Here is a 144,179-nt window from a genome sequence, read left to right as displayed (position 1 = left end):
GGGAAACGTCCAAAAACTTTCCAAAGATGTTAATAATCGCTTACTCGAGGCGAACCAAGAATTAAAAGATTCACATAGAAAACACACTCTTATTTGAAAATTGAAAAAAAAGAAAAAAAAACATCCGGAAGAATTAGGTGATATAATAAAACTTCATGATGAAGAAAAATATAAACTGATACAGCATTGGTGTTCTGTAGAATGTCAAACTGCCATAAAGGGTTACATTGATGGAAAAGTGCAGTAAATATTTAAATAACAATCCATGACTTCTTAAGTAATTGTAACAATCTTGATGTTTTACTATGGAACAACTAGATGAAGTGCACAGTGACATTAATAAAGTAGAATCATCGATAAAAGTAGATGTATCTTCTTCATCAATATCAGAATCAACGACTGATATTATAAAGAATGTGCATGATATTCCAGAAAATCAAAAAAAAAAAAAATAAGTCACAGGAATGTACAGATAATACAATTCAAGATGGTTTAGTAGTAAATAAATGTGATGTAACAGATTTAAATAAAAACAAAAAAAAATTTTTAAAGTAAGGAAAGTAGTGAGACAGAGAGCATAAAGAACGCTGCGATTAATGAAGTAGAAAAAGAAATAATAAATAAGGACCCACAAATTGATGATCAATATAAAAAAAAAAAAAAGATGAGAAATTTCAAGAAGAGCAAGCAGAGAATACAACTGAGATTGGAGATCATTCAAGATATGCAGGTGACACATCTTTAGATAAAGAAAGTACGAACGATGTTGAAATATTTAATACAAATGAGGGTGAACAAAACATTGAGAAACACAACGTTTGTACAGTGTTAAATATAGATACAGTTAGTGTTACTAATGCTCAGTGTCAAGCATTAATTAAAACACTTGGTGAAACTTTTGATGATAAAGCCCAAACATTGCATGTCACGGATACAGACACAGATTTGTCTAAACTAGTTGATAGTAGTTCAGAAGTAATGGTACTGACTGTAGAAACTACTATATATTAATGATATGAATGAAAGTACAGAAGAAAATATTGTTTTAACTGTACATGAAAAGGATGCTGTTGTAAATTCCAATGAAGAAAAAAAAATGTTTCTGCAGAACAAAAACGAATGAAGAACGCTGAAATTGTAAATGAAGAATTTAATTCGATAGGTTAAGCACGAGAAAGTGATGGAACAATTATAGAAGTAATTTCAACAGAAATTGTGGCCCAAGAAGTTTCTGAAAATTGTAGCCAGAAATACAATTATGACATATTAAATCGTACAAAGACAAGAAACGATTCTATAACTCCTATTACCTCAGGAGTAATTAGTGATCTAGAAACTGCAGATGACATTGATATTAAAGAAAAGAATAACAAGAAACAACAAATGGAAATGGCAAGATTGATCTTTTGATAGTTCACATAAAATTAATGTAGAAAAGAAAATTATTCATAATAAAATTGTCGTACTTATACATGTTGCTAATACAGAAGGAAGGAATAAATCTATAAGTGAAGCAGATAAAGTGCGCATAACTAACAAAAGAAGTGTCATTCAGGATATCTTTGATGATTGGGGCATTGAAAATGCAGATGACAGTCAGTCGGTATCTAAAGCTCCAGATATTGTGGAAATTGAATTGAAAAGTTTACTAAATGACACAAAAACACGAACTATAGAGGAAAGCACAGTTGTACTGGTTGAAGAAGAAATTACATGCATGGAAAAAGAACCAGTTGTAGATGCTGAAAAGGCTTTAGAAGTTGCTAAACAAAACAAAGTATGTATACTAAGTAAGTAATGTATACAAAGTAAGTATACGAAATGCAAGTATCAAAGGAACAACTGGATAACAATCAAACTATAAAGAAACAACAAGATAGTATAAAACCATTACTCAAAGACCACTAACTCATTCTATATCACAGGCTGTTAGAAAGTCTACAAAAGTTTCAACACGTGATACTGCGGCATTTCGTCAAACTTAGCAAATTATTCCTATTAATCGTAGTCGAAATTTAACCAGCCAACAACCTTCACAGGTTGAAATAGCAAAAGCATATACCACGACGAAGAAGAACAAGTACAAGTCGAGCCAGTCAGAGTCCAATTCCATCGCTCCATACTGAGGAAACATTAAGATTTTGGAGGACCAAAATCAATCTAAAGAGGGGGGTATGTGACATCAATCACATCTCAACCTACATCAGTGATAATACATCGACGGTCGACTTTCGAACACTTTTGGACACATCACCACCTTATCATCATAGCATACACCAAGACTGTGACGCACCTTAGTCCACATCAGAGATAGGATACGGACCCCCGACCTTTGGACACTTTTGGATACATCACCACCTTATCATCATAGCATACACCAAGGCTGTGAAGCACCAAAGTCCACATCAGAGATAGGATATGGACCCCTGACCTTCGGACACTTTTCTACATCATAACCTACACCTATCCCCTCAACATCCTAAAACCAAAACGTATATAAACCGAGACTTCACCCAGCTCGGGCAGTTCTTGTTCCTCTTCTAGTTGCTGTACTCATACAACCCCTATTCTCCGGTTCGGTGTTATTTTGTAAGTGTTTATAATAAAGTTTTATAAAGGAAAATAAGTAGTTGGGTTACGACTCAGCCTTCTTACTACCACCCAAGTACCAACTTCACGTGACAGGAGCCGCCTCGGACCTAAGACTGATAATATAGGACTTGGGTTAAGTAGTAGAAAGGTAGTCGCGATACACTGTGTGGTTTTTAATAGTTCTTACACACGGTGTGTACGCGAACCTTTCCCACCAAACTAGATTAAGAGTGGGGCCGCTCCACTGGGATACGTCGCAAGAGAGGGTAGGAGATCCGACCGGCCTTGGGTACAGTGTCCGGCCGTGGGAGGGAGGAATCCGTCTTCCATGTTTCCTTTAATATTTGCCTTTAGAAAGTCCAATTCGTTTCACGATTATACAAATTACTAAAAAAATGTCTATATTAGTAATTTATTTATTTTGCATTAATCGTGACATGTTAGTTGCATTATGTTATATGTAAACTACCACAGAGGAAAAATGATAATCTTTCAGTTATCAGTTTTCTGATTTTAATGTCATTTTATGAGTACTTTAACACGAGGTACTTGTAAATGAAAACAACCAATTAGCCTAAAAACATAAGCCTGTTACCAAAACTCTTATTAAATTGAACAAGCTTTTCAAAAATCGAACGTGTATATTAACGCGAACTTATTATTTGACTGATTTGACTGACATCCGAAATTGGTGAGATCATATGAAATTTTGCTTTTCGCGGTTCGGTGTATAAGAACGCGTCACCGATTGCTCAACTTTCGATATAAAAAGCGGATCAAGTCTACCGGATTATCCTACAGAAACGCATTAATTCGTAAGAGTTAGTCATCATCTGGATAATAATTATCTGAAGAAACTTTCAATGTGAAAATATAAAATTTTCATTGATTACATATTGCGTTCGCCATAATTGAAAAAATGGTAAACCTTCGATCTCATCTTTCTAATACACATTTTCTTTACCTCGTGATAAATAAATTCTTGGAAATTTAGGAAAATTTTCAGTGATCATTTTAAGGAATTTGACAAATTTCCAACGAGACTATGTGACACCGTTAGGTAAAAGTGACTCAAATGTAGTAGCGATATTAAACGAGAAATCTATAAAGGTGTCATTAGAAATTCTAAGAATGTCTCTGCATCTTTATCTTAGGTATTACGCCAATAGTTTTCATTACCGTGAAGTAATATTTATCATGCATATTTTGTACGTAAAACGAATCGTTGGAATATTCCCGAAGCTAACGAAGCATTTCCCAAAAGTTAAACCGAAGAAATTAACGCGAATAGTTAAGTGAAATTTTTCCATTAACTTGCTGACCAACCGGCAAATAAAAAATCATAAAAATTGTTTCAATGTGTTGAGGTCACGCATAACTTATTTTTTCATTGACGATTACCAAACAGGTAAAATTTCGAAATTGTACGAAGGCCACGTGACCAGATCGTATTGGAATTTGAAGTGCATGGAAAAAGACAACTCGAAGTACAAACCTTGAGCTGTACTACTCGAAGTACAAACGTGAACTAATGGATGCAGAAAAGCAATTAACGCCAAACATCCGAACAGCATCTTGGAGCCCGTCATTGTTCTGAAATAAAAGAAGTGACGAATTAAAAAGACGCAGGACTAATAATAATAAAGGAAACTTAGTTCGTATTATAAATTGAATTTACATCAGAAAAGAAGCACGATCAAGCGAAACAGATCATAGAAATGACAAATATCATCGATATACGTTTCAGTGTAATTTCACTTTTGAAAATTATTTAGTTTAATACGATCGTATTCATCGCTCTGAAACTTTCATTGTGCAGCAATTTGTGCTGCGTCTTTTTAATTTCTCTATCTTTCTGTGTTTTCGGAAAAATTACTTGAAAGATTAAGAATTGCTTGCCTTATTTTATTTTCGATTAGTTAGGATTTTATTATTCCAGGTAAGGTTTATTATTTATAACAGGTTTTATCACTTGTTTATTATTTAGGAGTTTGTTATTTTAGGATTAGTACCTTTTAGGATTTCTTATCCTTCGAGTTTCTGTTTCAGATATCTAGGTCTATTTCAAGATGTTTTATTACATTAGGATTATTTATTCGATTAAGATAATTTAAGAGTTTCACAATGTACAAAGAAATAATCGCGTGAAATTTAGATTTATGCTTTAAACGTATTAAACACGCGGTAATTTCAATGTCTATAGCCTCGAACGTGTTCTGATTAGTTGTGTCATTGTCTGTGACATTGAAATCACAAAAATCCATTGCAAGTGTGCTGTCATGCAATGTGGATGTAATTGGGTTTTTTGGGTATTTCCTGTATCATCTGATTTGTACAGTACTATTTTAACGCAAGGACAGGAAACTTATTATATATTTCCCGTCCATTATTTGAATCGTTGTGAAGTGTAACGAATTATATTCGATTCGAGGAGATGTTAATGAATTACCCATTTCATATGTCATTACATGGAAATAAAAATCAACAGACAACGGAATTTCCAATATTTTTTTGTTTCGTCACGTCTTTTTCATAATATATCTTTTATAGGTACGTGATCTATTAATCGTTCGAATGGAAATAATTATTCGTATAATATTCAAATGATTCTAGCCATAAAATAAATTAAAACGATACCTGTCAATGATATGCAATCTGCGTATGACGTCAACCTCGATCTATGCTTATACAAGAAATTTTATCAATCAATGACTAGATATACAATAATCAAATATTATAAAATTTCCTGAAAACCTTTAGGTGTTAATATTAAGGTGTTAATATCTTTAATATTTGCAAGTTATTGTTTAGCGCTAATTAGTTAGAATGTAACAAGTGGTGTACCAGAATTGAGATAATTAAGCCACACGAACAATCTTATTTAGATCTTTTTAATTTTTTAATTCTCTTTTGCTCCAATACTTCGTAAAATTAATCTTCGTTAGCTACTACACTTCATAGAATGACAAGAGATAATTTTTCTTATATAACGTTTCATTCATAAAATCTATCATTAAAGTATATCTTCATAAAAATATCATTCCATACTAACGGTATATTTGGTGTCATACGAGATAACAGTTACCAGTGATGACATATGTAACTTTATAAAGATATCTCGTTTTATTATATATTAAAAGAATGTACTCATTGCTGCTATATTTCAGATGAAAAAAAGGAGGCAATGATTTTACAGTAAAATCGTTCGTTTACAACTGATTCATTTACATTTCATGATAATACTGTGCATTCTGAATATGCTATGATTTGGTTTAAAATAATAAATAGTCCATTCTTGCATACTATTGCTCCAGCTTTACTTGTATTTTCGATATTGGTATAAATAGAAAGACAATTAATGTCGTTCGAGTCTATTTTCGGATCATTTATATTACGTTTAATCCATATAGTTATTATATGAGACATAGTATCGTAAAATTTGGAAGAATAAAACGTTCGTACAGGAAGTACATTTTATAAGAACTCCAACAAATCTGCGTGTGCACCTAAAATACAAACTGATAGTGATTGTTCATAAGTTTATGTACATTATCTAATGTCAATCGAAGGTATCAATTCTTTTTCTCCATAAGAGTACTTTTTCATTTATATGTGTTCAAAAATACATGTGTTCAACCGTGAAGCATATGTCACCTACAACGAAAAAGAGTTTTCCTATACTTAATATTTCCTTTATATACCTATGAAAGTCTATTCTTCGCGTAGTATGAAATTATGAATAAATCTGGAATATTGTTCAATCTGAAAAGAAAAATAACTTATTGACATCATTCATTGATACGAGATTCAGAATGTTTGTTTTGTCTTGCAGAGAAAGAAGGCAGCCCTTTCTTTTAATGTGAAATAGAAAGCGAAAATTTGAAAACAGATTTTTTGGAAATTTATTTGCAAATATCGTTTTCAATATCGTGATTTTCTTCCCAATGGTACTGTACTTTCAAATTTTCCAGTATCCCTCTAAAAACAAAAAGTCGAACCTCGTTATTATTAACATAGGCATTACAAGGAAGAGAAGTATTAGAAAGCAGCTCCTTTTTATTATGGATTTCTTTATAATCATGTAAATAAGAAATTCCGGAAATTTTTTCCTCAAAAATTTAATTCTTGTGTTTTGATTGATAATTATTACACTGCATACTAACTTTTCGCATACTGTTCGCGTCTAACAATTTCCTAATAATAACTACTTCAAAATTACATATGTCCTTGCATGAATTCAAAAGTACGTATGATACAATTACAATTGATTCTAAAATAATAATTATTTAAAGATATTAAGATACTAATTAAACGTTTCACTATATTTCAAAATCTGGAACAACAAATTTTTATTTATAAAAAATGAAACTATGGTTATATATTCTTTGTCATGATGCTATTTCTTATTACCATGTCGACATTTTTTAAAATTCATTTTGTTATCTCTACGCAATATGAAAATTCATATACTGCTTAATATTTTTTACATATTATCCATCCACCGCATGATATCTCCTGAAAAATCAAAATATTAATGTTATATTATTACAATGCTTCTTAAATTTCAATTTTTGACAAATTTGAAATCCAATATATTTTGCACAATTATTATTTATCAAAAAATTCTAAGTTAGTAACTTTCTTTTCAAATGGCAAATAACATATACTTTGACTTACTTGTAACTTTTTGCTCCTAATCATCATTTCCTCTTATAGAACATCATTATTGTTCTTATAATTACTACCAGTGTCATAGATATTGTAGTGGCTACAACTGAATTAATAGAAAATGATAAATAACTGTGTATAACACTAACACATAACTGTGTATAACAATGACACATAACTTTTACTTACATATCAGTCGATAAGGGATTACTGTGATATCCTGTTGATGTTTCTTAAGGCACTTGATTAGGTGCGATACGGTATCATTCCTTATGGTATACTGTAGATAAGTATTTTAGAAAATGACAAGAATAAATCTAAATTATTCAGAGGTTCCAGTTTCGGCTTAGACATAAATACAGGACCATTTGCAAAGAAGAAAGGGTGCGTTTCTACAGCCTCGTTATAGTAACCATGAATACCAATCTCTGAATTACTGGTTACTAAACATAAATATCCTATAAAATTTAATATATTTCTTTAATTTTTAATACATACATGAGTTAGTAGTTCTAAATTATGAATCATCCTACCTGTGATATTACACTTTTCCTTATAATATCATCACTCAAATGAACAACATTAAGATCATGTAAACCATGTCATCCTGTCTTACTGTGAAGGTACTTAGTTATGTTATCTAACATTATAAAAATATCATCAAATTCAAGTCCTTTTATTCACATCACATGGCCACGACGATCTGGTTCTTCGTTACATAATGTTCTAAAATTTGTCGTACATATAGGATGTACAAACCGTGGTATCAAGGTATCAGTTCTTCCTTCCCAAGGGACAGTTTCATTAAAATTCTGATAGAATTAAAGATTAATTATTAATATTCTAACAATCATATATGTTAAATACATTATAGTCAACGATATATACCTGAGCGAATGTAGGGGTGATTCCTTGATAATTATAAATGTCATCAGCCCACATCATCGTGCCACTTCTTTGTCCTCCAGCCTCTAGATTAACAGCCTAAACAAACATACAAAATTTTATAGAAGCTGTACAAAATATAGTATATATGCGCAATATTGAAGCGTTCAAGGGGATATAAAGGTAATGTACATCACATACACGTGTACTCTCAGGCAACAAAATACAATTAGATTTAATAGTATAAGCTCTTTTATTCATCATAATAGATTGGAAATTTAAGTGTCTTACGAGGGTGAGTAAAAAGTTACCCGCTCTGTCGGTGTAGAATTTATTTTAAGCAATTATCAAAAAAGACATACATCATTTTTTGACATAATCACTCAATTTCTGTATACACTTTGTCCATTTGCTGAAGGACCTTCGTATTTTCTCATTAAAAAATGTTTTGCCTCCGACCACAAGAAACGAATCACAGCATTCTGCACTGTTTTCCTGCAAATCACCATTGCAAAGCGCCATTACTCGCGCAACGGTCGCAAACGAATTGACGTAACACAATGAAACCTACGCAGCAGCACTGAACAGATATTGACGTCATACGAAGAGTGCAGATGGATCAATACGGTCGACAGAAGTTTTAACTATCTGGAGTGCGGATAAATTTTTACCGAGAGTCGTATAGGAATCTATAATCTGTAAGTACACCTTTGGCTGAATGGAAATTTCTCTTACATATAGTCAAAAATGCAGAAACAGTGTATTGAATTGGAAAGTGATAAAAAATAAGTGAAGTTTCGAGGTTGCATGTGATTGCATGAGTACACAGGACGTTTTTAGCGAATAAAAAATAATTTTGAAAGACACGAGACTTATCTTGTATTTTATGCACTCTCTGTGTCCGAATTTCCAGAAGCTCTCTATCTTATGAAGTGTTTTAGATTAGCCGGAAAATTTTGTATGTACATACAAGAAGTATACGATCTAAGTGGAATATTCCATTATTCTCTTGATACAACAGAAACGAAATTTACAGAACTTCTCAGAAAGTTGGTTTATTATTACCAAATTAATAGAATTAATATACGTTTATCATCTTTACATACCTAAGTCGTGGAGGTTTATCGTGCGTAAAAAATTAGTGTCGTTTCAAAGTTACATTTCGTACATTTTAAGCCTATAATTTGTAACGTACAAAAAATGTAAATTTGAGCTGTTTCTTATCTCCACAATAAGAAAATCCAACTTTACGTTTTTTACACAATGATATTTATGGAACAGTAATATCATATTATTGCATCGCTTGGAGAATGAAGTCAAGGTACGATGTGACCCTAGTGTAAACGCTGGGATACCCAGCTGTGCCGCACTTATAAGCATAAGACACAATACCTATTAAATACGAGGTTAATTCATGTTGTATCAGCAGTGGTCCGCCGCGGTCAGCCTGAAAGGATCGTTAAATTTTTAATCAAAGATACTGAAATATATCGATCGAATTGTATTGAAATTATACTTATATACAGTAATAATCTTCTATTGATTTGTGTATTGAAATACTCCAATTTATAATGTACATGTTGTATGTATTTTGAGCAAAACTAAGATTAGAAGGAAATTAGATTAAATACCATAATGAGGTGTGAGAAGTGGGCAAAACTATTGAATTGTGTTTATCTATTATTTCTAATGTTTAAGACGTCGATTTGATGTTAATTCGAATTGACGTGCCTTCAGATACCGTATAGTTTGTAGTAACTCTGTAACTTAATTACCGTACAAGAATCCTCTCCACCTTGAGCATGTTCGGCGCATATTATACCATCAGTGATATCAGGTGCATTAGGAAATTTGGAATAAGCTATTTTGCATTCGGCGTTCTTAATCACTGGCATTTGTACTTCCATTAATGCATTACGTCGTGGTCGTCCTACGAAGAAAATAAGAAAGATATTTAAGACTGGAACTGTTTAATTTTATTATAAAATTGATATCACTTACTATATCTTAACGCTCCCCATCCAGCAACAAGGGGGTTATAGCCGACGAAGTTGCTCTTTCGTAGGGGCTCTTTCGTAGGGGCTCTTTCGTAGGGGCTCTTTCGTAGGGGCTCTTTCGTACAAATGGGATATACGTACCCTGAAAAATAAAAAAATAAATGAAAATGCAGGAAACGAATGACCAAAAGTATGAGAAAGAATTGTACACGCTTTATGACACAATATATGTGTACAGTAAGAAATTTCAGGATATGATACTTCAGTAATACTCAATAGCATATATATATTTGAGGACTTACTCGAAAATGGCACCTCCTCCACCAATCTAAGAATGGCAATATTATGATTGTGTATGTTTTCTATTCCATTCACATGTGCACAATGTGCTGCGGTCAAAACATGCCTAGCCGTTATCAGGGAACCTCCGTACTTCCATAGTGGTTTGTCTGGGTTTCGGGGATTACGAAAACTTAATGCAGCGATCCATGGCCAAGCGCCTAAAATGCAATAGTCATAGTTGTGAATATACATAATTTTTTCTCACATAATGAGTAACAACGATTATTACCTATTCGATATTCGATCATACAGCAGACGATAAGTACATACGTACAAATACTCTGAAATAGAGATTTGATAAAGACAGAAATTAAATTTTTATTCCAGTGGAATATAAATTATTAAATAATTCTATATAATTTCTATTTGAACTATACTGAACTATAAAGTTCAAACGTGTAATTTCTGCCCTAACAGTTTTTGATCTCTATCCATATTATTACTCCTATATCAATTTTTTATTTCAAGCAAAAAGATACTCTTCCTAACATGAAGTAAAAGAAAGAAATAATTCAAGTCAATAAGTAAAGTTACTACCGATAAAATCATAGCATTATTATTTAGTCTAATTGAAATGTACATTGATGTGCTGTTTAATGCCTTTAAAGTTCATTCTTTGCAGTAAATGGCTTATTATTAATCGGAAAGAAAGACATAAAACGTGCCTTCTTGATTGTCCGGTGTGGTACGTACATTCTGGATCAAACAATTTTAAAACATTTATACAGTTCAAAGATGCGTAAGAAAGCGACACCGATTACTCAACTTTCGAAGTAAAAAGCCGATCAAGTCCACCGGATTGCCCTACAGACACGTATTAATCCGTAAGAGTTAGTCATCATGTTGATAATAATTATCTAAAGAAACTCGCGTGAAAATATAAAATTTTAATTGATTAGATATTGTGTTAGCCATACTTAAGAAAGAAAATGAAAATGAATGAATTGAAAGAAAAGGACTACCTTCAACCTCATTTTTTAAATAAACACTTTGTCAGTTTTGCGGTAAATAAATTGTTAGGAATTCAGGACAGTTTTTAGTGAATCATTTTGTTTCGACCGTTCGCGGAGAGACGCGATCGCGAGATAGCACGTCAACGAGAGTTGTAAGTTTCCGTTACGATTAAATAATCGACGCCACGAACTGATCGATCCCCTTATTTCGATTATGATAATAAGGGTAGTTCAATGAAATTCCACAGAATTAACACAAATAAATTAATGTTTATTTCAACAACTTATTAACTAGAAAGATATAAATGGAACAAAAAAAATGTAACTGCGTTTTGGTTGATAAGTAATGCGCGACATACCACATGTGTTGACGGTTCGACTTCTCGAAAAGTTCTGAACGCCTTTCGATTTTTTCGTTTTTTCTGGAAGGCGACCCCCACTACGTTCGGATCACGCCACATTCTTTTACGCGAGGTAAAATACGGGCCACGAGTCGACGTTTCTGGAAGTCGCCCTGCTTAATGAACCATGCGCTTGCCACTACAATGTTTGTTTGCCGGGCAGACACGACGATCCGTCTGCGACATTATAGTGCCGCGATCGATAGTTAAGAATATGACCTATGGTAAGCCGCATGGCGTAACATTCTCCCCCCGTTGAGAGGGTACCGATCAAATTAGCGAGGTGTGGTTGAAGTTCCCATCTTATTTCGTCTCGGTGGCTAGTTGTTCGGGTTTCTCGAGATCGGGTTGAATTGGCAGTGGGACAAGCCTTTTGACGCCCCGATCCAAAATGCTCTTTGCCGTCTGAACTGTAGCTGTCCGGATGACACCATCGGCGCCTGGATGAACCTTGATAACTCGGCCCAGAGGCCAATGCATGGAGGGAACGTTGTCCTCTCTGAGGATGAAGATTGTGCCCTTTTGGATGCTGTGTCCACCCTTGCTCCATTTATTGCGGTTGGTTAGCTCGTTCAAATACTCCTTATGCCACCGGTTCCAAAAATGTTGTTTAAGCTGTTGGATATGCTGCCATTTGGAGAGTCGGTTCGATGGAATGTCTCTGAAATCTCGATCACGTAAGCACATTAATGAATCGCCAATGAGGAAATGTCCGGGAGTGAGGGCTAGGAGATCATTTGGATCGGTGGAGATAGGAGTTAGCGGGCGGGAATTGAGGACTGCTTCTATTTCTATGATAAGAGTATTACGGTGTTAAGCTCATATGTTTCTGTTTCTCCACTCGCGCTGCGCCATAATATCCTTTGATATTTCCGATCCTCTGGTCGTACGAGGAATTGCCGATACATTTTCTCGATGTCGCCAGTGAGTACGTACTGATGAGCGCGGAATCTAATTAATATACAAAATAAATCTTCCTGTAACTTGGGTCCTGTGTAAAGTGTATCGTTTAGGGAGGTTCCGGCAGTGCTTGGTGCCGATCCGTCGAAAACTACACGGAGTTTGGTGGTTTGACTCGATGCTTTGGTCACGCCATGATGGGGTAAATAGTATCCGTTGTCGTCGGAGTGGTTGACATTGACCTTCGTCATGTGTCCCAATGCCAGGTATTCCTGTATTATTCTGATTCGAAGTGTTTGTCGTGCTGGAATCGGCGATTGAGTGAGGCGAGTCGTTTAATTGCCAGCGTTTTAGAGGATCCGAGTGACTGAAGCTGATCATTGAAATGTAGAGCGACGATGTATCGTCCTTCGCTGGTGCGTCGGGTGTGGGCTTGGAAGTGTTCTTCGCATCGTCGATCTGCCCTCTGAGATATGTTTAATTGATGGTCCTTCATCGATTTCCCAAAACCGCGAGGGGTCTGCTTGTAAAGTCGTCGTGGATGTGTGAAATATGTTTGTCGCGGTTTGGGAAGTTGGACTCCCCAACTATAATTATTTTACTACAGAATCCTCAAAAACATGATGTATGTATATATATCCTGAAATATTATCAGTCTGTTGTCAAGTTATAGAACATTATGGAAATTGCCAGTTAAAGTCATAAAAAACAAAAAATAGGGAAGTTCGTTAAAATATGTGATTTTCCAATCAAGATATAGAATTTATTCGAGTAATATAGATTACGGTAGAGATGGTGACAGTAACAATGAGTGGACTGATTCTTCGTGCGAAAACAAATTGGAAGCGCAGAGCGATGTATTGTTTCAGCGAATATCGATTTTAAAGCACGGTTTTAAAGTACGTGTGCGTTTGACTAGGTGTGTTAATTAATATTGCTGTCTGATTTTCGATATGTAAATACAATATCTACATATCTTTAAACTTATGATAATTGAACTAACAATTTTTTTAAATTTAAATTAAACTTATGATAATTGAACAAACAATTTTTTTAAATTTATATTAATATTTATCCTTTTAAACGCAACAATTTTTTTTAATAATAACTTCACTCGTAAGTCAGCTGCGCACATATTTGATCGTTCTTTAAAGCTTGAATCTCTGCGAAGAGAAAAAATCTTTCAACCAACAAGAATTGGTTCTACGTTTTCTATCCATTTCCTTCCAGATAAATCTCTCTATCTAAAATCCTTATTTCCGTATTTCCTTGAAAAGGTTAAAGTCGTTTTGTATAAAATCCAATGTAGAGAAGAAGGAAGATCCGCAAAAGATTCTTTCAGCTTTGCCTATGTTTGAGCTCGAATCAAAGCAATCCTATTCCCAATAGGGTGACTATGCGTTTAACTTCTCATAGAATCTCTCTGATTCCGTGTGATACCTTCGGTGTTTTTGAAGTATGTAATTGATGTCGTAACGTCAACGCTTTGCAGTGCGAATTCAATTTTGAGTTGCAATTTCCCTGTTTGCGTGGCAAAAGCATAAAATCGATAGCGCACGTTTCGATAAACACGTTTTCTTTGCTGATGGCGCACTGTAAATATAAATATTTGAATAAATATCGCGAATTTCATGTTGCTAAAAGATTTATACTATTTATTCGTAAATAACTGTTGGATATGTTTAAGTTGAAACCACTGCATTAGGTTTTTTTTCTTGTTTAAAATTATTTGTATTGGTAAATTGAATGAAAGTTCTAACATGTAATTTGTTCTTCTTTTATAAATAGTTTACAGAGAATAAAGCGTGGGTAACTCAAGACTGTCGCGATCATGACACTATACATACCTATGTATAGCACGTATACTAAGCTAACTGAAATAGCAAGTCAGAGAAATGGAAACTTAGGAAAATCTAAAGGAAGATAAAACGTTCGAGCCTTGACAGGAATATGAGATGCTAAGTAATCTTCCTAAGTAATCTCCTCCAGCTTTTTCTATTTTGATCAATAATTATTAGTACATGTTAGGAAAACAAATAGAATTTTTGTTCTCAAGCGAGGTATAATTTAAATTTTGTATGTACACAAAAATGTTAAATATCTGTAATAAACATGGTACAATCAATTTTTTTACATAAAATTATATTGTATAGGCTATTGTTATTTAAACATTTTAAATTGGATGAAGGAAAAAAATGACGCAAATAAAACGTAGAACATTTTAATTAAAGAGACTAATATAGAGATTTATCTACTTAACTGTGATTAAATCATCTCCACTTAACGCTCTACCTCTTCTATTAATTATGCTTCGTTAAACTATGATTACAGAGGATGGGTTTTTTGATAAAATGACATTTTGACAAATATATATAGATCGATATATATAGATATAGATAGACAAATATATAGATTCTTACAACAGTAGTTATGAATGAACAGTAGTTATTGTATCAATTCCGTTCTTCAGAAGCTTCATTTGTGAAAAGACAATTCGCCAGAATATGGATTCACTGTAGTTATAGCTATAGGATTTCAATCTAGTTGACAGACTTGCTTTACGTAGAGAATATCTGTCTCTTGTTCTACCTTATCGCGATTCTCTCCTCATCTTATACGCTTTGTCGAGCAAAGTAATATTGGCATATATCTCGGCTCTGGTTACAATCATTAGTTTCCGCCTAAACGGTTAGAATCACATAGCTCGCGCTCTACTCTCGTTTATTCAACATTCAGGCCATATGGTCGCATGCGACGAGTTTTATGTTAATTACGACCGATTACAATACCTTTCTTTCGTTTACAAGGAACGACGAGACTGGCAGTTGCGTGATTTGCAATGCAAAAGCCGCGATATCTGCACGATAACCTAACCTCAACCGATTTTGTTGTACTATTCTTATGTGGACTTCGTTTGTACCACTTTCGTAACAAAAATAGAATACGTAGAACACAGCATTCCGTTATGCGATATTGTCGATTCCTAACATCCGAAAAATCAGAGATAATTTTTTCTCTACAGTTGTACATTTGTGTGAAAAATTACGAACGTAAAGTTGTTTGGTGCATGCACAGTCCTCCCCTCCCCTGCATTTGTGTGGACATGCTAGAAAGATTCACTTTTCCACGGTGAAACTGTATGTATTATAATTTCATTTTTACAAAGGTCGAACATCCTACTATGCATAAATTTAATATTAATATAAGCAGGTTTCGTGTTAAGTATTACATCTGACGTATAAGCACACGTGTGTACGAGCCTTGGTTTTAAATGTCTTATAGTAGACACCGAAAAGATTATTCAGTTGGATATCTGACTCAACATCAATATTTTACTAAGAGATAACATGTTAAGAACACGTTGGTGGATGGCATGGGAGATGATGAATGAAGACATACTTCTGTGAGATACGTAAAATAGTAGTCAGAACGTATTTTGGCGCTTGGGGACAGCAACAGCTTTTTTTTTTGTTTTTATTTATTTGTTGAAATTACAATCAATTCTCGCGTTCAGAATTTTCAGTAATTTTTCTGGCGTGGCGCAGTGACATGGCTGTTTATTTACAATAAGTTAATACTTATTATAGATAGGTATAATTTATAAGTATTATAAGTAAGTGCATATGCTTAATTTGGATAATTAAATGAATCTAACGTTTAGGTCTAGCGGGTAGTGCCTCTTCAGCCTGCGAATCTGGTCCGTCGTATCGAGTAGTCCAGTGATTAGGGGGTTTCGGTGTTTCTTGACTCTTTTGCTATATCTGTCGCTATATTTTGCTATTTCCTCTTTGACTGTAGGTATCTTGAGGTCGCGATGGATGGTTTCGTTGGTAACATACCAAGGTGCGTCTATTAAGGCTCTTAGCGCTTTCGATTGGAATCGTTGTAGTATTTCGATGTTGGAGTTACTTGGACAGCAACAGCTGGTGATACTGTCATACACCTCCATTTATAAACTTTCGAAAATCGATGTGACCTTCAAACTTTAGTGTATTCTGTTTCACTGCACAAAATGTTTCCGAAACGTAAGTTTATTGTTACAATAAACTTGACTAGTGGCTCTGAAATACTATCCTTGAAAAAACAATGGGGAAATTGGAGCAAAAAAAAGAAGGAAATAAACAAAGACCTTGTTGGTTCGTAAAAATAAAATATGCTACAGGAAAAACTTTTTCCAACGGATTGAGATGCGACTAGCTTTAAAAGCTGTGACGCGAATCGAGCGTTTGTCTACAAGAGCGCATTTTCGGTGGATATATATGTCGGAATGACATTGGGGATAGGGTTGTCGGTGTTTGAGGAGTCTTCATTGAAGGTAGCCATCGTTGCGGTGTAACGAAGATACGATTTATTGACACAGGTATGAATAACACAGGTTTGACAATCTACCACGGCGGTGAGACGTCCGCGACACTAGTGACAGTGGTCTCCGGTTCAATAACGAATCCGCGGCCAACGGGATGACAGATGGGCGTTCTCGCTGAATCTAAGTCTGACTCGTAAAAATAATTGCTGAGCGTAAAGACGTTATTCTTTGGTCGACGGGAGCGCGTAAAAGAATGCCCGTCCCGTCCCGATGATGCCACAGAGGAAAACTATAATGGGGTGTGTCTAAGGACACGAGATCATCGGATTCGTCGAGGAAAGCCTTCGTTTAGGAAGTAAGGGAAATTGACGTTGCTGCTAATTGGTCAATCTCCATATCGGTGGTTAGAAAAAGATGCTAGCCGCCCTCGAGGGAAAGTTGCTAGTGGGAGACGCCGCTCGTTGAAAAATATGTCTCCCCTATCTTCCCGTAGTTGGGACAAAGACTGTTTGTCTGTTTGAAGGACTTTAGTTAACTAAACCTTAAGATTTATAACGGGCCCTCGGGCTAGCCGAACATGTACTGCGGAGACGCATCGACATCTGGCAATCATTTTATTCGAAGAATAGGCTCTGCGTGTGGCGAGCCACGGGACAGAAACCGTTGGAATGTTTACTGTCGCGTGTCACCACGAATATTTCTTTTATGGAGATCTATAGAATTACTCCATACCTTTGTTAGACAAAGCGTTCATCCCGTGACCGCGGCTACGTTCGGCGACTGACTGTCGCCTCGAGCCAAAGCTCACCGTCACTAATCTCGAAAAATTACAATCGGATTGAATAGCTACAATAGTTTAGTTACAGTTATAGTGGACTTTAGATTGCAATGTTGCGGGGCTATCCCAAGGTTCCGGTGTCCTTTCATCTCCGACATATATTTAACTATATATATTAACTATATATTTTCCCTAGGAACAGTAAGATTTTAACGATACAACTTTATCAAGAGATCTTAATGTCATAAACGGTATCGAAACTTCGTAATTAATATTGTTAAGGAAGAAAATATTGGTAATCTCCTCGAACGACGAGCGCCTGATATTCACAATTAGAACTCGATATCTTAGCTTCTTATAATATCCTAATAAAATGTTATTTATCGATTACAATTGTCCTGTCGTATTTTATTGTGTTTGCTTTATAAATGTGAACTTTATTCAAAAAGAGTTCATCGATATAACGGTATTGAAGAGAACTACTCGAGAAACTATATCTAGCCCTTGGATGGAGGGATTGCTTGCTTCTTACAATCGAATAATTGGAGTGTAACTAGAAACACGAACGGTAGTTTAGCAATGGAGAAGAACTTTAGAACGACAGCAATTTTCTTCTTGTTTCTTTGAGAAAGGCACCGTTCATTTTATGTTTGACGAGAATGGGGTTGTTGGACGAATTTGATTAAAAAGGAAAGATCTTTAACAAATATTCTTCCCATTGATACATTCCTATATTTTTGATTTAATTATTTGAAAATGCAATTTTGCATATACCTATGTGCAATTATATACTATAATCGCAGGCGTTTCTTTAAAATGATGTACTATTGAAACAAGGCAAAGTATCGTCGAATTCTTCTAGATTCAATTTGTCAAAAGAATGGTTCTATTGATTAACCAAACATAGTTCCCATAAGCATATACGTACTTCTCAGAAAAGATAGTTATATCTAGATCAATATTACTCCCCACAGTGACCTATATGTCAAAGAAAAAAAAGACACATCAAGTATTAAATCATACTACTATTACGTCCACTATCTCTACAAATCCTCCACTCTTGGAAAAGTCTATCTTATTCAAACGTAACGTAACTCAAATTAAATCTTTTCCATCATCATAAATACGAAACATTTATAAAATTATCATCTTCGATTATTTACTCAACATCTAGCTAACAAAATCTTCTCCATCGCCGTACTCCTTAATCCTGACCGCGTACAATTAACGTATGAATAGTTAATTTATTGAAATTTAAACGACCATTTTACGCTACTTGTACTCGAATGATTTTAGGATCTTGCTGTATCTCTTGCACAGTGTTATACTGACAGGCGAGAAACATAGAAACGTAACTTCCGATCCACTGATTTACCCTAAACAGACGATGATAGGTTATACGGTGGACGCAATACAGAAGCGTTTCCGATGCAATTCGAAGGTGCGTTGTTACAATGGAGTTCATCGATCCATAATGACTATTTCCCCGCCAACTACAGCCTGTAATAACGGAATAGCCAATAAAGTATATCCTGTCGATTTAATCGTTACCCCCACGGTGCACCGCGCGCACGGAGATCGGATCGGTGATTTTCACGTGATGTTTCGCAAATCGTGAGGCGCTCGCGTGATTCGCGCGTTTTAAGCGTTCCCGCTCTTCCCGTCCGATAGAAAGAGAAAGGGAACAGGGGTGGAAGGAAGAGGGAAGATACGTGATGCGGGTTCAACCTGCCGCGGGAACCTTTAAAGAAGGTCGGTGCAACGGGAGAGATGTAATTTTAATAAGTTGGAGAACAAGTCATTGTAAAAGATGGATATTCAGATGTTGGAGATGCAGCAGATTTACGACTCGCTGGAATTAAGTTAGTTAAGGTGTTGAAAACCTAACGTCTTTTCAAAGGCGTTTGCCGCGTTTCTTTTCAAATCAAAATACATACATACGATACGTACAATGTATGCGCCTAAAGTTTTAAAGTTAATTTCTATTCAAGGAATGGACTGTTTTATTATAGGTTTAGGAAATTGAAAAGAAGCAATTGCTTGTTTCTAAGAAAGAATCGCGAGAAGTACAGTTAGAAACTGTATTGTGAGTCACTTTTCCTGGTTTCCGTAACGAGGAAGAGAAAAAAAAACGCAGACAAGTCAGCGTTTACCGTAGCTAAATGGAAGATACGCAGGTACGAGTCGTTACAGTTTTGTCGTTGCAACGATTCCCGCTGCGTAATTTGATAATGAGCAGTTGAAAAATAGCAGCGTTGTGTCCGTACTCTTTAATATCCCATTATATGGAAGTTAACGACCGGAAAATACACCGCTCGACTACTTGAAGGAAGTAGCTCATGAGCAAGTCTTTTGTATCCTCGCAATGGTATAATTCCTGTAACGTCTCGTTCTCGGAGGATTTATTTCGTTGATTTGTACTTGTTTATTGCTTTTGTGTTTTCATGAATGGAGCATGTCGCATGCGAATCGTAATATGGTTTTAATGGCGTTTCGACTTCAATGATATCAGCGGCTGATTGCGTTTCCCGTAAGAAGCTTCCAATCATTATGTATTTTAGGAACTACAAATAAGGATATTTAGAGAACGAATTAATTATTCAATTGTTCGCGCAAGAAATACCTGTCTCTTTTTCGAAAGTTATAAATGCTGTTTTCAAGGAGTTCCTTAGCTCACCATAAAACAGATAAGAATCTTTGGTTCCGTCTAGAAAAAGAAACCTTCAGATCAAACCGAAAGGGGTTCGGATTATATTTTCTAATCGTATTTGTATATTTCTTTTTACGGTCAGCTTGTCATCCACGTACAATCGAACAGAGAGTCCATTAATTATTTCCCTTCGACTTGTTTCAGGGGGAGCATCTCGGAAGCCATGCCGGCTGACGAGTTCGCTGGAAATCGAAACAGAAGCAAACCAAGACTGCAACCACCTTAACGAACCGCTATTATCACTGGCAAGGTCATCGGGCAGACCGGATCTAATCATGCTCACGCCGACCATGCTTCCTGTGCACTCGTTCCTCTTTCTTAACGACGTCAACCAGAAGATCGGGTGCTAAGAAATTCGAAATCGAGTTGATTGAAAATCTCAAGGAATATTAAAAAAAAATACGAATAAACAATTTGATATAGAAATCATCCATTTTGGGCAAAGAAAAGAAACAATCAGAAAAAGGAATAACCACAGAAGCTCTGAATTTCATTGCTTCCTAATGGTACTTCCTTGGATATTTTTACATTCTGGAGGCGTGAACGAACTCTGAAAAACAGAAACGACTTCTATCGGATGATCGAAAGAACTACCTGGACACTGAGTATAATTATTCACACGTGCGGATGCCATTTCCGGCATGTTTCTCCATGAAGAAGGTCAGCTTCAGTTTTTGCCACTTGTAGATAGAAGTTGAAGTGGCGGACGTCTTAACGAGGTTGCTAGAATGTCAAAGAAATAGATGAGGGAAATATTATGAAGATATATTTATGAATATCTAATTGAGCATTTAATTAAGAACTTAATCGAAAGACCAAAATAAGTTGGTTCTTGAGACCAAGTACCTATCTAAGTATAATAGTCTTTTGTACTTACGGTTTAGTAAGAGGACTCGAGTAAAACGATTACTCGTTAAAAGGAACAATATAATAATCATGCCTCCGCAGACGGTGGTCTCTGCTTTCATGCCTCATCGCGGAGAATCTCAGCGAAAAAAGTGTCCCGAAGCGTGAGCTGAAAGGTGGCTATCTAGGCTGCCTAGTGAATGCCGTCGCCATGGTGGAGCTGGCGTGTAGCAACTCCCTAAGTCCAGGAACCTAATCCTGCGTCAGAAAGACAAAATTCGCTACGGAGAAAAGTAAACAAAAATATATATATAGGGAAGAAGCGACAAAGATTAAAGATCGCTAAGAATTACAGGTAATTTAATGATAAAAGGGAGAAAGAATTGTCTAAAAATTCTACTGGGAAAGAAAAGAAAGATTAAGCCTCCAACGAGAAAGACGTGCTCAAAAGCGAGTCCTGCGTAGCGCCATGTAGAGGAGCAGGAAGAAAATATTGGTAATCTCCTCGAACGACGAGCGCTTGATATTCACAATTAGAACTCGATATCTTAGCTTCTTATAATATCCTAATAAAATGTCATTTATCGATTACAATTGTCCTGTCGTATTTTATTGTGTTTGCTTTATAAATGTGAACTTTATTCAAAAAGAGTTCATCGATATAACGGTATTGAAGAGAACTACTCGAGAAACTATATAGAGGATTTAATTAATGTGTGGATCAACGTATGTATCACTATATGTAACAATAATATTGACTGTATATGTACGTGTGTAATAAAAGATTTCCGGTTTACAATGTTTACGATACTGATATAAAAATACCATATAGAGGATTTAATTAACGTGTATATCTACGTATATATCATTATATGTAACAGTAACATTATGTGCATATGCGTATAATATTGGTTAAATGTTAAATGTTAATATTGGTTAAATGCGTTAAAGTGAAATGTTATTTACCTATTCAAGATAGCAAAGTAAACATACCATATAGAGGATTTACTACTGTTAACACTCGGTATTCTCGTATTCAAAATATTTAACCAAATAATTTGGGAATCCAGCGGACGAGCTTGTATTTAATATGATTATATTTAATATAACAACTTTACTCAATATACGCGTAGGATTTTAAATGTCATGAGGGTTGCAGCGGACTCAATTTTAATGTACCTCGATATCTTAGCTTCTTATAATATCCTAATAAAATGTTATTTATCGATTACAATTGTCCTGTCGTATTTTATAGTGTTTGCTTTATAAATGTGAACTTTATTCGAAAAGAGTTCATCGATGATTATCCATTACAGGTTGTTAATAAACCTGAATTATGCACAAAGGAATTGCTGTTAATAACTTAAGATTCTCTGCCCGTCGTACAGGGTACATATAGTAATTATTCTCGACGATCGTAACGTTTAAGTCCAATTCGAGCTTATAGTCCCATGCGAGTTAAACAACGACAATAGTTTGAATTTCTATTTGTTCGTTTGTCGTCTGTTTATACCCGGAGCACCTGCTGTAAACCAATACAAAATTTATTAGATCTATAAATAACACATATAAAACTTATTAATTTATAATTAATATAAAATAGGAGAGCACGAAACTTCCTATTTTATGGATATGTTAAATCTTTGTAAAAAATACCATATCATTAGTATCATTTTAATCGTTCTAAAGGATTTAGCCGCATAAAACTGTGACCCTTGGAAGAATCGATGTTCACGCGTGACAAATTGAAATTGTGCGAAGGTTCCGGTACGAACATCACAAGCCGAACATCGATACCAGGGGCACAGGCACATGTTCTGGGTTCATTATATATTTATAAACGGCTGACGATTCAGTGGATGGTCCGGGTAAATTTAAATTGTAAATGAACGCATTGCTGGTTTCAAGTAAAAGCCTGGATAAGAGCGGATATGGTATGAGAGTCTGTCGTGGAAAGGGGAACAGGCCGCTTTTATTTGTAAAGTTTGAATCTCCTCGATATTGAAGATGTTGAAGCTGCAAGTATGTATTTCATTTTAATCCATTCGAGACCGAGATTTAATTGTAACACGATACCTAGGTGTCGGTACGATCTGAATGTTTAGTTGGAATGATTCTGTGTTTTACTCTCTCCAGGGTATCCTTTTCATACTTTGATTTTAAATCGATGACAATCTTAAATAGTATGCCTCATATTTTTAAAATATAAAATTATATACTATGTTATTCTATAATGTATTATGTACAGTTATATATATATAATAATTCTATATTGAAAAAAATATGAAATTAACATGATATATACATTACTACATAAGTTATATATAAAATATCTATATTATACCCTTGCCTACTGACTGTTATGAATTTCTTTCGGTCTCGAATGCGTTAAAAGAGAGCGCAAAGAAGTCGAAATTACTTATTGTAATTAGTAAAACGACCTGAGAGGCAGACAGATACAAGAAAGAAGGAATATTATATTAGCGGCATTATCATGTTTTTGCTCTCTTTAAGTCTTTCAACGAGACAGACAATCTACAGGTATTAATCGACCAATTTCTCCAAGCTGATAACTTCGAATTGATGTTTATATATAAGAAGTGTTATGTGTTAATCTGTCTAAATGTTTAAAAGGTGTTATAAATTAAATGTTGTTAAACGATACGTAATTGCCTTTTGATCGTAAATTTTACTATCAAGGGGTCTTTTATGTATGCGTAATCATTGTGAATTATAACAATTTATGTGATCGATATTAAAGGTGTTTAAAAGCATGTATTTTTTTCTATATTATTATTCTCCTATATTATTATGCTATATTATTATAGCATTCCTATATTATTATAATATCCAATTACATGTTGATACACAAGATATACAGATTATTATTTATAACGTTTTGGTTTTCTTAATTGAGTCATTCATTTAGTACAAATGATAAGAAATTAGTAATAATTCACAAAAAAGGGATATTGTAGTAGGAATATTATAAAAAAACATTTTCTGTTTTAGTGTAGAGTTACTCCTTACAGACAGTGTCGTACAAATCTGTACGTCTCTGAGAAAATGTAGGTATCTGAGCCCTTACTTCCTCAACAACTTTTAGATCTGATAGAAAAAAGAAACATACGAAGTAATAAGTAATGCTTACTAATAAATTCAACAAATACAGAGGAAGATGGCTAAATCGATAAATTAACGAGACTAAAAATTAATTACATCATGGATCTCTCGCTTTTAATTTTAAGCTGTAAATTACCGATATCGGTGACTTTTTTTTTTTTATTTATTTGTTGAAATTTTTTTTTTTTGATATCGGTGACTGCCATATTCTCTTGAGTTTCCAAATCGTAAAGAATCTTTCCCCAGGGATTGGTCAACTGTGTATGTCCCCATGCGACGTAACTTGCTTAAGGAACACGAGCCGGTGATATGCAGGCAACGTATAATTGATTATCATTCGCTCTGAAACGCTGAAGTAATGACCAATGCAGTGGTCCAGTGGTCATATTGAAGCAGGTCATATAGAAGCAGGAAATATGAAGCCACCGAATACCAATTAACTTCGTAGTTGCACGGTTCACATTCCATCATTTCTGAATATGCGAGGACAGTCCTCTTATTGTGCTTTTAATTCTTTTATTTGTTTCATTTTCAGCAAATATACTGGTTTTTTAAATTAAGCTTCTTTTTATACAGAGTTACAGATTATATTAATTTTATATAGAATATATTTAAGAAAGATATTTAATTTTTTGCTAGTTAAGTATTGATCGATTAAGTTACTGTACCTTTGTTCCGATAAATGCGTGCCATTTCCTCGAATCTAATATCATAGCAAATGCCAATACCTATTTTGCAGCCCTTCACATCGAACGTCGTTAGGGAGTTACCAGGACTGAGTGAATCACTCTCTCGAAAAGTAATCTTATTAGGAATGTCGATGTCGAATAGATGTACCTAATAACATAAAAATGTAGTCGCTAATTCTATTGCTGCAACTTTTGTAATTTAATATCAAAGTTACCAACTCCTAAACTTTAATTATTTTTTATTTAATAACTGACAGCGTTTTTATCACTTTCTTTTATTAAAAAATCTTATCATTTAATAATGTTTAAAAAGGAGAAAAAATAAATATAATAATATTTTAAGTATGTGAAAAATTTATATTACACGTTACAACAAAAATGGGCGTTTCCCGTATCATAACGTATTTTATAAACCGTAAATTATAGAATTGGTTATAGTATACGTATGTACATATGTATATTCCTAAATTATTCCTAGATAGAGTCACTTTCTTCACCCCAATATTTTCAAATTCAAAGCCATAAAGGAATATATTACTTACCTTTCGGTGTTTTGCTATCAAAGTTCCATCGGGACCCCAAATAGTACAGGTATTGTACAATTTATCGCCCTCTATTTCAGGCATCGTACCACCAACTACATAGATGTTGTTTTCTTTAGCTGCGTTCGATGAAGCAACGCTCGTTTCACCATCAGGAATACTCTCGGCGTATTTTGGAAAGTACTCTGCATTGCAATATTTCAATTAATGAAAAATAACTGTCTTTTGTTCCAACCATAAATTAAATTGAAATTTTTGTCAGTTTTTTATTTTTTAAATTATGAAAATAACTAAGTTTTATATTTCGACTTAATTAAATATGCAATTACTTAGCTAATAGTATATATAATAAATTGTTTCTACAGGTTCAAAATGAAAAATGAATATTTAGAAATATTTAATTACGACAATGCTATTTGTGTTAGCATCAGTGGCTTGTTACTCAACGACTTTGCTAGTACTTTTTGAAACATAAAGTTAGTTTTCAATTAACACTTATACTAGAGGCGGAATTATAAATGCAAAATAATTGATAATACTAATTTATAAGTACCTAATTATTAGTATCTTAAAAAATATATTTATACAAAAATCACGATAATCATGAAAATGGGGAAATCCTATATTCTCGACTCAATTCACAATCTTTATGGAAGTATAAACGGTAAGGTAATTTGTCTACTCTTACTTTTTCTATATAGTTGTTACACACATAGTAAATTATTGAAAAAAAAACAAATTATTACGTATTCCATATGGTGAATTAAAGCATTCAGGAAGAGCTATAATATCAGCATTGTGCTCTTTTGCGCTAGAAATGTAGGAATCTGCCCGCTCTACATTTTTGCGTTTTACTTCATTTACTTCAAGTTGTACCAACGCCAAGCGAAATGCTAAAATGTTGGAAAAGTTAAATACATTCGGTTATATATTTCCCATACTTTTTATCTATAAATACTTTTTACATAGTGAATACTTACTCGACATCGTTCGCACTACTTGTTTAGCGATGTTTGTAAGTATCATAATGTTGAGGTTATGTATGGTACTACTCAATATCAACATTACGTAAGCAATACGCAGGGATTTTTAATAATTCTTGGTAAAGTTTAGGACATTAATTTTGATGTAATTGTAAACAGTATTTGTTCACAATTTGTCCATTTACTTTGCAACAAAAAGAACGCATCTGCAAGCGTGTTAATCGGATAACGACGAACTTCATTTCGCAAACACCGACACGTGAAATATTTTGAAGTTACGTCGACGCGAGAGTAATTGGTTCCCTTAAATTACTCAATTTCCATTTCTTTCGCCATGTATATTCGAGTATTGCATTTGAATTGCAGAGCAGTCGAAAGTAGAGGAGCACCTCGCCGATATATCGACAGGAACATGAATTTTTTTTCATAGGGCGAATATTTTTTCCATTGAATTATTAAACCGAGTCAAATTTTCAAACTCAACCACTTAATTTAATCGTTTTACATAAAACATTTCAATCTTTTTTCTTCTAAATACTTTACCTATATTTCATCTGGCTGAATATTCCATATTTTTAAAGCTTGTTGATAATTACAAATACGTAATTATCATTCTGAAGCTAGAAATTTGAAGTAAAATTGCTCTGCGCGAAAGGAAATAACTCAACGTTTTATATATAGCTGTTAAAATGATATAATAAGTTTCAGTAAAATAGCTTCACTAAAATTTGTGGTTTTTTTCCTTTTCTATTTTTTTTTTTTTTTGTTTTATGTGTTCAAGGGCGAACGTTCTCTCTCATTTCTTGTATTTTTATGAGTGTTACGACTGTTCGCGGAGAGACGCGGTCGCGAGGAAAACGCGTCAGCGAGAGGCGTAAATTCTCGCTACGATTCGGTGAATCGACGCCGCGAAGTAGTCGTTCCTCTGTTTCGATTAAGATAACAGAGGTGGTTGAATGAATATGACACAGTAGTAAGTTATATTTCACCGTTTATTCCACAACTTATAACGAGGATAGTTACACTGGTGCGTATGTACGAGATGAGTGAGTGACTGATCTGCGGGGTGTATACCCGCTCGAAGGATGTTGACCGTTCGAAGGATGTGAAATCAGTACCGTCTTGGGAGACGATGATGTGTCGGAGGAAAGCTAAGGATGGGTGTGTCTAGCGCACGGGACTATCGGATTTGTTGGTGCCGATGTTATTTAGGAGAGTGAGGGAATAGGCTTCGGTTCTAATTGGTTAAACGAAGGGTCTCAACCGCCCTCGAGAGAAAGTGGTTAGTGGGAGGACAGTTGCAGCGTACGTGCGAAAAACCAACTTTCCTTAGTTAAGCCGTGGTAGACAATAGTCTCGAGAAATTCCTCGGAAACAGATGTTTGTTTGAAGGACCTTAGCAGGCAAGTGACTCGGGTTTATGACGGATGCTTAAGGCTATTGAGGGTACGCCGTACGGAAGAGCGGACATCTGGTGTCCGTCTGGCCCGCGGTGTGTGACCTGGGCCAGGCAGAGAGTCGCCCGGCGTAACAATGAGGAATTTAGCCTTTTTACACCACGAGAGCCTCAACGTTTTCATTTTCACGCCTACGCTACGCTCGTTAAACACGTTCTAATGAGACCATGTGCTGACATTGCGAGTTTTATTATTTTCGCACAATAATTTATCATTTTAGATTTCAAATATTACATTCATACATTTTTCGTTGTAAATTTCTTTCTCTATTTAAACAATTTACCATTGTTGCTACAATAAATCAATTAATTAAATTAATTGATCAGTTTAAACTTAAAATATCATTTCACAAGTTTTCGTCACTTGAATCTAAAAACAACAGAAAACGGTATACCCGCATCATACATAGAAAGGAGATTAAAACGCTAGAGTGATCATATTCAACGATCACAAAACGATAATAGGACATTGTGTTTCTTCTGAAGGGCATGAAATTGTCAGGAGATTATGCCATAAATGAAATTGGAAGCTGGCTGGTCAAAGGGATTAAACTCGGTTAAACTCAATTGTGCTATATTGCACAAAGACTTGAGAACTGCTACCAAATATCTACTAGCTTAAAGGTGTGCTGATTACACCTTACAAATTGTAATTATATTTCAAATACAATCTCCTAAGTAATAAGTAAATTAAATTAATACTTTACCTAGAATCTGTGATACATTAATATAACAAAAATACATTTCTTAAATTATTCATTAATTTGCAATGTAATTAGAATATTATCTTTATTTTCTGGTGTCTTTATTATTCTTAAAAGATACGCTGCTTGTTTGCAAATTTAACACTACGTATGCTATTAATAAATCATTTTATATTTAATTTTGCAACCTTCATTCATTGTTAAAATTGATTGATAATACTGTTGGTTAATAGAAATTTGAAAATGCTCTCGTTTCCACTCGATTAAAAGGTAATTGCACAAACTGTCACAGTGTTGACTACAAATCACGTGTGTCGTTCTATTAAATTTATACACAATAGTATTTATTCTCGTTTTAATTTAAAATGAAATATGTTATTGTATGAATAGCAGAATGTTCAAATAATTGAAACAACTTTTTGTCCTCTAATTAATGATTCTCATTTAAAAAAATTTAAGAATTTTAATCAAGAAGATTTTGAAGTCTCGATCTAAAATGACCAAGGATTGAAACAGAGAATATTTTGATGCCAACAAATACATATTCTTCAGATATGAAACAAATGTGATAATAAAAATCGATGTACATGAATGAGTGTTGAAATATTGGAAAATTGTATAATTATATCCATTCTCTGTTGCGTTTAGATGTTTCAATTAATGTTTCATCAGAATTTTTATTGAATATTTTAGAGGTACTGGCTGTAAGGTTTTTTTTTAAATTAAAATTAAAATTAAATGTAAGAACAGATTCAAAGTATAACATTTAAAAATTTGTGGTTATAAAATTTACTTGTATGTCATAATTATGTAAGTGAATTAATCTCATAATTAATTAAATGAATTTATTCTATGTGAGTAAATTATATTTATCTATAATAAGTCTTAACTTATTATTAATAATCAGCTAACACTGCATAATACTAAGTAAAGTAACTGAAAATTCTCGACGTGAGAATTAATTATAATTTCAACAAGAAAATAAAAAAGAAAAGAAAAGAAAAGAAAAAAAAATTCTATGTAAGTGATTGTTCTATGTAAGTAATTCTATGTAAGTGATTTGGGGCTCGGCCAGTACCTTGCCCTTCTTTGGGATATTCCGAATTATCCGTCCTCTCCGAGCTGCAAATCTGATATCTCAGATGTTAGGGAAACCCCCTGGCCGGTAAGGCACGATAGACAGATGAGACTAAACGGCTGGTGGAGAGGGCAATTATCAACAGAGGGTCACACCGTGCGGATACAATACTGGGGTCTCAATAAAATCTTACAACCGTGGTGTTCAGAACATCAAACTCTGTTTGCATACACCCGGTGCACATAAAGTGTCAAATTACACTAACACTGGATTTATTGAACCTCTTTCACCTTGACCAGTGGCTCTTTAGTTTATGATTTGCAACAGAATCCCTGCATCAACGCAGATTCGCGAAACATACAACTTCATGCACCAAATATCGATTACAGTCAATCGACACTAACAATCAATAATTTGTCTGCGAGATGCTCCTCTGGAAGTTTTAACTATATATATTCCGGTTTTAACTATATATATTTAACTATATATATTAACTATATATTTTCCCTAGGAACAGTAAGATTTTAACGATACAACTTTATCAAGAGATCTTAATGTCATAAACGGTATCGAAACTTCGTAATTAATATTGTTAAGGAAGAAAATATTGGTAATCTCCTCGAACGACGAGCGCTTGATATTCACAATTAGAACTCGATATCTTAGCTTCTTATAATATCCTAATAAAATGTTATTTATCGATTACAATTGTCCTGTCGTATTTTATTGTGTTTGCTTTATAAATGTGAACTTTATTCAAAAAGAGTTCATCGATATAACGGTATTGAAGAGAACTACTCGAGAAACTATATCTAGCCCTTGGATGGAGGGATTGCTTGCTTCTTACAATCGAATAATTGGAGTGTAACTAGAAACACGAACGGTAGTTTAGCAATGGAGAAGAACTTTAGAACGACAGCAATTTTCTTCTTGTTTCTTTGAGAAAGGCACCGTTCATTTTATGTTTGACGAGAATGGGGTTGTTGGACGAATTTGATTAAAAAGGAAAGATCTTTAACAAATATTCTTCCCATTGATACATTCCTATATTTTTGATTTAATTATTTGAAAATGCAATTTTGCATATACCTATGTGCAATTATATACTATAATCGCAGGCGTTTCTTTAAAATGATGTACTATTGAAACAAGGCAAAGTATCGTCGAATTCTTCTAGATTCAGTTTCTCAAAAGAATGGCTCTATTGATTAACCAAACATAGTTCCCATAAGCATATACGTACTTCTCAGAAAAGATAGTTATATCTAGATCAATATTACTCCCCACAGTGACCTATATGTCAAAGAAAAAAAAGACACATCAAGTATTAAATCATACTACTATTACGTCCACTATCTCTACAAATCCTCCACTCTTGGAAAAGTCTATCTTATTCAAACGTAACGTAACTCAAATTAAATCTTTTCCATCATCATAAATACGAAACATTTATAAAATTATCATCTTCGATTATTTACTCAACATCTAGCTAACAAAATCTTCTCCATCGCCGTACCCCTTAATCCTGACTGCGTACAATTAACGTATGAATAGTTAATTTATTGAAATTTAAACGACCATTTTACGCTACTTGTACTCGAATGATTTTAGGATCTTGCTGTATCTCTTGCACAGTGTTATACTGACAGGCGAGAAACATAGAAACGTAACTTCCGATCCACTGATTTACCCTAAACAGACGATGATAGGTTATATGGTGGACGCAATACAGAAGCGTTTCCGATGCAATTCGAAGGTGAGTTGTTACAATGGAGTTCATCGATCCATAATGACTATTTCCCCGCCAACTACAGCCTGTAATAACGGAATAGCCAATAAAGTATATCCTGTCGATTTAATCGTTACCCCCACGGTGCACCGCGCGCACGGAGATCGGATCGGTGATTTTCACGTGATGTTTCGCAAATCGTGAGGCGCTCGCGTGATTCGCGCGTTTTAAGCGTTCCCGCTCTTCCCGTCCGATAGAAAGAGAAAGGGAACAGGGGTGGAAGGAAGAGGGAAGATACGTGATGCGGGTTCAACCTGCCGCGGGAACCTTTAAAGAAAGTCGGTGCAACGGGAGAGATGTAATTTTAATAAGTTGGAGAACAAGTCATTGTAAAAGATGGATATTCAGATGTTGGAGATGCAGCAGATTTACGACTCGCTGGAATTAAGTTAGTTAAGGTGTTGAAAACCTAACGTCTTTTCAAAGGCGTTTGCCGCGTTTCTTTTCAAATCAAAATACATACATACGATACGTACAATGTATGCGCCTAAAGTTTTAAAGTTAATTTCTATTCAAGGAATGGACTGTTTTATTATAGGTTTAGGAAAGTGAAAAGAAGCAATTGCTTGTTTCTAAGAAAGAATCGCGAGAAGTACAGTTAGAAACTGTATTGTGAATCACTTTTCCTGGTTTCCGTAACGAGGAAGTGAAAAAGAAAAAAAAACGCAGACAAGTCAGCGTTTACCGTAGCTAAATGGAAGATACGCAGGTACGAGTCGTTACAGTTTTGTTGTTGCAACGATTCCCGCTGCGTAATTTGATAATGAACAGTTGAAAAATAGCAGCGTTGTGTCCGTACTCTTTAATATCCCATTATATGGAAGTTAACGACCGGAAAATACACCGCTCGACTACTTGAAGGAAGTAGCTCATGAGCAAGTCTTTTGTATCCTCGCAATGGTATAATTCCTGTAACGTCTCGTTCTCGGAGGATTTATTTCGTTGATTTGTACTTGTTTATTGCTTTTGTGTTTTCATGAATGGAGCATGTCGCATGCGAATCGTAATATGGTTTTAATGGCGTTTCGACTTCAATGATATCAGCGGCTGATTGCGCTTCCCGTAAGAAGCTTCCAATCTTTATGTATTTTAGAAACAACAAATAAGGAAATATCCTTAGATGGGTGGATGACGGGTGAAACGCGTGAAAAGAGTTCGTAAGGTTTAAGCTGGGTGAGAAAATACAGCTTTGAATTTCCTATAAATGAGAGTTTAACAACGACGTGTCAAACACGACGCATGGAGCATTTGTACTAAATTTCTTATTAAATCTTGTTAATTCACTAGCTAAAAAACCAACTATTACATCGAACATGATACGACCAATAAAAATAAAGAAATCGATACGAAGAATACGAAACGTAGATTCTTATGAATATGTGCGTTTCTTTAGGTGTATCGCTCCTCCAAACGACAATTCGCCGAAACACACATCAACTTTAACCAATGTATGAGAAATCGTCTCTAGCGCGTTTTTATGCCAAGATGAACGCTACTGTGACCCCGAAGGAACCGTGAAACTGAACGATTCGATCTGTCATTGAAAACGCCCATCGGTCGCGAAAGTCTTGTTCGTTTTTCATCGACGGCCCGGTTTAACGTTACACGCGTGTCTGGTTTCTGTTCACGGGCGGTTCTTCGTGCGTCAGAGCGTCCGATCATACGCGTGCACCCGTTCGTCTTTCCACCAGAAAGAGAGAAGAGGGCTCTCTATCGTGGCTGTTGGCATTCCACGCCTTCGAATCCGGCATTTCAAATTTTTTCACCGACACAGGGCACTACGGAACGGGAATAAATTTGGCGGGCCGTGACTGCGCCTTAATATTCCAACAAGCAGACAGAAAAATAGAGAAAGAAACGGGCACTCGCGTGTCTCAATGCTTGTAATTTATTTTTCGATTAATTCCCAATCACCAGCCGATAATTTTGATGTTTCCAGTTGACGATAAATCGAAAAAGTGAATAGAGGACTTCCAGTAGAATTTGCGTGATTCATTCTTGGCGTTGATTGGCGTGAATTGTTCGTCAAGACGTTATTTTTCCAAGGGTATAAAAATCTGTCAGTTAGGTGGAAACTATCAATTTGTATACGAAAGATACGATCGTATTTGAAGATTGTATCGTAGTCATCTGATTTATCGTGCAAATTTTGCACGTGACACTCTATATTAAGTTTGTTGTAGCATTAATTAATCACAGAATGTTACAAGAAAACAAATTTGGTTTGGCAAATATAATGGCCGATGTTATGTAGATATGTGTGGCGGATCGGTATCAATAGGACGCCGACAGGTCGAGCCGCGGGTACCAACCGCCAACACTAGAGGGCTACGACGACAACGAGTCTGTCTGTCTAACTCGCTAGTGGTCGAATATACGAGCGATTGATATAAATACCGCACCTAGCGAGACTCACTCTACGTCTAAGGCAGGGACTACCGAGCATAGCCTTACTGACGAGTCCACCGGTAGTCCCGGGACGAAACGCTCTCTCTCTCTCTTTTCATCCGCCTCATTGGTGACCACCGACGACGAACACGCACCTCTGGAGAAGGAGTCAGAAGGAGCCAGCCGCCTCGTCCCCCCCATGACGATCAGCCTTCCATCATCGACGACGGGCCATTCCCTCTATCTTGTATCGCGCTATATGGCTTCGAGGTCACGCTATAGCGCTAGGGGGAGGCTGTGTGGCGAATCGATATCAACAGGACGCTCACTGGACGAGGCATCAACGCGGCGCAACACCTCCCGGGCGATCCGCGGGTACCAACCGCCAACACCAGAGGGCTACGACGACAACGAGTCTATCTGTCTAACTCGCTAGCGGTCGAATATACGAGCGATTGATACAAATACCGCACCTAGCGAGACTCCCTCTACGTCTAAGGCAGGGACTACCGGGCATAGCCTTACTGACGAGTCCACCGGTAGTCCCGGGACGAAACGCTCTCTCTCTCTCTTTTCTTCCGTCACATATGTAATGTTCGAATTTGTAAACTATTAACTTTTTCGACAAGGAGGTATAAGGAACAAGTTAAAGTAGACGTCATGTTATGAATCATCTGCGAGATATAAAAGACTTCTTTTATGAGGGCTCAACACCTCGTGAAGTCAGATTTTATTTATAACATACTTTACGATTTTGATTTATTTGTTTGAGGTGGTATGTCGTGATAGGGTCGGAAGGAAAACTCAGATTTCTTGAACGATAAATGTTTATTCACTCTAATGTCAATGAGTACACTTGATACAGGATTCGCGATTGTATTCGGTTCGCGAATGCGCGGTTATAAGATAGAGCTTGGATAGCTACGATTCGAGATACGCTGCGAGTGCGGACAATGATTGCACGAGATGTCGAAAACTTAGATAATTATTCGGCTCGAACCGTGTAAGTATAACGATCGTGATATACTGCGGTAACTCGCGGTAATAGACTGACATTTTTGTCGCGATGCTGCTGCGGAGGAAGACTCGTTGGGATGTGTCTAAGGATGCGAAGGCATCGGATTCGTTGAGAAAAGCTTTGGTTCGGAAAGTGAGGGAAATGTACGTTAATGTTTATTGGCTAATTCGTGTTGGTCGTTGGAAAAGGATGCTAGCTGCCCTTGAGAGGGTGTTGCTAGCGGGCAGCGTCGTACGTGAGAGATAGCAGATTTCTCGTGTGTCCCCGTGGTAGGTGGTCGACTTCGAGACTGATAAACAAAGACTGTTTGTCTCTTTGGAGGACCTTAGCTAAAATAAATCCTAAGATTTATAGCGGTCCTTAGGCTAGCTGGAAATATTCGGTACGAATGTATCGACATCTGGCAATCATCTTGTCCGCAGGTATAGGGTCTTTGCGTCGTGCGTCACGCGACGTAAACTGTTGGGAAGTTTACTGTCAAGTGCCGCCACATGTTCAAGGAAAATGTATTTGCAGCCGGTTATAGCGGTAGTTACGTTACGGATGATCTATGGGAAGATTCACACGAACAAACCTTTATGGACTAACCAAATTTATTTTGTTATTAAAAACGATCTACAGAACCGATCGACGACTGGTGTTCAATTTAAAAATTGCTTCTCTATAAAAGCAAGAAATCTAATTTACATCGTGTTCTTCATCTGTCGCCTCCATATACATCCTGGTGGCAATAAAATTCTGAATTTACGAGAAATCCGTATTTCGACTTAAGCTTATCGATGTTACCGACTGGACAAGGCCTTCGAGAGTTTAAATTAACCGATCGACCCTTCGTTGAAAGGACGAGCAAGTGCCAGGAAACTATCGCGGGAACGCTCGTAAAAGCGCGCAATGGTTCGGCGTGGTAACTAGGAAGAGGAACAGGTGCGACTGAATTGTAACGGTTGTCGTGACCCCTTTCAAACGATCCGTGGCCACCCTTCAGTTTCGGCGTCATTAACCCTTCCCTTCTTTCTTCCTGGTTCACTTAGAAACGAAGAAAATTCCGGAGGTAGTTTGCTCTTAGCAGCTGTCATTTTTTTTTCTTTGTTTAGTCGACACGAAGCATTTTGGAGAATTTCTGTGATTGCTTCGCGAAAGTACAGAGAATAAGAAAAAGCGCTCTTTGTTCGTTGACGACTTTCTGTCAATTAGAAATAAGAGTAAACGGCATAACAGTTTTCTTCTTTGCCACTGTATACGTAATTTTTGTTAGACTTTAACAACTCGTATTTTTCGTGAGCAAATACTGTCGAGTGGTTATACACTGTATATGTGAAGCTTCGTTTTCTTCGCGCGAAATATCCATGTTGTTCTTTCTATACTTGTGTTCATATATCATGACGTTCAGCCTACACGTGCCCGAGAATGCAATGTAACAAATAATTGGGTTCGAGCTGTAAATCTTTCATTTGCAGCATGACGCGAATCTAACAATACTTCTTTCCTTGTTCAGATCATGAATATTTTTGTCGCGTGCAGGTAGAATCATATGTCTAGAGTATCCACGGGTTTCGTGTTTACTTATTTCTTTAACTAACTTCGGTTTTAACCAACTTCCTATTAACCAGCAAATTAATCAAATACTTTCAGAATCAATGACAAGAATATGCCGAAAAGTGTCGAAAGAATTTTAAAGGTACAATCATTTTCCTAAAAGTTATCTTGAGACGTATTGTATCGTTAGTCTCATAGAGTTAACCACTTTTCTCTAGAATAATACTCGAACACAGCTGTAGCTTTCTATAAATTTCCTCGATATTCGATTGAATTTCCCGAGATCGTTTCCAATGACGAGATCGCAGCAGTTGTTACGAAGAATATCGGAAGAGCGAAGAACGCGTATGTGTGTCTGATCCATCATTCACGATAGTCTCTACGGTCCATGCGTATGATCCATCATCTGCGTAACCGTTTTACAATCCTCACCGTGGAAATGCCGATCCGCGATGCTATTCTCGCGCGCACTCGACCGCTTAAGAGTGTCGTGTAAAATTAAGGTAAAAAGTAAGGAACTTGTTAATTTCCGACAAGGAGATAAAGTTCTTTTTATTTTTTACTCAATTTATACAATTTTTTCGGTTCGCGATGATACACTTTCGATACTTGGATTAGTTAAGAATTTTTTTATTAGACTGACTGGATGATTTTGAAGGGAGCATTTATATTCTTCCATTCGTTGGAGTGGGAGAAGGTTTTGTTTATACTTAGTGTAAAATTCGGAGAACGGCTGGAGTGATCGAATGCCACTCAGGCGGCTGAGAACGGATGCTGACCGGACGGTCACACGCGATAAGGCGTTCGGAATTTCGGTTTGTTATATACAGCTGCTCGAATTTCGTCTGTGACAAGAGCATCGTCCAGAGACGTTTCCATCATACACAAATAACTTTGTTTTTCTTCTTGCAGTCGGAAGCGTGGAGAATTCGATGTTTCTGGCTGATCTGTTGTTTTATCATTTGCGCGGCATTTTTTCGCGGTTAGAAGAAAGATGAGATTAATATCTTTGTGGTATTTTGATACTTATCGATCTGCCGATAATGTCGGTGCTGGTAGCGTGGTTGAGAAGAAGCGCGCTTTTTCGATAAATTATGAATTATGGCTAACGGTAATTCACGCAATTTACATAATCTAGATGGAACAGATGCTTTTCAAGATCGCTTGTCGACTCATTTATGTTTATAATTTTCAGGAGAAGAAAATCTAAACCTTGAATATATTCAATTCGAATATATACTGTAGCTTAAATTCGGATCTTTTTTCGACTTTCAACGATATCGATTTTGTCTCGATTGACTTCCTGCCGGTTTACGTGCTTTTATTCTTCCTCCTCCTTCTTCTTCCGGTGTCCAATGATTCCTTTGAAAATCGACGCGGTTCGTACCGAAGCGTACGCTTCCGATGCGGAGAGTACGCGATCGAAGCGCGTGGCTTCTGACCGGAAGCGTAGCCTTGCAAACGCGATTAGATTGCATTAGCTACGAGACTGAAATTAAATCTCGAGTCGGAATTATATTTAATTTTCTTCGGGAAGTTCAATGCCGGAATCGAAAATTAGACGATTGAATAGGGATTCCTAGTTGATTTTAGACGTCCCTCTTCCTGTAACTCCCACCGAACTTGCATTGGGCGTTGTTCGTAGGCTTGTCGTGCGGCAAACCGTTTCGCAAGAGCTTATTTGCATTTCCTCTAACTGCGGTTCGCATAAGACGCGTCAAAGGAATATTGACTACTATCTATTAGGTCAGATTTTTTCACTATTTTCTGCTTCTCGTAGGATTGTAATGTTACAGTACCGGTAACACGAAGCTTGATCTACGGCAAATAATAAAATATCTTTGAGATTAAAAAATATAAAGATTTGAAAATTAGGACATTTGAAAGTTTGTACTTACTCGACTGAATTGCTATTAAGTGACGTTTAAAAATTTTAATCACAAGGTTGAAAGTAATGTAGTTAGTAATTCTAACGAACACCTATCCTCAGATAGATTGGTATACACATGCGAGTCGACCGTATTCTCCGGAAATGAAAACAACTACATCCCTGGAACCTGGAACACGTGATTTTCCGCATATCCATTAAAGCAACATCGGTCAGTGACTCGTCTACGGTGCAGTCGCTAGACTCAATTAATGACCACGTTCTGGTCGTAAATATAGAAAAGGCAGCGAGATATTTTAGTTTGTTGGCTAACTGGGCTGAGGTTGGGTCAATGTTTCTGTGGATTTCATTTACCTCTTCCGGCCTCCTTATATTTTCTGAATTCTTACAATTTCCGAGATACCAGTTCATAGCAAATTGATTCTTATTATGGCGTAGGATATAGTAAATCTTATTGTCTAAAAATACAGGAAAAGATTTCATTTTAGATGATTATTTCATTAAAAGATTATTATTTTTTTTAACATTTTATTCAAGCGTTTCTTAAGACATTTGTTCAAAGAGATGTCAGGTTATAAAAAATTGAATCAACCTTCCCAAAGCTCCTTAACCTCTTGTTATTTTTGATAAATCAATAGCATTACGCAATATATACCGTGTGATTTCCCTAGACGATCTAGTAGCACTCTTCTTTACAACCTTCTTTCAAAACGAGAAACAAGAAGAGGATTTACCAAATATCATTGTCATCGAAGCGCAGAGACGCTCCGGTGATTCTTATCTCCATTCATCTCTCCGAGTGAAACTATTTGACGTCGCCTTAAATAGACTCAGACAGTTTTGTCGGGGGTCCGTGTCGTCGCCTGTAGCCAGCTCGCACGATCGTGAATGGAAAGACTCGTATAAAATCAAAGGGCCGACAGACTCTTCCTGCTTAGACGAGATCAATGAGATCTCGTCCAATAGAGAAGTTACCTTCTCGACCGCCGGCGCCGTATTACCCTTCAAAGTCACCGGAAAGTCATATAAGCCAACCGATGCAGCCTAACCTTTATCCACAGATAAAATAGGTTTCTCTTATTCCATCTGAATTTCTAAAGAAACCAAGACTTGATTTCAGTCTGGTTAAAAACTTCGCTCGATTAAAGCTGTTTTTCAAGCAATAACCTACTTTGTGAATTTCATGCACGCGAATCCAAGTATGTATGCGGCAGAAATGAAGCTTTCGTGCATGTCTAATTGTAAGTTGATGCGAAACAATGCGCATGCGCCGAAATCCCACCACTTTGCGGACCTACATTGTGCCTTTTATTAAGACGCCTTGTTTGTTTACTCTTCTCGAGCTAATTCTTCACTATTATTATCTACATTATTTTCACTGGCTAACAACTGGTTGGTCTGCAATTGACTAACCAATACAAGTTTTTCGTTACGTGCATATATTCGAAAGAATTCGAAATTAAATTATCATGTATTACGGGCAGTTACGATAGAGTGACACAAAGCAATCTGTGTTTGAATGCCTCCACTCGTGGACAATATCGATATAACCTAAATGCGATAAATCGCGAACGTTTGATTCGACTCATGGGAAATTTACGCGTTTTTGAATCGTTCCGAGTCGCACGCGAAATGCAGGTCAGAGAACCGTCTAATATTTATTGTTGAGATCGTGGGCTTGATCTTAATGGCGCGGCGGCACGCGATTCTTTACCAACTATGCTCCTTCACTCCAGCTCTCGACCTTCTTCCCTATTCAACTAGCTCGAGCAGTGAAATTGACTCTGCATGCCTGTGATTTTGACAGGGAATGGGAGTCGAGTTCGTAGTGAATGCACATTGTGTATACGTGTTTTAGGTGGTTTGTGTGAGTTTGTTGCGGAGATTCGAGACATTTATTTAACCTCTTTATCATATTCGAGCCTGTGCGATATAACCATATCTTAAATGTAATAAGTTTTATTTTTTATTGCAAAGTTCTTGAAATATATAATGCACACAATAAGTGTATAATATTTTATATATATAAATTATATTTAAGAAGTTTGGGATAGTTTAAAGATGAAATAAATTGCTTTTTAAGTTTAATCTCTTACTTTCGACGAAATCAAGTTTCTCTGGAATTTGGTGGAGTTTAAGATTTGATATCGGTGTCGTAGGAGTTATGTGACACTTTAAGGTGGAATAAATCTAGCGAGGAGTTTAAGGTGCGGCAAAGGAGCGTGAAATGTTGCAATAGAAATTTATTGCAGTGTTAGTGCATTGGTAGATTGATCAAATTTACGTGTAGCGTGGGTAACCAATGGTAAATATTTTACAATGTGTATAATTTCTCAGTAATCTGAGGCTTATAAAATCTATTGACAACTAATGGAAATTGTTGATTTAACAGATCAATTTTAAATTCCTCGTTAATCTAAATTTTTTTAATCCTATTTACAGCTAAACCTTACGACGAAAAATTAACGAAGTGGAATAAAAATGGCATTGTGATTCTTCTCGTCGTGTATCGGTGTCACATCAAATTTAAGAGACAGTTTTACTTGCGGATGCTGCGTGTTACGTTGGTGAAGTCGACGAAAGCGTAAAATAGGAGCTCGTCCGAAATACACTAACGCGGAAGGTTAAATTTAACGCAAAAGGCTGAGAAATTAGTTTAGAACTCGAAGTTTCATTGGTACGACGCTCTTGAAACGCATTCAAAGAGGTCGGCGACCTCGAAAGGGGATGAACGCAACTGTTTCGTGGGAATTTCTTATTGTGGCTTATTTGGATGAAGCTGCTTTAAAATCAGCGCTGGATTCGTCTGTATTTTGCCCGGAAATCATAAAATGTTTAGGCCAGGCGACTCCATGTACAGAAAATGTTATGTCCACTTTTTACGTCCGTAGAATTCAACTCTTTACTACTATGCACTTCTTCTCCAAAAAAATATCGCGTTTCAATATTAAAAAAGTTTCAATAATATACTATCCATTAGAAGAATGATAACATGATAACCTTACAAATTATTAGTATTAACAAATTCTTATTGTCGTATAGAAATGCCAACTATTGCTTCGGTAAAACAAACAAAGGAATTTTACAGGTAAATTTTACAAATTACAAGTCATCTTATAACGCAAAATACGACGTGTAAAATTGTCTCAATTTATTAATAGTATTAATAAATTATTATGATAAAAGATGCAGGAATCTTAGCCTCATGAGAAATTAGACATGAAAATGAGTGGGAAAAGATTAATCACTGGTCCTCCTAAAAAGATGCAGTCCCATGGATGGATGATTGTGCGAGTATTAAAGCAGCGCAAAACCGTTCCCCGAATTCTCATCCCGGACGTCGTACGACCAAAGACAAAAACAACTCACTCGAGGGCATTGCGGAGAGACATTCATCGAGGACACAATAGTATTATTCCAGGAAGTGCTAGTTCTTCCTAGATTCCGGTTACAATGTTCTTAACGCATGGAAATTAATCTTGACCAGGAAACATCTATAACGGCATGTATTTTCTGCCGTGATTGTAAATCTGTTTGGAACATGCGGTTTGTCCGTTAATCTATGCGCTGTTGTTCAATTGAGTCAATATTATTTGTTGGTAGATTAGTGTGTGCAAGAGCGCTCTATCCATTATTGTCCAATTCGAGCACGTATTGGTAAATTTCACACCGGCAATTACGGTGAAATCGTTCGTGGTCGCTGGAAATTAGCAGTATCGTTTGCGGTCGTGAGCTGATCGACACTGCGTGAGCGGGGAATTATGTGAAGCAGCTTTGCTTTGTCGTTTCATGCATTTAATAGGTTTACGGCGGTGGACAGAGTTTGTAAAAAATGAAGACAAGGTAGAAAAAGATTATTTTTCATTTTTTACTATTAGATTATTTTCAAAGTGATCTTTTCAGTGAAATATGATTGACAAAAAATAAGATCTATAATTGAATCATTATAGAAAATAGAATAATATTGATAATAAAGAAATAAAAATCAATTATAGAATAACATATAATAATAATAATAATAATAATAACAATAATGTGGATAGACTTTATGTTTACTTTTATATGTATAATGATACTGTTTGATCCTTGAATTAAAGTTAAGATTAACGTTGCGATTATGATTATCCTTTGTCTGACTAAATATATTTGAAGTATCAATTACAGTAGAATTTTTGAAAGATTCTTGGCTGTTAAACAAAAAACTGGTTCCTTTATATTTCGCTCAATTATCATAGAATCGTGAAACTGACATTCACTTCAAATTTTGTCTGTTTCAGGAGTAACAAGTACCTGCAAAAATCATCCATCAGCCGGATATGTGCTGTCGGAGGGTTTTTCATTAACATTCCCGTCTTTCTAACTGGTAAGAACCAATTCCTTCAATTCTGTCAACTTTAACCTTTTGAAAGATACTAGTACATAAGTTATACGTTTAATTTTTCTTGAATTCAGGCATGAATCTAAAAGATACTGTGAACTATCTCTGAGTGTATGAAATCAGTTTAGAAATCCAATGGAAATAAAGTTAATTTTAACGCCGAATAGTCATTATTTTTCTTAGAAAAATAAAAAATGATCGTCTTTTAGGGAAGTTTTAACAGATTAATTTATAAAGAGCGGAAACAGAATATTCATGTCATGCATGAATACGGCTGGTGGATGGATCGAGATCTAATCTAAAGTTTACGTTGTGTCATGCTAGTTTACACAGCTATCATTCGCTCGATCGATCGTTAAGCTGTTGAACTCGATTCAAGACGGACATTTTGACTCTGTTCAGAAGAAAACTGCGTTTTAATAAATTTGACGGAATAGAAATTATGATAGACTACAATGTTTTTTTAATTATATCATAAAATTTATTTATTTTTTTTAATGTCATGTTAGAAACTTCAAATACTGTCCAAAACTTCGAACGTAATCGTTTTAGAAATTTGTAAATTACTTAACGACCAAAAATATTGAATTCTCTATTGTCTGAAGATAGATTCTCTATAATTTAAGTAATTTATTCGTCGAGAATTGATATATAAAGACTTAAATAATAAATTAATTGAAAAATAATTTGCGACTAGTATTGAAAATTTCAATGAAAAGCATATGTATATAGTTTACGCTTCGAGAATTATATGTATTGAGAATATGTATTTGCGCTGATTCTTTGTCCCGCTTGTTATGGCATACGTGTTATAATGATCCTCTAACAATGCTTTCAGGTATGATATTGTATACATTCATCCAGTTTCATTCGACGCCGGTGTCACGTAAAATGGATACTTGGGTTGCGAGAGAAAAGAAAGCTGAGTCGTAGCCCAACTATTAATTCTCTTTTATCGAACTTTATTATGACTTTGGCACTTACAGTAGAATAACGTTGAACAGAGAAAGGAGTGTTGTACAAGAACAGCAACTAGAACGAGAACTCCCCGGGCTGGGTGAAGTCTCGGCTTATATACACCCTGGCTTGGGGATGTTGGGGAGTTTGGTGTGGATTCCAAGGAGTCCGAAAGTCGGGGTTGGGGCCTTATCTCTGATGGGGACTAAGATGCGTCGCGGCGTTGGCGTCCGACAGTCGGGAGTCGATGTCTTTTCTCTGAGAGGTAATTGGTGTCACACCGGCAATCGTTACGTCGGTTTTCATAGGCCTTGGCATCGTGTTTTGTGGATGCGCAATGGTCCATAACGTCTTCGTGTGGCAGAGGGTAAGAACATATCGCTATTAAAAAAGAAAACGAACACGTTCAAACACGTCTAAATCATCTTTTATGTGTATTTTACCCGGAAATCATTTTATCGTGAAATTTTGTTTTCAGAGTTACCATAATTTATCTGGTAGAGTTCATAAAAATTTTTCTGAAATCAATTGCAAGCTTTTAGGAAACCAGGATTTTTCACATTTTTAAGAAGCGTTATAATTATATTGCTGATCTTTATACGTTCGTGCGAAATTGAAAAGTACGCAAATGGCGCAAAATGCATAAAATGCGCTAAAATATACGTATATAAGAAAACAAATCTCGATTAAAATTTTATTTCTTTGATTATGTTTGTAAAACTACAAACTTGTATAAAAATACGCATTCTAGTTATAAGTGTTAAAACATTCGATCTAGTCCTTATCACATTCATGAAAACCTCCATTTAACCATTCGTTGTATCAACAAACATTCATATGCAAAACTTACCACCTACCACATCCTCCGCGTATTAATATAATCCCCTTTTATAAATTATACACTTTAGAGTGGACTGGTTGGGTCAGAGTGATATAAGCTTACAAGTTCTCGAGGAGTTCTACCGAAGTTACATTTACGTTTGCATAATTTCACCGAAAAAGATACTCTGTAGAATGACAGGTTCGTTTGTTTATGTGATCCGCGATCGCAACTATTTCAAGGGGATTTTATAAATAACCATACACACGATATTCAGTGTATTTTCGTATTCTCGTTTATTTTTGGGAGATTTGTAAAACTGTTGAACAAAATAATTGAGTAACGATTATATTTGCTGAGAAAAAGTCTTTTTCTCTGTACCCCTCCTTCTACTTCAAGCATGTAGTATTGACAATAAGATTGACAATGGCTGAAAGTAATCCAAAAGAGTTTTCACCATGGTTATCGGTAACGAAAAAGATTTGAATCATCTTTAATACTTATTCGTAACTAGAATCATTTCAACTAAAATGTAAATTCTTATATTATAACTTTTTTAATTTGTTATGGCCCCTGACTACAACCTAACCTATCATTCTTATTTCGTAGGAGAAGACGAATGCCGTGAAGGCGTTAGCGCGCGAACAGTGCGAAGCGGCGGTACAGCTGCAGCGTCAGCAGCAGCTGCAACAGCACCAGAACCAGCCCCAGCTACAACAGCAACAACAACTACGTGACCCGTTAACCATCCACCATGCTGGCTGCCCAACGAAAGTCGGGCCCGTGACGAACCAACTAAATACCAGCCACGCAACGCACGGCCGAGCTGCACAGTACCAACACTATCATCACCATCATCATCATCGACACGTGTCAATGTCTCCACCGCCCTTGTTGCTCTCATCGCCAGCTCCGATCGCGGCGACGCACAATCATCTGAACGTGAGCGGACACAGAAACGCGGTTACGCCACCGGATATACCAGCAGATAGATCGCCACCGACTCCTGGAAATAAGCTAAATAGATCGCAGCATTTGCCACGGGAAGCAACCGGCAGCGTCAGTCCTGGTCTTCCGGCTGCCACATTGGATCTAAGTAGCGCAGCAACCACCAATAGTCCGCATGAATTGTCCACGTTAGTTTAGAAATTTGGTCCGAACATTATATCTTCACATAGGATTGGAGATTAATAGTTGATAGTTAATTTACACATCGATCTTTTTATTTGTAAATTGGGTCGTGGTTTAGAGTTGGTTTGTAAAAATTCGGTCCTAATTGTTAAATGATGAATATTTATTAAGAATAATAGGCATTGATGTACCAATCTTTTTTTAACTTATATACTTGAGCACACGCATTGGAGATTTCACTTTTATTCAGTGAAACAGCAACTTCATTACTCGCTTATTCAATAAGGCAATTGCATATATTTCATGGACATTTTAACAATGTTTTGAATAATTTCTAACGGTACAATTGTGATGAAGTGAAAAAAATCGTGATAAGAAACAGAGAGAAAAGTTGCTCGTTAATGAATATTGACCAGAAATAAAGTAATTTCTAAAGAATATCCCGAAGACGTCGTAGATATTACGAAAGGAATGATTAATTTATACCCGCGTATATCTTGCCATTACCATACTATTACTATTATTATTAATATTGTTAGTAGTACTCGATTACATTATTATTAATATTAATATTATTGCCTTATTATTATTAATGTTATGGAACCTCTAGTCCTAGGTTACTTTCGCTGCCACGAAAGGATAAGATTTTCGAATTTTTGACTATTACGTGTAATTCAAGTTTTCCTGTTGCGCATGCGCAGTAGAAAGAAAGTTAGCGGAACTCAAATCTCGAACTATAGAGAGTTGAAAAGTAGTAAAAGTAAAAAAGCACGAATAACATTTGTATTTGTGCTGGATTAAGTTTGATAATTGAAAATTGAGTTTGATGATAACATTTTTTTCGTATTCGCTTTGGTAAATATTAGTTTTATTTAAAATTGAACAAAGCATTTTATGTTTTTCAAATACGGTACATAATCGTAATATCGAATTTTGTAAACTGATAGTAAGAAACTCTATAATTCGAGACTGGAACTTTGATCAAGTTCACATTGAACGTAAACTGACTTAATTTTGTTATTTAAGCGTGTATACTATACGTGTTTGTTCCTTCTTCTCTTGTGCGCAGGCTATAGCTTAATTACTTCCAATAAACGCAGTTATATCGAATCAATGACCGATATAAATTTAGATATTAGGATTATTTAAACAAGAGATTAAAAACTAAAAAGTATTGTTTTTATACTGCATATGTACATATGCAATATGAACGACAGTTTGTGTAATAATATGTACCCCTCTTCTTAGTTTACTTTTGTATATTTTGCGACATTTGATATTAATTTTATGAGGAACGTACTTACACTTTATCTTTGTAATTAAATGTGAAATGAAAGAAAAGAAATGACATGAGAAAAGGAAATTCGATGTATGAGTATATACGAATTGACGGAATTAAAATTTAACGCTATATTTAAATAGAAAACGTGAAATATCTTGTCATCTTAAAATAACTTGATCATTCCTATTCTTTTACATAAAAACACTTTTCGACTGTAACTTAAGAAAAATGTCTGCTAACGTGAAACGTGCCAGAAAAAATTAACAACTTCCATTAAATTGGCAAATTTCTCATTAATATCGTAAAACTCGCGTTTACAAAGATCAGATCAGTGTACATAATATACAAAACAAATGCAGAATATATAAATATAGCACATACGTTCTGAATTATATTCGAATTGGGCAGGGTAACCAAGTGAAAATATGTAAATTTCACGATGTGTAATGTACACTTTATCGAATTTGTAAGTAGTGTAGAAATAGAATATTTTACACGTAACAAAATATACAAACGACAATACACAAGTTAAATTATTTGTTAGATCCATGTATAACAAGCATAGTACAAAAGTGTTTTAGCTTTATGTACTGGTAATTATGAGAAATACCAACTTAATAGATGTATTTGGTATGTACCTAGTTAAGAAAACAATAAATTATTTTGAACAGATAAAGCGTTTAGTAGCTTGTGAAGTATGAATTTTCGAAAACGTAAGTATTTTATATCTAAGTAGTTAAGAAACGCGAGCAAGGGAAATCAAACAAAGGAACAAAGTTTTTTTGTTTAAAAATATTTAATTTGTTGTTCTATTATCCGAGGTTTGAAGCGATAATGTACAAAATCTGAATAAATAAGATTCTTCAATATTATTGAATTTTAATTCTAGGGTAAAGTAATATATCCGCATATTTTATTTATATACAATATGTATAAATAATGATGTGATTTGACTAATTTTGTTGAAAGAATATTTGTACTTTTTACGTAAAACTTCAGTCTTTTACAAACTTTCTTGTAATTAATAAACCAGTAAACACAATATTAATAAAATCTATTAAAATTATAAACAAACTCATAAGTTTTAATTTTAGTCCTTAAAGGTTGAAATATTTTGCTCCAATGTCGAGACATTTGTTTTAATCCAAAACATTACTATACTGAATCGATAATGTTGCATGTGCCACGAAAATGATGATAGTGTCAGATAACTTGTTGTGAAACGAAAAAGCATTGCATGTACATTTCTGTTGTTTTGTTGACCATGAGTTTGATGATCTTTTAAACTTGCCCATAGCTAAGAAATCAAACAGTATATCTAAACGAAATTAATTTCAAATTATTTTTTAGGTTCTAAGCTTTTATCTAATCTTTCAGAAGTTGCAAAATTTATTCCACAAGAGTCTTTTTTATCATAACCAAGTACACATCTTAAAACCATTTAAGTCTTCCTTAGTAATTTCTTCTTATCTTTAATAGTAACGAAAATAATTTAGATAAACGTTTTAAAATTGACACCCTGTATATTAAAAATAAAAGATATATTTTCTTCATAATTGGATAGGCTTTTTACAATGGCAATGTACAAATATCAAAATTGCAATTATACTATAACATATGTATATATATAAGCTTCACATTTAAACACAAGATTCTTTATTATATTTTTTTAATACCAATATTTTAATAATTATAACAAGGGTTTTTTAACAAGAGATGTATAACATTGTATACAAATTTTCAAAAACCTATAGATAATTTCAGTTATGCTCTTGCATCATTAATTGTTGATGGAACTCTTACCTCAATTCCATCTAGTTCCTTAGACATTACTATTTGACAGCCTAGCCGTGACCTGAAATTAAATATTATATAACTGAATATGTCAATAAATATATTTATTGCTATACAAATTAATACTAATACACAATAAGATTTCTATTTATCCATTTGAAAATCAACATTGTAAATATGCTAATTCCAACATATTTGTAATGATTATAGGGTCATAAATAAAAAACTATGAAAATTTATTATAATTTCAGTTTCGTAGTATTCAGAGATAGCGATTTGAAATTCTACATTGAGATGCAGATTTCGAAATACCCAATACTAACCTGTTTTTACATAAATTTAAATAGAAAAATTCACTTTATAAAATATTAAAAGGTAATAGAATTAATAATGTGAATGATTTGATACTGATTATTATGAACTAACGTATCTGTTAATTCATATGCTAAATCCAACATGTCTAATTCTTCATTTGTTGGTTTGTCAGGAAGTGCATCATAAACTTCTTTCGAAAATATTAAATGGCACTACAAGTTAATGTTCCTTCACAAGCACCTATATCAATTATATTTTAAGATTACAACATACTTATATAATAAAGTATCAAAAGTTAAAAATAATAAGAATATTAAACTTGATAAAAATGAAAATTTTCAAATATTTTCTACCTCAAAATTATTTATTTTAAATTAAGTAAATTATGCTTCTTTAAAACATACCATATCCATCTAAATCAATTTCATTATTTACTACTATGTCTAATATAGTATCTCCAACTTTCCCTTTTGCTTTGATTCTCTCTCCACTTGCTTTAACAAACGTTACATTTACTCTGAAAATAATATTTATGAAAGATAAAAATTATCTCAATATAATTATTTTCTTTATTTTTTGTGTTTCTTCAATTAATCTTCTCTTAATTATACCTTAATTATATGTATCACTTATGATAATAGAAATAATTTAAAAATAAGATATACTTGTCTTAATAATACATAAATAAAATTCGTATATCATATATTTATAACAGTGTTATATTTTTAGTTGTTCACTGTCAATGTTGTTCTTATTAATACTATTCCATTAATACTATGTTATTTTTCTAGATGTTATACTCCTACAAAGAGAAAAATTTCTTAGACATTATTATTAGCATTATTATTTTGACACCAATTTTATATTGGAAGGTAAGTACTGAAATTCTATTAAAAAAAGAAGGAAAGCACAAGAAAATTTGTATCACTTACTCTTGTTTTTCTGAAAGTGGTTGCGTGGTCGATATTCCTCTTGTTGCCTGCAAAAAGGGCAACGTTGTGTTGCTTGTATATTTTGAATAATTTGATGCAATACCGAGAATTGATCTCGAAAATTTTTGTAATTGATTTACTAACGCCATTCCACTGTCATAAATATCATGAGTATGGGACACCCTGACCGAACACCAGATAAGTATTGCGGAAAATATCAATTGTAGATCAATTGTACTTTGTACAAAAACTTTCACGGCATTCTTCGGCTGCTATACTGGGACGTTCCTTTACTGTGATAGGTTATAAAACGATTCCTAACACAAGTGACGTATCTCTACCGGACACGTGCTCTTCGGGCCACACGTTTTATGATACAAGACCAGCAAAATGATCAATGTGTAATTTTACATATCTTACATTTTTTCCAAATGAAATATTGTTTTTATTAAACGTTTAAAACCTCAGGCAACATTTATTTCATCTGATTTCAGTTTTACAAATATATATCTATAATACATATCTGTATAAATTACGGTCTGGTTATATCAAACAGGGACCGACACTCGCTAGGGAAAACTGCCCAAAAATTGAATCGTAAAAACCAATATGAAAGACAACAAATTTCTCGTTCTGCGGAACAAATAGAAATGAGCAGAGTATCTTTATCTTTATCTGAGACATTCAAAGCGTATCACGCATACGCTAAACCTGAAGAAAACTTTCTTGTCTTCCATGTTCATTTTTCCCTTTCCATTTCCGAACGGTTTCTTCTATATTTATTTATATGTTCGTGATTGATGCTATTGACAACATACAACTAAGGGGAAATACGAATAGTAATAGATAGATGTATAATTCATTATGCAATTTTATAGAATTAAATCTTATTTATCTTCAGATATAAATACTATATTTACCAGCTGAAACACTAACGCATATGCAGTATAATATAATCTACTTAACAATCTCGTTTTAGTTATAATATGTGATTAATTCTTTTGCTATTTCGCTATAAACAGTTTCTTGTGCATACAATATTTTTTTATAGTATTCTAATATATTGTTAGATATTGTAAAGAAAGTAAAATACAGTTATTGAAGTTTGGGAACATTCAATGTTAACCTTGCTTCAAAAAATAATCTTTCGAATGAATGGGGAATAGATTTTTAGTATTATAGTTGGTATAATGTCATCATTGTTTACAATGTGTTAGAATTAAAGAAATGAGACAAATTAATATTTGAGAAGCAAATTCAATATTTAAATGATGTTATTTTAAAATGGCAGATGATATGAATGTTCTTTTTATACGAGGAAATGGAAACGTAATGGTTTTAACATTATTTTAGTACAAGATCTTAGCATAATAGTAATTAACAGTATCCACTACCTTTTAATCAATTTTTGAAAAATGACATATATGATAATTTGCAATAGTTTGATAATAAAATACTTGTATCAATATTAATAACGTATAATTTGCTATCTCGAAAGGATACAGACACAGCCAATGATAATGTTTGGGATGATAGTGCATTAATAGAAGCATATGATAAAGCAATAAATTTAGCAAAAGAAGAAGTTATCAAGCGAATGGGAATGGATGTTGGAAATTCTCAACCGAAAGAAAACCTACAAAATCTTAAGCAGCCTAAACACGCAGGTAAATTACACAAGGTTGTGATTTTGATAGAATATTACAAATTTGATACAGAATATTATTAAATATATTGATTAAGAAGCAAATTATTTTATTTTGCTATTTACTTATATTTATTTGTATACACATCTTTTCTCTATAGAAATGGATCATAGGAGCACCTTATCGTGCAATATACTCAGAGGATGGAGAAATTTATGAAGCTATAATATCAAAAATTTACGAAAACAATGGCACGTGTTGAAGTGGTTACCACTTCTAAGAAAACTCTACATCTGGTCTTTTTTAGTTTTCTCAAGCACTGAAGCCATCGACAGCGTGTAGACAAAAGACTGCGACGAAGTCAGGCCATAAACAGTAGACAGGCGACGTTGGCTTCGGGGTTTTTCAGTTATTAGGTAACACAGCTAGCGTGCGGATCTGGACCAGCTCAAATTGTATTTTTACTTATTACACTTCTATTTAAATATATTTTCTACCTTACAATTTATCCACGTGTTTTCTCTGTTTACACACCGAATAACTTCAACAGCACGTGTGTTGTAAAATTTGTAGGTAATACCTTTAGCATGATGGTTATGTCAATTAAGAAATGTACTAAAAATACATATATATATGAAGTAAAGGCTTTCGCATAGTCTATCACAGTGTCATTCAGCAGGTCCTTAACTGGGCAGGAGTACCTGTCAATGTCTATGGGGAGACCCGTGGGATATAGGGTCATGAACCATAAACGTGCATGTTACTTATTGTTCATTATTAGCTGCTTGGAATATAATTCTCCTCATTAGACGAGTGATTATTACTACATATATCAAGGCAAACGTTTATACATATACATTTATGCACGGGAAATTCTAATACATTGCCTGTAAGGACAGTAACTGAATGGCACTCAGTCATTCTATTAAATGACAAAAATTTCTTTTACTCTGTGTTTAGGCTATGGTAATACAGAGAAAGTCGAGTTGAGTTCTCTTTTAGAATCAGAAGGTTTGCAAAGTCAAATAGCACAACAAAAGAAAGCTTTGGAAGAGAAATTCAATGAAGAGAACGATGAGACTTGTGAGACTAATTTTTCTACAAATGTAAATTCGAAAAAATATAATGTAGAAAAAATGGATTGTGACTCTGAAGAAGCAAATGCGTATAAACATCACTTCATACCGGGACCATCTTTCAATTCGATGACTGATATAATGCCACCTGCACCTCCTTTACCACCACAATTAATGGCCAAGTAAGTACAATTTAAAAATTCTAATGGAATGCTGAATACTTCTAATATTAATAAGTAATTTGGAATAAGTTTAAGCGGAAGCGAATTTTGAATAATTTTTGAATAATATCCAGTTAATAATTTGTGAAACAAATTAATTTCATTTTATTGTTGGAAACAAATTAGTTGGATTTTTCTTTCTTTAGCAGTTTTTGCCAGAGTTGACCTGACGTGCTACTTCAGTTTCCATCTTCGCTTCTCGAAACTTCCAACGTCCTTGGTGTTGGAGTCTCTTTGCCCAGGTGAGTACATAGCTTCTAGATACTCGTCGCTGTTCATCCTTACGAGCCTCTCGAGCTTTAGTTGTCAATTGTTATCGTTAAAGGAAGAGAAGTTCGCGACAGATGTTATCGAACAAATCGTTTATTCTCGAAAAGTTCGAACTTGTTCGTTGCGTTTGAATATATATGGACGGACGCCATTTTTCATGACATCATCATGATTTGTCATGTCGTGAGTATAGCTTTTGACTACCATATGTTTGTGATTTATGTGAAATTTGACCACTATACCGTGATAGAATAATATTTCCAATGAATTATAAATATTTTACATTGTGAATTATAAATATTTGTTACAAATTATATCGTACTTGAGATGAAAATGAACCATATATCTGCTTATGGAATATGAGGTAGTAAATCATTCGAAACATAATAACGATTAATTAAGCACATATACAATAACGTTTACGAATGAATATTGCGAATTATTGTATGGCTTTAATGCGGTATTTAATGTTTTGATTGCAGTCTTTGAAATGGTATCATAGGTGCTGATATAATATCGCGCGAAAAAGGAAAGACCAGTGGTTAATATTGCAGGTGCACCAGTGCATTGCGCTCGTCGAGGGTGGTTTTGACGCTGGTGCCGAGGAAAGGCGCAGAACGTGTTCGATCGACCCGCGAACGTAGCCTGTGCTCATACTGCGACAGAGTTCGTTTCAGTTAGGCTCAGTCGCTGTTTGTCCGTCGACAGCGTATAGTCGCGTCGGCCTACGATTCCTTTTTTCTTCTTGTTTCTTGCGAACTCTCTCGCAACAGCCGTTCTATACGTACGCCGCCAGTATATCGCGTGATCATCGTTCCCGTTGCTTCCCTTACCCTCTCATGTCCTTCGAAGAAGACCTCCCCTTGGTTTTTCCTTGTTTGGAGGGAATTCATCGCTCGGACACATGGACTGCGAAACACGAGGGTTGATCGAGGCATCAGCGTGATGTACTTTTCAGGTTTCATATTTTCTCTATGAGACTTTCTAAGGAGAATTTGGAAGATATACATTTTTAGGAAATAAAGGTTTTTATGGAGTCATCGATAGGTTAGAATTTAATTAACTCTCTTATAACAGGTATTCCAATTTTTTAATATATAAATTTAGTTTCCTCTATGGTGTTAGAGAACATAATGCGGGCATTTTATGATATAACGAATATATTCGTATATATTTTAGTTTATTCATTCGTCAAATTTCCCTAGTAGGCCGGCCTGCAGCTCACATGCAGCACTTAGTAAAAATTTGTTTTGTTAGAGGTTGGCCATTCCTCTTGCTATAAAAATATCGTAGAGTCATATCATATGATAAAGCACCTTCTGAAAGCTAGATGCTCGATAACGAGCCTAATGATTCTCGGTAGTTTGTAATGTCAAGCTTTGAATTGGCGAGATCGCTCTGCTGTCAAACCGCCGTCCAGCGGCGACCACATTCTTTAACCACGTTCAAGGGGTATATCACGCTACAGAAACCATCAAAGGGTTTGCAAGTTAGTTGCCTTTTAGAAGTGGGGCAGTTGGTTGTTACATGTCATCCGTAGTTGCTGGCTGTTCTCCTTAGTCGCCATACATCATAGAGACGACAGTTACAGTCGCCAGTTGTCCTTGCTAATGGTTGCTTGTTGTCGCTAGTTAGTTCTTGTTATCGTTATGTATTCCACCAATCACGTGAAATTTAACGTATGGGATTTTATTCTTCTTTATTCTTTCTGTAGGGAGATTTTTTAAGACGAGGAAAATATAGAATATTTCAAGACGACGGTAAGGTTTGAATTTAAGCAACTATTTTATGATACAACAAAGTGGAAAAACGATTTAATTTTATAAAGTTTAAGGTAATTTTTTAAAAAACTTCGAATTTAAAAGATTCAAATAGATATCTTAAACGTAATTAAACCCTCCATATCGTAAGAAATTAAATGAAATTGCGCAAGAAAGTTAATACATTTAATGTATTATTTTAAACATTTATTTAAAAACATTTATTTAAAATTTAAGTGTAGTCGTTGACGCGCGCGCGCCATTCGAAGCATTTGTCAGTTCGTTACATCTGCGGTAAAAGTTGTAACTACGAAGAAGCTTAACATATGGTGCGTCTCAAGACGACAGTAAAAAGTATTAAGAGATTTTTCGAGATTTTTTCTTTTAAGTTTCCAAGTACTTTTTCTATTTAACTTCTTTTTTTTTGCATTTTCTCACAATATTCGATAAATAGAGACGAAATATGACAGTTCTTAGTTCGGGGATTTATTGGTTCGAAAGTTACTTCAAAAGTGTTTCTGGAATTCGTGCGGTTAATACTTTTAAACTACTGAGTACGACTTATTCCGTATGGCTGGACAAATCTTTGTTGACACTGTAAGCGTAACTGGTCCGGATATTGTCTTGTGGAGATAGAAAAATACACGAAGTATTGATTGAACTACATATTTTTTTTAATTCTTTTTTAATTCTTTTAGTTCTTCATATATTGATAATAGAACGATATTCCGCTACTTTGAGCACAATATAGTAATGTTTAAATAAATAATAAAATTTACGCATTTCGTCTTCATGCGTCGATAAGAAAATGCAAAAAAAGTTAAAGAAAGATGATGCGCAGACGCGAAGTTTAGTCAGCAATAATATTTAAAACCTCTAAAATATATTGTACACATTTATTTGCAAATAAGCTCAATGAAATTAAACTGTAACTGTGTTTCCAATAATGTCTTCGATGTATTGCTCGCCATTATGTCGGATTAACAACTCTAAGTGATCGACCTTAATCACTAAATGGCGGCCGTGATTCAGTGGTATAGCTTTACATATGACGGACATCGCAGGCGCTTATAAGACGTCTACTGTGAAACGTTTCCAATAGCACCGTTTATGTGATGGTGAAATCTGAATATATATATATATATATCGCTGAAATATATATCGCTTATCACTTGAGTCTGACACGATCGTTTTTAAATAGAATCACAATTTTTTATTCTTTACAAAATCAGTCTATAAAGATTATGTGCAAATAAAATAGATAAATAGATAAATGGTAGTACAAACTTATAAAACAGATATTACAAGTATATCTAAATAAATGATATATTTATAAATTGTAATATTTGATCTAAAGTTTAAATAAATAAAAGAGATACTCGTGACTTACAATAAAAGTATTTTTTTCAATTTTTAAACAAAGCAAAAGTGGATAACAATTTTTCAAAATGTAAAAATCAACACAATGGTTGGTTTCTTTAATTAATCAATAACGTTTAAAGTTAATTAATGTCCAGAGTGGTTTGTACATTTTGTATTTCGCCGTATTTCAACGTTCGATGTGTAAATAAAACTTGATGCCTGAAATATCGAAAAAATAATTAAATCCGATCGTTCCGTCGAATTTGCAAATTGTATACTCGTGTAAAATCGAGTGCGCTTGTGTATGCTGATACGAAAAGTGGTAGTATATTTTTCTTTTTTCGATTATCGTTATCACTTTTTGTGTGGAAAAATTAATTCCGTGAAATGGAAGTGCAATCAATACGGCTTATCACGAAATAATAGCACAACGACGGTACATATTGGTATTGACGTCAGCTTCACAAAATTTCTCGAGTATCGCGGTCGACTATTTGGGTTAAGAATTCATTTTCAAGGTCCTACAAGCACGAGTATCTTATGGATAATGGAAATTTTCAGTGTACATTTTAATAACCATATTTCATATTGCATGCTGCGGTCCAAGAAAAATTCGCAGTTAATATTCTGCTAATCCCTGCTGCTTTTAAAGACCATAAGTAAGGTCCGTAAGGTCGTCCGTAAGGTTTAAAAGATTTCGAGTAGATTTGTATTACGTATTTTATCTTCTAATTTTTAAAGAGAGGGTCGTGTTTAATTAATTGAAAATGACGAAACTGTAATGGGACATTATTATCAAATATTAAACGTGGTTCCATTGGGTACTTTTATGGTCTTTGCGAGATATATATGCATTATACGTTGCTATTAGCAACGCGTAGCGATGAACGATGGAGAGCAGTACCTTCGTTATCTCGTCTCGGTTGTGTACATATCAGTAATGCACAGTACTCGGACTAAATATCTTACAAATTCCATACAGATTTTCAGATTAGTTTCGAATAATACCAACACGACCATGATAGTCACAGTACAGTATTAAATAGTGCCACTATGCATAATACACTCTTAAAATGTTTCTACAAATATATTTGTCCGAATATTTTTGTCAGCTACTATATCCTAACCACGATTTATTAAACAATATATAGATTTAAAAAAGAATATATAACGACATTACTTGTTTAGGCTAGATTGGTTTAACTTGTATAGTTTTAATAACTGTGTAAGATCAAACAAGAACTTATCGTTAGTTTGGCGAGATTTGATTACACGAAGCAACATAATTGCTTTGAAACTCAGGACAGAAAACAATGTCAACCGGTAGACGCGTTTGTCTGGTGAACGTGTAACGCGTGAATAATAGATAGCGACAATCACGCGAACGCTAGTTACAGCTGACTTGGCTTACATTGTAGCATTCAAACTAGAGTATACGAGCCGTAAGCGCTATTGAAAGTTCAAAGGCCGACTAGTGAGCTTCATCCTATCTCATTTTTTAATCAGGCGATGGATCGACGAATCGTATTGATTTCGAGGATTATTATAGTTCTGTGGGAATTTTAAAGCGTGGTTTGTCTAATCTTGTCTCGTTAGCTACAGACTCTTTGGCGAGCAGCCTGAAACTTGATCCAGTTTCGAGAAAATGAAAAATTCGTTTCTTCTCTTTGCTTCCCTGTTCCTTCTTTCCTCCTTTTTCCCTTTTTACATCGCGTTAAGACCCGTTAAATAATATTGACTGCCGTGGACGCTGGCTGAGAAGTGCACTTTATAACTAGCTTCAAAATCACTGACGTCGATGAGGACAAAGGTAAGTTAGAGGGTCATTTATCTGAGCTGGTGTTATTCGACCTGAACTCTGCAGCTTTTCAGAGCTCCTTTCGTTTTTCTTTTAAGAGCAGAGATGTTAACTGGTCTTTTGTTACGTGTAAGAAGTATGTACTAAAGCTTATTTAGCACCAATTGGTTGCTCAAAGTCGAGATATACATACCTATATTATATTAATACGTTACAGAAGATTAGGCGTTAGTTAGCTTATGAGAATTTATAGTGTGTCACAGATCACAAAAGCAGAATGACTACTTTTTCATAAACGATATATGTATATGAATTGAAAGTTTAACTATTACGCCACATACTTCTCTCGATAAACGTCGTCGAATACATATTGTTAAAGAATATTAGCCATTTGAATTCAATAGTTTCGAAGATACTAATGCTTCTGTGAAGTTTTTGCGGGCTGTTAATTTTTTATTGAGATACTACAAATTTTGAATAACTTCGATTAGAAATAAAAATCACATTACATTAACGCGTAGAATGTAACGTAACGTAGATAATGTAAATATAAATTATATTACAAGGAAATAATACGGGTAAGTAATGTGAAACATTCTGGTTAAAATTGCATCCTTTGAAGGCTAGGACACACAGTACTTACGAAGTAGATTAAGTACCAAATGGGGTACTTAAGAAAATTCATGTTGTCATTGTTTAATAAACATCTTTAGCTAATAGCTTTCTGCAAAAGCTGGTTTAAGTTATGCTAGCTTATTCCTTATTAATTGCAATTATATTGTTCGTATCTCCTAGAGGATTAACAATCCATTTTTATAATGGATAATAAAAGTAAATTCCTATTAGGTTGTCCCAAGTTTCTTTCGTTTTATAAAGAAATGACAGATGCACAACATATTTTGTTTTATGTTATTCTATATTATTTTACATTAAATTGGAAAAAGGTGGATCACACGTAATTCAATAAAATAATATAAAACGAAAAATGTTGTACATCTATTACTTTCTTATAAAACGAAAGAAACTTTTGGAACAACCTAATATTTCTCTACTACGACGCTTTTACAGTGCTAAAATATTTGATAAAAATGTTAAGAAATTCTAATATTGATTTAAGCGTATCGATTTATCTGCTCTTCATATTTAATCAAACAGAAATTGTTAATTATGATTTCCACTTAAAAGCGGATTGCATATTATGAGGATAAATTATCAAATTCATCTCTAATATAGACATTAGAGAATCATTCATAGCCGCAATCCTGTTTACCGCTAACATTCCTGGTACTCAGTAATTCATTAGGTGACTGCTTTAGCCGCACAGAATGCACCTACAAATAATTAATCGCGATTAATATTCCATCGACTTTTGAAAATCCCTCATGTGATCTATTTCATGCGATGAGAATATGTATAAATTGAGATTGCGATCGACCATCCTCAGTCGGATAAATCGAGTGATTCAAATTATAACACAAAAAAAAGTTAAAACTAGTTACATTATCTTTTTCAATTTTTATGTATTATTTGGCGGAAGAAACTTTGGTAATTGGTAAGTAAAGTTCACCTCCTTAATGTTAATGATTTTAATATGTTATTAAGCTCAAAGTTCTAAGGAATTTTCTATATATATATACATATACATAACTGTGTGCGTATATATATAATATACGTATAACAGCCAAAGTTCAGCTCTCAAGTGTACGCAAAACTTTTATGTTCATTTTACGCTATACCAGTATGTTTCATGAATTTGTTTGCTAACAGTATCGAAACAAATAACAAGCAGAGGACGAGCTATTCATGAATTGTTTTGCCAGCGTGTACGCTCCCAATATTTTCTATTTGAGAAAACATACTTGTTGCTATTGCAACTACAAATATTTTTACAGTCGACGCTTTTGCCGTGAATCATTGGCTAACATGTAAAATCGAGAAAAAACATGGTTTATTGTGATGGAAATGTGGAAAACCGCAAAACCGATATAGAAGGGAAAATAAAGGAAAGGAAGGTAGATAAGTAGAAGCTTGGGGCCAAGTTTAATTCACTGAAACCGAGCTGCTTGTATTATCACAAAACAAAATTGCCAGTACGTCATTTCCGTACTCTCGTCCTCGCGAAAATGGTTTCGCTTGTTAAGGAAAAACGAAGAGATAGGGAAGAGAGGAAAAAGCAGACGGAGAGCGCTTTTCAAAAGCTGGCGAACCGTGTGTTACCACAACGAGACACGCGATGCTATTTGTCGCTTTAAATTGTGCCGCAACTCGTTTTTGAGATCTTTGCCAGGGGCGCGTTAAAACACGCTGAAAATATATTTCTGGCTTTTCTGGCGTTTAACTGAAATATGACAAATAACGTTGTAAAACATATGTACTTATGACTTACAGAGTAATTGAGTGTACAAAATATATAGTATACAAAATAGTCAGCGATTTAGGGCTTTAAAAGATCAAAAGGAAAGAAAAGAAAAGAAAAGAAGAAAGATAATATGTTGTGGCAGTCTAAGTCGATCTAAGAAAATAGATAAAGGGAGGGAGGAGCAAAGCTAGTTAATCTGGAAAGAATCCAAGCGTCAATTTCAAGCATTTACAGAGAATCAAGCGGGCTGGTTAAAGTCGTGAGTTGAGCAATTATCCCGCGTTAGTCCCACGCGAAATTGATCCAACCATGCGAAAACGAGTGTATTCTGATTTCTGTCGCAGATACTTCTGGCTAGTGCAGTACCTACACGGTGGTTGTTGAAATAGCCGCTTCTCATCTATTTTCCGCAGCGCGGACATAATCCTTTGATCCCTTACGACTAACGAAGTTTTCGAAGATGTACGGCAGTTTGAGATTCTACTTGAAAATGATCATGATTGCGGTCTGTGTGCCGTCTGCTCTTCTTTTTGTCCTTCCGTTAAAGACTGGTAAATTGATACTGATTAATTATGCGATCGAAACCATATATAATGGCTACAAAAATGCCGCTAATATAATATTCCTTCTTTCTTGTATCTGTCTGCCTCTCAGGTCGTTTTACTAATTACAATAAGTAATTTCGACTTCTTTGCGCTCTCTTTTAACGCATTGAAACTTGATCCAGTTTCGAGAAAATGAAAAATTCGTTTCTTCTCTTTGCTTCCCTGTTCCTTCTTTCCTCCTTTTTCCCTTTTTACATCGCTTTGTTCTACATCGCAATTTACATTTATTTGTAAAGTTTGAATCTCCTCGATATTGAAGATGTTGAAGCTGCAAGTATGTATTTCATTTTAATCCATTCGAGACCGAGATTTAATTGTAAGACGATACCTAGGTGTCGGTACCATCTGAATGTTTAGTTAGAATGATTCTGTGTTTTACTCTCTCCAAGATATCCTTTTCATACTTTGATTTTAAATCGATGACAATCTTAAATAGTATGCCTCATATTTTTAAAATATAAAATTATATACTATGTTATTCTATAATGTATTATGTACAGTTATATATATATATATATATATATATATATATATATATATATATAATAATTCTATATTGAAAAAAATATGAAATTAACATGATATATACATTACTACATAAGTTATATATAAAATATGTATATTATACCCTTGCCTACTGACTGATATGAATTTCTTTCGGTCTCGAATGCGTTAAAAGAGAGCGCAAAGAAGTCGAAATTACTTATTGTAATTAGTAAAACGACCTGAGAGGCAGACAGATACAAGAAAGAAGGAATATTATATTAGCGGCATTATCATGTTTTTGCTCTCTTTAAGTCTTTCAACGAGACAGACAATCTACAGGTATTAATCGACCAATTTCTCCAAGCTGATAACTTCGAATTGATGTTTATATATAAGAAGTGTTATGTGTTAATCTGTCTAAATGTTTAAAAGGTGTTATAAATTAAATGTTGTTAAACGATACGTAATTGCCTTTTGATCGCAAATTTTACTATCAAGGGGTCTTTTATGTATGCGTAATCATTGTGAATTATAACAATTTATGTGATCGATATTAAAGGTGTTTAAAAGCATGTATTTTTTTCTATATTATTATTCTCCTATATTATTATCCTATATTATTATAGCATTCCTATATTATTATAATATCCAATTACATGTTGATACACAAGATATACAGATTATTATTTATAACGTTTTGGTTTTCTTAATTGAGTCATTCATGTAGTACAAATGATAAGAAATTAGTAATAATTCACAGAAAAAGGATATCGTAGTAGAAATATTATAAAAAAACATTTTCTGTTTTAGTGTAGAGTTACTCCTTCTTACAGACAGTGTCGTACAAATCTGTACGTCTCTGAGAAAATGTAGGTATCTGAGCCCTTACTTCCTCAACAACTTTTAGATCTGATAGAAAAAAGAAACATACGAAGTAATAAGTAATGCTTACTAATAAATTCAACAAATACAGAGGAAGATGGCTAAATCGATAAATTAACGAGACTAAAAATTAATTACATCATGGATCTCTCGCTTTTAATTTTAAGCTGTAAATTACCGATATCGGTGACTGCCATATTCTCTTGAGTTTCCAAATCGTAAAGAATCTTTCCCCAGGGATTGGTCAACTGTGTATGTCCCCATGCGATGTAACTTGCTTAAGGAACACGAGCCGGTGATATGCAGGCAACGTATAATTGATTATCATTCGCTCTGAAACGCTGAAGTAATGACCAGTGCAGTGGTCCAGTGGTCATATTGAAGCAGGTCATATAGAAGCAGGAAATATGAAGCCACCGAATACCAATTAACTTCGTAGTTGCACGGTTCACATTCCATCATTTCTGAATATGCGAGGACAGTCCTCTTATTGTGCTTTTAATTCTTTTATTTGTTTCATTTTCAGCAAATATACTGGTTTTTTAAATTAAGCTTCTTTTTATACAGAGTTACAGATTATATTAATTTTATATAGAATATATTTAAGAAAGATATTTAATTTTTTGCTAGTTAAGTATTGATCGATTAAGTTACTGTACCTTTGTTCCGATAAATGCGTGCCATTTCCTCGAATCTAATATCATAGCAAATGCCAATACCTATTTTGCAGCCCTTCACATCGAACGTCGTTAGGGAGTTACCAGGACTGAGTGAATCACTCTCTCGAAAAGTAATCTTATTAGGAATGTCGATGTCGAATAGATGTACCTAATAACATAAAAATGTAGTCGCTAATTCTATTGCTGCAACTTTTGTAATTTAATATCAAAGTTACCAACTCCTAAACTTTAATTATTTTTTATTTAATAACTGACAGCGTTTTTATCACTTTCTTTTATTAAAAAATCTTATCATTTAATACTGTTTAAAAAGGAGGAAAAATAAATATAATAATATTTTAAGTATGTGAAAAATTTATATTACACGTTACAACAAAAATGGGCGTTTCCCGTATCATAACGTATTTTATAAACCGTAAATTATAGAATTGGTTATAGTATACGTATGTACATATGTATATTCCTAAATTATGCCTAGATAGAGTCACTTTCTTCACCCCAATATTTTCAAATTCAAAGCCATAAAGGAATATATTACTTACCTTTCGGTGTTTTGCTATCAAAGTTCCATCGGGACCCCAAATAGTACAGGTATTGTACAATTTATCGCCCTCTATTTCAGGCATCGTACCACCAACTACATAGATGTTGTTTTCTTTAGCTGCGTTCGATGAAGCAACGCTCGTTTCACCATCAGGAATACTCTCGGCGTATTTTGGAAAGTACTCTGCATTGCAATATTTCAATTAATGAAAAATAACTGTCTTTTGTTCCAACCATAAATTAAATTGAAATGTTTGTCAGTTTTTTATTTTCTAAATTATCAAAATAACTAAGTTTTATATTTCGACTTAATTAAATATGCAATTACTTAGCTAATAGTATATATAATAAATTGTTTCTACAGGTTCAAAATGAAAAATGAATATTTAGAAATATTTAATTACGACAATGCTATTTGTGTTAGCATCAGTGGCTTGTTACTCAACAACTTTGCTAGTACTTTTTGAAACATAAAGTTAGTTTTCAATTAACACTTATACTAGAGGCGGAATTATAAATGCAAAATAATTGATAATACTAATTTATAAGTACCTAATTATTAGTATCTTAAAAAATATATTTATACAAAAATCACGATAATCATGAAAATGGGGAAATCCTATATTCTCGACTCAATTCACAATTTATTTTGTATATTAATTGGATTCCGCGCTCATCAGTACGTACTCACTGGCGACATCGAGAAAATGTATCGGCAATTCCTCGTACGACCAGAGGATCGGAAATATCAAAGGATATTATGGCGCAGCGCGAGTGGAGAAACAGAAACATATGAGCTTAACACCGTAATACTCTTATCATAGAAATAGAAGCAGTCCTCAATTCCCGCCCGCTAACTTCTATCTCCACCGATCCAAATGATCTCCTAGCCCTCACTCCCGGACATTTCCTCATTGGCGATTCATTAATGTGCTTACGTGATCGAGATTTCAGGGACATTCCATCGAACCGACTCTCCAAATGGCAGCATATCCAACAGCTTAAACAACATTTTTGGAACCGCTGGCATAAGGAGTATTTGAACGAGCTAACCAACCGCAATAAATGGAGCAAGGGTGGACACAGCATCCAAAAGGGCACAATCGTCATCCTCAGAGAGGACAACGTTCCCTCCATGCATTGGCCTCTGAGCCGAGTTATCAAGGTTCATCCAGGCGCCGATGGTGTCATCCGGACAGCTACAGTTCAGACGGCAAAGAGCATTTTGGATCGGGGCGTCAAAAGGCTTGTCCCACTGCCAATTCAACCCGATCTCGAGAAACCCGAACAACTAGCCACCGAGACGAAATAAGATGGGAACTTCAACCACACCTCGCTAGTTTGATCCGTACCCTCTCAACGGGGGGAGAATGTTACGCCATGCGGCTTACCATAGGTCATATTCTTAACTATCGATCGCGGCACTATAATGTCGCAGACGGATCGTCGCGTCTGCCCGGCAAACATTGTAATGGCAAGCGCATGGTTCATTAAGCAGGGCGACTTCCAGAAACGTCGACTCGTGGCCCGTATTTTACCTCGCGTAAAAGAATGTGGCGTGATCCGAACGTAGTGGGGGTCGCCTTCCAGAAAAAACGAAAAAAATCGAAAGGCGTTCAGAACTTTTCGAGAAGTCGAACCGTCAACACATGTGGTATGTCGCGCATTACTTATCAACCAAAACGCAGTTACATTTTTTTTGTTCCATTTATATCTTTCTAGTTAATAAGTTGTTGAAATAAACATTAATTTATTTGTGTTAATTCTGTGGAATTTCATTGAACTACCCTTATTATCATAATCGAAATAAGGGGATCGATCAGTTCGTGGCGTCGATTATTTAATCGTAACGGGAACTTACAACTCTCGTTGACGTGCTATCTCGCGATCGCGTCTCTCCGCGAACGGTCGAAACAAAATGATTCACTAAAAACTGTCCTGAATTCCTAAGAATTTATTTACCGCAAAACTTACAAAGTGTTTATTTAAAAAATGAGGTTGAAGGTAGTCCTTTTCTTTCATTTCATTCATTTTCATTTTCTTTCTTAAGTATGGCTAACACAATATCTAATCAATTAAAATTTTATATTTTCACGTGAAAAGTTTCTTTAGATAATTATTATCAACATGATGAATAACTCTTACGGATTACTACGTGTCTGTAGGGCAATCCGGTGGACTTGATCGGCTTTTTACTTCGAAAGTTGAGTAATCGGTGTCGCTTTCTTACGCATCTTTGAACTGTAGAAATGTTTTAAAATTGTTTGATCCAGAATGTACCACACCGGACAATCAAGAAGGCAGGTGCCTTGACTACAGAAAATGTAAACCTCTGCAAGAAATATGGCAGATACAGTACCGTACAGCCACCGATTTTTATAGACGATCAGTGTGCAGATACCAGGGCAATGTTACGATCGTTTGCTGTCCGGATGGTCCAAACAAAGAGAAGAGAGAAATTTTAATAAAAACTGTGTATAAGTATAAGGCTTGGCGACCACCATACTGTGGTTTTAGCAACGTCTCTCATACCAGGGTGGTCGATGGTAAACCAGATGAACTTGGTACGTTTTATGTCTTTCTTTCCGATTAATAATAAGCCATTTACTGCAAAGAATGAACTTTAAAGGCATTAAACAGCACATCAATGTACATTTCAATTAGACTAAATAATAATGCTATGATTTTATCGGTAGTAACTTTACTTATTGACTTGAATTATTTCTTTCTTTTACTTCATGTTAGGAAGAGTATCTTTTTGCTTGAAATAAAAAATTGATATAGGAGTAATAATATGGATAGAGATCAAAAACTGTTAGGGCAGAAATTACACGTTTGAACTTTATAGTTCAGTATAGTTCAAATAGAAATTATATAGAATTATTTAATAATTTATATTCCACTGGAATAAAAATTTAATTTCTGTCTTTATCAAATCTCTATTTCAGAGTATTTGTACGTATGTACTTATCGTCTGCTGTATGATCGAATATCGAATAGGTAATAATCGTTGTTACTCATTATGTGAGAAAAAATTATGTATATTCACAACTATGACTATTGCATTTTAGGCGCTTGGCCATGGATCGCTGCATTAAGTTTTCGTAATCCCCGAAACCCAGACAAACCACTATGGAAGTACGGAGGTTCCCTGATAACGGCTAGGCATGTTTTGACTGCAGCACATTGTGCACATGTGAATGGAATAGAAAACATACACAATCATAATATTGCCATTCTTAGATTGGTGGAGGAGGTGCCATTTTCGAGTAAGTCCTCAAATATATATATGCTATTGAGTATTACTGAAGTATCATATCCTGAAATTTCTTATTGTACACATATATTGTGTCATAAAGCGTGTACAATTCTTTCTCATACTTTTGGTCATTCGTTTCCTGCATTTTCATTTATTTTTTTATTTTTCAGGGTACGTATATCCCATTTGTACGAAAGAGCCCCTACGAAAGAGCAACTTCGTCGGCTATAACCCCCTTGTTGCTGGATGGGGAGCTTTAAGATATAGTAAGTGATATCAATTTTATAATAAAATTAAACAGTTCCAGTCTTAAATATCTTTCTTATTTTCTTCGTAGGACGACCACGACGTAATGCATTAATGGAAGTACAAATGCCAGTGATTAAGAACGCCGAATGCAAAATAGCTTATTCCAAATTTCCTAATGCACCTGATATCACTGATGGTATAATATGCGCCGAACATGCTCAGGGTGGAGAGGATTCTTGTACGGTAATTAAGTTACAGAGTTACTACAAACTATACGGTATCTGAAGACACGTCAATTCGAATTAACATCAAATCGACGTCTTAAACATTAAAAATAATAGATAAACACAATTTAATAGTTTTGCCCACTTCTCACACCTCATTATGGTATTTAATGTAATTTCCTTCTAATCTTAGTTTTGCTCAAAATACATATAACATGTACATTATAAATTGGAGTATTTCTATACACAAATCAATAGAAGATTATTACTGTATATAAGTATAATTTCAATACAATTCGATGGACATATTTCAGTATCTTTGATTCAAAATCTAACGATCCTTTCAGGCTGACCGCGGCGGACCACTGCTGATACAACATGAATTAACCTCGTATTTAATAGGTATTGTGTCTTACGCTTATAAGTGCGGCACAGCTGGCTATCCCAGCGTTTACACTAGGGTCACATCGTACCTTGATTTCATTCTCCAAGCGATGCAATAATATGATATTACTGTTCCATAAATATCATTGTGTAAAAAACATAAAGTTGGATTTTCTTATTGTGGAGATAAGAAACAGCTCAAATTTACATTGTTTTGTACGTTACAAATTATAGGCTTAAAATGTACGAAATGTAACTTTGAAACGACACTAATTTTTTACGCACGATAAACCTCCACGACTTAGGTATGTAAAGATGATAAACGTATATTAATTCTATTAATTTGGTAATAATAAACCAACTTTCTGAGAAGTTCTGTAAATTTCGTTTCTGTTGTATCAAGAGAATAATGGAATATTCCACCTAGATCGTATACTTTTTGTATGTACATACAAAATTTTCCGGCTAATCTAAAACACTTCATAAGATAGAGAGCTTCTGGAGATTCGGACACAGAGAGTGCATAAAATACAAGATAAGTCTCGTGTCTTTCAAAATTATTTTTTATTCGCTAAAAACGTCCTGTGTACTCATGCAATCACATGCAACCTCGAAACTTCGCTTATTTTTTATCACTTTCCAATTCAATACACTGTTTCTGCATTTTTGACTATATGTAAGAGAAATTTCCATTCAGCCAAAGGTGTACTTACAGATTATAGATTCCTATACGACTCTCGGTAAAAATTTATCCGCACTCCAGATAGTTAAAACTTCTGTCGACCGTATTGATCCATCTGCACTCTTCGTATGACGTCAATATCTGTTCAGTGCTGCTGCGTAGGTTTCATTGTGTTACGTCAATTCGTTTGTGACCGTTGCACGAGTAATGGCGCTTTGCAATGGTGATTTGCAGGAAAACAGTGCAGGATGCTGTGATTCGTTTCTTGTGGTCGGAGGCAAAACATTTTTTAATGAGAAAATACGAAGGTCCTTCAGCAAATGGACAAAGTGTATACAGAAATTGAGTGATTATGTCAAAAAATGATGTATGTCTTTTTTGATAATTGCTTAAAATAAATTCTACACCGACAGAGCGGGTAACTTTTTACTCACCCTCGTAAGACACTTAAATTTCCAATCTATTATGATGAATAAAAGAGCTTATACTATTAAATCTAATTGTATTTTGTTGCATGAGAGTACACGTGTATGTGATGTACATTACCTTTATATCCCCTTGAACGCTTCAATATTGCGCATATATACTATATTTTGTACAGCTTCTATAAAATTTTGTATGTTTGTTTAGGCTGTTAATCTAGAGGCTGGAGTACAAAGAAGTGGCACAATGATGTGGGCTGATGACATTTATAATTATCAAGGAATCACCCCTACATTCGCTCAGGTATATATCGTTGACTATAATGTATTTAACATATATGATTGTTAGAATATTAATAATTAATTTTTAATTCTATCAGAATTTTAATGAAACTGTCCCTTGGGAAGGAAGAACTGATACCTTGATATCACGGTTTGTACATCCTATATGTACGACAAATTTTAGAACATTATGTAACGAAGAACCAGATCGTCGTGGCCATGTGATGTGAATAAAAGGACTTGAATTTGATGATATTTTTATAATGTTAGATAACATAACTAAGTACCTTCACAGTAAGATAGGATGACATGGTTTACATGATCTTAATGTTGTTCACTTGAGTGATGATATTATAAGGAAAAGTGTAATATCACAGGTAGGATGATTCATAATTTAGAACTACTAACTCATGTATGTATTAAAAATTAAAGAAATATATTAAATTTTATAGGATATTTATGTTTAGTAACCAGTAATTCAGAGATTGGTATTCATGGTTACTATAACGAGGCTGTAGAAACGCACCCTTTCTTCTTTGCAAATGGTCCTGTATTTATGTCTAAGCCGAAACTGGAACCTCTGAATAATTTAGATTTATTCTTGTTATTTTCTAAAATACTTATCTACAGTATACCATAAGGAATGATACCGTATCCCACCTAATCAAGTGCCTTAAGAAACATCAACAGGATATCACAGTAATCCCTTATCGACTGATATGTAAGTAAAAGTTATGTGTCATTGTTATACACAGTTATGTGTTAGTGTTATACACAGTTATTTATCATTTTCTATTAATTCAGTTGTAGCCACTACAATATCTATGACACTAGTAGTAATTATAAGAACAATAATGATGTTCTATAAGAGGAAATGATGATTAGGAACAAAAACTTACAGGTAAGCCAAAGTATATGTTATTTGCCATTTGAAAAGAAAGTTACTAACTTAGAATTTTTTGATAAATAATAATTGTGCAAAATATATTGGATTTCAAATTTGTCAAAAATTGAAATTTAAGAAGCATTGTAATAATATAACATTAATATTTTGATTTTTCAGGAGATATCATACGGTGGATGGATAATATGTAAAAAATATTAAGCAGTATATGAATTTTCATATTGCGTAGAGATAACAAAATGAATTTTAAAAAATGTCCACATGGTAATAAGAAATAGCATCATGACAAAGAATATATAAACACAGTTTCATTTTTTATAAATAAAAATTTGTTGTTCCAGATTTTGAAATATAGTGAAACGTTTAATTAGTATCTTAATATCTTTAAATAATTATTATTTTAGAATCAATTGTAATTGTATCATACGTACTTTTGAATTCGTGCAAGAACATATGTAATTTTGAAGTAGTTATTATTAGGAAATTGTTAGACGCGAACAGTATGCGAAAAGTTAGTATGCAGTGTAATAATTATCAATCAAAACACAAGAATTAAATTCTTGAGGAAAAAATTTCCGGAATTTCTTATTTACATGATTATAAAGAAATCCATAATAAAAAGGAGCTGCTTTCTAATACTTCTCTTCCTTGTAATGCCTATGTTAATAATAACGAGGTTCGACTTTTTGTTTTTAGAGGGATACTGGAAAATTTGAAAGTACAGTACCATTGGGAAGAAAATCACGATATTGAAAACGATATTTGCAAGTAAATTTCCAAAAAATCTGTTTTCAAATTTTCGCTTTCTATTTCACATTAAAAGAAAGGGCTGCCTTCTTTCTCTGCAAGACAAAACAAACATTCTGAATCTCGTATCAATGAATGATGTCAATAAGTTATTTTTCTTTTCAGATTGAACAATATTCCAGATTTATTCATAATTTCATACTACGCGAAGAATAGACTTTCATAGGTATATAAAGGAAATATTAAGTATAGGAAAACTCTTTTTCGTTGTAGGTGACATATGCTTCACGGTTGAACACATGTATTTTTGAACACATATAAATGAAAAAGTACTCTTATGGAGAAAAAGAATTGATACCTTCGATTGACATTAGATAATGTATATAAACTTATGAACAATCACTATCTGTTTGTATTTTAGGTGCACATGCAGATTTGTTGGAGTTCTTATAAAATGTACATCTTGTACGAGCGTTTTATTCTTCCAAATTTTACGATACTATGTCTCATATAATAACTATATGGATTAAACGTAATATAAATGATCCGAAAATAGACTCGAACGACATTAATTGTCTTTCTATTTATACCAATATCGAAAATACAAGTAAAGCTGGAGCAATAGTATGCAAGAATGGACTATTTATTATTTTAAACCAAATCATAGCATATTCAGAATGCACAGTATTATTATGAAACGACGAGTTTTATGTTAATTCCGACCGATTACAATACCTTTCTTTCGTTTACAAGGAACGACGAGACTGGCAGTTGCGTGATTTGCAATGCAAAAGCCGCGATATCTGCACGATAACCTAACCTCAACCGATTTTGTTGTACTATTCTTATGTGGACTTCGTTTGTACCACTTTCGTAACAAAAATAGAATACGTAGAACACAGCATTCCGTTATGCGATATTGTCGATTCCTAACATCCGAAAAATCAGAGATAATTTTTTCTCTACAGTTGTACATTTGTGTGAAAAATTACGAACGTAAAGTTGTTTGGTGCATGCACAGTCCTCCCCTCCCCTGCATTTGTGTGGACATGCTAGAAAGATTCACTTTTCCACGGTGAAACTGTATGTATTATAATTTCATTTTTACAAAGGTCGAACATCCTACTATGCATAAATTTAATATTAATATAAGCAGGTTTCGTGTTAAGTATTACATCTGACGTATAAGCACACGTGTGTACGAGCCTTGGTTTTAAATGTCTTATAGTAGACACCGAAAAGATTATTCAGTTGGATATCTGACTCAACATCAATATTTTACTAGGAGATAACATGTTAAGAACACGTTGGTGGATGGCATGGGAGATGATGAATGAAGACATACTTCTGTGAGATACGTAAAATAGTAGTCAGAACGTATTTTGGCGCTTGGGGACAGCAACAGCTTTTTTTTGTTTTTATTTATTTGTTGAAATTACAATCAATTCTCGCGTTCAGAATTTTCAGTAATTTTTCTGGCGTGGCGCAGTGACATGGCTGTTTATTTACAATAAGTTAATACTTATTATAGATAGGTATAATTTATAAGTATTATAAGTAAGTGCATATGCTTAATTTGGATAATTAAATGAATCTAACGTTTAGGTCTAGCGGGTAGTGCCTCTTCAGCCTGCGAATCTGGTCCGTCGTATCGAGTAGTCCAGTGATTAGGGGGTTTCGGTGTTTCTTGACTCTTTTGCTATATCTGTCGCTATATTTTGCTATTTCCTCTTTGACTGTAGGTATCTTGAGGTCGCGATGGATGGTTTCGTTGGTAACATACCAAGGTGCGTCTATTAAGGCTCTTAGCGCTTTCGATTGGAATCGTTGTAGTATTTCGATGTTGGAGTTACTTGGACAGCAACAGCTGGTGATACTGTCATACACCTCCATTTATAAACTTTCGAAAATCGATGTGACCTTCAAACTTTAGTGTATTCTGTTTCACTGCACAAAATGTTTCCGAAACGTAAGTTTATTGTTACAATAAACTTGACTAGTGGCTCTGAAATACTATCCTTGAAAAAACAATGGGGAAATTGGAGCAAAAAAAAAGAAGGAAATAAACAAAGACCTTGTTGGTTCGTAAAAATAAAATATGCTACAGGAAAAACTTTTTCCAACGGATTGAGATGCGACTAGCTTTAAAAGCTGTGACGCGAATCGAGCGTTTGTCTACAAGAGCGCATTTTCGGTGGATATATATGTCGGAATGACATTGGGGATAGGGTTGTCGGTGTTTGAGGAGTCTTCATTGAAGGTAGCCATCGTTGCGGTGTAACGAAGATACGATTTATTGACACAGGTATGAATAACACAGGTTTGACAATCTACCACGGCGGTGAGACGTCCGCGACACTAGTGACAGTGGTCTCCGGTTCAATAACGAATCCGCGGCCAACGGGATGACAGATGGGCGTTCTCGCTGAATCTAAGTCTGACTCGTAAAAATAATTGCTGAGCGTAAAGACGTTATTCTTTGGTCGACGGGAGCGCGTAAAAGAATGCCCGTCCCGTCCCGATGATGCCACAGAGGAAAACTATAATGGGGTATGTCTAAGGACACGAGATCATCGGATTCGTCGAGGAAAGCCTTCGTTTAGGAAGTAAGGGAAATTGACGTTGCTGCTAATTGGTCAATCTCCATATCGGTGGTTAGAAAAAGATGCTAGCCGCCCTCGAGGGAAAGTTGCTAGTGGGAGACGCCGCTCGTTGAAAAATATGTCTCCCCTATCTTCCCGTAGTTGGGACAAAGACTGTTTGTCTGTTTGAAGGACTTTAGTTAACTAAACCTTAAGATTTATAACGGGCCCTCGGGCTAGCCGAACATGTACTGCGGAGACGCATCGACATCTGGCAATCATCTTATTCGAAGAATAGGCTCTGCGTGTGGCGAGCCACGGGACAGAAACCGTTGGAATGTTTACTGTCGCGTGTCACCACGAATATTTCTTTTATGGAGATCTATAGAATTACTCCATACCTTTGTTAGACAAAGCGTTCATCCCGTGACCGCGGCTACGTTCGGCGACTGACTGTCGCCTCGAGCCCAAGCTCATTATCACAACTCTCGAACAATTACAATCGGATTGAATAACTACAATTGTTCAATTACAGCTATAGTAGACTCTAGGTTACAATGTTGCGGGATTATCCAAAATTCCAAAGGCTCCGGTGTTCTTTCATCTCCGACATATAATTATATAATGACTCATTGAAAACCAGCTTTCATTTTTTGTTGATAGTATGGTAAGAAAATGTGAAGTTCGAACGCTTATAACGATTGCCTGAGTTGCGTCATCCTTGGTTTTAGGAAAAGATAGGGAAGTCACTGAAGGGTGTCGCGGCTTCGATGTCTTTCGTAGCTGCGACGCGGAAGCCTCTCGGTTGTTCTTTGAACAATCGTCAACGTGGACGAACGTCAAAGCGAAACCACGCGAATTCGGCATTTCCAATAATACGGAACACTGTAAACGCGACTGCGTTGAATTCGTTCGATTAATTCCTAGCAGTATCTATAAACAGTGAACTTAAGGCCCCATACACAACTGCATACGCTAGGTTGTAAGAAATAATAGCTATATAAGTATGTAGCGACACATGAGTTAGAGAACGATGCAAATCGAGAGCGACTCATATTATTGTTTTGCCTCGTGACACTTACACAGTCTTGACGTACATGTAACGTCAACAAATATCTCCAACAGACTCAGGAAACCTGAACCGCCTTGCACACGACACCGACTCCCAAAACAAAGGAATATGAATTCGGCACATAGGCATAAGATAAACGAACATCTAGAAGGGCTGTGTCTGGATCGAGTCTTTCAGTCTTTCGGTAACGGTCAAATCGCACACTTGTAATCCTATTATAAAATAAAGGTACCTCGAACTCTGGTTCAAGAACCCAACATTTTTTTATTATTATTTTCCCATTATTTTTACGTGACATTTTGGCGATCCTGCCAGGATCCATTCGCTTCAGTGTAAACGAAGTTACGATTTCGGTCTACGGACATTATTGAAGATCGAAGGATTCGAACTACTTGTGTTATGAACTTTGCTGTCAATAATTTACCACGGTGGACCAAATCAACGGGGCCACTGTCAGCATAGAACAAATCAACAGAACGAGTTTGACACTCAAACAACACATTTGAACGCGCCACAGAGGAAAACACCGCAAGGGAACCTCATTCTACGAACTTACGTATCAAGGTGAGAAAAGTCGGAATTCTTTTAAACAATATAGAACGCGAAAAGTTAGTTTCTCTAGTAACTCTAGCGAAGAGACAATATGAACAAGAAAGACTCAAAAGCCGAGACAAGTTTACCCTCTACAAGTGGAGTTCAAAATAAAACGGGATCACTCGATTCCTCTACCAGAGTAATTTTAGACTTAATACAGAGACAGAACGAAGAATTTCGACAACAATTTAACGAAATAAAGAATGCTTTAAAATTAGCGAACGAAGAAAATAGAAAACGCGCTAACGAAATGGAAATATTAAGTAGAAACCTCTCTCGTGTTAAACTACCACAAATAAACGTAAAATCAACTGAATTCGGTTCTATGATGACTGACGATGACGATAATATATCAGTATTAAAACACGATACTAATCCACCTCCACCTATGCCACAAAAGCCACCAACATATGTCCAACCATCCAATCCAACAGCTGCAAACTCTGGAAATCTAAAAGCTGTTTAGTATCTCCGATACTAAACGGAGAAAACGATATAAGTGTAGAAGATTTTATTCGTGAAATAAAAGAAATGAGAATGATGTGTAGCGAACAAACGTTATTATTAAAAATGATCAAAATAGAGAAAATTGTAGGAAAAGCCGCAATGACAGTCCGCAATATCCATATTAACGAATTCGAAACTCTGTACGAAGGATTAAGACGTAACGTAGCTACTCAAGCATCAGTAAGAGAACACCAAGATCAGTTAAGAGTGATAAAGCAAGGAATAACCGAAAGCGTGCAAAATTATAACATTAGATTTCGACGTGTTTTCAGCAAACTTCTATACAGCATTACCAATGAATATAAAGACGAACTAACTCGATGAGCGATGAACGATCGACTATACATGGTTTCTGTGATTGACTATGTAAGAGGCCTTCGTTCAGAAATAAGACACGTGCTATTGGCTAATCCCCCCCCCCTCCAAACATCATCGATGCAGAAAAAAAGGCAATGGACGTGGAAAAATACTTTCGCGAAGACAACACTCGCAGACGGATGACACGACAAACAACCACTCCACCATCTTATCGTAACCAGACGTCTCGTCCAGTAGGTAACCGCTTCACGATTACAAGTAACATGAATAACAAAACTCCACCCACACAAAACATTCAACCAAGAATGAATAATTTTACAAAGCTTGAAAATCGACCATTAAACGAAAGGCCACAAACGAAATGTTTCAAATGCAATCGATTGGGACACCTTGCCAATCAAGGCCAAAATTTTCGAATAGCGCCTCAAACAAAAGCCCCTCCAGGAATAAACCACATTCAAGAACAATCAGAATTAACAATGCTACCTCAGGAAGATTATCCACAATACGACTACAATTACCAGGACGACGAGGATTGCGATTTTTCGTTGACTCGGGAGCAGGAATCAACTTGCTTAAACGAGGATGCTACCCAGGAAGAACAATAATACCAGACACATAGAAATTCTCCATGGAACATTCCAAATACGAATCCAATTCCAAAATTAAACTAAATTTATTCAACAAAGAGATAGAATTTTCCTTAGTAGATGATAATTTCCCTATCATAGAAGACGGCATATTAGGCTTACCCGGTTTAAATCAATATCGATTCGAACTCTCCAATAAAACATTAAAATTAGATAATAATACTCTTCTGCTGCAGCAAGAACCAACCCTCGCATCGGGAGAAATCGTTCAAAAAATTGTATACTTCGACGGAAAGCCAACGCCAGTATGCTTTATCAATGGTGGTAAGTTTTCAGTCCAAATTTCTAACATTATTGAAAATATAAACACTGTAGATCAAATCGAAAAATTCAAATCTTTGATTCGACTATCGCACATAGAAAAACCTCTTAGAGAACCTATGTAGTATTTTCGTCTGTACCTACTTAAATTATATTTATCTTATTTTCCTTTAAGCATTCGTGAACGTAGTGGTAATGAACTTCAATGTGTTTAGAATTTTTTGTGAAATTTCCGTACTTTGCTATACTTATCACTCCAGAGTTATCGTCATGAATTTTTACAGGGTTATTGTCTAGATTTACATTGAAGACCTTCATAATTTCTCTAATAGACATTAATTCACTCACCGCTTCCGATAGAGCTACATACTCTGCATACGTTCAGGCTTTTGTTACACACCTTTGTTTTTTAGATTTCCAACCGATTACATTTCCATACAATTTAATTACATATCCAGAAGTAGATTTTCTATCTAAATGATCTCCTGCCCAATCAGCGTCCACATAACAATCTATCGTTTCACACTTTTCATTCCTTTTCTAATGTAACCTTAAATCTTTAATATTAAATATTTCAATATTTCGGTACAAATATTTCAATATTCGCAAAGCATATTTAAAATGTGTCTTGCTACAACAATCTTGAAATCTACTTAAGATAATTCACACTATAACTTATATTGGGTCTGGTATTTGTACTAATATACAGCAATGCACCAATTAAGTTCTTGTATCCAATGTCATTTCTATTTATCTCAGCGTTTTCAATTTTTAAATTTGTTTCCGTTGGTGTACAGTACAATTTGCTGTTTTGTAATTTATATTTGTTCGCTAATGATTCAATGTATTTCGTTTGGCTTAGTTTCATTTCATTTTTTATATAATCATACTCTATATTTATTCCAAAATATTCTTTTACTTCACTTAAATCTTTCATTTTAAATTTATCAGGTAATAGCTTCTTTACATTTTGTATCCTTTTTTCGTTTTTACTACAGATTAACAAATCGTCTACATATATTAGCAAATAAACAACATTTTCCCCCTCTCCATGAGTATATAGGCACAACTCTATGTTATTCTTCTTAAAATCCAATGTCGTCACATACCTATCAAAACACTCATACCAGTCCCTCGGACTTTCTTTTAACCCATAATGCGCTTTCGATAATTTACAAACTCTATTCGTTCCGTCTGCATATCCCTTTGCTTGATTTACATATACCTCCGAACTTACTTCGCCATTTAAAAAGGCAGTTTTTACATCCATTTGCTCAATGATTAATCCATTTTGACAACAATATGATAGAAGAGAAGAGAATATATGTCATCAACGACTACGTTGCTTTGTTGAAATCCTCTTACCACTAATCTAGCCTTATACTTGTCATCTGATTTTCTCGTGTAAACCCATTTTACATCTAATACTTCTTTGCCTTTTACCCTCTCTACCAATTTCCAAGTTTTGTTTTTATAGAAACACTCTATTTCTTTATCCATAGCCTGTTTCCAATTTTCACTATTTTCACAACAAATCGCCTCCTCAAATGTACAAAGGATATCTACTCTACAATAATTTGCGTGAATCTCACTACTGTTTTCCTTTTCTGGATACCTTACTGGAGTTTTCTTATTACGTGTAGATCTCCTAGGAATCTTTAAGCTTTCAGAACTATTATCATTTTCATCTTCTCTACTTTCTAACTCTTCCTTATTCATGCTGTCCAATAAATAATTATCTTTACTATCATCGCTAACTGCATCGAATGAATTCTCCTCAAAACCGATACATTTTTTGTCTGTTTCTACGACCTCTACATGTCGCTACTGTTATTTTTACACCTAATAGGACTCTCTAACCTACTTCACTATATCCTAACAGAATTCCCATATCTGCCTTCTTGTCCCATTTGGAAACTCTTTTTTGTTCTGGCCTTCTTACAAAAACTTTACTTCCATATAGATGTAGATTTTTAACACTTGGTTTTCTCCCGAAGAATATTTCAAAAGGTGTCTTTCTTTCTATAGTATTCGCTAATATTCGATTTTTCAAGTATGCCGCTGTACAAACTATTTCCGGCCAGTACCTTTTATGTACTTTCGCTTCCGCTAACAAGCAACGCGCCATGTCCATCACTGTTCTATTATACCTTTCCGCTGTCCCGTTTAATTCATGTACGTATGTTGGGCAATTATTTATTCTTATACCTTTATCCCTAGCAAATTTATAAATTCGATTATTTAAATATTCTTTACCATTATCGCATCTTAATATTTTTAACCTCTTGCCCGTTAAATTTTCGGCTTCATTTACGAACTGTACGAAAGAATCAAAGACCTCATCTTTTGATTTTATACAATAGATCCTAGCTATTTTACTATAATCATCGATAAATGAAATGAAATATTTTTCTCCATTGAATCCGGTAATCTTAAAGGGACCACATACGTCCGTATGAATAATTTCCATTATTTCCCTAGCCTTAGTTCGATTATTTTTGAAAGGTAAGTTATGCATTTTGCTTTCTATACACACCCTACATTTCAAAAGTTCCTTTTCAAATTCATTCGGTATGCCAGTCACTAGCTGCTCTTTACCCAAAATCTCTAAATATTTAAAATTTACGTGTCCTAGCATCCTATGCCATCTTTACTTTTTACTCATATCACTACGTTCGCCACTGTTTACTAAGTGCTTCTTCCTTTCAATATACTTTTCATTTTATATGTACCATTCTCTTTGACCGCTAAAGCTGTAAGTTTACTGTTCTCATCTATTATTTTTGCAATATTTCCTTTTGAAATAACCATATTATTATTATCCGTTAACTTGCCGAAACTAATCAAGTTTGCGGACATTTCCTTCACATAAAAAATTTTATTCATATTTATTTTATTTCGTTTTTCAAATGCTTCAAAATAGCTTATAACATTTCATACTTTTGTTGCCTTTATCGATCTATTATCGCCCAAATATATGTCGGGTTAACATTAGAATTAGGGTTAGGGGCGTAAAGCGAATCTTCGTTTGGATTACACGTCGTCGTTATGAAATAGAGAAGACATTGGCTAGTGCAAATACGATTACCATAGAACCGGACAAGTAACCGTGGTGATTAGATACTCGAGAGACTAATGACAATGATCCTAGGTTCAATAACGAATCCGCGGACAACGGACGGTAGTCGTACGCACTCGCAAAAATCTAAGTCGGATTCTGTGTTAGTATTCGCTGACCGTAAGGAGTTAATCCTTTTTTTTTTGTCGATGAGACCGCAAGAGAGAATGACTTTCCGTCCCGGTGATACCCCAGAGGAAAACTATGACGGGGTGTGTCTAAGGACACGAGATCATCGGATTCGTCGGGGACATCCTACGTTCGGAAAGTAAGGGAAATTGACGTTGCTGCTAATCTCCATATCGGTAGTTAGAAAAGGATGCTAGCTGCCCTTGAGGGAGGGTTGCTAGTGGGAGACGTCGTTCGTGGAAAAATAGGTCTCTCCTGTCTTCCCGTAACTGGGACAAAGACTGTGTAGCTGTTGAAGGATTTTAGGTAACTAGATATTAGTGTTTATGACGGTCCTCGGGCTAGCCGATCACGTACTGTGGAGACGCGTCGACATCTGGTAAACATCCTGCCCGGAGAATAGGATCTGCGTGTGGCAAGCTACGGGACAGAAACCGTTGGAATGTTTACTGCCACGTGCCGCTACAAATCTTTCTTTTAAGGAGAGCTATAGGATTACTCAATGCCTTTGTTAGGTGGAGAGTTCGTCCCGTTGACCGCGGCTACGTTCGGCGACTAATTGTCGCCTTGAGCCCAAGCTCATTGTCACAAGTCTCAAACAAATACAATTGGTTAGAATGATGGCAAATCGTTTAGTTACAACTGTAGATTTTAATTACAATGTTTTTATGGATTTTCCCGAGGTTTCAGAGAGAAGGCACCGGTGTCCTCTTATCTCCGACATATATATTTACCGGTTCTTTAAGGTCGATAGATTTATCAAAATAATTTACGTCGTTAATAATGTGATCGGTACAACCGCTATCTAATAGGCATGTTATTTCGTTACCACTTATCTCGTTCATCTCGCTGCTGTGTGCTGCGTGCGCTGTTGCCATCCATATGCCTGCTCCTGAGTTGCCATATTCGCTCGTGCCGGCTGCTGATTGACGATGGAAGTTTCCACGCCCCCTGTTCGTATTGCCTTTGTTTCCTCTTCCTCTGCTGCGACCACGTGTTGACCCACGCCGATAACTGTTACTGCTTCCCGCTTGGACGCCATTTTGACACTCTCATGCAAAATATCCCACTCTTCCACATTTGAAGCATCCTTCCTTTTTTGCAGCAAAGGCATTAGTTTTCATTTCTCCTCGATTAGACTTATCTTTCTTTTCCGCTATTTCTATTTTATTCTTCACGCACGCTACCGTTTGTTTCTCTTCTTTCACTGCATCTATTATATCCACTATGTAGCTATACTCTTCGGGTAACGTATTGTTTTCGCACGTTCGCGGGGAGACGCGATCTCGAAGAAGCGCGTCAATGGGAGTCGTAAATTCCCGTTACGATTTGCTAATCGACGCCGCGAATCGCTCGATCCCTTATTTCGTTTAGGATAATAAGGGTAGTTAAATGAAGGATAACGCTGTTGCTAACAGGTTATTATATATTTTCACAAACCAACAACTTCGGTGTAACACAAAATGAATATTTGTTATGAGATGACTACGAATGAGTGCGACCTGAGTCTCTAGACGGATTATCGCGTATACTGATGGATTTGTCGACTCATTCGAATTGCTGACCGCTTGACGAGATGCTTGATTGAGACTGACTGATCTTCGGGTGTAAACCCGGTCGAAGGATGTTGACTGTTCGAAGGATGTAAAATCAGTGATGTTCGGAGACGATGCTGTGGCGGAGGAAAGCTAAGGATGGGTGTGTCTAGAGCACGGGAGCATCGGATTTGTTGGTGACGATTTTGACTAAGGGAGTGAGGGAAATAGTCTTCGTTGTTAATTGGTTAAACGAAGGGTCTTAACCGCCCTCGAGAGAAAGTGGTTCGTGGGAGGAAAGTTGCATCATACGTGAGAAAAACCAACTTTCCCTTGTCAAGCCGTAGTAGACAAAGGTCTTTAGAAATGCTTTGGAAACAGACGTTTGTTCAGTTTGAAGGACCTCGACTAGGAAATTCCTAAGATTTATGGAAGATACTTGAGACTATTGAGGGTACGCAGTGAGTATCCGAAGACATCTGGTTGCCATCTTGCCCGCGGTGTGTGGCCTGGGCTAGGTAGAGTGTTACGCGACGTAACACGTATTTATCATGTAATTCAGCTTTTCCCTCTCACTCACTTTTGCGCCTGCACCTTTTAATTCATTTATTAATTTTTCAAGATCGCTAAAAAAACGATGCTGAATCACTGTATTTATCAAGACTTATCTTCTCCAATCTCCTTCTGCACACGATCTAGTGCCGTTGATTCTTTCAAGTACACTTCGTCGAACTTTTTCATTATTTCATACGCTGTTTTTTCTTCCCTAATATATTCGAATTGTCTATTTGAGAAGGCACTGTAAATTATATTTATCGCCTTCAGATCCTTTTTATCCCAGTCTGGATTGTCTGTTTCAGTCTTCACTCTAGTTATAACAATATCACATTCTTTATATCTCAGAAACATTGTTATTCTTTTCTTCCACATACCGTAACCCTCACCATCAAATATCGATAGCATAATTTCCGATCTCTCCATTTTAATTGATTTCCTATTCTTTACTCAAGCGTTCCTACGTGCTTGAAGTATTTTTTCTTTTATTTTATATTCTTTGAACGTTTCTTCCCTTACTAAACTCGCAAGACTAAAAACCACGCACTAAATAGCTTGCAAAACTAGTAACCACGCTCTGCTACCATGTTAAGGTATAGAGAGGATTCGAAAATACAAATAGTTTACTTTATTTCGCACACAACAGCTATACATATATATATTACACTCTGAAGACTTCGATAACCTTCTTGCACGCACGCTTTTGTCAACCACCTCCTCTTTTGTCTCTACTGAGACCTGGACGCCCTCTGACGCTTACACACACATTCACGTGTACAGTGTAAATGTATCATCTACCTAACAAGATCATCAACGTAAAATTCTACCGTCCTCCCGAACATCATAAAACCGAAATAAATAAACAGATGACTGAAATGTTAAACAAAGAGATTATAGAACCCTCCGACTCTCCCTATAACTCTCCTGTCTGGGTCGTTCCAAAGAAAATCGACGCATCAGGGAAACAAAAGTGGCGAGTAGTGATTGACTTTAGGAAGTTAAACGAACTAACAGACCAAGACGCGTATCCACTACCTGACATTGACGATATACTATCACAGCTAGGAAATGAGAAATATTTCTCCTCTTTAGACTTATCCTCAGGGTTCCATCAAATACCCATGGACGAGAATTCAAAGAAATACACTACATTTAGCACACCACAAGAACACTTCCACTATAATAGAATGCCATTCGGGCTCAAGAACGCACCTGCTACCTTTCAAAGAATGATGGATACCATGTTAAGAGGTTTGATTAACAATCATTGTTTCGTTTATCTCGATGATATCATCATATTCGGGCAATCGATAGAAGAACATACTAAAAACTTAGTCATTATATTCCAAAGACTCGGGAAAGTAGGTCTAAGAATACAACCAGATAAATGTGAATTCTTAAAGCCCTAATTAGAATATCTAGGACATGCAGTGACAGCAGATGGAGTAAAACCTAACCCTAAAAAGATAGAAGCAGTAAAGAATTTCAAACTACCAAAAAATCCTACAGATGTAAAATCATTCCTTGGGCTAGCTGGATACTATAGAAAATTTATTAGAAACTTCTCTAAAATTGCCAAACCTCAATCTATTTTTAAAGAAGGACATTTAGTATTAATTCATAACGATCATAAAGAACACAAGATAGATACTGAATGGCCAGGGCCATACACCATTGAAAAAGTGAAAAACCCCTTATTATGAAATAATAGTAAATCACTCGATTAGGAAAATACATGGTAACCGTATTAAACCTTACTTTCCAGGACAATCTTCACCTTCTTCATAGTTAGCTAAGCTAAACGTTATACCCCTTAATGGTAGTTCTTTATATCAAGAAAAATTAGCTCATGCATACTTATATAGCGAATCTGTAAACGTAATTATAGGTTTAGACATTAAGGATATATATGCAAAACTCAGCGAAATTAAAAGATTTAGACTAATGTTAACAGAACATTTTAAAAGTGAATGCCCGTATTCCAATGAAATGATTACACGCGCTCGCAAAAGAAATTTAGACAATGTAATCATGCATATTAAATTTATGACACACACTTGTTACCGAAGAAGGTCATTGAATTTTGTTGGATCCATTTCTAGAAGTCTATTTGTAACTCTGGATAACGATAATTTAGAATTAATGAATAAAAATATAGATAAATTTTTTGATGAAAACAATAACTTAAAAACCAATATAACTTACAAAACAAATTTCAAAACTATAGCTTTACCCTTAACTGACAGTCTAGAAGAAATCCTAACAAAAATTGAAAACGCTCCAAAAATCATTAATAATGTATAATCGTATAGAATGCACCTCAATCAAATTTCCAACGAAGTAAACTCTCTTAATTATGAACATAGAATTAGAAGTCTTAAGAAATAGGAACTAAGTGTCTTATTAGTTATATTGATCTAGCATTACTAGGAACATATGTATATTTAACAAAATAGGATTATTCGATATTATAAGCAAATGCCTACCTTCCAAATTATGTATTCGCGTATTATGTTGTAAAACCAAAGAAAAAAAAAGACACAGGTATAAGCAATATCTCTAGACCAATAGAGACACCTAGCGCACCTTTAAACACATATTCCACACCTGAAATACAACCATTACGAGAATTACCTGAAGACACCAATTCAGTCATCCTCGAAGCAAGGCATGTAAGATTCCAAAAGGGCATACAAAAGGAGGCACTACACCGAAAATAAGAGTCTGGAGGACCAGCCGCACTCTAACACTGGGGGAATGTAACGTCAACAAATATCTCCAACCGACTCAGGAAACCTGAACCGCCTTGCACACGACACCGACTCCCAAAATAAAGGATTATGAATTCGGCACGTAGGCATAAGATAAACGAACATCTAGAAGGGCTGGTTCTTGATCGAGGCTTCAGTCTTTCGGTAACAGTTTAATCGCACACTTGTAATCCTATTATAGAATAGAGGTATCTCGAACTCTGGTTCAAGAACCCAACATTTTTTTATTATTATTTTCCCATTACTTTTACGTGACAAGCAAAGCGTAACGATAAACAAACTCCGGGCAAAACAATGTTGCCGCTACGTGCAATCGTCAACCGAGGTTGAATTTAAAGTTTTCGATACTCCCCCGAGTATAAATAAAAGAACACGATCGTTAAGACAGTTAGTATCGAACATTCTTATAGCGAATTAACATCGAACGAACGTAAGCATTACCTTGTATACACATATCGAGCAACACTAAGCGAACGACGACTAATTCTGTACTGCAAATAATTTTAAATACATTTGACTACACTAAGTATCAACTCGTCTGGTCATTAATCAACAACGCGTTTAATCGTCCTCCACATACATGTTGTATAAGCTACTATGTGTATATTTATTTATGTTTCCCATAGTACAGACGTATTCCTTATTTTATTGTAGCTGTGTAATTTCAGTAGTCTTGCATAAAGGACATCTGTTTTGTTGCAATTGTATCAGCTATTAATTGTAATACTGGAAGCGTTTGTATCTAATCGTCATGCATCTGTGGTGGCACTCGACCATGGAACTTTCCAACGGCTTCGCGACACAAAGCGCTATACCTTCAAAGCGTAAGGCCGACACGCCTAATGTACCATTGATATCCCTACAGTTCTTTCGCCGAATATTCGGAAGAATGCATACGCGGCAACCGTTGCGGACATTTAATAAACGCGTGCGTAGTGGAGATATCGAGGGGCAACAAAGAAAAGAATCCATTTGGTTTCGAATCAAAGATTCATTCTGCCCCGAGCTGCGGAGTGCGAAAGGTTAAGCGTCATAGCGAAGCAAACACAATTAGAGATACGTGATTATTGACTCTTGATAGTTAATCGTTAATCGTTAATTGTTTTTGATCGTTCATCGTTAACCGTTAATTGTTGTTGACAGTTAATCGTTAGTCGTTAATTGTTGATCATAAATTGTTGACTGTTGATTGTTAATAATTTAATTAACTTTTTTGTTGAACATCAAGAGTATTTCTTGTGGGCACCTTCACCCACTATCCACCTCACATCGTTATTCTACATACGGAAGGCAAGATTGATATCAAGTTCGAAGGACAGACCGCAGAAGTCTGGTCTCTGCTATTACCACGAGACCTTTCGAGACCGCGCAAGGTAGTGCCGGGCCCCTTGCAACTGGACCCAGTGAAACGAGACCAGCCGTCTGTAAACGCGGCATGTGGCGATGGCTTTAGTATCCCGTCGCATTTTCGTGACGGACAGGGCACCAAGGATCTCTTTCCTTGTGAACACCGGTGTCAATATAAACGTATACCCGTGCAACAAACTACGCGGATCCGCGAACAAAGATACGTACGAGCTGTTCGCGGCGAATCGAGTGGTCGAAGCAAACCGAAAACGCCTTTCGCGAGTCAAAACGCGTCGTCTCTGACGCCACAATGTTAGTGTCACGACCGGCATACTTCAAATCCGATGGACTGACGATGGAAATAAAGATGTGGCGGCACTCGACGACAATCGGCGGCAATATCGCTGAAGTGTCTAATGAACCATCAACATCCCAACGGTCCTTCCGCCGAAGGTTCTAGAAGAAAGAGCACGTGGCAACGGTCGCGGACGCCTAGCAAATGCAAATGCATGGTGGGGATGTTGAGGGATAACAAAAGAAAGTAATCGGATTCGATCGCAAGTCAAATCATAAGAGCTTCAGTCTTGGAAAGTCACGCCTAGAGTTTGGAAGTGGATTGTAAAGTGAATTGTTGTTAGAAAAAAAATAAAGTTTCTTTTTTTTATTTTTCACCTCAAATTTCTTTTTTCATTTTGTTATTTTACGTGACATTAGCGCATCCGGTATCGGCAACAGCGCGTGAACGACAAATGGCAGCCGCTAGGATTCGTTACAAAATCTTTGTCTCCCGTGCGATTAATTCTGTATTTAGAATAATTTTAAATATATTTGACAATATCAAGTATCAACTCGTCACGTCATTATTTAAATCATCCACCACAAATCCAAAAACAGAATAAGGAAAACAGAGAAACGAACAAATAGAAAATTAAGTTGCTAACATGTTTTTCTATAATAATATTTTAACATCAATATTGTAATACGCAATGTGCTACGCCGCCTAAAACATCTGCACGCCAGCCCGCGCGACCGGACAACAACCGACCTGCGTAACGTCACTTCGACCCTCAATAAACCTAAGGACCCACCATAACTTTCACTTCCCTGTATTGTTTCGCCATGTGTCTTCAATCCGTTTGTCTTGAAGAATTTCTAAAGCTTAAAAATATTCTCGAAACACAGTCGGTTTTTAGAGAGGTCCTTGGGTTTATTAGTCGCACTTAAAACACGGAGAAAGCGGGTATGCACCCATTAGGAAAATCCGAATAGCCCTGTAATAAAACAAGCTAGGTTTTTCTCACGCACACAGTCATCTATCCACCACGATGGTAGGAGACTCCCTACTCATCCCTTCGAGCAGTAGTGCAGGTCATGACCAATCGACACCGCGGTTCGTTGCCCTCACTTTTCCTAACGAAAGTGGGAACAACGAATCCGCGTTCTTTAGGCACAGGGGCACACCCACACCGAACTTTTCTTCCGTATTAGAAAAAGAGCGACAGACAGTCTAAAAACTAACGCCTAACGCGGCAGTCTACACATAGCGCGAGAGTCGCATACTTCACGCAAATCTTTTGTCGGTTCTCGGCGTTGTCGAACACACATCTTCTCTCCTAAATATATTATAGTGCTAAGTCCATTAATACATTAATTTCCATTATAAGAGCCCTGCTCTAGCGTACATATCTATCGCATCTTCGTGCGACAAGTTGTTAACTATTTATTTCTCAACGTCAGTGTAATCTAAGTGTTGGAAATATATAATTTATAATTCTGTGAATCACAGTGTTATACAAATGCAATCACCCCTATTATCTCAACGGAAATCAGGGGATCGATCAATTCATGGTGTCGATTGTTATAATCGTAACGGGGATTTACGACCCCCGTTGACGTCTCTCCTCGCGATTACGTCTCCCCGCAATTGGTCGAAATTTACACAATGTGAAAATGAAAAAATTGGAAGCAACCGAACTACGGATGAAACTAAATCACTTCGCTGCTTGTAAAGATAACTTTTAGTGTTATAAACATAAGTCAAGTAGCAAAGAGCATAAATTGAATTTACCCAAACTCTTCTTGAAATCTGACAAAATGATTCTTTATTTTGTCAAAAAAATCTTTACGTATTTTCCATTCCCATTCGTCGCTTTTTCCAGTGGCGTGTTTATCGCTACGTCGAAACTCCGTCGGGTAGCAGTTAATTTCATTTAAAGTAGAAAACTATTCAGAAACGTGTATACGTTACACAGCAACAAACCAGTCGCCCTGTTATTACCTCGTTCTCAACAGTTCAAATTTCAGGGACAACCGACTACTTAGTATCGACCCAGTACGTCATATTTACACGCCAAAAGTATTGTAAACGAAAATTGTAACCAGACGTGCCGTTAGTAACTACCATTTTTCGCGAAACTTCTTTTTCATTTGGCGGAAATTTAAACAAACCCCGAAACACCGTGGCGTTTTGCAACTGTCTTTAATCCTTTGAGATAAAAAAGATTGACGCAAAATTTTGACGGGATGAAATTTCACGATATATTCAGGTGAAACGATGCGAAATTAGAGCGAAGCTTATAATGGGAATATAGTTTGCTTGTTTGTTGTCATAAAATGAGATATGCAGAATATATTAAAAAATAGAGTATATGTAATACGAAACTTTATATTATTCATGTTATTATGGACAAAATATCACAATATGTTCATATATTTAAATCTCATCCGAAAAAGATTATTGTATGTAGAACACAGTTTAACTGTATTTTGAATTCTTGTTTATCAGATCACAATTGATAAGTTGATATTAGGATGATTATCCTCATTTGAAACAATTTTGTGACTGTTACTTGTCAATATACTTTATATCTTATGTACATTTTAAATATAGTACGCAAACTCGAAGTTGCAAGGAACATTAATAAAAATTCAATATTTCAATAACGCCTTTCATGATTATAATTAAATATTTTTTCAAAATGTCGCATCAGTGTTACATCTAGCACCCCCTCCCCCACACACAAAAGTTTACCAATTTATAATATATGTACTAGTAGATTGACAAGTTACGATTTACAGGTTATATAGAATTCTATTTTATGATTTTATAATTTTTCGTTAAATAGAATAATCAAATAACTTGCAATTAGTAAAATTTCATTTGTTTTATCGTCAAACTTGTGCAAGGGAACATATTAATGCTGGTAACTTTAGTGACTTGCAAAATTTCAATAGTGCAAGACGGGCCAGATATTCAATTGCAATTGGTTGCTATCCATATTTTCATCGGTCTTACAATAACCTTATGTTATCAATTATGAATTAAAAAGTTAATGAAATCACAACTCACCCAAGGCCAATGGGTATGACTTCTTTTCGAAGATCGATTGAAATCTCGAGTTTGTTGTTTGAGACATTCAGTTACCACAAGACAAAAACACCACTCCATTACAGCCGACGTAAACAAAACATGACAGATTCTTCCAATTCTCGGACAACAAACATAGGCTTACATACTTACTGTTTTAAAGTCACAGTCTGTCGTTGAACTTTCGCCAAGTAACTTGATACGTACATATACACGTCCCTCGAAATCAGTTTTCGACGAAAATACATACGTGACATGTTATGTTGCAACCGAACGTGAATTTCTCGCGGGAAATAGCCTGATATCGTTTATTTATGCGTCTCTCAAATACGAATTTTACTATACACTTCGTTTAAGGCACGCCATTTTGCAAAACGATTATCGAAAGATTACTGCTTACATCGAGATCGAGAATAGATTCGCAGGAAGCTGGATGCCGCGATTTCTCCCCGCGCTTTACTTTCTTCCGAAGTTGTGATTGGTTGATTTCCTGCTGCCATATTCGGTTTCGCCGAGAATCGTGAACACGTACGCTGGAAGCAATGCGGGGTAATTATTTAATTTATTTCATAATATTATTTAACATATATCGTGAAAAGTTCTGAATATTCGGATTCTTCTGTTATCGTTTCATCGTATGTTAGCATTATTAGCTCTCGATATCGAATTGACAAACAGAATTTTTCTAATACAAAGTAAGTCACATTAAGTATATGTATATGTATAGTCGAAGCAATGCAATTAAAAATTTTTCCATTTTAATTGGTATTATTTATCACAGACATTTTACCGAGCATTCATTTTATAAATCTTATATATATGTCGGAGCGGACATTAGAATTAGGGTTAGGGGCGTGAAACGAATCTTCGTTTGGGTTACACGTTGTCGTTATGCAATAGAGAAGACATTGACTAGTGCAAATACGATTATTATAGAGCCGGACAAGTAACCGTGGTAGTTAGGCACTTGAGAAACTAATGACAATGATCCTAGGTTCAATAACGAATCCGCGGTCGGCGGGATGATAGATGAACGTACTCACAAAATCTAAGTCGGATGCGTGATATTCGCTGGTCGTAAAGGGTTACTCCTTTCATCAGTGAGATCGCGAACGAGAATGCCTTTCCCGTCCCGATGATGCCACAGAGGAAAACTATAATGGGGTGTGTCTAAGGATACGAGATCATCGGATTCGTCGAGAAAAGCCTTCGTTCAGAAAGTAAGGGAAATTGACGTTGCTGCTAATTGGTCAATCTCCATATCGGTGGTTAGAAAAAGATGCTAGCCGCCTTCGAGGGAAAGTTGCTAGTGGGAGACGCCGCTCGTTGAAAAATATGTCTCCCCTATCTTCCCGTAGTTGGGACAAAGACTGTTTGTCTGTTTGAAGGACTTAGTTAACTAAACCTTAAGATTTATAACGGGCCCTCGGGCTAGCCGAACATGTACTGCGGAGACGCATCGACATCTGGCAATCATCTCACTCGAAGAATAGGGTCTGCGTGTGGCGAGCCACGGGACAGAAACCGTTGGAATGTTTACTGTCGAGTGTTACAACTATTTCCTTTTTAAGGAGAGCTATAGAATTATTCCATGCCTTTGTTAGACAAAGCGTTCATCCCGTGACCGCGGCTACGTTCGGCGACTGACTGTCGCCTCGAGCCCAAGCTCATTATCACAACTCTCGAACAATTACAATCGGATTGAATAACTACAATTGTGCAATTACAGCTATAGTAGACTCTAGGTTACAATGTTGCGGGATTATCCAAAATTCCAAAGGCTCCGGTGTTCTTTCATCTCCGACATATAAATAAGCGTAGCAACATAGAAGAGAGAGAGGTAATTCCTTAGTTCAGAGTTCCTCAGTTCCCCAGTTCTTGTTAGTCTTGTTAATCGACGTGTTTGCATTTGTCAATTTGTAAATTATTGCAAATCTATCAAATTAAAATCTTGTAATTAATAAGAGTGAAAACGTATTGCGAACGATTCGAGTAACTTCGAGTATTTGAAATTTCAACGAGAATTCTGCCAATATCCAATTAAAATATGAATAAACATTTTTTTGTGAAGAATATTTGTCTAATAATATAATAGGATTAAGCGAACATTTATTTTCACCAACTTTGATCCTCTCCCGTGCCAGTACTCCTGCGCGTAGCAGGTTAGCCGAAACGTGGAGTTTAATTGTCAATCGCATTAAATAACAGACAACACTACAATTTAATCTTAGTTCAAAAATTAACGGCAACACAACCAAAACGAGCCAAACAAAACGTAACACAAGACAACCAAGAAAACGAAACCTCAGCTTAACAACAATTGTAGTTGGATGAGTAGACTTTCTCTAGACTCTAGAGGAGCAGACTTTCGATTAAAATTTATTTCGATTAAAAATTCCAAAATATGGAACACTTGTAAGAGTGCTATGTGAAGCTCTTACAGGATGCTCTTACGTATGCAACTTTTACGTGTATATTGTTGAAAGAAGAAAATTAGAAGACACTGTTCTAAGGATTACTGAACCTTACAAGAACATATGGCAACATATTTATCACAATAACTACTATAACAATATCGATATGGATAAAACACTTCTGAAAAACAAATTGTGAGTATGTAAAACAACTAAAAAATATAAAGGTCTAACTCCATCACTCCAAACAATAAAACTTTCAAGATGTTAACATGCATTTTATGGAAACCACCATATTTTGTTAGAAGTATGGAATATGTTACGTCCGGTGACTCTCTACGGTCGAGGTGTCCATCAACTGTGCATATATATGTCGGGTTATCATTAGAATTTAAGGCGCGTAACGATTCTTCGTTTGAATTAGCCATTGTTTTACGAAACAGAGATTATATTTACGCGAATATACAAGATTTTACAAAATATTATGAATAATGAGTTTAATGAATGATAAGATTAACAAACGATAAGTTTAACTAATGATTAGATTAAAGAATAATAAGTTTAACGAATAATAAGGGGAACAAATAATATGTCTTACGAATAATAAATTTCACGAATAATGAGATTAACGATTAATAGATTTTACGAATAATGAATTTAATTAACGCTACTAACAATGTTCCTGGGTTCAAACGAATCCACGGTCAACGGGATAACTCTTTACTATGCGTAGAATAATTTTAAATACAAAAGATACGATTGCTGAGACACTCGGTAAATCGCTCGATGTATCACTTTCCAAGGCGATCACACGAATGAATATCTGATGAAAATCTTTTTCGCTATACGACTGCATTTGTTTGTTATATGCTCGCTGGAGGCATGGAGAAGGTTCCAATCGCCTTTGCTAGGCAGTTTCTGTCAAAAGTTTGTTGTATACTCTTTGGAAGCATCGAGAAAGATCCAAACGCCGTTGCTAGGCAGTTTCTGTCTGGAGTTTGATTCCTAATACAACGTGTGTCCCATTATATCGACATCTCCAAAGTACAATTCTATGTGATTTCTAGGGAGAACAATATAACCGATCCACACCTTCGTCAGGCAAAACGTTTATCCCGTGACCGTGGCTACGTTCGGCGACCAGTTGTCACCTCGAACCCACTTTCGCAATCACAAATATCAAACAATTACAAATGACAACAATTGCTTAATTACAGCTATGATAAAATCTAGGCTAAAGCATTAGAAAACTTTCCCAAAAGTTGCAAAGGGAAGGCTCCGGTTTTCCTTTCATCTCCGACATATAATTATACGGGTCGCAATAATCCTAAGGAACGGTCATAAAACGAGGCTTCTGGATTTACCGCTAAAGCCGTTAAGTGGCCTAAAACACCTTCAAATCGAGACATTCCTTATGGTTATTGTTCCATCAGGTAGAAATTGGGGAGTACTTGCTTCGGCATTACATATACTAAAATTGGAACGATACATAGAAGATTAGCATGACCCCTGCGCAAGTATGACACGCAAAATCGTGAAGCGATCCACACTTTCGGGGAACACGAGGCGGGTATGGGTTTTCAGGGCGTAGGACTATGCCCTGGGAAAGTGGTTCGTCGGTGCCTTTGGCACCCGCCAGTTTGCAGATCCGGTGCAGAGAATTTTGCAGAGGATGGATATGGCAGACAAGAAAGGCAGTAACGTTTACGGCGCAGGGAAAAGATACCTCAGTACCGGTGCAGCCGCGGGTTGTAAAGCGAGCCCCGCTGCGTCGCCATCGAGCAATCGTGGCCGTCCGGGGGTGGACCATCAGGCCCCCGGGCGTGTTCATGCGTCTGGTGAAGAGGACGTGCAACCAGAGGAGTCTCGGGGAAGGTCAGAGGGTCCGGATGTAACTATCAGCGGCCCGGGATCTTCGTCGGATGGGCTGCTTTCGCGGTACTGTGGCGGCGGCAGGGTGAGATTCGACGACGAAATGTCATCGTGTCCTTCCTCTACGACCGTTGTGAACGCGCTCGGCAAGCGATCATACCGGAAAATTACCCGGTCATGGTTGGCCTCACGGAGGGCGAGAGCGTCTAACGCTGAACTCCAACGGCGCACGTGGTCACCACCTCCGCCGTCGCCTCAACAATCGCCGATCTCTGTCGTCTCTGCATCCGCGACAGTGCCGTTGGCGACGACGACGTGCGGAAAGAGGATATAAAGACGGAATCGGAGGAAAGAGAAGGGACCGAGAAGGACAGCTAACCGATTCACGGACATGAACACGCGGACAGCGCATATCTGCGGAGGAGGGTGCGCTTTCTGGAGAGTGAGGTCAGTCGTCTCCAGAAGACGGTGGAACGGCTGACCAAGGAATGTGTACTAAGAGGGCAGTAACAGAAGGAAGTGTAGCGACACTCGACAGCAAACTTTCCAACGGTTTCTGTCCCATGGCTCGTTACACAAAGACCCTATTCTTCGGACAAGATGATTGTCAGATGCCTATACATTATTACAGAATATTTTCAGTTAACCTAAGGACCTGCTACAAATCTTAGGATTAATTTAGCTAAGGTCCTCCAAAGGGACAAATGGTCTTTGTCTTAACAGCCCCTATACCTACCGCCCACTACAGGAAGATACGGGAAATCTGCTTTTCTCACGTACGACGCTTCCTACTAGCATCTTTCTCTCAAGGATGGTTAGTATCCTTTTCCAACCACCAACTCAAAATTTAGCCAATTAACGACGACGTCCACTTCCCTCACTTTCCGAACCAACGCTTTCCTAAACGAATCCGATGATCTCGTATCCTTAGACACACCCCATCATAGTTTTTCCTATCCAGCATCATCGTGACGGAAAGTCAGTCGCGAGACGCCTGTCCGAATTGATAGTTGATAGTTGGCAGCAATCACTGATCCGAGTTGCTCGACATCTCAGGCAATCATCGTCCGAACTCGTAGCGCATATCGAATCGTATCTACCCGAATCTACCCGAGTTCGAACTTGTAATCGCGAACCGCGAACCACGAACCGAAATTAATAACCGCGAGTTTTACGTCAAGTATACTCACCGAATATATTTTGTTAATAAATATTTATTGTTAAACATATTCGAGTGTTCCTTCAATACCTATCACGCCCATTACCTCAGAAGTAACGACGGTGAAGGACAAGCGGTGGGGATCACCACTACGAGGGGACGAAAGGAGATGCTCCCGGGGCCCCAACGGGAATGATTATGGGCCATAGAATAAGAATATATATAAAAAATTTCCTGCAAAAAGTGATAATTTCGTGGATAGAAGATTGTGGATCAAAGGAAAACGACGAAGAAATATCTAGTACAGCGAACACTTATGAGCTGACAAGCAGATCATCCAGACTAGATCACCCACAAAGACTATCAAATTACGGAAAACATAAACTTATAAACATAGTGTCTAGTCGTCGGAGTAAAAAAGCCCCAAAACACCAATGTAGAATTTGCACAATTAAAAAAGAAAAGAAGTAGAATATGTTTTGTCTGTAAATTTTGCAATGTTCCATTACACAGAAGCGATTGTTTTGGACGATATCACACTTTTAAAAAAATATTAAATTATTATTTGCTTGAAGAAAATCATTGTATGGATTATGGAATATTATATAAATATTAATCTAAAAACGATTCTAATAGATCAAATAAATATCAATATAAATATTATAAGTAATTTCGCCAAATTTGAGTTAACATTTCTATAGGTATGAGAAAAAGCGCGTATATTCCCGCGCGATATCCTAGAGTCTAAACAGAGCTAGAGTCTAAACTGGCTTCAACGATGTATCTGCGACCGAGTGAGAGGTAGACAGTACATAGGATTTTCAACCGCTACTGGTCGGTAAAATGATACGATAGTACGAAACAAGTGTATAAGGTGAAACCGTGAATGTGCGTGCGTACGTACGTGGATAACGATAAGGCGAAGCGAATAATATGCATAGTGAATCTTTTCTGTCTTTTGTGAAGAAAGGTTTTATTTTTCATTCTTTTGGTCTCTTCCCTCTCGTTTCTTTTTTCTTTTCTTCTCTCCAGCGTCACATGAAGCGCACAAATGTCCAAATCTTTCCACGGTTCTTTCTTGGTTCGCTATATTTTGCGAATGAAATTGTACTTCAAATCCACTATATCCAAACGTCTTCCCCTATCCTTTCCTATTTCTCTACCTATATGTCGGAGATGAAAGGAAAGCCGAAGCCTTTCCTTGGAAATTTTCGGAACATCCTCTAGTACTTTAGCCTAGATTTTATTATAGCTGTAATTGTTTAAAATTAGTGATAGCGAGATTGGCTTCGAGGTGACAATTGGTCGCCGAACGTAGCCACGGTCACGAGATAAACGTTTTGCCTAACGGAGGTCTGACGAGTGGTTGTATGGGTTTTCCGAGAAGTGTGATTGTGGCGGCATGCGGCCTCGAGAGCGGGCCTAGCCACGTGTGAGGTTACCTCGGAGGTGCCGATACAATGGGACATACATTGGCTAGTCCACGCGAAGAGTTGTCACGCGCCCAAAATTCCCATCTTAACCCGACATATATTTTAAATAACCCAGAGCGGTCGGAGCCTATATCGAATCGATAAAGTTTGGACCCACGTAAAAATAAGTATAAAGCTCAGGAGTTTGTCGTTTGGGTATTCAATTGTGTGTTCACTATCGTTACTACTCGCACTCCGCGCTCGTACTACAAATCGACAAATTTTTACAATTTGTTAATTTATCAACCACGGTTGATCATTTTACAATCCACAGGAAAATGATAACATGCTCGATATTCTAGTTCGTGTTTGAAGATACATAAAAAATATATATTTATGCACTTCCTATACTACATATCTCATTGAGCATGCGAAAACTCGCTAGTAGAACGCTAGTAGTAGGTTATGAAAATACATCTAATTCACAAATATATTGTGAAAATTATGTAAAGAAATATAAATAGAAGATAAATTTGAGATAACAAAATGATAGCACGCGCCATACAAAATATATTTTAGAAAAAATAAATGATTTCTTATACTTTTTTACTTATATTTATTTACCTATATTTTTACTTCCCTTGTAAAATATCTATTATATTTCGATGTACTCAGTTTTTTAATATTTTCATGTTAAATTATATTATTCTTTCAGAGTTATATAATTTTGCTCTTTCACTATTTGAAACTATTTCCTTCCACGAAACGATTTCCTTCGACGAAAACCATGCCATACTTTGAAATACAACTTTTCAAAACATTTAATATAAAAAAAAGGCAGGTCATGATCCATACTGATATATACATATTTTCTCATTTGGAGTTAACATCGCAAAAAGTTCCTTCTTGCTTAAATTTCATTTACGATAAGTATCTTCTGTTTGTTCCTCAGTCATAATCACGGAAATAAATGGTCGAAGAGGTAGTGTGCATCGAAATATAAATATAATATGCTCAAATATACTAGAACTGCTAAAATATTCAACAAGGGCGGTGGTATAGGCAATCGTCATCGAGAACAAATGACTAGCAATCGTGTTATCGTAAGTAGCTTGTTTTTTCTTGTTCTTTATTTTGAGATTCAGCTTCCATTCCTTACATTCATCAACTCTTTGTATTCTCCTTATTTCCCCTTCCCTTTTCACCCTTTTCCACTTGCGGCTCATTTCTTCACCCGGAACAGAGTATGTAGCTGATTTTCATCGAACAAACCTGTTCGAACGTCTCACACCACTTTACGGATACTTGCATATAACTATAATACGCATCTTCATTCGTCTCTTATTCATTGAATGGATTTGAGAGACAGCGATTCTGGCGTGCTTTCCTCTAAGCATTATCGTGTTAGGAATGTTCCTACTAGAGTATATATGTTTCGTAACGGTGAAAAATAGACCGAGTTCGATGGACTTTCAAATGGACGGAGCAAATTTCTGATGCCCAGATTTACTACTATAAATAAATCAATGCATCATTTGATTAAGCAGTTTCAGAAAACAGTCTGAATTTAATTTGGTAGGACCGTCATTTTAAAGATATCTTCAGGATACGCGGGACAGCGTACTCTATATATTTAGTATAGTTTAAAATGATATCTTATAGGATTCTCAAATCCGAGTCGAAATTGAATTCATGAGCAGTTGCAGTTTTCATACAGACATGTATGTATGTTTTCACTTAAAGCCTTTTTGACAGCATTTCACAGATGAGGCACCAAAGTTTTCTCTGCACGTTGTCTATTGACAGTCTTGAGCGCAGTGAGATCATATTTGAAGCTCTCGAAAAATTAGTGAATAAAATTATTGCTAAACAGATCGAGAGAAAAGGAGCGTTAGATGCTCCTCTTATTAAATTATCAGAGAATTAAAAGTTATTTCCTTTTCATTTTTACTATTTATATCATTTCTAAAATAATACTAACATTGACAATAAAATTCGATTGGGTTAGACATCTTCGCTTTAGTGATAAATAGTTGTTACGCAATACATTTGTTCAGTTGAGATGTACTGTTGAATACAAATACAATATACAAATTGTATTATAATTTATAGCGTAACTATGGATAGATTTCAATGGTAAGAAGATTATTTTAAACTCGTACAAGCATATGCCTCTGCTCAAAGTGATGAATCTTTATGCTCTTGTTCAGCAACTGGCCTAATAACATTTATGTGACAAAAAAACATATACATCTAGAAAAATTGTATAATACACAACTCACTTCTCGATAAATGTGCGAACATGTGTAAGATGTTCGAATTTCGAATATTTTCCAGATATTCATCCACTTATGTAAAGAACGATTTTCCGCATGAGTCATCTGATTATTTCATTTTTTCTCCGAATGTCCGTACGTTATGTGTGTATTCTGTACATCCTCTGTGAACGCTTTCAGTCCTTCCGGCTTCAGTCCTTCGTCGTTTCCACGATTAGGCCGGTGTCGCTTATTTTTTTTTCAACTGCTGTGACTTGTATTCCCCCTTTACGGGGGATTACTAGCGTGAATAGCGCGTCGCGCGCTTCTCCGCTGGTTCTTATTTCACCATCCTCAACTTCCGACCGGATTATAACCACATTTCTCGGTGGTTTTACCGCCATTTGTCCGCTTTATTGCTGGCCATCTTCACTTTTTCCGCGTACGAGAGCTGTTTTGGCTCGGCCTTCGTTGTTTTCTTAACGGCCGTTTTAAACCGCTTGCTGGCTTCCAGCGACTTACTCACAGCGCTTAATATCGCAGTTTCCTTATTCTTAGCTTTTAGCTTGTTCTAGCCTTTCGGCTAGATGACAGTTGTGGAGCAGGAGATTCTCCACAAATCCTCTCATATCCTTAAAGTAACGCATTATCGTTGCGGTTTGCCCTTGTTAACTTTGTTGCTCGGGTCGTGGCAGAATGGTAGGACCCTCTTTTCCATATCGCTAGCTCGTTCCCTTATGTCGGGTATTGGCCGCGATTCTTCTTTAGTATCCTCCTTCTCTTCATCAGACCGCTTCTTGATTTCTGGGCTGTTTTGCTTTATCGGTGTAGCGCTTATATTAGTATCTTTAGGGGTTGACCACTCTGCCCCTTTTTCAGGCTTTTGCGTTTTCAAGGGTTGCAAAACCATGCTTGCATTCGTGGCGGGTGGCGGGTGGCGGGTGGCGTCTGCCCACGTGAAGACATCTGGATTACATTCGTGGCGTTCTGTTTGTACACACGGACAGTGTACGAAGCGACGCGAACACAACCTATCTGCATGCCGTCATCTTGGGTCAACGCATGCTGTCAGGAGATCTTTAAAATGTGTCCAAGGATGTTGGCCGATGTAATTGTTAACAATGACTTGGCTTACTTAGAACCAGGCAGGCAACCGCCAGAGGCAATGGAGGTGAAGAGGCTCTACAAGCATTTCTGGGGTAGAGCTGCACCTCCAAATCCTATAATCCTAGGAAGTAGAGCCTCGGAGTTGTCATTATGTGAATACTTTCTTGTTTCACATGATCTAATAAACCAACACTTCTTTCAACTTTTTTTAAGAAACTGTTTTGAATCGTGCAACATTTTCGATCGATTGCGATATCTCTGGTAATTGCATAGTTTTATTTGTGAATATTACACAAGTAAATATTTCGTTTTTTCGTTCAGATAAACTGCAACGTGATATTATTTTATATCACTGTTGCTTGATCATATTGCACAATTTTTATGCCAAGAGAAACATGCTAAAATTCTACATGCAATTTCTTTAGAGACGGTTGTACATTCAAATCATACAAATATTTTTTTTAGGCCTTTTTTTTAAAAGGAGTTTATTGGGCCCAGAAAATACAGATTTTAAGTGCATATATTCACAATAAACATGAATTTTTGTAATGGTATGTTAGGCAAAGGTACCGATACGCGGCGGTACGACGTAGCCATGCTGTATTATGTGTCGGCGCTTTACATTTTTTGTTGTATGATGCGGTTTTTGGCTTTAAGCCTCTGGGGAGCGGAGCTTTTTTTTTATTTTTTTTTCTGTCCTGAAAAACTTGGTCGCAAAACAGGACGCTTCGGTAGTTTGCTTTTTGGGTGCTGTGTAACTTTGGGGAAGGGTGGGATGAGAGGGATGGTGCGGGTGGGGGGGGGACAAATAGGATTATTTACAAATATTTACAAATATTTACAAATATTTACAGTGTTTACATTTTACACCTGTGTTATGCGGTGTCAGAATTGAGTTCTGTCGGTTTAATGTTCTCTCTTACTTTGTTATGGGTTCTGTATCCACCAGTATTTTTTTGTGTTTCTTCTGTGTTTGTCTTTGGTGTCTTTCCGGGGGAGGGCAATGTTGTATCTCCATCTCGGGTCAGCGGTCTGTCCATTTATGTTTTCTTCGTAGAGTATGGTTTTGATCCCTGTTTTTCTTTTTATGTGATATATTATTGGGATGTTGTTTTGGTCCTGGAGGTAGTTTTTTTCGTCTAGGTATAGGAAGGCTTCTGGGGGGATGTGGCCTGTTTCAGAGTGTTTTTGTAATATGCGTTGTTAGGAAATAGGCAGCTGAAAACTAAGCTGTTTTCTTTTATTTTTGCTGCTTGCGCGAAGTGGTTTCTTATTAGCTTTAGGATGTGGCAGTCGATGCGGTGAATGTTGGCTAGGTCGTATATTGTTTTGTTTTTTACATATTTTTTGAATCCGCTGTGTTCGGATCTGTATGTGCTCAGGCAAGCCCTGATGCATTTTCTTTCGAATATGCGGATTTTTTCCATCTGGGAGGCTGATATGTTGTACCAGATTGGGCTGCCGTAGGTAATGATTGGTCTGATTAGTGCTTGGTAGCATAGTATTTTCACTTTGCTGTCGAGATGTTTGAAGTAAAATAGTCTTTTTATTCGCCAGAATGCTTTATTGGCCTTAGCAAGTTGGGTTTCGGTGTGCTGCTTGTAGTTTAATTTGTCGTCTATGTTTATTCCTAAGTATTTTACGCAGTTTTTGTGTGGTATGAGTGCCCCTTTGTTTGCTTTTTCTCTTACTTGGAATTCTCTGCGGTGTTCTCTTTCTGTTGGGCCGATTTCACTTAACTTGGGTCCGAACAGCATGGTTTCGCATTTGCTTGTGTTGATTTTTAGTTTCCATGCGTGGTAATAGTCGTTTATTTTTTCGAAGAGTTCTTGCAGTTCAGTTTTTATTGTCTTCGTTTTGCGGCCTGTTACGTAGATGATTAGGTCATCTGCGAAGGCTATGGAGCGTTTGTGGGTGGATGTATTGAGATTAAAGAGGTTCAGTAAGTCACTATTGTAAATACTGAAAAGTAGCGGGGAATTTACTGTACCTTGTTGCAGACCGTTTGTTATGGACAATTCTTTGCTTGATGTGTTTGCACCTTCGGTCATTACGAATGTTCTGCTCGTGATCATGTCCCAGACTATTTTAATTAGGTGTTTAGGAAGGTTTATCTTGATCAATTTGTATATGAGACCTGGGATCCAGACTGTGTCAAAAGCTTTTTCGAGGTCTGTTAAGCAGGCGGCTACTCGCTGTTTTGCGTTTAGGGCCCAGCAGATGTCCGACGTAAGTTTGTTTATTGCGTGGATTGTAGAGTGGTTGTGCCTGAAGCCAAATTGATTTTCTGGGATTATGTCATTTTTTGTGCAGAAGGAGGTTAGGGGGTTATTTATGATTATTTCAAATACTTTGTTTATGTTGGGGAGGAGACTTATGGGTCGTAGGTTTGCGGGTGATGAGCCGTCTTTATCTTTTTTTGTTATAGCTATCAATTTGGCTTTTTTCCATTTTATGGGGAAATATGTGTTGTTTAGAGCATTGTTGAAGGGTACTGCGTAGTACCATTTTATTTTGTTCGGTAGACGCTTGAGTAAAATGTTTGGGATACCGTCGAAGTCGGAGGATTTTTTGTTGTTTAGTTTGGAGAAGATTGTGTTTAGTTGATTGTAATTTGTGAAGTAGTTTATTTCTGGATCTGGTTGTTTGGGGTTGTCTGCGGTGTTTTCGTTTGAGAATGTGCAGACTGTTTTGTTTAGCGTTTTGTCTTGTTCCATTTCATTTTTGAGTTTGTTTGTTTCGGCGATGATAATTCTGTTTAGTTTTTCTCGGCCCATGTGTTCGTTTTGTGTATGTATTTTGGAAAAGTGGGTGCCGATAATGTCTAGTTTTTCTATTGTTTTAGATATTATGAAGGTACCCTCGGTGTCTTTGATGGTGTTGTGTATCGTTATACCTGCTTCTTGGATGAGAGAGGCATTTTCTGGGGGCAATTTGAGAGGTGGGATGGGGTTTTGTTCTTTTGGTCTAAAGATTTGATTTATTTGTGGGAACATGTTTGCTGAGTCATTTTTGGAGATGTTTTTTATTTTGTTTGTCCAGTAATGATTTATAGAATTTGCGAATTCTTGTTTCATTTGCGCTTTTATTTTGTATAGTAGGTACTTTAGGAATTCTAATTCTTCTCTTTTGTCGTAAGAATAGTTAAGTTTTATGTTGTTTATCTTGCAGATTATGTAGCTTTTGTCTCAATGTAGCTCTTTTATTTTGTTGTTGATATAGGGCTCGCATGAGTTTTTATGTTTTATGTTTGGCACTGTTAGAATTTAATCTTGGAATTAGGATTAATAATCTGTGGAAGACACAATGTTTGTGTTGAAATAATACAATGTGATATTTATTAAACAATTATTACAGGAATTATAAGTGTGTGTGTTCTGGAATGTAGACAGTTGGCTAGTTATTCACAGACTGGCTTAGTGATCCATGGCCCTTGAAAAGGTTTAGAGCCCCACTCTCTATGCAGTAATGAGTGTGACTTGTGTGGGTGTCTGTGTGGCGTCACATGTGGCACAGAACCTTCTAGTAGCTTCTTGACGTGCCCATCTAGAATGTTCCATCCATATCCTCGCGTTTCTTCCGGCGTTTTTTATAAAAGCATGCACGTGCTAACTGCCGTGGTGCATCTCACAAACGCACGCTAGTGGGGCTGGCGCTGGGCAACGAACGGAAGAATCCGTATGATCAAACACTCTATCCGCATGCGACTGATATCGTTGTATTCCAACAGGCACAGATTTTTGGAGAGCGGTTTGTGTATGTTTTTCTATTTCGTCTATGAATGCGTCGATTTGTCTGTTTGTTAGGTTGACGTTGTTGCAGATCTTTAGGCCGCAGTTTTGTTCGAGTATGTTTTGGAACTTTTTCCAGTCTGTCTTTTTATAGTTGTACCTGGGTATCTCGGTCTGTGTTTCGAGTGTTAGGAGGTCAGATGTTTCCTTGCTTACGTGAAATATTAGGGCGTTATGGTCACTGTCATAGGCTAAGGTTTTCAGGGTGTTATTTGGACGTAGGTTTTAAAATTTTAGTCGCGCATCTGCTAGGCATATGTCCAGGTATGAGCGCCCTTTTGGGTAAGAGGGTAGCTCGGAACTGTACAAGTTTGTTTTGTAATGGATGCTTTTATTGTCTAGCCAGTTTCTAATGAAGTTGCCTCTCGTGTTGTTTATTTCGTTTTTCCAGCTTGTATGTTTTGCGTTAAGGTCTCCTGCTATTATATAGTAGTTTTCCGGTTTGTTGAGCTGTAAGAGTTCGAAAAGATTATTGAATTCGTAGTTAAATTCTTTCTGGTTTCCGTTGGTTGCGTAGGCTGCAGTGATGAATAAATTTTCCTTATTGCTTATTTTTATTTTTATGATCGTTGTTTCTAAGGTTTTGAAACTTGTTATTTTGTCAATTAGAATTGTTTTGTATTTTATAGGGTTTTTTTATGAGGATCGCTGTTCTTCTTCCTTGGCTGGCGTTCGGTCTGTCGTGTCTTATCATGGAGTAGTTTTTGAAGTGTACATTGTGTCTTTTGTTTAGTTTTGTTTCTGAGATGAGTACCATATCGGGGGTTTCTTTATTTATTAGGGTTAGCATACTGTATCTTTTTTGGTTTGAAATTAAAGAGTTAGCATTTATTGCAATTATTTTCAGATGCTTTAGGTTAAATTTATGTGTTTTTTGCTGTAATTGTTGGTTCAGTGGATTCTGGTTATTCTTCATCTGTACTATTGAAAGTGCTGAAGATGGCGTCGAACCTTTCTTCGTGCGTTGATAGTGTATTTTTTATTTCATTTAATTCCATTTGTTGTTCTTTTAACGCTTGGAGAATACCTTTTTTAAAGTCTTCAATAACGTTTATAATGTTTAGATGGGGGGAGTTATCGATTGTAATTGAGCTTTGGCTTGAGCGCGGATCTAAGTTTGTTAATTGTGATGTGTTTTCGATTATTTGATTTAATTTTGTTTGTTGTTTCACTACGTCAGAGAACTTTATTTCTGGGACGTATTTACGGCTTATTTGGGCAATTCGTTTTATCTTTGTTTCCTTGTCTTTTTTCTGTTTTTCAGCTAGCTTTTTGCGCAGCTCCACGAGTTTTGGACACCCCTTGTAAGAGGCGAGGTGTCCGTAGTTTTTGCAGTTAACGCAGAATATTTTCTCCTTGGTTACTGCTTCTTCTTTTTTGATTTTGCATTCGCCTGGGCCGTGGGGCTCGGTGCATTTTACACAGCGGTAGTTTAGGTTACAGTTTTGTGCTGTGTGACCTAGTCGCTGGCATTTGTGGCATTGGGTTATATCGTTATTTTTTTTTATTATTTTTTCCCATTTTATTTTGTAGTAGTTAAAATGGTTTATTCTTAGGAGTTTGCTTATGTTGCTGTCGGGGGATACTTGTATTATGTAAATTGGGAGCAATATATTGATCTCCCTTGATCTTTTTGTCGTGAATCGTGTGTCTTTTGTGAATTTTACGTCGTCTATTTGCAAGGCTTGTAGGTCCGTGAGTATTTCCATTTCGGTGTAGCTATTGTCTAAGCCTTTTAGCAAGTATCTGTGGTGTTTCTCTGCTTTGGGTGTATACGTGTAGAAGGTTGTGTTGGCTGCCCGAAGCGTTTCTTTCGCTGTGTGGAAATCGGATAGATTTCGGAGGTAGAGAGCATGCTTACCCCAGTGTATCCTTTTGATATAAAACTGGTTGATCTTGGCTACTTTCTCTATGAGCGTTACTGTGTCCTTAGGGTCTTGTAACGTTATGTTGATAGGCGGCGGTTTGTATTCTCTTGTAGTGGATGGGGCTTTCGTGCGCTCCTCTGCAGCGTGTCTTGTGGGGTATCCGTCTGAGGTGGGATTGTGTTTTCCCATTTTGTCGCGTAGTATTTGGTTTTTTTGTTTAATTCGCTCTAGCGTTGTGTTTGGCGTTGGGTAGTTTGCTGGTCCCGGCTGTGACTGTAGGTGTGGTTCTGATTCTAGCAAGCTGAATCGGTTATGTGTTGCGATCGCTGGGGGCAAGGCAGCTTTTACGGGTCTCATGTTTCTGTCTTCTTTGGTACTTTCGTCCTGGGCGGAGGGGAACTCTTGTTTTGTGTTTTTTAGTATTTTTTCTAATCCTTTGGTTCTGGCATCTAGGTTTGGTTGGGGGTTGAGTTTACGCGTCTTTTGCGCGGACAGTCTTAAGATGTTGATTTCCTTCGCCGCTTTTTGCGGATTTAGTTTTCTTGTGGTGGGTTTTCTTGTTAGTTCTAAGGTGGGTTTCGTTGCCTTGCTTTTTGCATCATTCTCGGTAACTTCCATTTTTTTATATACTTTTATTTTGTCTTATTTTTTTTCTTTTTTTTTAATTTATATCACGATGATGTCACTGCAGTATTTTTCACTCTTTGTCGCTTTTTCTTTTAGGGCCTAAGCCTGCTGTCCCTTTTTAGGCTGAGGGGTCCGTCCCGTTCGGAGGTTTACCGTCAACTGTTGAATCATACTAATATATTCGTCTATAAAGTGATGAAAATTTCCATAATTAGGAGGTTGGTGTATGCTGCGTTTTATATCGCGCAGGAATAATTAACTCCATTTCTTCCAATGACGTCATTACAGAAATTCATACTAACCACATGGTCACCTGATTTAAGTGCACGAACGAAGGAATCTATCCGTTATTATTTTTCTCCTTCTATATAGCTATAAGTGTCATTTCTCCACTACTCAACATGTGCATATTCTAAACGTATCATGCGCATCTTCTTTCCGTTTCCGTCTCAAAGTTCGCAACACAAGTATATCATTTCTAATCTTTCCACTTTTCTTCTTCTTTCCTTTTATCTCAATAATCGTTAAGTACTACATGATTCTTAGGAACTTCGTGGATACTCTACAATGTCGCTCATCTAACGCATTGGAGTCAAATTATTTTCCATCACTAAATACATCCTTTCTTCAATACTTCCTACACTGCATACGTACTTTCGTAGTTTCTATAATTTTCCTCTACGGCGAGAGGCGAGTAATATCCAGTGTTTCAGTGTTGGATGAATGTTTCAAATGTTTACATCGTTGCAAAAAACGTTGATCGTTTAATAAAAGATTGTTTAATAAGACCTACTATTTTGGCATATCCTTTGGCATTCGTTGATACCGGCGATTGCTCTCTGCTCACCCTTGTGTTATATTTTACAGATCTTTTTAAGGATTATGTTACCATGTTTCAATATCTATTAATGAATTTTGTAATTTTTAGGACGTTACAGTTATTTGCAATGTATATGTAGTCCTACTTTGATTGATTAATTGGTTTACTTGCAAAATTTAGTGAGAAGTAAAACAATAAAATATTGTGTAGAGCTGTATGTTATCATATTGCTTTCAAAATACTTTAATAGTAATCAATAAAAAATATGACAAGATTCTATTTAGATTTCCTTCTATAACTTTCATATCTTTTCTGAATGTATATAATTTATAAAATATAACATTTAAAAAATATAAACTCGTAAAACATATAATATTGAAAATGTTCTCATTTCCCCTTGTACCGTACATCAAACGTAGTGTCGAATTATACTACAATCAATAAAAATATAGCAGCAGAAATGGAAAATGTAAATAACCCATGGGAGAAAGCAGGATATCTCTTGTGAAGACACCACAACTCCCATGATCTATCTCAGGATATGCATATAACACCTGGTCATGCGATAGCAGTGAGAATAGACAGTAGCCGGATTCCCACCCGTGAGATATGTGAATCATAGTGAGGAGGTAAAGATCCCAGTCCTTTAGTCAGTAAGTCAGTCTGTATTTTGCTATTGAAGTATAACTTCGCCTTGTGAATAAAGTATACGAACGGGCTATTGTTCATTCGCCTTTTTTTATATGTCAGAGAAACGTCGAGGATGGGGTTGGGAGCGTTAGATGATTCCTCAATGAAATTAGCCATTGTCGCGGTATAGTAACATTACGGTTTATTAACACAAGTATGGGTAACACAGGTTCAAACACGGCAATTAAGCGCTTGCGGCACTAGTGACAATGATCTCAGGTTCGATAACGAATCCGCGGTCAACGGAATGATAGATGAACGTTCTCACGAAATCTAAGTCTGAATAGTTGCTGATTGTAAAGACTTTACTCTTGATGAGGTCGCCAGAAAGAATGCCTTTCCCGTTCCGATGATGCCACAGAGGAAAACTATCACGGGGTGTGTCTAAGGACACGAGATCATCGGATTCGTCGAGAAAAGCCTTCGTTCAGAAAGTAAGGGAAATTGGCGTTGCTGCTAATTGGTCAATCTCCATATCGGTGGTTAGAATAAGATGCTAGTTGCCCTTGAGAGAAAGTTGCTAGTGGGAGACGCCGCTCGTTGAAAAATATGTCTCCCCTATCTTCCCGTAGTTGGGACAAAGACTGTTTGTCTGTTTGAAAGACTTTAGTTAACTAAACCTTAAGATTTATAACGGGCCCTTGGGCTAGCCGAACATGTACTGCGGAGACGCATCGACATCTGGCAATCATCTTACTCGAAGAATAGGGTCTGCGTGTGGCGAGCCACGGGACAGAAACCGATGGAATGTTTACTGTCGCATGTCGCCACGAATATTTCCTTTAAGGAGAGCTATAGAATTACTCCATACCTTTGCTAGGCAAAGCGTTCATCCCGTGACCGCGGCTACGTTCGGCGACTGACTGTCGCCTCGAGCCCAAGCTCATTATCACAACTCTCGAACAATTACAATCGAATTGAATAAGTACAATTGTTCAATTACAGACTCCGGTGTTCTTTCATCTCCGACATATATTATAGTGCTACGTCCACTAATACACTAAATCCAATTATAAGAGCCCTGCTCTAACGTACATATCTATCTTATCTTCGTGCGATAAGTAATTATCTATTTATCTATGCTCAACAGTGTAATCTAAGTGTTGGAAATATATAATTTATAATTCTGTGAATCACAGTGTTATACAAACTCAATCACCCCTATTATCTCAACGGAAATCAGGGGATCGATCAATTCGTGGTGTCGATTGTTATAATCGTAACCGGAATTTACGACTCCCGTTGACGTCTCTCCTCGCGACTACGTCTCCCCGCGATTGATCGAATTAACAGTTGGGTCAGGTATAGTGTTTGCCCATGTTGCTTCTTGGATAGTTTCTGTCAATGTTTTTACTCCCTGTTCGATGCATTCGGGTGTTTCCAATGGGATGTTGCAGTTGGTTTTGCTCTCGATTATTTCTTTAAAAGTTTGCCATTTGGTGGTTTTATTGCATAGTGTCTCTGGATTGCTATAAAGTATTAGTTTGTATCTGTATGCAATTATTATGCGTGTATGATCGGAGCTAAGCTCGAGCCTGGGTGTTTTTTTTTTAGTTTATTTGCGTTTAGTCTCTTTGTAACTGCAAGATCGAGTAGGTCAGGAATTTTGCTCAGGTCTGTCGGCAAATGTGTCGGTCTTCCTGTGGATAATATATTGAGGTTGTTATTTCTAATGTATTTTTCCAGAGTTCTACCTCGAGGTGTGGTAATTCTTGATCCCCATAGCGTGTGCTGTGCATTGTAGTCTCCCGCTGCGATATACTTGTCACCTAAGTGTTGAAAGTACTCTTCCCACATTTGTGTTGTCATTTTGTATCGCGGTGGTACATATACTGTTGACAACTGGAAGTGGTTGCTGCTAATTTGTACTGTAACGCTGGTTGCTTGGGTATATTCCTTTCTTACTTTGTTGTGTAGGTGATTGTTACGACCGTTCGCGGAGAGACGCGGTCGCGAGGAAAACGCGTCAGCGAGAGGCGTAAATTCTCGCTACGATTCGGTGAATCGACGCCGCGAAGTAGTCGTTCCCCTGTTTCGGTTAAGATAACAGAGGTGGTTAAATGAATATGACACAGTAGAGTAAGTTATATTTCACCGTTTATTCCAACAACTTATAACGAAGGCAGTTACGCTGGTGCGTATGTACTAGATGAATGAGTGACTGATCTACGGGTGTGTATACCCGGTTAAAGGATGTTGACCGTTCGAAGGATGTAAAATCAGTACTGTCTTGGGAGACGATGCTGTGTCGGAGGAAAGCTAAGGATGGGTGTGTCTAGCGCACGGGACCATCGGATTTGTTGGTGACGAGTTTAGTTAAGAGAGTGAGGGAAATAGGCTTCGTTGTTAATTGGTTAAACGAAGGGTCTTAACCGCCCGCGAGAGAAAATGGTTAGTGGGAGGAAAGTTGCATCATACGTGAGAAAAACTAACTTTCCCTTGTCAAGCCGTGGTAGATAATGGTCTTTAGAAATGCTGACGTTTGTTTGGTTTGAAGGACCTCTACTAGGAAATTCCTGAGATTTATGGAAGATACTTGAGACTATTGAGGGTACGCAGTGAGTATCCGAAGACATCTGGTTGCCATCTTGCCCGCGGTGTGTGGCCTGGGCTAGGTAGAGTGTTACGCGACGTAACAGTGATGTCTAATGTCGTGTTTTATTACTACTGCCATCCCTCCGTGTGCTTTCCCTAAGTGATGCTTGGTGTCGTATATGGTGTAGTGCGGTATTTTTATATAGCTTTTTATAATGAAGTGTGTTTCCGATACGGGTAGTATGTAGATATTATTGTAATACAGGAATGTTTTAGTTTCTAGGGCCCTTTGTTGTAGTTCGTTAGAGTTCCAGGCTGCTATTTTATGCATGTCTATTTTTATTTTTTACTTAGCAAGTTTGTGAGTAGTTGTAACATGACTGTTGTTTGTTGTACTTGTTGCCTTAGTATTGCGTTTAGCTCACTTACCATTTTTCTTAATATCTCCGTACCTTTAATGGATTGTTTGAGCATTTCTTTGATTTCTGTATCATCTTCGGTGCTGTTGATTTGATTCTGTTTGTTTGTGGGCATTGCTTGTCTAATGTTTTGGGTTACTTGCGCGTAGCTTCGGTTTCCTTGGGGATCTGTGTTTCTGTTTATAACTTTTAGTTCATTTTGTGCTTTCAATGTTGCTTAATTATCCGTTATACTTTGTTGTGGTTGGTAGTTATTGATTGATCTATTGCGAAGTGGTGGAAACACTTTACGTTGTAATTGTTTCCTGATTTCACATCCTTTATAGCTGGCTGGGTGGTTTCCATTACAGTTGTAACATTTTACTTCATTTATTTTCCCTACGTATGGACAGTGTGTTGTTAAATGATTGTTTGCACATTTAACACATGCCGGGCTTCTGTTACAATAATTTTTAGTATGACCGTATTGTTGACACCGCATGCATTGTGGTATATCATTTTTGTGGCGTGGTGGTTCCACTGTTACTATCGTATTTAGAATTCTTTTGATTTCGTAGGTTTCCTTGTTGTTAGTTCTAGGTTCCAGTTCTATTAAGAATAATGGTAATGGTTGTTTCGTATCGTATCTTGTCATATTGTTTATTGCTCTTGTTTGGTGGCCAATTTTTGCTAATTCGTCACTTAGTTTTTTTTATGTTAGTTTTTGGATGTAATCCTCATAACTATTTCGTAGCTTTCCGGTTTGAGCTGGCACGTGTGATACATAGCGTTTTTTTCTTTTAGTTCTTGTATCACTTTCCTATAATTTTCTGGGGTGTTTGTTTGTATTTTTACTTGTTCTAATTTGGTTTGTTTTCTTGTGTAGTTTTCCTTCCCAACTATATGGTTTTGTAGTGTGTGTTGATTGTGTTGGGTTTTTGGTTGTTAGGTCGTCGTCTATTTCTTCCGTTAGTGAGCTGAAGGAGTTTCTTAATGGTAATTCTTGCAGCCATCGCTGCTTTTCTGTATCTGGATTTCCTGTTATTTTTCGTTTCTTGTTACAACTTGCCACCTTCCAGCCTTCATCCTGTTGGGTTAATTCGTTATTGGTATTGGTCTCTTCATTGTTTGGTATTGTCTCCATATCAACTTCGTTTGTAGCTGAGCATTCCTGTTCTTCGTTTATTGGTTGGCTTGGTTTTGATATGTGTTACGCCACGAGGCTTACCACAGGCTGTATTTTATAACCGTCGCTCGCGGTCCTACAACGTCGCAGACGGATCGTCGCGGCTGCCCGGCAAACAAACATTGTAGTGGCAAGCGCATGGTTCATTAAGCAGGGCGACCTCCAGAAACGTCGACTCGTGGCCGTTATTTTACCTCGCGTAAAAGAATGTGGCGTGATCCGAACGTAGTGGGGGTCGCCTTCCAGAAAAGACGAAAATAATCGAAGGGCGTGCAGTTCCTTCTGACGAGTCAAACGCGACACTTCGACATATCAGACCAATAGCAAACGAATTTATCTAGAGATCAAAGTCGAATCAAATTTCTGTAACATCTTCATCAGATTATTGTAAAATATATTGTTCTATGTTAACCTGTTAATACAGTGTTACATTCATTAAACCACCTCTGTTATCCTAAACGAAACAGGGGAACGACTATTTCGCGGCGTCGATTAACATGATCGTAGCGAGAATTTACCCCTCTCGCTGACGCGTTCTCCTAGCGACCGCGTCTCTCCGCGAACGGTCGTAACACCTATATCATTTATTAATTTACCTACAACAATTAATATTAATTACTTATGAAATTTTTGATCAATACTTGGAATATTTTTAATAATTCAAATTATCTCAGGATTATTTCTATCAATACATTACTGTCCAAATATCAATATTGCATTTAATAGAATTTCAAATATTATAAAAGATATAAACTCAGGATGATTAATTCGATTAATTCATATAAACGGAGCATCATTTTATTTTTTCATTATATATTTACATATTTTATTTAATTTTATTTTATTTGTATTAATTAACTTACAAATACCTTACATCTTAGGTGATCCAGATAATTTTAAAATAGCAAATCCAATAATTACACCAATCCATATTAAACCTGAATGATATTTTTTATTTGCATATTCAATTCTACGAACAATTCCAAATAAACTAGGAGGAGCAATTATACTTTTCATATCAAGTTTTATTTTATATTTAATTCCATTAATTAATTTAAATAATTTAAAAAATAATAAATTTTATTTTATAAATAAAATTTTTTATTGATCATTTATTAATATTTTTATTATACTTACTTGATTAGGAAAACAAATAATTGAATACCCATATACTAATTTAAATATATTATTTACATCATTATATTTTATATATTTAATTTTCTCATTTTTTATAAATAATATTTGAGATACATTGAATACGAATTAGTTTGAACTTATTAACTACGAAAATAGGAATGGGGAAGTATGAAAGAAAGTAGGAAACTAAGAAGTATGTTTTCATGCTGTTGTCACGTAAAATAACAAAATAAAAAAGGAATTTGAGGTAAAAAATAAAAAAAGAAAACTTTATTTTTTTTCTAACATCAATACACTTTACAATCTACTTCCGAACTCTAGGCGTGACTTTCTAAGACCGACTCTTATGATTTTACTTTTGATCGGATCCGATTACTTTCTTTTGTCATCCCTCAACATCCCCACCGTCCACGCATTTGCTAGGCGTCCGCGATCGTTGCCACGTGCTCTTTCTTCTAGAACCTTCGGTGGAAGGACAGTTGCGATGTTGATGGTTCATTAGGCACTTCAGCGATATACATTGTCGCCGAGTGCCGCCACATCTTTATCTCTATCGTCAGTCCGTCGGATTTGAAGTATGCCGGTCGTGACACGGTCATAAAATTTGCTAGGGTATAAAGCCAGGTATAATTCCTTAGGAAATTTTGAAAACATTTGGGGGGGTGCAGACCCTTGGAGGCGGAGCAAAAGACACTTTTGCAATGTCCGTCTGTTGCGATTCTGTCCTGCTTCTGTCGTCCTGTTTCTTAAAAACTCTATAATTTTCACTGCTTTAATACTTTTCTTGAACTATCAATATTATATAGCAGTGCACTATATCCAATTAATAATAATAGCAGGATACTCTGAATTGAAATTAATACGTACAGTACATTGAGTACATAAAAAATAAATATTATTGTTTAATAAAATAATTAAAATTAATAATATTAAATTCACAATAACAAATTCTAAAATAAATTTAATATTAATCAACTTAAAAAAGATTAAATTACTTAATTTAATATTAAATTTCAAAAAAATTTTATAAAAGTATCTATAATTCCCAAAATTATTATTTTAATTTAAACTATTTTTTGTTAAAATAATATTTTTAGTTATATAGTTTTGATAAAAACATTAATTTTGTAAATTAAAAATTTAAAAATATTAATATAACTAATAAAATAATTTTAATATATTAAATTTATTACTATTAATGAAAACTCTTATAATTGTATTCTTCTTTATATTTGTAAATCTAAGAATTAATTTAATTTTAATTTTAAATTATTTTTATTTAAATACTTTTACATCACCTTTCAAACAAATATTATATTTAATTTTATATATTATTTTTATAACAATAAATATCTTAATATATAAACAAATAATTTCATTCAACTTATATATTTTATTAATTATTTTTATTAGAGGAATTTTAATTTTATTCTCTTATTTTATTAGTTTAATTAATAAATTATCAAAAAAAACTAATTATTTAAATTTATTTTTAACAAATCTAATTTTATTATTAACTTTTTTATTCTTAATAAACCATTGTGATATAAATATTAAAATATTAAATTTTAATTATTACAAAAATAATAAAATTTATAATATTAAAAAATTATATTTAAATCCCAACTATTATATTCTTTTAATATTTATGATTTTCTTAATTACTATATTATTTATTATAACAAAAATTTGTTATATTAAAAATAAAAACTTACGAGCAAAAAATGAATAAAATAATTTCATCAATTTATGAAATTCATATATTAAATTGTTACGCCACGAGGCTTACCACAGGCTGTATTTTATAACCGTCGCTCGCGGTCCTACAACGTCGCAGACGGATCGTCGCGGCTGCCCGGCAAACAAACATTGTAGTGGCAAGCGCATGGTTCATTAAGGGGGTCGCCTTCCAGAAAAGACGAAAATAATCGAAGGGCGTGCAGTTCCTTCTGACGAGTCAAGCGTGACACTTCGACAAATCTGACGAGCAAACGAATTTATCTAGAGATCAAAGTCGAGCCAAAATTCTGTAACATCTTCATCATATTATTGTAAAATATATTGTTCTATGTTAACACTGTTAATACAGTGTTACATTCATTAAACCACCTCTGTTATCCTAAACGAAACAGGGGAACGACTATTTCGCGGCGTCGATTAACATAATCGTAGCGGGAACTTACAACTCTCGTTGACGTGCTATCTCGCGGTCACGTCTCTCCGCGAACGGTCGTAACAATATGTTTGTTGTTTTATTTATGTAATATCGTTCGTCTTTGTTAATTATTTTTATCGGTGGGATGTGCTTTTTCATTTTAGTTATGCTTATAGTCTTGTTAGTAGAGGACACGGGTTTCCACCATTTAGCTATGGGCGTTGCCGTTCGTAACTTTCTTTTCCCCACTTGCCGCACTTTTTCTGAATCACTGTTTTACACGTCCGTTTAACTCGGCTGCGCGGAACTCGATTTATAACATTGAGAACATTTATATCGAAAATTCTTTCTCGCATTAAGCTTCTGTATTGATACAAAAGGCACGAATTAAGATATATGACTGTTCACAAGTATTAGAGCACTTGCTGATCTTATAGATTTTATAGAAAATGTGATACATGATTGACCAAGATTATTAAGAAAATGAAGTTTACATCCGTATGAGATTAACGATCCGAAACACACACTTTGTGAAAATGTACTAAAATACCTAATGTCCGTACCGTAAATACAACGAAAAACGTAACGTGTAGATTGCGGATGTTTATGAATGTAAAATTTGCGAAAAGCATATGAGATTTATACACATAAAATATACAAATATTGATATATGCACGAAAAATATGCGTATCTGCGCAAAAAATATGTACAATTTGTGAGTAATATGTTCAATATTGATTTATTAACGTTATGTGAATTGATACAAAAGGATATTTAACAATTTCGTTTTAAACAAAAAATCTATTTATGACGACGCGCCAAAATTCGCATTACGATAAATTACGATAAATTATAAATTACTTTTCCGTATCTGCAGCACTCGAATTGTACAAGTAATGTGTGCGTTTGAGGGCCCGACCTTTTGGTCGACCGCGCCATACCTGCAGTAAAAACGCATACTGGCTTCGCATTTAGATGTTCGCGTTCGACTTGGGAATGGCGCGCATAGATGGTCGGCGCGCGACTTGCCCTCTCCTTGCGGATCATTGGACAAGTTAAACCTACCCTTTCGGGCGGCAGCTCGCTTAGCTGGCGCCACGCGATACCTGCCACCATATAGCTCGGTCCCAGCAGGTTGGCTCTCCAGCCGATTATTCCTGCTCGGCAACCATTTTGTATGCTTACCGCTTGCACCGACGGTCACAGGTTTCCTCTCCAGCTCGCACGCTTCGTGCTTTTTTCTGCGCCCCGGTTCTTCGTTACTCTTGTTTTCTTGGTTCTATCTTGTTTATTGTTCTATCTTCGATCCAGTGTTCTGTTTGTTGTATCCGTTTATTTCTTCGTTGCGATTCTTTGTTTGGTTGTTGTTGTTGTCTCTATAAACTTGAAATATAAATGCAATTTCCTTTTAAATACAGTAACGAGGTTTATTCAATTTCGATAACATTGTATTAGTAAGATATCGAAGCTAGCAACTTTTCGTTGAAGTTTATTTTATATTTCTTAAATTATTCGGGTAAAGATAACTCCACACTGACGGCCTATTGTCCACAGACAGATATCGTAGTAATCGGCGGACAATGTCTGTCAGTGAAACTTAAGGCGCGTACGGGCAGACTACAGGCGTCTGTAGACATTGCCTGCCGACAACACATGCCAAAACATGTATATAAACTGCCTGCAAGCAACGTCGCTTGTCCACTAGAAGTTTGCCGGGTATCACTGCGTATCGATGAGTCGAAGATGCCTTGGAGATGCAACACACGGATCGTTTAAATCTACCTGTAATCCAATCAAGCTAGCCTAAAAAAAAGACAAATTCAACATTAAATTGTATCGGACATTTTGCTACAACGCTCAACTGATAGAAATCATACTCAGGAACAAATATATGTCTTTGCTAACTTTCTAAATATATGTAGACGACGTTTTAAATTGCTAGTAGTTGAAACAAACAATATGATATATTTTTGAGTGATCTATAAGGATTTACAGGCCCACTGGGAAATCTTATTAGTGTTCTCTTGCACTATGTATTAAAGCGCATCAACACCGATAGAAGCACTGTACACGCGATATCGTCGCGTCGTGTCTCCTGAAAATCGCCGATAAGTCGCTCGAAACTTTACTGGAAACATTTCTCCATGTTCTACTGACAATCACATAGCATGTGTCATTGCTGGAATTTGATAAATTTGGTTGAGAACACGAAAGAATTTTCCGTTTACAGTAAAGCAAGGGACTATCGAGTTGGAACAATTCGTGTTTGAAAATAGCGTTCTATGCTAAAATAGCGGTGGAAATTATACTACATGTAAAAGTGAGTCATAAAAACAAATACAATTTTCTTATTTTCTATCTTTTTTACTTTTATCGCAAGTTTGATTTCTATACATATAACTGTTTTCAATTTAAGGAGGAACTTATTTTCTTAAGGGCTTTTCATACAAATTTGAAAAATAACTGTTGTTTTTGATCCCTTATCTCTATCTTTATCCTTCTATTTTTGTGAGACTGTATCGGTTATTTATTCTTAATTTTTACAATCCGAAGTCTAATTTATGTGCCGTATTAATTTTCTGTGAATAATTTAGAGATATGTGAAATCTTGCTATATATATACTGTTTGGTACCTATTAGAAGTGCGTTCGATCTAATGTGGAAAATTCTTAATTTTAATAAAATAGTTTCAAATTGCTAAGGCTGGGGCAAACTAAGAAGTTTCTGGAATATACAGGGTAGTAAGTCGCTTCGCAGATATGTGTACATCGGGACAATATGTTACATATGTAATCCCTTACACAGTTTCATATTATCTTGTAAAATAATCATTCTTCTTTTAATATCAGTTGGTTTTTGTATTTTTATTTCATTTATCTCATAGATTATAATTCCTTTAGGAAATTTTTGCAAAAATTTTCGCGCGTATTCCAAGTTGGCCCGTTGACTAGTTGGCAAAAAGAATTCCGCCGGCAGACGTATGCCAGTGCCGTAAATCATTTCGGCCGCCGTTGCGTTTAGGTCCTCCTTTATCGCGGTTCTTATACGTAATAAGACGATCGGGAGAATTCCGACCCAGTTGCTCGTGTCGTGGCATTTGATCGCCGCCTTTAATTGTCTGTGTAGGCGTTCTACCATCCCGTTAGACGCTGGATGGTAGGCCGTTGTACGCAAATGTTTGACGCCGAGCAACCGGCATAATTCCTCGAATAAACGCGATTCGAATTGACGTCCTTGATCAGTCCTAATTTTCAAGGGTACGCCGAAACGAGATATCCAGTTAGAAAGGAGGGCCGAAGCCACGGTTGACGCTTCCATATCGGCGATAGGTATGGCTTCAGGCCAACGCGAAAAACGATCGATACACGTAAGGCAATAACGGTATCCTTGCGAATATTGCATTGTGATGATATCTACGTGTATATGCTCGAACCGGCCCGCTAGCGTTCCGAACGTTCCGACGGGCGAGGATACGTGTCTGGTGACTTTGTTGCGCTGACACGGTATGCATTGTCGTGTCCACGTTCGGCAATCTTTATTTACCGACGGCCAGACGAAGCGCGTCGCTACCAATTTTCGCGTAGCTCGCATCCCCGGGTGGGAAAGTCCATGTAGCGCTTGGAATACGGTGCGGCGTAACGGTTCCGGTACGTACGGTCGCACGGTCTCGGTTTTAATATCGCAGTATAACTCGACGTTGTGATCGGGAAATCGTACTTTTCTCAGCTGCAACGCGCTCGAGCCAGCGTTGATAATTTTGCGTAGCTCGCTATCCTTTTCTTGCGCTGCAGCTAGCGTATGGTGATCTATTGGTTTTCCGATCGCTTCGATGCGAGATAGAGTATCGGCTACGTTATTTTCTACCCCTTTTATGTGACGGATATCCGTCGTAAACTGTCCGACGTAGTCCAGATGTCGAAACTGTCTCGGCGAACACTTATCGAGGTTCTACAAACATTGTGGCCTTTTTCCTACTTAGTTCGGTAATTTTCAATTTTAAGGTGTTGAACAATTTCGTTTCGTTGTAATTTAAGATTTGTTAACGAGCACTTTTCACAAACTGACCGCTGTTACTTGTCTTTGGATCGTTGTTTTGTGAATACGGTGAATGTAGGAATAAGAAAGAAGAGAAGCAATTGAGATACAACGAGATACCTTACAGATTTTATATCTAGACAAATAAAGTCAAAAGAAATATAATTTAACCAGTGTCTGGATCCATTTGGACTAGTCATCAAATAACGGAAGTTGTTTAACTTAGTGTCATAAGAAGCCAAGGTATCTCTAAACGACGGATTTAGTATCAACATTCATTGTAACTTCAAAGAATTGTGTCGGACTTAGGCATGGTCTTCTGTGCAGTTGACCGAACGTTGCGCATTTCCAGAGTTTAGCTATCGTCCAATATCATTTTGATCGTGAGATTCTCAAAAATCCAATTAAATCGTTTTATAACAATGAAATAAAAAATATGAAAACTTCGTTTTTCTTATTTTGGCAATTTATGAGTAATTGCGTTATCGCTGGAGCAGACAAAGAAAACACCGGAAACTACTTGCAGTGATCAGTTCCGCGAAGTAGTGGGGATAACTCGTATCCGCTTAAAATTTGAAGAGACAAATTTTCGACTCTCTGAGCGACGTTTATTTCTTCAGGACTATCAATTGTCGTTTGAACGTTGTGTTTCGATCGTTCGCGGAGAGACGCGATCGCGAGATAGCACGTCAACGAGAGTTGTAAGTTCCCGTTACGATTAAATAATCGACGCCACGAACTGATCGATTCCCTTATTTCGATTAGGATAATAAGGGTAGTTCAATGAATTCCACAGAATTAACACAAATAAATTAACGTTTATTTTAACAAATTATCAACTAGGAAGACATAAAGAGAACAACAAAAAGAAATGTAACTGCGTTTTGCTTGATAAGTAATGCGCGATATAAGAGATGTGCTGACGGTTCGGCTTCTCGAAAAGTTCGGAACGCCTTTCGATTTTTTTTCGTTTTTTCTGGAAGGCTACCCCCACTACGTTCGGATCACGCCACATTCTTTTACGCGAGGTAAAATAACGGCCACGAGTCGACGTTTCTGGAAGTCGCCCTGCTTAATGAACCACGCGCTTGCCACTACAATGTTTGTTTGCCGGGCAGACGCGACGATCCGTCTGCAACATTATAGTGGCGCGATCGACAGTTAAGAATATGACCTATGGTAAGCCGTATGGCGTAACAATAGGTTTCCCCTATCTTCCCGTAGTTGGGACAAAGACTGTTTGTCTGTTTGAAGGACTTTAGTTTCCTAAGAATTCTGCCGAATATCAATGGTCCGCCTGGCTTGGCGCGCAGGCTCTATTACAATGTTTGGGAACCCATCGTGACATATGGTGCGCCTGTGTGGGCTGATGCAATGAACTATGAGAAGAACAGGAAGATTATAAAAAGGACCCAACGTACTGCCCTGTGCATTACATTTACAGCCTACCGCACTGTATCTCATGCGGTGCTTTGTGTATTGACCGGCAACATACCGATCAACATTAAAGCTAGGATGTTGAAAGAATCATACGAGAGAATGAAGATTTATAAGAGCTTAGCTGTTGAAGGTGAAGTGATCGATAGATACATCATGTTAAAAGAAGAACTGGATGACATAAGGAAGAAAGCCCTAATGGAGTGACAAGCGGAATAGGGCAATTACAAAGAGGACAACTTTACTAGGAAGTTGATAGGTAATGCGTCTATATTCGCCAAGAAAAGGAGAGACATCGATTACTTTACGATGCAAATGTTAATGGGGCATGGTATCTTCAACAGCTACAGAAAGAGGATCGGTAAGGGGGTCGACACTAAGTGTAGGGATTGTGGTGACCCGAACGACGATGCAGAACACGTCCCGTTCGTGTGTCCTAAATGGACCTAATGAACATAACGATCGAACTCGAGAATTTCCTGGGTCTCAGGATAAGTGTGGACAACTTGGTGGACACCGTGGTTACCAAGGACGAATACTGGACAAAGCTCAAAGCGTTCTGCAAATCGATAATAAATTACAGAAGAGAAATGGAAATGGCTATGGGGTCAGCGAACAGGAGGAGCGGTACCAGCATGCAACGTTAAATATTCGGAGACGCGGTTAATGACAACCCTGATGAATGCTGATCGGCTATGCCGGGGTTGTCCGTGTCTAATCAAATAAAGGATCGAGGGGTTTTTAGGGCGTATGGCGATGTCACCTGCCGAGTCCTACATAACCCAGAGACGCGGATCTCTCTGGGTACGCGTAATAGCATTTTTCCCTCTTCACGCAAAAAAACCGGTTCATCTAACAAATTTTTGTTTCATGACGACGGTGTCCTCGAGATAAGGACTCATGGTAACTACAACTGCCGTACATTCTCTACTATTCTCCTCGATAGGAACATGAAGAGATCCGTTCCTTTTTTCAACTACGATCGGATTTGCAAAGTCGGATTAAGACTGATCAATCACTTTGTCTTGCCGCATTTCTATATCTACTTTAAACACCTCCGGGTGTCTATTACAATCTTTTTTCTCTACTTTACGAATAGAAGCATTTCCGTCCTTTATGTTTAATTCGACGGTATTCAGGAAGTATGTGCCAATTATGAACGAGTGTTGCATCAAGGTATGTGAAACTTCATGTATCGTTACAACGTACGACTCATCATCTATCACAATATTCGTCGAAAATTCTTCGAGTGTACAATTTCTTCCGGACCCGATACCAATTTTCACATACTGATTCGCTCTCATTAAAGTTAGTTCGCTACCGGTATCTATTAGCGCGCTCAATTCGAAATTTCCGATCTTAAAATCTTTACCACGCTTCGTCTGCAACGATTGCCACGAGCTAGAAACAACTTTATGGGACTCGCTCAGGTTGTCGCATTTCGATACGATGTGTCCGTACTCTCTACACTTAAAGCACTTGGGTCCTCTCGACCTATTCGGGCACTCTGCACACTCATATTCTTCGTCGCCGCAATTGTAACATCTCGTCTTCTTCATATCTCCAGATTGACTGGGCTTCCTGCTCCTTTCAATTTTGGCTAGCTTCACAATCAATTTTGCTCTGCGATAATTCTGTTCCTCGTACATGATTAATCTCTTCCTCAATTCTTTAATGGATGTAGTAGACTTATTGTTTTCTTCATCTACTATTCCTTCTACAATATGCTCCACTTTCGCCTCCTCTTCCATATCAACATGGCTGGCTATTTCAAGCATGCGGTACAATTTATATTCCAGAGAAAAATGGCGCGCCCGGGCGAATAGATGGCGTTAAACGCAATGATCCCAATTGAACTGAAAAGTCGTTATGTATTAAGGGACTTATATGTAGAGGATGGTTAATCGAGAGATTTATTAGACGAGATTGCCCGTTGTAGAAACCGTCAAGAATATTTTAAAATGATTAAATAAATAAGAACAGATAATGTTCGCAAAGACGCTCGTATTAACGGATTCGCTAAGACAGTGTATAACCGCTCGCTCATAACTCGTTAGTAACTGATCAATACTCGGTAGATAGTCGGTAGAGTCATAGGACGTGGCGGATCGAGAGCGACTCATGTTGTTGTGCCCTGGAACACGGACATCGCCTTGACGCACGAAACATATCGATAGGTAAACTTCGGACAAAACAAAGTCACCGTTATGGGCAATCGTCGATCTAAGATGAATTCAAATTTTCCGACCTCCCCCCTCCCCCAGTATAAATAAACGGACGTGATCGCGAGTTTGTATATACCGAGTACCTACGAATTATCGATCAATATCTACGAGTTATTATCCGAGTCATCCGAGTCATAGTTATCGAGTTTTTCGCAAGCGACCATACCCTAGCTTCGCGAATACATTTGTACGAACGTCTCTCGACGGTATTTATATTTATTCGTATTTATTTTATTTATTCTAAATATATTTGAGGCGTTGCAGCAGCAATTTCTCGTATTCTCTAAATTATTGATCCTCACACGATCCACTACATGATCGATAACTCTTTACGATTGCGTCCGTTTAAACTGGTACAGTATAAACTGGTCGGAGGAGAATCGGAAAATTCAAATTCGTCTTCGTTCGACAGTTGCACGTAGCGGCAACATAGTTTTGTCCGGAGTTTATTTATTGCTACATTATGTATGTCCTAACGATATTGATACTCCGAGGCAAAAAAACAACATAATTTGAATTGTCCTCTAGCTCATGTACCGCTACATGTACTTTCAAGGAGCAAAACTGGCACAGTCCCGCTTGTGACGCGAAACGGAGATTATCGTTTCCCTTCCTTTAACGCATTTTGCCATTGAAAGACACGAATTTCTGTGACTTGTTTTATCTCTGTTATAAAAGTTGATATTTACAATTCTGTAGTTTTTATGCAAACGTAAAAGGTAAGTAAATATTAATAAATATTATAATAATATAATATAGTACTGTATAATAATATTAATAAATGCTTCGCTATTTACTTGTTTTATTTCCATTAAAGTATATTGTATTTTTCATTAGAGTACTTTCACTTTTATTTGGTGTAATAATAAACATATACGTTAATATTCATTGACATTAGTGTAATTGTAAGCTTCGCTGTAAATTTAATAAAATTGATAAGAACGGTATTGTTAACAGTGTATATATTTGTAATTAAACTAGATTTTATTCTCAACGTTACTTCATTATTTTATTATTGTTTCATATAAATATTTTTTTTGAAAAATAATTTACATATGCTTCTAAGTTAAGTGTTTGTATTAATTGTTACATATGTCATAATTTCAATCACAATATTAAATTATGGTATGTATTATTAAAAAGTATAGTTTAATGTATATATTAAATACTTATGTAGTATCGTTGAGCTGTGCTCAGCGCTGTAGAGGTCGCTGTTGGGTACGGTCGCTCTTTTCCTCATTTTTTGTACCGTGGAAGAAAAATCGGACTCCTACGTTCGTAACCTAAGGCGCTAACCACTTCGTCGTCCGACACTAGTTAGTGTCGAGTGGTGCTATTTAACTATCGAGTGCCACCACAGGCCCTTCTTTCCACGATACTACACTTATAAAGAATTTATTTGTAGATTTATCGGTTGTCGGAATATCGGTACTACATCAAAGAATCGGATTAAAGCACTAATTACCAAAGATATATTGAATATACGTTGCTTGGGTGTTAAAAAATCTGTTAACGACCATTTTGGAGATACTTTGCTCAAACACCACAACCTGGCCCTTCAACTTCAACTACGCCGAAAGTTTTGAAGAGCCGAGCAAAAAGAGAGGGTTGAAGGAAAGCTGCAATTAATATTAAAAAACAACAGTCAATGTCACTTGTTGCAAAATTACGAAGGCCATTAATTCGTGACGATGACAGTAATGTAAATGTTTGTATCATATTATGATGAAATTTAATATCTTTAATCTTACCCCGAATCTCATGTTACTGATCAATACTAACCTTTATATATAGTACCTAATAATGCTTGATATCGGTTAATTAATATGTTGAAATCTAATCGCTTAATGTATGTACATTGTGCATATAAATTCTATTATAACGTAATTAAATATATCCTACATTTTTAGAGGAAACGTGAAAACCGATCTAAAAAAAAGGAAAAGTGCTAGAAGTAGCTCAGAAGAAGAAATAACACAAAGCCCTACAAAACATAGTAAATGAGAAAAGTGTTTTAAGCGAAACAATTTCAAGGAAGATCGCGGGTACTTCACAGACACATTTACAGGATCATCTTTCTATAAGAGAAGATGCAATACAGCCAGAAAAGTGTTCAATGACAACAAGAAATAGTAATAGAAAGAGAACTTTTTCACAGAGTGAAAACACGAAGATGCATCAGCTAAAAGAAGAAGATGAGTCATTCCCTGAAGTGAAAAAGTTTCAAGCAAATATTCAGAAACAAGAAATTAAAAAGCGGCAAAACAGATCTATGACATTGTGTTTCGATCGCGGAGAGACGCGATCGCGAGGAAGCACGCCAACGGGAGTCGTAAATTCCCGTCACGATTAGATAATCGACGCCACGAAATGATCGATCCCCTATTTCGATTAGGATAATAGAGGTGGTTAATTGAATATGACACTGATGTAACAAGGTGTGAATGACAGTTTATTCCAACAACTTTGTGAAGAAGACAGTTACGCTGGTGCGTATGTATAAGATAAGTGACTGACTGATCTTCGGGTGTAGACCCGGTCGAAGGATGTTGTATGTTTGAAGGTTGAAGAATCAGTGATGTTCGGTGACGATGCTGTAGCGGAGGAAAGCTAAGGATGCGTGTGTCTAGCGCACGGGACCATCGGATTTGTTGTTAATTGGTTAAACGAAGGTTGGTGGACTAGGAAGGGTCTTAGCTGCTCTCGATAGAAAGTTGTTATTAGGAAGCATCGTACGTGGGAAAACCCAACTTTCCCTTGTCAAGCCGTGGTAGACAATAATCTTTAGAAATGATTCAGAAAACAGATGTTTGTTGGGTCTGAAGGACCTTAGCAAGCAAATTAGTGGGATTTATGACGGGTGCTTAAGGTTATTGAGGGTACGCCGTAAGAATGAGCGGACATCTGGGGCCTGTCTGGCCAGCGGTGTATGGCCGGGTCCAGGTAGAGTGTTGCACGACGCAACATATTGAGTGAAGATGAAATACAACCATCTTCGGAGGAAGAGAGAATGCTCTATTCGATCCATTTGAACAGGCAGGCACGGACACTTCAAAACTTGTTCAACTAGGATAACTAGAACGAAAACACGAGAACAAAACACTAGAACTATTGCATGAACAAAAGCTTTGAAAAATGCAAACATTGCAGAGGAAGCGATTGCATATAAATCCGCTGCGTTAAATGTGCAGGTACACACCCCACTGACCAGTGCACTAAATCACCGGAAACCCCAACGAAGTGCATCCACTGTCAAGGTGACCATTCTGCTAACTACAAAGGCCGCTCAGCCTACAAAACCTTATGTATAAATAAATATCCCAAGCTTAGAGCCAAAGAGACAACCAATCAAATACCCAGTCTTCCGAAATTCACTACTACTTCAATCTCCTATACTACTCCCAAGCAGTACAAGGAAATCAAAATAATCCAAATAACCACAGGGACCATTCTCAAAATAATGTCTCCAATTCATAAAACACAGACAACGTCTCTAGTGTCACAGTGGCCCCGGGAATTCAGCAATAGGATAATCATATCTCACATACCTTAGCCATCGAAACAGTAACTAAGCAGTAACAGGATCCCTATGTGACCGGCATCCAACGATAACCCCTCCACAGGAGCCAACCCCTTGATATAAAAAAACCTCCCAAGTCAGTACTCGACATTCTATTCTGTTCTGTTATAACATTCTGTATCGTTACTTTGTCAGTTTCTAATAAATTTTGTAATAACGATCATAATTGAAATACGAATCTCTCACCTTACGTGCGGAATGTGAAATAATCCCGAATCAACGTGACATTAGACTCGAAAAGTTAATAGAAAAACAATCTGAACAAATAAATAATTTGCAATCACTATTAACACTCACCATGGATAAATTAATACGCCCCGACGCAAAATAAAATCAAGACGCATAGCTCTTTGGAATGCCAAGGGGCTAGCTTAATACAAATTCGAACTAGAACTCTTCCTAAAGCAACAGCAAGTCGACGTAATGCTCGTATCTGAAACCCACTTCACCGACAAAAACTATCTGAAAATAAATGGTTATAACTTCTACCATACCCAACATCCTAGCGGAAAGGTCCACGGCGGCACCGGAATCATTATCAAATCCAGCATTAAGCACTACGAACTTCCATCATTCCAGAAAGACTACCTCCAAGCAACAAACGTAGCAATAGAAGACTACCATGGTACAATCACCACTTCAGCAGTATACTGCCCTCCCAGACACTCCATCGCCAAAGAAGATTTTGATAACTTTCTTGACACTCTGGGCAATAGATTCATAGCTGGAGGAGACTATAATGCCAAACTTACCCAATGGGGCAGAGGTCACAGTAACAGGCAAAAATCTCTTAAACAGCATAATCACCAACAATCTCAACTACTTCACCACATATGAACCCACACACTGACCCACTGACACTAACAAAATACCTGACTTACTTGACTTCTTCATAACTAAAAATATCTCGCCAAAATATGTCCAAATCAACTCCTCGGCTGATCTCTCTTCTGACCATTCGCCCGTGATAGCAACAGTCAGTTCAACAAGTATCGAGAATACACATAATGGCTTTATTCATAACCAACTCACCAACTGGCAGCTCTTTAGAGAAGTCTTTAATGACTCAACTTTAACCCTTATTTCACTAAAAACTAATGAAGATATCGAAGCAGTCACGAAATACTTAAACACGAGCATAATAAACGCTATCCGCTCCTCCACACCTACTAAGACTTCTATCAGCAAACGTGAATATCCCCATTACATATTTAAAAAAATAGCAGAAAAACGTAGACTAAGAGGAGTATGGTAGTCCCATAGAACACCAGATGACAAACGCAAACTAAACAACGCAACTAGAAAGCCAATCACAATCATCAAAAATTATAAAAACGACTGTTTTCATAAATATCTCGCCAATTTGTCCCCCACAGCTGACTCCAACTACTCACTATGGAGGGCTTCCAGGAAACTCACGCGCTTCCCGCAAATAATCCCATCAATCCGCTATCCGCAAGGTGGATGGGCGTGTAGCCCTATAGGTAAAGCCAACCTGTTTGCTAAATACTTGTCTAAAGTATTTAAACCCCATTCCTCCAAAGCTGCCGCAGACATTACTGAACACCTGCACTCTCCCTTCTAAATGTCTCCTCCTATTGAACCCTTCACTTCTGCAGAGATTATAGAATCAACCAGTCGCCTAAACCCCAAGAAAGCAGCGGGGCATGACCTAATAGGCAATAGAGCAATCAATGAACTTCTCATAAAAGGGATTGCACTCGTCACATCGATTTTTAACGCAATTCTTCGCCTTGAATATTTTCCTAAGGCCTGGAAAATTTCACTGATTACTCTCATCCCTAAACTCGGAAAACCAATATATGAAACTCTGCTCCTATCGCCCAATTAGTCTTTTACCTATCCTGTCAAAACTATTCGAGAAAATGCTAACGAATAGACTCCTTCCACTCTTGGGGGATTTGAAAATACTCCCAGATCATCAATTCGGTTTTCGGAAACAGCATTCAACAGTAGAGCAAATCCATCGCATAACACACATTATCAACCAATCCCTTGAAAAGAAAAAATATTGCTCAGCGATATTCCTAAACATTCAACAGGCATTCGACAAAGTATGACACAAAGTACTACTATACAAACTTAAAAAAGTCCTATCACACACCAACTACTCCATCTTAAAGTCCTACCTAACCAATAGGCAACTCATGGTTAAATACTTAGACGTCACTTCCACAACGTTCCCAATGGAATCTAGCACACTCCGAGGTAGTGTCCTCGGACGCCTGCTGTTCTCCATCTACACTGCCGATTTACCAACATCAACAGAGATAACAATAGCAACATTTGCTGACGACACAGCGCTACTAGCTTCCCACGCTGTTACGTCGCATGGAACAGCTGTACTCCAGCCGACGCTACCTGGCAGCCAGCGGCCCTCAATAAACTCAAGGACCCACCATAGACCGTCAACTTTGGCTTCATTGTTTCCACATGTTTGCCAGTCAAACTGTTTGTCTAGAAGTATTTTCAGTTTATTTTCGGGTTTCGGAAAAGTCCTTGAGTTTATTAGGCTCTTAGAAATCACGGAGAAAGCGTGTAGTCACCGAGTGGGAATACCGAACACATGTTTATCGAAAAGGACTGGTTTTCCCCAGGAACGAAGTCACCCCCCGATCCACGTTGGTGGGAGACTACCTCATATCCTTTTTCATTAGCATGACTCATAACCAATCGGCATCGCGGATGGTTACCCTCACTTCCTTGACGAAAAGTGTGAACAACGAATCCGCGTTCTTCGTTCAAAGGGCACACCCACGCCAAGCTTTCCTCCGGAAAAACATAAGAGGGAATAGTCAGTCAAGCAATTCGAGCCTCTCAGGTGGGTCATTACATCAACTCAATACTGTAGAAGCAATTCAGAAAAATATGACAAGGAAGGGATGTGTGTTGAATAATAGATAATAAAACTTCATTTATCTTAAAAACTGTTCTTTTTAATAATATTAGCCCGAAACTTTTTAAATGTAAATGCATACAGAATTTGATTTTATGCTAAAAGTATCTGTACATGCTCAATCCGCCTTGCGATAGCATACGTATCTAACAGGGGATTCGTAATATATTTGACACATATTATCTTTACACGGGAAAATCCATGTCGAAGGAGCAAAAATATCCTGCAAAATTGAGACTGAAAACATATTTTACGGAATATCCCGGAAATTATTACGTTTAGAAAGATAGTTTAAACGTAGCAATTGTCTACAAGCAAGGAATTCAGCTAAACAGTTTTAATCTATAATTTAATTTTATCTGTAAATTTTCTTTAATACTGGAAATTCGCGTCTTTTTGTTAACTTTTATTGCAAAATGTTGTTCGATGCTCTAGAAAATTGAGAAACTTCAAAGAAATGTATAAAATATGGATAAATGGAAATTTTTATTTTTGATATTATAACAAAAATAACTGCATTTGTTATTATTGTACTATACTTGAAATAAATTCAGCCACTTTCAACATAAAAGTAAATTGTTTGTAATATGAAAAATACACAACATCAGACAGATATTAAGAAACACACTATGTAACTTCAATTTATATATCATGTTCATAACATATAACAATATTTCCAAAATATTATATCATAATAGAAATGTAATTATATTCTTTCCAGCCATCTTACTCAAGATCCAGTTTTCGGTTTTTGGTCGTGGACCTTTGCCCTATCGAAGCTAGTAGAATTTGGCGACACAGCCTTCATTGTGTTACGAAAGCGACCGTTGATTTTTCTACATTGGTACCATCACGTAACAGTCCTTCTCTATACCTGGTTCTCTTATGCAGAGGCCACAGGAAATGGCAAGTGGTTTGGCTTGGTAAACTCTTTCGTTCATGCCTGGATGTACTCCTATTATGCTCTGAAAGCAATGCGGTTCAATATACCAAAATGGGTCGCCATGTTTGTTACTACGCTACAGCTATCACAAATGGTTGTGGGTTGCATTTTAACTGCATCAGCTTACTACTATGTACACAGTGCCCAAGTTGAATGTCACGTTACGCCTTTGAACATCAAACTTGCTATGCTGATGTACCTCAGCTATTTCATTTTATTTGCCAGATTCTTCCAGCAGGCTTATTTATCTAACAAACACATAAAAAAAATTGGAAAGAAGGATTAGCCCAATAGATCTGCAAGTTATAACAAGCTGAAGTTTATGTAGAGCAGGTGAAAAATTTTTTAAATCTTTTTTACGGATGCTTTTCAGTGACATATCTTAAGAAAAACTTTATCAAAATCTCATGTGATGGATATGGACGTCAAGAAATAATTTGATGAATATAGTTCTTTCAAGCCTTTGTGAAGGCAAAGTTGTAAAGATTGATTGTGAATGAATGAAAATGGAGAAATAGAATTAAAGTAAATCTCGCACACTAAATCAGAAATAAATTTTTAATATCTTAACGATATTATCGTTAACTATAGTACGAATGAATTAATAAATCTCGTCCTGGAAACACATATATCCCTAATCTGTTTACTTATGAAACGATTTCCAAGAAATTTTTTGGTCTCTTTTATTTGTAATGTTTCCTTCTTCCGATAACGTGACAAAACCTTACTGGAACAAGAACGGAAGCGATATAATATTTGAAAATGTAATGTGTAAATATTCGGGTAATATTAACGTATCTAATATTGAATCATTTAATAGTAAAAAAAATATTAAACACAGATTCGCCGGCAAAACTGATATACTTTTATAATAATGAATTATAGGGTTGACATATTTATTGTCGTACGTATAAAACTATGAAACTATATATATTGAAAGAAGCCATAGAATACATAACAATTTGTATGAATAAAGTACGAGTGATATTAAAAAATGGATCATGCATTAGTTCAAAAACTTTATCGAGCCTTAGAATATTTTCTGCTATTTTTAAGTGTCAATATTAATTATTATCTTGTTTAGTATGTAGGGAACGCCTCTCAAACGTTTTTCTATTTTCATTCGAACTGCCTATGTACGTATATATGTATGTATATTATACCGCCGTTTTCTGGTGGTATTACATATTCTAATGGTGTAAGAAAATACTTATACTCATTGTTTTGTAAAATACACACTACCGGTGAAGAATTGATAACCTTCCCATTGCGTCTATATTATATCATCTACTAGTTTTATTATGAATTTAAGAGTTATTACTACAAAAATTAAAGAAATGATAAAATTTTTGCAAACAGTGCTTTCTTTTTAGTTTGTTACAATATTTTAAAAAGCAGCCTTATGAAACTTCAGAATCGAGGAAAAAATATTCGTCGGTGTGACGGTAAGCTTTAATTAAGGCTTTAATTAAGGACGGATTTCTTCCGGTACCCCCGCGCCATACGCGGCTACGTTTGTTAAAACTCGAATCACATGGGCGATATCCATAGCCGCACTAGTTCCAATATATGTATGCCATGTTTGTGTTGACACATATACCACAGCGTTAATATCATGGACAGCACTGCTTCTATTTTTCAACAAGGAAGTTTCAAGTATTGCATTGCGTCTGATGCACCTGTCACCCGCTCAGAAACAGTAATAAAGTAGACGAAACATCCTGCATGCCACAGCTATCGAAATAATAACAAAACAGCAACTGAATAGCCGCCTCTGATATACATCGGACGATAACCTCTCCAAAGGGACTAAAACCTCCATATAAAAACCCTCCTACATTAGCGCTCAACACATTATTCTGTTAATTATTCTGTAACACTTTGAACCGTCACTCCGTTGGATTTATACAATAAAATTTCCATCATCTTATACGAAGTTCAATTCCTCCACGTTATTCGTGAAACGTACGAATATATTTACTGCGACGCGAGGAGAGGAGATCACCAGCGATCTATTGGTTTCATGATTTCTTCTGTCTTCGACGTGACACACGCATTTGACTGGCTTGGAAGCTGTTTTGCGATCCGACCATTGCAGCCGAATTAGTAACTATTAATTTTTATTAAATACTTTTATTTTAAGATTTAATTTTTACCCAATAAAAATTATTAAAAATTATTTGTTATTAAATATTCTTATGCTAAAAATATATTTTTAGTTAGTAAAAATTAATAGCAATTAGTGAAACCTATACATTTTTTAATAACAATTAATTGTCATTAAATATTCTTATTTTAACAATAATTACGAGTTAAAACAATTAGTTTCACTTAAAATATGTCTTCACAACCCTAACGTAATCACAGAATCATCTGAAGGAAGAAATATGTGTGGATTTCGAAGCTTTGGGAGGTTGTGAATTCATAGGGACAAAATGTTTTTAAATTCAACTCCTGAAATTTGATTTTGACCGCGTCACATAATCTAAAGAACTCTTTATATGTTTTTTCGTTATTTAGCCAAATGGTTCCTTATTAATATGTCGGAGATGAAAGAACACCGGAGCCTTCCCTTTGGAATTTTGGTAAAATCCCGTAACATTGTAATTCAGAATCTACCATAGCTGCAATTAAATAATTGCAGTCACCCAGTCCAATTGTAATTGTTCGAGAGTTGTGATAATGAGCTTGGGCTCGAGGCGACAGTCAGTCGCCGAACGTAGCCGCGGTCACGGGATGAACGCTTTGCCTAGCAAAGGTATGGAGTAATTCTATAGCTGTCCTTAAAAGAAATATTCGTGGCGACACGCGTCAGTAAACATTCCAACGGTTTCTGTCCCGTGGCTCGCCACACGCAGACCCTATTCTTCGAGTAAGATGATTGCCAGATGTCGATGCGTCTCCGCAGTACATGTTCGGCTAGCTCGAGGGCCCGTTATAAATCTCAAGATTTAGTCAACTAAAGTCCTTCAAACAGACAAACAGTCTTTGTCCCAACTACGGGAAAATAGGGGAGACGCGAGATGCGAATGCGATGCGAATTTACGAGTAATAGCCGACATGAGTACAAAAATCAATGAAATAAAAGACGACATGCGTTCACTCAAGACAAAAAAGGAAATCGAGACACCCGTATCACCGCCGATAATTCCCTAGGTGACAATACCGACAGACGGTAGCCCCCAACCAATTAAGTTAAAAGATGCGATCGAATCGGTGCCAGTGTTTGACGGATATCGACCCTCAGTATTTCAATATTTAAGAGCATGCGAGCGTGCACGAAACATGATTCCGCGGCATCAGGAGCCTCAGTTGGTAACATTATTAATGAATAAGCTTCGCGGGCACGCGTTCCTCGCCATAAAGGACAGTTAGCTAAACAGTTTGAACGATTTCGGGAACAAATTAAAGGATATGTTCGGCCGGACTCAGATTTGGACGACGACCTCTCCGGATTATTTCAATAAAAATAAACGAAACTCCAAGTACTCCCACCGCTAGAATAATTTCCCCAGATTTAAAAACTAAGACAAATTTACTATTAGACCCCGGATCAGAAATCAATGTCATCAAGAAACCTGCCTTATCCGAATCAGCAATCATGCTGCAGCAATCATGCAATCGTAATGCAGGTTGCGGGAAATCCAGTTATTTTTCACGTGGGGAGCACGAGGCGGCTACGGGTTCTCAGGGCGTAGGACCACGCCTTGGTCCCATCGGGAAACCACGATGAATCTAATGTTCTCCTATAGCCGGGTGGTGACTGGTCGGGGTCTTCGGCCCCCGCCAGTTTGCCGATCCGGTGCGAAAAACCTCGGAGAAGTTGGTGGGCCCGTATCTGCCAAGACCACTCACCTCACCTTCTTGTGGGGCTCCCCGTCACCCTGCGCCGGCCTTTGCTGGGGCAGGGTGCGAAAGAGTGAGTGGCACCAGGATGGAAACCCTTGTTGACGACTTCGGCGACTTCAGAATCACAATGCACAGAAAAACGGACCAAAAAATCGTTTACAGTGCAGGGGAGGGATACCACAGTACCGGCGCAGCCGCGGGTTGTAAAACGGGCCCCGAGTCGTCATCGAGCAACCGTGACCGTCCGGGGGTGGGCCGCCAGGCCCCCGAACACGCTCATGCGTCTGGCGAAGGGGACACACGAACTGGGGGGTCTGGGAGAGGGTTGGAGGAACTCGACGTTATGACCGTCGGCCCGGGACCCTCACGGGATGGGATGCGGCGACGCCGCAATCGCGGCGGGGCGGTGAGATCCGACGACGAAATGTCGTCATGCTCTTCCTATTCGACCGCTGCCGGGACGGTCATCGTGGAGGTTTTAGTCGGTTGGAGTCCGGCATTACCACGCCGCTTTTCCCCAGAAGCGACCTGGTGTCCGTGCGGATTTCCTCCACGTTAATAATAATAATTATAAAAAAAAAGTTATTTTTCACGTAGTTGACTCATTGCTGATCGATCAAGATGGAATCTTAGGATCTGAATTTTTCGCAGGATGCAAGGCTCGTTTGGATTACGAGCGAAAACATATAAGTGGGGAAATATTTATATCCCCTTCGATACAAGAGAAAAGATAATCGTGCGGAAACGAAGTTCGGTACCATTACAAATGTTCGATTAACATTACAAATCTGGAGATAAAAGAGGGATTTATTCCCAAAATCGAGCCAATCAAGGGAGTCTATTTTGGTAATGTAGGTGCGAAGAACCATAAGGGACAAGGATATACAAGAATAATAAATACCACATCGAAAGATTACGAATTTATCACACCTACAATAGTAATTAAAGAATTTGAGAACCTCGCCTCGCCGCCTGAAGTTCCGTCTTCTTGATTATCTCACCTTTTTTTGGACACACGGAGTCTGCTTAAGTTTCGTCTTCTTGATTATCTTGTTTACGCTATTTTTAATTTTCCACATCCTTGAGACACGTAGATGCTGCTGAAGTTTCGTCTTCTTAATTTCTCATGTTTCGTTTGGTGTTAGTGACATACGAGGTGCGTGATAAAATGTAGATATTGTAGTAGCTCGTATTTTGCTGATGTTTCGTCTGCGATGCTTCCCAGGCCTTCCCTACTGATGCCAGTGGAACGTGCCAGGCGCGTGGCAGCTTTGTCCTTGCTGAGGTTGCATTTGTGATGTATTTGGTAATTTCCTTGCTCATGTCAATGAAACGTACAAGGCGTGTGGCAACTTAGTGTTTGTTGAGTCTTTGCACGTGTAACACGCCCTATTTCCTATGTTCCCCAAGAATTATTAAAATTCCAATGGCAAGTTTTTAATACGTCATTCCATAGGAGGTGGCGCCAAGTGGTAGTTTGTAATAATTGTTAATTTGCTTGGCGAGTTTGTTCTGCTTGGCGAGTTTGATTTGCTTGGCGAGTTTTTAGGTTAGTTTTTCCTTTTAGGTAATAATATGCATTAATTCATAGTAATAAGTGATTATGATAGTGTTTGATTATTCGATATTTTGTATGATTGGTAGTGTCGATTTTGTTTATTGCATTTTCATGTTTTCCCTTATGAATACAGGTTATGTTGGATCATGGATACTGATATGTCTGAAGCTGTAGAAGTATGTATTATTTTAATTTGTTTTGACTTCATCCTGTTTCGTATTGTTGTTCGTTTTCTTAAACTTGTGTGTTTTATTTTAGTGTGAGAAGAAGAAAAAAAGTCGTAGGCCGTTCAAACCTCCTCCGAAACGTTCTAGGAAACGTGGTAGTCGTGGCGGCGCAAAAGCTCGTGGGCAGAGGTTAAGGAGGCTGGAGGGATCGTCTTCCACAGAGGGTAGCAATAGTGTGGCTCCTTTTGGTTATTGATCTAACCTTCTCCGATGAGGACACCCTTCAGTTGCCGCCAAGTTCTCCTTCGATCGAAGTGGTTGATACAGATGCCTGTGCCAAGGTTCGTTTTTGGGAGAAGATCCCTGATCAAGTGTTGGAGGCTTACCTACGCCACCATTCCTCAGGTCAGGGGGGTACTTGTCCGGACGTACTCTCATGGTATTTAAATAGGTTTCGTGAGATGTATCCGGATGCTCCGTGTGTGGATTTTGACTTTACTTGGTAACAGTGCCTTATTTGTTCATGTGTGTATATATGACTAAATGTGTTCCCAGCGGGTGTTATTTTATTGGTGTGATTTTGTCTATATTCTTATATTTTATTTAATAAGATATGTTTTGTTTTTTGCGTTGAAAACACCGTAATCACTGGTTGATACAGCGAACAATTGTGAACGAAATAGATCGAAAGTTGATAGAGTTGTTTTATTTCAGACAATTCATTAAATCTTGAGCAAGAACGATTATTTCAATTTTGAAACTATACTCTCTGTGAACAATCTGGATGACATAGTGATTTATTCAAGATCTCCTCACGAACACGAAATTAAATTTAACGAGTTAATGGAAATACTAAAGGAAGCCAAATTGCGATTGCAACCCGATACATGCGAATTCCTACGACACGAAGTTATTTGGGACACACAATCAGTGAAGATGGTGTAAAACCCGATCCACAGAAGATCGAAGCCGTATCGAAATTTCCACGACCAAAGAAAGCAAAAAATATCAAACAGTTTTTGCGACTAGCGGGATACTACCGAAGATTTATACCTAATTTTTCCAAAATTGCAAAACCATTAACACAACTATTGAACAAAGACATCCCCTTTAAATGGTCGGAGAATCAAGAAAATGCATTCAACAATTTAAAAACAGCGCTAATGACAAAACCTATTCTACAATGTCCGAATCTTTCCAAACCCTTTAACTTTACGACAGACGCTTCAGGTTATGCAATAAGCGGTGTAAATAGGATAATCAAGAAGACGAAACTTCAGCAGAAGATAAGCAGCACCCGCGTTTCCTCAGGTAAAAGGGAATATGAGAAATTAAGACACAGCGTAAACAAGACAACCAAAAAAAACGAAACCTCAGCTTAAGCTAGCAATTACGATATTCACATTTTGTCACAAGTTAGTTACCATTTGGTCAATTGAAGCGTTTACACCTCCACTCTGTCAGTCTGTCTCAATTGAAATCTATAAGTATTAACTACAGTTTGTCTTAATCGGAATCAAGTTAGTAGAAATTTATAAGTATTAACAAGAGCTACCATCTATCGATAGAAGTGTTTACACCGTCACTCTGCCAGTTATCTCTCGAATAATTGTTTCAAACGAAATTTATAAGTGTTAACTACGAAGGTTGCCCAAGCGAAATAAGTGCCAAAGTTCGATTAACCGCCGAATTGTATAATAGAACACGATTGACTCCGCATACATTTAAGGTGAGAATTTTAAAGTTTGTATATTCTCTTCTCTGATAACTTCGCAGTTGTACGATATTTGAAATCGGAATAAAAGTATCCGTTGGCAGTTACAATCAACGAACAAGAATATCAAGCACACGATTAACGCGGATTTTGCCCAAGACATTTTGGATTCACAACGACCGTTCTCTGCATTAACTAGTGATCTGACGCAGCCGAAACGTTGTGCTAATTACGGTGTTTTCAATCATAGAAAACACCTATGGTCTCCGTGTTTCTCTTCCCATTATTAGCACATATTGGGCGAGAGGGACGAAGATCTGCTTCGCGCGGCCTCCTCGGGGGCGATGGCCTCCCCTAGCGACAAATTAATCGGTTAGGGAAATTTGCATTGTTGGCTCGATCAAGAGGATCGGAGTGCAAGGAGTGCACTGTTAGTAATTCATGAGAGACCCCGGGAACACTTCTGTCAAATGTCAGGATGACCACCGTGGAGTTTTAGTCGGTAAGAGACCGACGCTGCTCTGCTGCTGCCGCAGAGGTAGAGTGTCCACGAGTATTTCTCCACGTACAAAAAAAAAAAAGAAGAAAACAAGCGGAGTGCACTGAGTGCGTCTTCGTCCCACGACATCCCGACATAAAAATCATGCCGAATTCTCCAGAATGTGTTTTAGGCAGTGCAAATTTATTCATTGGAAATGACTCTTTTAATGAGTATCTGGTGAGAGAACCGAATAGGTATCATTATTAAGTTATAGATAAATACAAAATTACATCAAAAACAAAGAAATGAACAGAAATAAAGAAATTTTTAGGCCTAGCAGTTCTAACGAGACAAGTAAAAATGAATGCTCTCTACGACTATTGGTCAACTGATCCATGTATGGAAACTCCATTCTTCTCGCAAGAAATAAGCAGAAACAGATTTTTACAAATAACGCAGAGTTGGAATTTTTGCAACAATTCGACGACGAAATGTCATCGTGTTCTTCCTCTTCGACCGTTGTGAACGCGCTCGGCAAGCGATCATACCGGAAGATTACTGGGTCCAGGTTGGCCACATGGAGGGCGAAAGCGTCCAGCGCTGAACTCCAACGGCGCACGTGGTCACTGTCACGACCGGCATACTTCAAATCCGACGGACTGACGATAGAGATAAAGATGTGGCGGCACTCGGCGACAATGTATATCGCTGAAGTGCCTAATGAACCATCAACATCCCAACGGTCCTTCCACCGAAGGTTCTAGAAGAAAGAGCACGTGGCAACGATCGCGGACGCCTAACAAATGCATGGACGGTGAGGATGCTGAGGGATGACAAAAGAAAGTAATCGGATCCGATCGAAAGTAAAATCATAAGAGTCAGTCTTAGAAAGTCACGCCTAGAGTTCGGAGGTAGATTGTAAAGTGTATTGATGTTAGAAAAAAAAAATAATGTTTTCTTTTTTTATTTTTCACCTCAAATTCCTTTTTTATTTTGATATTTTACGTGACATCACCACCACCTCCGCCGTCGCCTCAACAATGGCCGATCTCTGCCGTCTCTGCATCCGCGACGGTGCCGTTGGCGGCGACGACGCGCGGAAAGAGGATATAAAGATGGAATCGGATGAAAGAGAAGGGACCGAGAAGGACAGCTAACCGATTCACGGACATGAACACGCGGACAGCGCATATCTGCGGAGGAGGGTGCCCTTTCTGGAGAGTGAGGTCAGTCGTCTCCAGAAGACGGTGGAACGGCTGACCAAGGAATGTGTACTAAGAGGGCAGTAACAGAAGGAAGTGTAGCGACACTCGACAGCAAACTTTCCAACGGTTTCTGTCCCATGGCTCGTTACACAAAGACCCTATCCTTCGGACAAGATGATTGTCAGATGCCTATACATTATTACAGAATATTTTCAGTTAACCTAAGGACCTGCTACAAATCTTAGGATTAATTTAGCTAAGGTCCTCCAAAGGGACAAATGGTCTTTGTCTTAACAGCCCCTATACCTACCGCCAACTACAGGAAGATACGGGAAATCTGCTTTTCTCACGTACGACGCTTCCTACTAGCATCTTTCTCTCAAGGATGGTTAGTATCCTTTTCCAACCACCAACTGAAAATTTAGCCAATTAACGACGACGTCCACTTCCCTCACTTTCCGAACCAACGCTTTCCTAAACGAATCCGATGATCTCGTATCCTTAGACACACCCCATCATAGTTTTTCCTATCCAGCATCATCGTGACGGAAAGTCAGTCGCGAGACGCCTGTCCGAATTGATAGTTGATAGTTGGCAGCAATCACTGATCCGAGTTGCTCGACATCTCAGGCAATCATCGTCCGAACTCGTAGCGCATATCGAATCGTATCTACCCGAATCTACCCGAGTTCGAACTTGTAATCGCGAACCGCGAACCGCGAACCGCGAACCGCGAACCGCGAACCACGAACCGAAATTAATAACCGCGAGTTTTACGTCAAGTATACTCACCGAATATATTTTGTTAATAAATATTTATTGTTAAACATATTCGAGTGTTCCTTCAATACCTATCACGCCCATTACCTCAGAAGTAACAACGGTGAAGGGCAAGCGGTGGGGATCACCACTACGAGGGGACGAAAGGAGATGCTCCCGGGGCCCCAACGGGAACGATTATGGGCCATAGAATAAGAATATATATAAAAAATTTCCTGCAAAAAGTGATAATTTCGTGGATAGAAGATTGTGGATCAAAGGAAAACGACGAAGAAATATCTAGTACAGCAAACACTTATGAGACATATGACAAGCAGATCATCCAGACTAGATCACCCACAAAGACTATCAAATTTCGGAAAACATAAACTTATAAACATAGTGTCTAGTCGTCGGAGTAAAAAAGCCCCAAAACCCCAATGTAGAATTTGCACAATTAAAAAAGAAAAGAAGTAGAATATGTTTTGTCTGTAAATTTTGCAATGTTTCATTACACAGAAGCGATTGTTTTGGACGATATCACACTTTTAAAAAAATATTAAATTATTATTTGCTTGAAGAAAATCATTGTATGGATTATGGAATATTATATAAATATTAATCTAAAAACGATTCTAATAGATCAAATAAATATCAATATAAATATTATAAGTAATTTCGCCAAATTTGAGTTAACATTTCTATAGGTATGAGAAAAAGCGCGTATATTCCCGCGCGATATCCTAGAGTCTAAACAGAGCTAGAGTCTAAACTGGCTTCAACGATGTATCTGCGACCGAGTGAGAGGTAGACAGTACATAGGATTTTCAACCGCTACTGGTCGGTAAAATGATACGATAGTACGAAACAAGTGTATAAGGTGAAACCGTGAATGTGCGTGCGTACGTACGTGGATAACGATAAGGCGAAGCGAATAATATGCATAGTGAATCTTTTCTGTCTTTTGTGAAGAAAGGTTTTATTTTTCATTCTTTTGGTCTCTTCCCTCTCGTTTCTTTTTTCTTTTCTTCTCTCCAGCGTCACATGAAGCGCACAAATGTCCAAATCTTTCCACGGTTCTTTCTTGGTTCGCTATATTTTGCGAATGAAATTGTACTTCAAATCCACTATATCCAAACGTCTTCCCCTATCCTTTCCTATTTCTCTACCTATATGTCGGAGATGAAAGGAAAGCCGAAGCCTTTCCTTGGAAATTTTCGGAACATCCTCTAGTACTTTAGCCTAGATTTTATTATAGCTGTAATTGTTTAAAATTAGTGATAGCGAGATTGGCTTCGAGGTGACAATTGGTCGCCGAACGTAGCCACGGTCACGAGATAAACGTTTTGCCTAACGGAGGTCTGACGAGTGGTTGTATGGGTTTTCCGAGAAGTGTGATTGTGGCGGCATGCGGCCTCGAGAGCGGGCCTAGCCACGTGTGAGGTTACCTCGGAGGTGCCGATACAATGGGACATACATTGGCTAGTCCACGCGAAGAGTTGTCACGCGCCCAAAATTCCCATCTTAACCCGACATATATTTTAAATAACCCAGAGCGGTCGGAGCCTATATCGAATCGATAAAGTTTGGACCCACGTAAAAATAAGTATAAAGCTCAGGAGTTTGTCGTTTGGGTATTCAATTGTGTGTTCACTATCGTTACTACTCGCACTCCGCGCTCGTACTACAAATCGACAAATTTTTACAATTTGTTAATTTATCAACCACGGTTGATCATTTTACAATCCACAGGAAAATGATAACATGCTCGATATTCTAGTTCGTGTTTGAAGATACATAAAAAATATATATTTATGCACTTCCTATACTACATATCTCATTGAGCATGCGAAAACTCGCTAGTAGAACGCTAGTAGTAGGTTATGAAAATACATCTAATTCATAAATATATTGTGAAAATTATGTAAAGAAATATAAATAGAAGATAAATTTGAGATAACAAAATGATAGCACGCGCCATACAAAATATATTTTAGAAAAAATAAATGATTTCTTAAACTTTTTTACTTATATTTATTTACCTATATTTTTACTTCCCTTGTAAAATATCTATTATATTTCGATGTACTCAGTTTTTTAATATTTTCATGTTAAATTATATTATTCTTTCAGAGTTATATAATTTTGCTCTTTCACTATTTGAAACTATTTCCTTCCACGAAACGATTTCCTTCGACGAAAACCATGCCATACTTTGAAATACAACTTTTCAAAACATTTAATACAAAAAAAAGGCAGGTCATGATCCATACTGATATATACATATTTTCTCATTTGGAGTTAACATCGCAAAAAGTTCCTTCTTGCTTAAATTTCATTTACGATAAGTATCTTCTGTTTGTTCCTCAGTCATAATCACGGAAATAAATGGTCGAAGAGGTAGTGTGCATCGAAATATAAATATAATATGCTCAAATATACTAGAACTGCTAAAATATTCAACAAGGGCGGTGGTATAGGCAATCGTCATCGAGAACAAATGACTAGCAATCGTGTTATCGTAAGTAGCTTGTTTTTTCTTGTTCTTTATTTTGAGATTCAGCTTCCATTCCTTACATTCATCAACTCTTTGTATTCTCCTTATTTCCCCTTCCCTTTTCACCCTTTTCCACTTGCGGCTCATTTCTTCACCCGGAACAGAGTATGTAGCTGATTTTCATCGAACAAACCTGTTCGAACGTCTCACACCACTTTACGGATACTTGCATATAACTATAATACGCATCTTCATTCGTCTCTTATTCATTGAATGGATTTGAGAGACAGCGATTCTGGCGTGCTTTCCTCTAAGCATTATCGTGTTAGGAATGTTCCTACTAGAGTATATATGTTTCGTAACGGTGATAAATAGACCGAGTTCGATGGACTTTCAAATGGACGGAGCAAATTTCTGATGCCCAGATTTACTACTATAAATAAATCAATGCATCATTTGATTAAGCAGTTTCAGAAAACAGTCTGAATTTAATTTGGTAGGACCGTCATTTTAAAGATATCTTCAGGATACGCGGGACAGCGTACTCTATATATTTAGTATAGTTTAAAATGATATCTTATAGGATTCTCAAATCCGAGTCGAAATTGAATTCATGAGCAGTTGCAGTTTTCATACAGACATGTATGTATGTTTTCACTTAAAGCCTTTTTGACAGCATTTCACAGATGAGGCACCAAAGTTTTCTCTGCACGTTGTCTATTGACAGTCTTGAGCGCAGTGAGATCATATTTGAAGCTCTCGAAAAATTAGTGAATAAAATTATTGCTAAACAGATCGAGAGAAAAGGAGCGTTAGATGCTCCTCTTATTAAATTATCAGAGAATTAAAAGTTATTTCCTTTTCATTTTTACTATTTATATCATTTCTAAAATAATACTAACATTGACAATAAAATTCGATTGGGTTAGACATCTTCGCTTTAGTGATAAATAGTTGTTACGCAATACATTTGTTCAGTTGAGATGTACTGTTGAATACAAATACAATATACAAATTGTATTATAATTTATAGCGTAACTATGGATAGATTTCAATGGTAAGAAGATTATTTTAAACTCGTACAAGCATATGCCTCTGCTCAAAGTGATGAATCTTTATGCTCTTGTTCAGCAACTGGCCTAATAACATTTATGTGACAAAAAAACATATACATCTAGAAAAATTGTATAATACACAACTCACTTCTCGATAAATGTGCGAACATGTGTAAGATGTTCGAATTTCGAATATTTTTCAGATATTCATCCACTTATGTAAAGAACGATTTTCCGCATGAGTCATCTGATTATTTCATTTTTTCTCCGAATGTCCGTACGTTATGTGTGTATTCTGTACATCCTCTGTGAACGCTTTCAGTCCTTCCGGCTTCAGTCCTTCGTCGTTTCCACGATTAGGATTATAACCACATTTCTCGGTGGTTTTACCGCCATTTGTCCGCTTTATTGCTGGCCATCTTCACTTTTTCCGCGTACGAGAGCTGTTTTGGCTCGGCCTTCGTTGTTTTCTTAACGGCCGTTTTAAGCCGCTTGCTGGCTTC

The 144,179-nt window shown here is 36.6% G+C and overlaps 6 protein-coding genes, 4 long non-coding RNA genes, 1 other non-coding gene and 2 pseudogenes across 26 annotated transcripts; 7 read left to right on the top strand and 6 right to left on the bottom strand.

The window, feature by feature from the left end:
• Positions 1–5,467: 5,467 nt before the first annotated feature.
• On the bottom strand, positions 5,468–6,350 carry LOC143304141 (uncharacterized). The gene is made up of 2 exons (XR_013060840.1): positions 6,294–6,350; positions 5,468–6,098 (listed from the first exon to the last, which is right to left on the bottom strand). It is a non-coding gene; the product is annotated as an uncharacterized LOC143304141 (long non-coding RNA).
• Positions 6,351–6,493: 143 nt separating this feature from the next.
• On the bottom strand, positions 6,494–8,834 carry LOC143304138 (uncharacterized). 3 transcript variants are annotated; one of them, XR_013060831.1, is made up of 8 exons: positions 8,717–8,834; positions 8,508–8,640; positions 8,149–8,244; positions 7,794–8,072; positions 7,450–7,718; positions 7,270–7,366; positions 6,756–7,107; positions 6,497–6,570 (listed from the first exon to the last, which is right to left on the bottom strand). It is a non-coding gene; the product is annotated as an uncharacterized LOC143304138 (long non-coding RNA). The 3 variants fall into 3 exon arrangements; XR_013060833.1 differs by lacking the exon at positions 8,717–8,834 and having other exon boundaries at positions 6,756–6,925; positions 7,003–7,107; positions 8,508–8,679; XR_013060832.1 differs by lacking the exon at positions 8,717–8,834 and having other exon boundaries at positions 6,494–6,570; positions 7,003–7,107; positions 8,508–8,679.
• Positions 8,742–24,156, top strand: LOC143304140 (uncharacterized). The gene is made up of 2 exons (XR_013060839.1): positions 8,742–8,843; positions 20,677–24,156. It is a non-coding gene; the product is annotated as an uncharacterized LOC143304140 (long non-coding RNA).
• On the bottom strand, positions 9,170–12,349 carry LOC143304135 (venom serine protease Bi-VSP-like). Its single transcript, XM_076626500.1, has 6 exons — positions 11,797–12,349; positions 10,714–10,765; positions 10,445–10,642; positions 10,147–10,284; positions 9,921–10,075; positions 9,170–9,592 (listed from the first exon to the last, which is right to left on the bottom strand). The coding sequence occupies exons 1-6, from the start codon at positions 11,896–11,898 to the stop codon at positions 9,437–9,439; spliced, it is 801 nt and encodes a 266-aa protein (XP_076482615.1). The 5' UTR covers positions 11,899–12,349; the 3' UTR covers positions 9,170–9,436.
• LOC143304136 (omega-amidase NIT2-like) lies at positions 14,083–26,824 on the bottom strand. Of its 4 annotated transcripts, XM_076626503.1 has the most exons (8): positions 26,713–26,822; positions 26,479–26,625; positions 25,733–25,917; positions 25,170–25,338; positions 24,638–24,974; positions 21,410–22,903; positions 21,127–21,255; positions 20,545–20,878 (listed from the first exon to the last, which is right to left on the bottom strand). In XM_076626503.1, exons 1-5 carry the CDS (start codon positions 26,795–26,797, stop codon positions 24,835–24,837), a joined length of 726 nt encoding a protein of 241 aa, XP_076482618.1. In that variant the 5' UTR covers positions 26,798–26,822; the 3' UTR covers positions 20,545–20,878; positions 21,127–21,255; positions 21,410–22,903; positions 24,638–24,834. The 4 variants fall into 4 exon arrangements, with proteins under 4 accessions (XP_076482616.1, XP_076482618.1, XP_076482617.1 ...); XM_076626502.1 differs by having other exon boundaries at positions 21,127–22,903; XM_076626504.1 differs by lacking the exon at positions 24,638–24,974 and having other exon boundaries at positions 21,127–22,903; positions 26,713–26,817.
• Positions 26,825–40,022: 13,198 nt separating this feature from the next.
• LOC143304146 (uncharacterized) lies at positions 40,023–47,284 on the top strand. Of its 3 annotated transcripts, none has more exons than XR_013060841.1 (3): positions 40,023–40,877; positions 41,015–45,259; positions 45,337–45,461. XR_013060841.1 is itself a non-coding variant. In XM_076626512.1 (3 exons), the coding sequence occupies exons 2-3, from the start codon at positions 44,245–44,247 to the stop codon at positions 45,871–45,873; spliced, it is 567 nt and encodes a 188-aa protein (XP_076482627.1). In that variant the 5' UTR covers positions 40,570–40,877; positions 41,015–44,244; the 3' UTR covers positions 45,874–47,284. The 3 variants fall into 3 exon arrangements, 2 of the variants coding, with proteins under 2 accessions (XP_076482627.1, XP_076482626.1); XM_076626512.1 differs by having other exon boundaries at positions 40,570–40,877; positions 41,015–44,274; positions 45,337–47,284; XM_076626511.1 differs by lacking the exon at positions 40,023–40,877 and having other exon boundaries at positions 45,111–45,195; positions 45,337–47,284.
• A 1,380-nt stretch (positions 47,285–48,664) lies between these two features.
• Positions 48,665–50,966, bottom strand: LOC143304147 (adrenodoxin-like protein 2, mitochondrial; annotated as a pseudogene). The gene is made up of 4 exons (XR_013060842.1): positions 50,182–50,966; positions 49,654–49,766; positions 49,361–49,489; positions 48,665–48,995 (listed from the first exon to the last, which is right to left on the bottom strand). The product of XR_013060842.1 is annotated as an adrenodoxin-like protein 2, mitochondrial (transcript).
• Positions 50,967–51,124: 158 nt separating this feature from the next.
• On the top strand, positions 51,125–53,132 carry LOC143304142 (survival of motor neuron protein-like). The gene is made up of 6 exons (XM_076626509.1): positions 51,125–51,362; positions 51,431–51,510; positions 51,680–51,862; positions 51,925–51,926; positions 52,378–52,400; positions 52,788–53,132. The coding sequence occupies exons 2-6, from the start codon at positions 51,466–51,468 to the stop codon at positions 53,087–53,089; spliced, it is 555 nt and encodes a 184-aa protein (XP_076482624.1). The 5' UTR covers positions 51,125–51,362; positions 51,431–51,465; the 3' UTR covers positions 53,090–53,132.
• Positions 53,133–61,105: 7,973 nt separating this feature from the next.
• On the top strand, positions 61,106–131,386 carry LOC117163155 (very long chain fatty acid elongase 6 pseudogene; annotated as a pseudogene).
• Positions 62,232–68,868, bottom strand: LOC143304137 (omega-amidase NIT2-A-like). Of its 4 annotated transcripts, XR_013060830.1 has the most exons (5): positions 68,699–68,788; positions 63,869–64,053; positions 63,306–63,474; positions 62,825–63,110; positions 62,232–62,673 (listed from the first exon to the last, which is right to left on the bottom strand). XR_013060830.1 is itself a non-coding variant. In XM_076626506.1 (4 exons), exons 2-4 carry the CDS (start codon positions 63,950–63,952, stop codon positions 63,134–63,136), a joined length of 300 nt encoding a protein of 99 aa, XP_076482621.1. In that variant the 5' UTR covers positions 63,953–64,053; positions 68,699–68,868; the 3' UTR covers positions 62,232–63,133. The 4 variants fall into 4 exon arrangements, 3 of the variants coding, with proteins under 3 accessions (XP_076482621.1, XP_076482622.1, XP_076482620.1); XM_076626506.1 differs by having other exon boundaries at positions 62,232–63,180; positions 68,699–68,868; XM_076626507.1 differs by having other exon boundaries at positions 62,232–62,987; positions 68,699–68,826.
• On the top strand, positions 63,972–67,662 carry LOC143304151 (venom serine protease Bi-VSP-like). Its single transcript, XM_076626517.1, has 4 exons — positions 63,972–63,976; positions 67,035–67,138; positions 67,299–67,394; positions 67,466–67,662. The coding sequence occupies exons 1-4, from the start codon at positions 63,972–63,974 to the stop codon at positions 67,660–67,662; spliced, it is 402 nt and encodes a 133-aa protein (XP_076482632.1).
• LOC143304139 (uncharacterized) lies at positions 68,167–73,875 on the top strand. 5 transcript variants are annotated; one of them, XR_013060838.1, is made up of 8 exons: positions 68,167–68,825; positions 68,902–69,085; positions 69,298–69,393; positions 69,470–69,748; positions 69,824–70,092; positions 70,176–70,272; positions 70,435–70,539; positions 70,617–73,875. It is a non-coding gene; the product is annotated as an uncharacterized LOC143304139 (long non-coding RNA). The 5 variants fall into 5 exon arrangements; XR_013060836.1 differs by lacking the exon at positions 68,167–68,825 and having other exon boundaries at positions 68,952–69,085; positions 70,617–72,105; positions 72,179–72,607; XR_013060837.1 differs by lacking the exon at positions 68,167–68,825 and having other exon boundaries at positions 68,952–69,085; positions 70,617–71,043; positions 71,188–71,202.
• On the top strand, positions 93,690–93,796 carry LOC143304159 (U6 spliceosomal RNA). The gene has a single exon (XR_013060865.1). It is a non-coding gene; the product is annotated as a U6 spliceosomal RNA (small nuclear RNA).
• Positions 131,387–144,179: the final 12,793 nt, after the last annotated feature.

This window comes from Bombus vancouverensis, unplaced genomic scaffold (assembly GCF_051014615.1).
Source record: "Bombus vancouverensis nearcticus unplaced genomic scaffold, iyBomVanc1_principal scaffold0024, whole genome shotgun sequence".
Classification (NCBI taxonomy): domain Eukaryota; kingdom Metazoa; phylum Arthropoda; class Insecta; order Hymenoptera; family Apidae; genus Bombus; species Bombus vancouverensis.
Note: the sequence above shows the minus strand (reverse complement) of the source record. Positions and strands in the feature narration are given on the sequence as shown.

Bases quoted from the DNA above. Each gene is read 5' to 3' on its own strand.
- LOC143304137 (XM_076626505.1), bottom strand. From the start codon at position 63,952: ATGCCTGAAATAGAGGGCGATAAATTGTACAATACCTGTACTATTTGG. The intron at 63,475-63,868 runs GTAAGTAATATA...TTATGTTATTAG, and splicing joins TGATAGCAAAACACCGAAAG to GTACATCTATTCGACATCGA. The intron at 63,111-63,305 runs GTACAGTAACTT...TCGCATATTCAG, and splicing joins ACGCATTTATCGGAACAAAG to AAATGATGGAATGTGAACCG.
- LOC143304142 (XM_076626509.1), top strand. From the start codon at position 51,466: ATGGCAGATGATATGAATGTTCTTTTTATACGAGGAAATGGAAAC. The intron at 51,511-51,679 runs GTAATGGTTTTA...CTATCTCGAAAG, and splicing joins TTATACGAGGAAATGGAAAC to GATACAGACACAGCCAATGA. The intron at 52,401-52,787 runs GTAATACCTTTA...CTCTGTGTTTAG, and splicing joins GTGTGTTGTAAAATTTGTAG to GCTATGGTAATACAGAGAAA.
- LOC143304135 (XM_076626500.1), bottom strand. From the start codon at position 11,898: ATGTGGCGTGATCCGAACGTAGTGGGGGTCGCCTTCCAGAAAAAACGA. The intron at 10,285-10,444 runs GTAAGTCCTCAA...TTTATTTTTCAG, and splicing joins GGAGGAGGTGCCATTTTCGA to GGTACGTATATCCCATTTGT. The intron at 10,076-10,146 runs GTAAGTGATATC...TTTTCTTCGTAG, and splicing joins ATGGGGAGCGTTAAGATATA to GACGACCACGACGTAATGCA.
- LOC143304136 (XM_076626501.1), bottom strand. From the start codon at position 26,797: ATGTTGATATTGAGTAGTACCATACATAACCTCAACATTATGATACTT. The intron at 25,339-25,732 runs GTAAGTAATATA...TTATGTTATTAG, and splicing joins TGATAGCAAAACACCGAAAG to GTACATCTATTCGACATCGA. The intron at 14,332-25,169 runs GTACAGTAACTT...TTATATTTACAG, and splicing joins ACGCATTTATCGGAACAAAG to TGCGCCATCAGCAAAGAAAA.
- LOC143304146 (XM_076626511.1), top strand. From the start codon at position 45,154: ATGGCTGAAAGTAATCCAAAAGAGTTTTCACCATGGTTATCG. The intron at 45,196-45,336 runs GTAACGAAAAAG...CTTATTTCGTAG, and splicing joins AGTTTTCACCATGGTTATCG to GAGAAGACGAATGCCGTGAA.
- LOC143304151 (XM_076626517.1), top strand. The intron at 67,139-67,298 runs GTAAGTCCTCAA...TTTATTTTTCAG, and splicing joins GGAGGAGGTGCCATTTTCGA to GGTACGTATATCCCATTTGT. The intron at 67,395-67,465 runs GTAAGTGATATC...TTTTCTTCGTAG, and splicing joins ATGGGGAGCTTTAAGATATA to GACGACCACGACGTAATGCA.